The sequence below is a fragment of the Pyrus communis genome, chromosome 16, assembly GCF_041283825.1.
Source record: "Pyrus communis isolate YQ-2024b chromosome 16, ASM4128382v1, whole genome shotgun sequence".
In the NCBI taxonomy this organism is placed as follows: domain Eukaryota; kingdom Viridiplantae; phylum Streptophyta; class Magnoliopsida; order Rosales; family Rosaceae; genus Pyrus; species Pyrus communis.
Genome location: NC_142580.1, coordinates 5,622,426 through 5,758,749, shown reverse-complemented (window position 1 = coordinate 5,758,749; position 136,324 = coordinate 5,622,426). Strand labels below are relative to the sequence as shown.

The following is a 136,324-nucleotide window of genomic DNA, read 5'->3' as shown; positions in this document are numbered from 1 at the left end:
GAGTGAGAACTGACATTTTCACTGGCACAAAAAGGCCAAATTTGACGTGGCCACGTGTCCGTGGGAGGTTCTGTGAGAGCCAGTGAGGTGGTGGTGTTCCGTTGGCCGTGGCAGATTTGTAGACCTTTCAATTTTTTCTGTAACCGTGGGTACTGGAAGTTTCTTGATTTCTGAAGGAACTAAAGGCTGGTATGGTATTGTTGTGTTTTGAAAAAAAAACTGTTTTTGCTAAACTATGAGAATAAGTTTATTTTTACTGCTTCACATTTTCATATTTTTTTTACCCAAAATTGTGAAAATAAGTTGTTTTTAAATGTTTACCAAATACCTTTTTGAGCTCATTTTTTTTATACCCACTTTTTATAAAAGCATCTTAATATCAAACCTGTACTAAGTGATATGACCAATTATTTTGGGCTGCTTTTGACGAGAAATATTTGATTCCGACCGTTATACTATCATGTAATATCACTAAATAATTAATTATAAGATGATATAATTGCCGTGTCAAGAATTTTAAATGATATCTATTTTAAAGCATAAACTTATCGTATAATATGAAAATACAATTCAATACATTAAGCCATTAGTTAGCATACTAAAATGTCTCGCCATGCAAAGTCGGCCCAAAAGCAATACAAACTAAACATGTGCATTGAGTTTCACCTTAAATCAAGTTTCATGTTTTTTCATACCTTTATGTTACTTGTAAATTTTTATTGATCCATAGTATTCTCAATGAAGGAAAAAAAAAATTATCTTAAATCTAATATGATGTTCCTCTAGTTTTCTGTGTCGTAGAGAGAACTGGTAGATTGGATCGAAAAGTTTTCTAATTCATTAGTTTATTGAAAAAACCTATTTTGTAAAGATACAAAATTAAAAAGATCTCGTCACTTTTGGCTTTCATTCTTAGTTTACATTGAGAGACGGCTCTTATAAGTGTAACAAGACACGATGATACAACAATCACACGAAAGAAAAATGTCAGTATTTCTAAACGGAATAGGATTAAGGGATAAATATTTTTACACTGCTTTTTAGCCTTTAGATTTTATAACATTCAACGGTCTATATTAAGAGTGATGTGAAGAGTTTTAAACATTAAATGACTTGGATGATGATGTGGATTATAATTAATAAGGAAAATACTACTCTAAATGAAATACTAATATCTAATAGAATAAAAAAAAATCAGAAATTGAACCCTAATAACGAAAAAAAATAAAAATCTCTTCTTCGTCGATGAGGTCTGCAATGTTCAAATAATCAGAATTTGAACCCAAACAAGTGCAAAGGTTGATGCTCCTATTTCTACGGTAAGGTCGTTAGAAACATCAGAGATTTGCCTGCGTAATAGAAAAAAATTGTCAACAAATGAAAATAAAGCGAGGCAAGAAAATCAATGTCAATTACAGTCTAAAACCAAAAGCATACGTTCTCATAGGTATCAACATATCAAAAACCCTGCAGGATCGTTACACAACACACTTTTGAGTTCAATCAAAACCTACGGATTGAGATAGTTGTTTTTTTTTTTAATTTGAAAAACTCCAAGAGTAGAAAAATCATCAAATACATGAACTGACAAAACTAAAACAATTTCCAAAACCTAATTTAACCACCCTACATATATGAACAATAATAGATTTTAGGGTTTTGTTTTGCTTATGTAATGGAGATTCAAGCATGGAAGTTGCAGACCTAGGGAGATGGAGGTTGCAGACCTCCTTTCTTATTTTCACGATTAGGGATTTTTTTTTTAATCTTATTTTTAATTTTGTCCCTGATTTTATGTTTTTTTAATTTTATATTTATTTTTAATATTAGTTAAAATCCACATAAATATTTATGTCATTTAATGAATAAATAAGAACCCTTAGATATTATAAAAATTTAAAAGCTACAAATGAGTGTAAAAAAGTTTGTAAAAATATTTGTCCCTTATTCCTATCCCTTTCTAAATAGTATGATATATATACATATGACATAATAAATAATAATGGTGTGATTGCGATGACTGATATCTTGCTCTCTCTCTCTCGGAACCAAGCGAGTGGTCCACGCTTTCGTGACTCAAAAGCCATCGTCACAAATTCAGAAAACAAAAGTTGATTCGATTAATTTGATGATCTCATACATACATAGAGCTAAAACTATGATGTATGGTTGCTTGCTTTCATACGGACAGTTGTGTGTTCCAAATTGTTTGTGCGGTTGCAGTGAGACATCGCATTCACACTTCACATGTAACGCCTCAGAATTAATTGCTTGAAATTTTGGGTTGCTACAACAGTACTTACTTTTTAAATTTCTAATGTCTGGATGTGGCTTTAATTCTACGTATCATTACAATACTACATAGTATTGAGGAAAATTCTTTATTGTGAAACTTTTTCTTGTACGTTGACTTCTAGGTTATAGAAGAATTGGGTTCACAGAAAATTCTTGAAATACCTTCCCTACCTTCATTTCACTCTCCTGTATCGCTCTCCTCACGTGACATAGGGTCGGGATAATAAAACCGGATCGGGCATTAAGCACAGCTAACGAAGCGTGCTACAGCGAAAGCCAGGAGCCAGAGGCAAGTTCTGTTCGGCCCGGAGAATTGATTCCCCATAACGAATACTAAGCTCTATCAATGATTCCATACCAAAAATTCCAGTTTCAAGCAATTTTTCATCTGCAACATGCGACTCATAGTTCTAAACGACCGTGATACGATGATACCAACAAAGTTCGTGACATGTTTTACGAAACACGAAACCCAGGTGAAACAAGATTCATGTTTTTCCGGCAATGGCAAAATCGATCGCCTCTTCTGAATTCCGATTTATTGGTATCTAGTATACGTTTAACAAGCACAACATCTCATACAGCAGTAATGATACGAATCCTAATAAGAATATGTTACACCGAGTCAGAGGAGTTGTCACTAAAGCACTGAAATTCTAAAGGACGATTTAATCGACGCTGTGTTTTTACTCAAGGACCTAATTCTGCGATTTGGTCAATTAATGAATATCACAAATCGTAATGGATTTTACAAATTTATGTAAAAACACCAATCGACATGGTCCTGAGTCGTCGATTGTGTACAGTACCTCTGTCATCGCTGCTGTTTCCCCTAATGGGCCTTTGAAGTTGAGGGATCTACCCCGATAGCCTTAAAGTACGCATTTTCTGCATTTGATACTCGCATTTGAAACATTGTCCATTCTTTTCTGCACCTTTCCCTTACCTGGAATCAGCAGTAAAGACAACAGCGATATCAGCAAACTTGATTAGAAAAATTGCGCGTTTTTGTTGTTTATATGATAACTTTTGTGTGAGTAATTGACGTTTTTAAGATATAAATGTGAAATAATGGCATTAGAATAAGAGTTCTTGTATACCCCTTGCCATGGCGCCTTTCCATTTTCTGATTCACCCTACAGAAAGCCGAAATAAATTAAGCTTTTCGTACCAATATCTAAAATATATTTATTAAGGAAACGAGATGATGACAGCGGCTAAAAAGTGATATTTACCTGGCTCCCCAATGAAGGAACAGTTTGATGAATGATCCACTGAGAATCTACAACGCCGATCTTATCATGCGCAGGCTGTTTGCAATGAAAAAAATGCATTTAATTAGGAGTTCCATTCAAATCCGGCCATGTGCAGATTACGAAATAAAGTACAAAACAGAAACATCAAGGAGGTTAGGAAGTGGGTCACCAACCTCTACACATTTTCTCAGGGCAAAGTCAAGACCCCAGCCGTGGACCAAGTCATTCTGCAAACACCAAGTGTAGCAATCACAGAATTAAGTAACAAGACGGCTAATTTAACCGAGTGCTAACAAGTGGTGATAATGGAAAAAGATATCGCGATCTTAATACCTGAATCATATGCCACACACAGCGCCAGGCACTTCGAGAAAATACTGGAGCCATGATTTCAATAAAGCTGAATCAATAAGACAGAAACAAGAAACATTTATTAAACACGAATGTCACATACAGAGGAAGACAAACAACAGCACTAAAATGTCCTCTGTAATTTCTTAGTGTCTTACGCTGCACATGGAGGCAGAAGTGGGTCAGTGCACCAGCCCGGTTTCTCCTCTGTTTGTCTGGAACAATTTGAGACAAGGGTTTCAGGATTACTTCATAGTTCATAAACTAAATCTGAAACAAATAAATAAGTTTCAGTTTAGGTTCCATGATTTTACTTGTGAACTTCACGATCGCCTCTCCTCTTTGTCATCTGCCATGTTAAACCTTTGTTGGGTTCCAAACCAGGCTGTGAAATCTCCAAACCATGCTTCCTCACTAGTCTAATGTATCTGAAATTGGATTGAAAAGGGAGGCATAAGAGATTAATTTCGTAGGCTAACTAGCCCAACATCAAAGAATTACTTTGTAATGAAAACTCACTCTTCTGAATTAAAATGCTCTACTCCCAGGTCTTCATCCCAGATAAATATGTAGTCGTATGAGGCCAGAATGTCAGGATGCAAAAACCGCTTGGCATACCACCTTTGACAAAAAGTTTAAATTCAAAAACCAGTGAAACTATTCATTATTGAAGTACAAATAGGAGTTAGCAATTGTTCATACCATTTAGTCTGCTTACGAACACTAATATGTATAGCACGCTTAGACCACTCCAAGTCATCCCATTCAGTTGTTTGGCCATCGTAATGAAAAAGGAGAATCGTAAAGTTCTCTGAAAACTGTGAGAGAAAGATATTTAGTCACACACATCCACCACCACAGAGAGAGAGGGAGGGAGAGAGGGAAACCTTTTTCACTGCCGCATCGATATTCCTTTTCTGATTCAAACCCACAGTGAATGTCACAAGGTACCTTGGTTTGATGGTCACGTCCTGCAATTGTCATCTTAATCAAAAGACTTGCACTTTGAATAACAACACATTAAAAGGAGAAGTATCGTGTGCCATCAAAAACAAAGGATTTAACTTGGCAGTCTCACTGGGACTAGAGAGAATTCAATAAAAAAAAAAAACTTGGCATGTTATTCAACTGTTTCCCTTTTATTTTTCAACCTAAAATTTGCAGACGACAGACTTCAAATATGACAATGAATACGTATGCTAAAATGACTATTTTCTTTGATATGAATTCCTAGACAAATCAAATGCGTAACACAGAAGATTCCAGTTCCAGCTTTATATGCAACAAACATATCCCATTATTTCATAATAACGTCGAAAAGGACATGTCAAATAATATCCTTTATATCCCATATACATTACAAAGAAATCAATTCAAGACACAGAGAATCTGTAATTATGCTGCATTATCTTCAGTATCTATTAGACCATTCCTGGCATTGCGTAAAGTCCAAACTGTTAACTATTTTGCTTGTATAAGTAAAAATAGAATACACACCTCATTGGGATTGCCCCATAATCTGCGCAAGTAGAAGTCTGACTCAGCTGCAACAATTCCTGGTGGTAGCATTTCTGCACCTCTGGGATTTGATGGCACCCAAATCTGCAGGAAATGTAAGCTTCAGTCTAGATAAGTAATGACTATATAAGGAGAATTGGCATGGAACAACTGGAATCTGTAAACTATATCGAAAATGACACACAGATTTTTAGCAATTATAGACCTGGTTCGACATTTGTATTACGAAATAGCCAAGATTCAACACACTCCTCAATAACATACAACATTAATACTGATGCAAGTCATTTCAGACACTACTGTTAATGTCAGGGAGACTGACGTATACCCTCGATGTGCCATTCGAACTCTGATCTTGACTTGTACCATTTTTACTCCTTGCAGAAGACCAAGAACTTAGAAGTGCTTGGCTGGAGATGTCTGATTTCAGGTCCTCATTGTATGACAGATCAATAGTTGGATGAAGGCTGGATGAGAGATTCAGCTGTCAAAGTGTACACGTATTAAATACATTTTGTAAGCAACAGAGAGGAGTATAAAAGACACCCAAAAGAACTGAGTACCCTTGTTAGTGACAATGTTGGAAAGGATGCACCTATCAAGAACCCAAAAACTACTCCTACAAAAGTTGTCACAATAAGCCTCATGGTCTCATTTGGTTTCCTACCACCCGCACTGCAGACAACAACATGTAAATGTAATTAGCGGTGATCAGATCTCCATAATAAACTTAAAGACAAAAAAGTTAGCTCGTTGATGAAAATAGGCTGTCACAAAAGTTAACCTGCGCGAAAGGATTCCCATGTTATTTACAAGCTTCTGACTATACATTCACGGAAAAATGAACTGCAAGTAGAAAGCGATAGCTGATCTGCATTATTTAACAGGTTTTCAGTTGCAAATTCCCTTAAATGAAACGACGAACCTCATGAAGGAACAAAAAACCTGGTTTATCGTATACACAGGAACATAAGTTTGAGCACACTACTTCAGGAATTTAAGCAAAACTCTACAACTCAGTAATACAAGAATATACAACTACAAAAATGACCCGAACAATTTTTGTAAATCAATGCACAAACCATATCAATAGATGGGTAGCGCTTGCAACTCACGGCCCAAAGCTGCTGTAAGATGGAAACGCTTAATCTCTCTCAATAACATCTCACTTTCCACCGCATTTCAATTCGAATTCACAGACCACATTGACCATTGAACAGCAGAAATCGCATACTTATACCCTAACCTACCAAGCAGAATTCTTCAAACACAATATAAAGAAGCAACAACCAAGAAGTCATATGCCCGTTCCTCAATCCCCGTCTACATACGGAGAAACGAAGCGACCATGTGCTTCCATTTGACAATGAGCAGCTTACACAAAGTCACAAAATCTAACACCCATTCATTGAAATCATCCACGTGCTCCCTTTGAATTAAACATGCCACTACCTTAAATTAAGACAGAATAACAGCTGTTCTTGCTTAATGTCAGAGACAACGAACAAACCGACCAGAAAAATATATATATATATATATATAAATCCAATGGCTCATGTGACAATTCCCGATCAAAAATCTCCAGTAACTTCAAAATCAAAACATTAAACTCCACGACCAAAATCGATAAAAATTTAAACAAATTAAATTGATATATCGGATTGCTTTTAGTTAAACTGCTTGCGATCAAATCAATTCAAACTAAAATATTGAGAAAAATGGAAATTCAGGAAGCTAAATAATAACTTAATCGAACTTGGCTGAGCAGCACTCTACCTAATTTTCTCGGTAACCAAACAGAAAACGCAACGAGTGAATCGAGAGACAAATGAACCGACCTCATATAGCCCGAGCAAGATCTGCTGAAGAGAAAAGCCGTTCAGGAGCTGGGAATCACGCGGAAAAGCACTTCCTGCGAATCCAAGCTTTTGGTGCTTATAGGTGTGATCTCGGGGTGCAAATAGCGTGAGAGGAAAGATTAAAAAAATCAAAAAATCAAAAAGCAGTTTCAGTTTAACGGCGAGAATACTATGATTCCTGATAGTTCCGAGGTTCGAGGTTCACGTGTTTTCAGGCGGCTGGCTGCGGGGACTTCGGCCGTTACGATTCGAAGGGCGGTGGAGGTGGTGGTGGTGGAGGAGGCGGACTTTGGCTGGACTCGAGAGGGAAACACAGGGAGAACCGGAGAAGCGAGAAGAAAGAGGGTCTTTTATATTCTATTTTTAATTATGTGGAGATCTCAACAAAATAATAAATTAACGTAGATTATATCGTTTGTTAAAAAATGAAATAGAATTAACTTGGCTGCTGAAGTCAGCAGCCAAGTTAATTCTATTTTATTTTTTAACTTGGCTGCTGACAATTCAGCAGCCACTCATCAGCAGCCAAGTTAATTCTATTTCATTTTTTAACTTGGCTGCTGACAATTCAGCAGCCACTCATGCTTACATTTTTTGATGAATAAGCATCCAGGTTTTGATTTGTCCACCCGAGATTGACGGTAAGCATGAGTGGTTGCTGAAAATTCAGCAGCCAAGTCTTGTTCAAATAAAATTATTAATTTGTAGTGAGAGGAATGTCTAGGACTCTCGTGGACTCTCATGGACTATTGTCGAGTTTAAATTTCCTACCTTCAAAATCTTATGTGGTTTTTTTATGGCCTCTTTCATACTGTGACGTCTGTTAACTCACTTAAAATCATCTAGAATAAAAAATAAAAAAATGAAATTAGTGGGAGATATATATCAAAATTGTTAGTTGTGGACAAGTGTTAGAATTATGAGAGAGGCTATAGAAAATTTTGGAGGCAGAAGATTTGAACTCCTTTCTATCACTTCACAATTTAATATTAAATCACGTGTCAATATTATAAACCATCATACAAAAAAAAATATTTAAAGTTTACAAAGATTCTCACTTTCGAGACATCTCATTAGCATTTAGCAGTGTAGGGATTAGCAGCCAACTTATTTTCAAAACTTCAATTAGAGTTTTGACCATAATCAGACTCCTGAGTCCTTAACAGGTAGCCCAACTTATACTTATTTAATTTTTTTTATTATATTAAAATTTTCTTTTGTTGCTTTTGATGCTTTTGCTTTTCAACTTTTTTCTTGTTTTTAGCTTAATGGTGGGTTTTTCGGTTCTTCGTTTTGATTTTTTGGATTTTTTGAAGAAATTTGTGGGAAGGATGTCAAAGTCAATTACCAAGTGCCCCTATGTCATTGAAGTCCGGCCAAATAAAATGTATGACTACAATTTTATAGGAAAATATAGAGGCTTGATTTCTGTACAATTTTCTCTTTACACAAATTTATAGAAAGAAAAAAAAAACGTTTGTACAAATCATTTAAAAGATAGTAGAATAAATGACTACCAAAACTTAAATTACTGTATCATTTTTTTTAGTGAAACTTAGTACAATACTTTCGGTACAAAAAAAAAATTTGCTATATATAGGTGAAATAGTAAAAGCCAAAATAATAATAGAAAAAAAAAAGATTATGTAGATTATGCACAATAACTATCTAATACTATAAATATGGTGAAATGTGGTAAAATGACTTAAAGTACTTTTAATGAAAGTGCTTTTGTGATTTTAAAAGCGCTAGAAGAGCATTTTAGAGGAAGAACTAATTATGTGTTTTTTGCATAAAACACATCAAATATTTTTTCATGATTTACTTGCACTTTTATTAAAGATTTCAAAATCGGTTTATCAAATCTGATTTCACTCATTTTAAATGCACTTGCAAACACAATAACTACAGCCTCTGGTCACAAAAAGGTCTTTGTAATTGACTTTTTAATTAAAATTTATAATGGCGAACCACATAAGATAAGAATATAATAACATTTTGTTTCGACCTTTGTCTTTCCCTCCAATGGTATTCATAATTATTGATTAGAGAATTTTTAAGAAACCAATTCAAAAGATATAATTAATGAAGGGAGGCAGCATTCTTTCGGAGATACGCTTGACAAAGGCGATTTCTATCAGGCTGCCTGAATCGTTGACTATTCATGGATTGACGTACATCGGACGGTACATAAGATTCAATAAACAGTGGGAAGCAATCACGGACCTTCCCTTTGATTGACTTTGAAGTTTTGCCCGGCCTAATAATAAGACCTGTATGTCCCACGGCTACGTCGCAATTAACGTTGAGGGGGCAGGCGCCCAGTCCGAAAGGGGCCACTTCATCTCAACCGTCGCCGTGCTTACACGTGGTACCCTAATACTATGTAGGTGGGACCAACAACGTCATGTTCCCCAAGGATCAGGATCCTCTCCTAATCTAAGGATGAGGATCCTCATGACCAAGGGATGTGGACCGTTGGATGAAAATTCAATGGTTATAATTATTATAACTTTAAAGGGATATCCTATTTTTAACCGTTAGATTTTCATCCAACGGCTCATATCTCTTAGTCATAAGGATCTTCATCCTTAGATTAAGAGAGGATCTTGGTCCGTTCCCAAATACTTTGGCCAGAATCCAAGTCACGCTTGGATTGACATGTTGTATAAACATGCACACATGTCATCAAAGTTTGTCCAACTGATACTTGTAATAGACGTTTTGGTTTGGTACTTTTTTTTTTTTTTTTTTTTATGAAAAAGAAGAGACTAATCAGTAATTTTGTCACGACAGTCTATCATTTTAAAAAATCAGAAATCAAGTAATATTAAAGAAGATATTGGATGCGGTCCATAGCTATGAATATTTTTTAACTGAAACCTTATTGGTTTTCAATTTTTTATTGAAGTTCCTGAAATTAATATGATAATTTATTTTTATGTATGTTACGATATTTTTTTAATTAAAAATTGAAATTTATAGTTGTTTATATTAATGAAATTTTAAATAAAAAACCATAATTTGTGGGGAAAATATTAAAATATAAATTATACTATTGTGACACACCCCGACCGAAATCAAGGTGTGTTGGCTGTCACGTGAGGATGACATAACTATGTGTACAGTGCAGAAGCAAAAGATAATAATAGAAGTACAAAAAAAATAAAAACCAAACTACACACAAAGTAGTTAACATACAAGTGCAAGCGTAAGTGTGAAAAATAATATTCAGAGCACAGAAAGCCTAGTGCAGTCCAGAGGAACAAACATTAACTAAACACACCCAAAGGTGGTCCTACATTGGTGATAATTTGTTAGATATGCCGTAGATTCCTCGTAAGCCACCCAAAGAGCAATCCAACTAGAACCTGAAATGGCGCAAAACAAAAAGTATGAGTGGGCAAAAACAAAGCTTTTCAATATCAAAAGTTCTAACCCCTCGCCGTAAAACCTGTATAGTTTCCCAGAAAATAGAATATACACATATATCGAAAACATGCTCAGAAATATGCCATGTCGAATGCCTCCACATAAAATGTAAGTAATCCAGGTAATGTCAATCAATGCAAATAACATGGTAGCTGGAGTCACCTAACGTGACCTGTACGGTTGAATCTAGAGCTCAAATCCCCAACTCATTAACTATACCTGCACACGAGTCGGAACCACCTAAAGTGGTCTGTACGACAGGACTGGGTGTAAATAAATACGCTCAAGTGCTACGATTACGTAAAGACTGGGCGAATAATCGCGGGTCACCTACGAGTCGGAACCACCTATAGTGGTCTGTACGACAGGACTGTGCACCTAACTTGGATCCAAGATGAGCGTGTGGTGCGAGAGGTGAACATCACGTGAAGTACTGTGCCCTACTCTGGGCAGGAGCACTAACACCAGGGGTGCAGGTTATGAGCTCTCAATGCATCTCATATAACCACTAATTCGCAATCATAAACCATAAACTTACATGTGCGTCCACAGCACCAAACATACATATATGCAACTACTAATGCATAAATAAATAGGCAAACGCTATGCATGACATTTAAAATATATAAACATTCCATTTCATTTTTTGGGAAAAACCACAATTATACAGGTATATATGGAAAACCAAAATCCCACTCACTGGTATGTGGAAGGGTCGTAACCTCTTTACCTCGAGTGATTGCACTCGTCCTCGGGGTAGGTCTCACCTATATGCGAAACAACTATAAAAATGTCAATTTAAAGCACATAACCAAAACTAGGTAATAATTTCTCATAAAATGCTCAAATGGGGTGTGTGAATATACCAACGTGATATACTCAACCTCATGAACATCCCAATATTTTTAAAATAATTTTCTGACGTCACACGCGCCCCCACGCACCGGCCACGCGCAGGCACGTGCCTGGCACTCCCTAACAGCATTAGGGAATATTATGTCCAAAAGCAAGCATATTCCGTTAAAACTAACCTGACGCCGTTAAGAATATTCCGTTAACTTAACGGAATATTCCCTTGACTTCTCTGGTGAGTCTCGCTGTCCGCCGCCGTCTGCGTTGTCGGAAACTGGAAAATTTTTCAAAACATCGTATCTTCTTCATTTCTCAACTAAATTCCATGAAATTGGTACCAAATTGAAGCTTACAACAAGTAGAACAAAACCTTACCACTTTGAAGCCCTAAAACCAACGGAATCTTGCCGGAAAAACCCACGATATTCTGGCCAAACCTGCAACTCACTGAAACTGGGCTTCTCGACGTCCAAAACGCTTCAACTTTCTTCCCCGAGCTTCGTGAGAGTGATCTAAAACTTCCTATGACCTTAGAAACTTCTAAAAACTTCACGATCACGTGTGCATGAACAATGCACAAAATCGGGATTCCCTGGTTCTCAGGTTTTTTAGGGTTTCACGTTCAACAATTGGTATGGATGAGTTACTGAGCTTGCTAAGAGTCCAAAACCCACCTTCAAACCTTCGATCTGTGTGTAGATAGTTGTCTTCGAAATGGTCCATACACCTTGTAAAGAAAATGGAAGAAGTCAGAGAGAGAAGAGAGAGAAAAAGGTCACGGGAGTGTGGTATAGGTGTGTGTGTGTGTGTCCTGTAGAGTCAACCACCAAAAACAACAGAACAACACCCCACAACACCAATTACGTCCAAGGGCATTTTAGTCTTTTCGCACCTACGGTACAAATAATCTGGGATAGGCTATCACAATTTTGTGTGTGTGTGTGTGTGTGTGTACAAACATGGGTACATTCTTTAAAATCACAAAAAATTATTGTACCAAAATATGGGTACATTCTTCAAAATCACAAAAAAAAAGAAAAAAAAAAGAAAAAAGAAAAAGAATAACATATTCAGCTTAATAGCATTAGTAAATTTCTTTAATTAAACTTGACATGGATACATTCTCAAATCAAAGAAAAAAGAATGTACCCATATAAGTTTGAAAATGGATTAGAACAAAAATGCACAGATTTTATATAAAAAATGTACATTTTACGTATAACAAATTGGTATATTTAAGAATGATTACATTTTAAGATTAAAAATTTGAAAAAATTACATGAACGGGTGCATATAAGATTAAAAAGTTGAAAACATTTTTTTTAAAAAGCTAATGTGACACACCCCGACCGAAATCAGGGAGTGCTGGCCGTCACACGAAGGTGACGTAGCCATGTGCGCGTGCGGAAGCTATTAAGATAGTAATATAAAAGTACAAATAATTAAAAACTAACTAGCATACAAAGTACTAGTGTATGTGAGACACAATTCAGAGCAAGTCTACAACAGTCCAAACGGAAAAGATACGACATATATACACCCGAAGGTGACCCTACAATGGCGAATGTCTGTCAGAAATGTCGGGACGCCCTCTGGGATAAACCACCGAACTTGCTAGACCACTAGAACCTGGAGGGGCGCAAAAACAAAAGCGTGAGTGGGCAAAAACAAAGCTCTTTGAAAACTCTTTAGCAAAATACATTCTAACCCCTCGCCGTAAAACCTGTATACTTCCCAGAAAATGAACATATATACGTATGTATAGGTATGCCAATCATGCTCCACCATATGCCATTCATGCTCACAATATGCCATTCATGCTTGAGAATATGCCACAACAGAATCTCGTAATCAAATGTAAATGCTCAAGCGTAATTCACATCAATAACATATAATCTGGCAGCCGGGAGTCACCTAACGTGACATGTACCGCTGCATATAGAGCTCCAATCTCAACTCAACATTTGAATCTGCACACGAGTCGGAACCACCTAACGTGGTCTGTACGACAGGCTGGTGTAATATATATATGTATGCTCTAGTGCTACGATCACGTGAAGCTGGGCGATAAATCGCGGGTCACCTACAAGTCGGACCCACCTAATGTGGTCTGTACGACAGGCTTGCACCTAACTTGGATCCAAGGCGAGCATGCGGTGCTGGTGAACATACACGTGAAGGCTGTGCCCTGGCCTCGGGCGGGAGCACTAACACCGGGGGTGCAGATTATGAGCTCTCTAAACATCTCAAACTACTATTGCATAACAACATGAATACCGCTTACCTGGCACTTACCTGTGCGTCCACAGCACCAAATACACATATATATATATGTATGCCACTACTAATACATGCGATGATGCGTAAACAACATTCATATGATGCATGGCATTAAACAAATAACCTTTTCTATTTAATTTCTGGGAATTAATATGTATATAGGTATATACGGAAAACAAAAGCCCACTCACTGATAATTAGAAGGGTCGTAGCCCCCTGCCTCGAGTGTGAACGCTCGTCCTCGGAAAACGAATCACCTATACGCGAAAAAGCTACGAAAACGTTAATTTAAAAGCACATAACCAACTTCTCGTAATAAATTCTCATACATTGCTCAAATTGGACAAATGAATATACCAACGTGATCTACACAACCTCAGGATCACACCCATATTTTTAAAATAATTTTTGGACCCCGCACGCGCCCCCACGCGCCTGAATAGGCACGGACCTACGCGCCCCCCACGCGCGGCCACGTGCCATGCACACTGACGGTGTCAACTGACGCCGTCAGGAATATTCCGTTAAACCTAACTGTTACCGTTAACTGCCGTTAGGAATATTCCGTTAAACTTAACGGAATATTCTCCTTTCTTCTCCGGCGAGACGCCGGCGCCGGAAAACTGGGAAAATTTCTAACTTAGTTTTCTCCTTCGTTTTTCAACCAAATTTCACGATCTTTAAACCAAAATGAAGCTTAGGACTAGTAGAATCACGTTGGACTACTTTTAAGGCCTAAAAATTAAGGAATTATACCTGTCTTCAAGGTCAAAACTCGGCCAACTTTGCACAGGACGATCCCGACGTCCAAACTCGTCCAACGAAACACTCCCAAGCTCCTGGGAACCTCACAAACACAACTACAAGCTTAGAATCTCCTAAAACAAGCTAGATTAAGTTTGCATGAACAGTGCTCAAATCGGCCATGGTGATATCGACGTGAAAACGTCAAAGTTCTTACCTGGAAATGGCACCACTGGACTCCTCTCAGCCTCACGAGCACGAGGGTGGTCTTGGTTTCTCGATTGGTGAAGATTTGAGTATGTTTGTGTGTATGTCCGTGTGTTTGCAGAAGGAAGAAGAAGAGAGGAACTCGGGGGGAGAGAGAGAGAGAGAGAGACAGAGTGACAGAAAGTGAGGGAAAGAGGGAGGGAATCCCGGGAGAAAAAGAGAGAGTATGAGTGTGTGTGGTCCTACTACACCACACAACACAAAACTACACGTAAGTTTAACGAACTAGGGGGTAAAATTGTAATTTCACACGTACGTTAAAATGAAATTTGGGACGGGATGTTACATAATGGGTACAAACTTATTCTAATTTTTTATTTATTTTGGAAATGTTTTGAATTGAAAATTAGTTAGGAGTTTAATAAAGGTGTGAGTATTAAAATTCTAAATCAATTATTAATTTTTATTTTAAAAAACTATGTAACTGACATGTAAATTCATTATTATATTAATGCTAGGAACTTGGATTAAAATCTGAAAACTAATAAAGTTTCAGTTAATGAACATTAGTAACTAGAGATCAGATATTGATTTTTCCAATATTAATTATGCGGATATAAACAAAGTAATGTGAGAAATACACTGCTATGCTTGCTTGCAAAGTAAATAAATTTTAATGGGTCAAAAACAATGTTATGAGAAAAGTCTCATTCTTTGAAATTGAGATAAGGGGGAATTTGAGTGGCCACCCATATGATTGTGATATCAATGCCATACATCCTTTCTCAGAATTTATTTGAGGTTGTTCTAGGAATGAAATTAGTACACTAGAAAAAAGTGTTAAATTAATCACAAGATAGTTAATAGGAAACAAGATGGTAAGGCTACAGTTAGACATAGTTGAGTCATAAACTGCATGAAAAAAAACTCGTGTTACGATTTTATGTACTTGCGTTCTGTCTCTCTCATCACGCACTTAAAGTAAGTGGCATATACCAACTATTATTACTTCTCTTTGTGTAAAAGAAAAAGCAACAAATCAAATCTGCCAAAGCCAAGCCCTGAGAATGGCTTTTGACGTTTTAAGATGTTGGGCAATGACTTTTGACGTTTTAAGATGTTCGGCAATGACTTTTGACGTTTTAAGATGTTGGGCAGGTGCGCATCAGTGTGGGGGTCTGGTCTAGGTTTTTTTTTTCAACTATTTTTTGGTAAATGGTAACATCTTTTGTCATAAATAAGTCCTGTGTATTCAATTAGGATCCTGAAAATTTTTAATTTTTTCTTACAAAGGATAGTACTCTTTACACACTCATTTTTACTTTTTACACACCATTTTCAATTTTGGCTGTCAAATCGAATGCATTACAAATGATTAATGAACCAAAACTAACAAGGGTGTGTGGAAGGTAAAAAATGATGTGTGAATAGCATTACCTCTTACAAATTCAATGGGTACAAAATTAGAATTTTAAGTGATTATCTAAAAATTTATGTGTATTCAATTAGGATTTGAAAGGAGTTTATAACCTTCTAAGTATGTATATGCAATTAGAAGTTACTTTTAAAGGATTTTAAAAAAAATTGTGAATTAGAGAATTTGAGAGATTTCATAGTTTATGTTAACATTCTCAAATCTCACATATTCCCTGAGAATTTGAGGGAATTCACTCAAAGTTTTACATAAAAATTTTAAAAATCAATTAAACCCCATCAAAATCGATGGATTTATAAATTCATTAAAATCCCTTAAATTTTTAATTAAATTCACCCTCCGTAGACTACTCAATCCCTTTTTACTTTTTTTTTTTTTCCTTCCTTAAATTCCCCTGGTTTTGGTCAGAATTTAATTATGTAAAAGCCCAAAAGGCACAGAACAAAGCAGGGCCCAAACGCATTAAATCTAATCAATCATTAGAACATGAAATCTTAAACTATTCAATCCTTAAAACTTGCATCCAAACTTGAACCATATGACCAAAACTTTCATTATAATATATGTGTAACTCCACCTAAAGCAGCCTATCCAAATAAAAAAAAAACAAAAAAAACTTTCCTTTCTCTCTCCGTGAGAGATCTTCCCTTTGTTTGGGGGTAAATCTCACCGATCTGTGTGAGCGTTTCCCCATCGAGTCCAATTCCCGTGCCGCCGGTCCTAGCTTTGGCTGGGATCGGTGGGTTTTCTTTTGTTTCTGTCTCCCTCTCTTTCTCCTCTTCCATCCGTTGTTTTATTCCTGGTTTTATTGGCCGATTTACCTTCTTCTCTCATCTCTGCTGTCTCTCATCCATATTCATTCAATTTTCAAGCTTCGGTCACCCTTTGCAGCGATTTGTTGTGGTGTTTCAAGTTGGTGTGCTTTGATTTGATGCTTGCACTGGGTCGGGTGTTCCTTGCACCCCCACATTCTCTTTGTTGTTTGCCCTTGTTGGCAGTGTTGCTCGTGGACTGCCATGAGCTTCTTTCACTTGGCTGCAGGTTCTCTGGTGTCTGTAGCTGGGCTAGGATTGAAGCTTGGAATTGGTTGCTGGTATCGGTGAGGCGAGGCTTTGTTTGGGGAGCGAATTTGGCCAGATCGACATGCATGGCTGCTGTTTTGGTGGTTGCAGCGACTGTTATGGCGAAAGACACAGCAGCTCCGGTTGTTTTTGTGTTTTCTTTGTTTTGGTCTCAACTTTTGGTTGGGCCTCTGTTGTTTGTTTGTGTTTTTTGTTTTTGGGTCTCTGTGTTGTAGTATTTGTTGTTGGTAATGCATGTTAGCTTTGCTCTCAAAAAATAAATTAATAAAACAATAATAATAAAAATCTCCACCTAAAGCACTGCATAATAATAATGGGCAAATTCGATTTCGAAATGACATCATCTGTCATATAACATGAAATCATGTCTGTTATTTTATACAGTAAGTTTGTAATCTTTATAGACAACTTTACATAAGACTGATCCATATATGTATGCGGCTTTCTATAGCAGGTTCGACCATCTTCAAAAGAAATATCAAATTAAAATTGATGGCTGATATCATTTTAATTGAGCATTCTTGATTAAAATGCTCAGTTGATATATAATTGCATGAATTATTTCTTGATTTTTCTATGTGATTTAAAATAAGTATTAGACCCTAATTTTCCAACAGGTTCTCCTACAGCAACTTGCAAAGATTTTCCAAGTTCATTCAGTTCGATCACGCGCTGCTGGTTTTTCAGCAAGAGGTGTTACAGCTTCAACCAAATCTACCAGTATAACAGAAACATTGCATGGTCTTCCTGACAGCATCCTTGAGTTGCTGAAGGTTATCCTTCATATGATCGCCTTGCACCCGTATATCTTCATCAATGTCATAAGAAATCTACATAAGCATATTATTCCAGAAAGCTAGCTATAGAGAAAGCTGTGCAGGTACCATAGCTATACGTTAGATTCTTTAACTGCAAGTAACACTTTCTCTCTTTCCAAAAGCTCAATGATAGCACTCGTGGACCACCAGTCTTTTGTTAGTGCTTCTTGCTCACCTTTGATGTATATGTTGTGTGCGCACATGAGCGACTGTAATTGCCCTACTGAACGTAAGTCGTGATAAATGAAGCTTCAGTAGGCTGCTCCCGACTCTGCAACTTCAGTAGTCGATCAAACTGACTCTTGAGAAAGGTAACAATCGATTCATTTAATCTGTTCCTGAGTCTTAACTGTATCACGGAAATGTTGTTCTTTCCATTTCACCAAATTTACTATATACAGACTGTAAATCTCCCCGCCCGCCATAATCCCTTAGAGCTCGTTTAGTGGAGACTCTGAGTTGGAGCAAAGCAGATTCCTCTCATCTTTCTGCACCTGCCACCCAGGATTCCTGCTATCTACTCACTTCCCACACACAACTCGCTCCCTACCGTTCAATCCTGGAGTAAAAAAAGACGTGGTAAAACAGTAGAAATTTTAATTAAAACACGTAAACCATGTGGAAACATAATTACCGACATCGTTAATCCAAATTAGTCTCCCTTACCCCACCCATATGCCCTCCCTAACATTAACCTGTTGAGTTGTTTATTTTTCTGATACGGTGTCACATGAACTTCGTACGTGATGGAAAAGGTGCTCGTTTGCTTTTTTCCATGCATGAAAAAGATAGATTTTATTGAGATCGAACTTATCCTCCATACCCAAACCACTTCCAAGACGAAATAAAGTAGGTTTTGTTATAAACAGAAAGCCAGTAACAGATGGGAAAAAAGCTCGCACAGTTTACATGAAACGTAAGCGCTTTACGTTTTAAGTTTTGTGTAGAGTATCGCTTGTACTATCATAATATAAACTGTTTCCTCTCGGCCTCGCTTCTCTCTTCCTCTAAGTCTGCCAGTTTGGGTTGGATGCCATGCTGTAAGAAAACCTGCGAAATTCTTTCCGGGAGGATCTTAGCTAATCGAACGCATTCCTCTTTCGTTCGTTAAATCAATTGGTTTTCTTACATTTCGTTCAGTAACCATGCACGATTCAATTGGAATTCCGGCCTGCTTCACAGCCGGCACTCCAAGGCCGGCCGACGATCCAACCCCAACCGGCGTGATCAGGTCGGGGCAGAGCGTGTTCATGTCAGTGTACAGCACAAAGATAGCCGGCCAGTGCCGGCTGATCACCGTCACCTGGTGCAAGAATCTGTTACTCCACGGCCTCTCTGTTTCGGTGCAAGGCCAAAACAGAGACGAAGAGTACCGGTGCAAAGTTGAGCTCAAGCCGTGGTACTTCTGGCGCAAGCAAGGCTCCAAGCAATTCACGGTGGACGGCAGCGTCGTGGACGTCGTCTGGGACCTCAAGGCCGCCAAATTCAACGGCGAAACGGAGCCACAATCGGACTACTACGTCGCCATTGTCTGCGAAGACGAGGTGGTTTTGCTCGTTGGCGATCAGAAAAAAGACGCATTCAGAAAAACTGGCTGCCGGCCGTCGCTCATAGAGCCGATTCTGGTTTCGAGGAGGGAGCATTTGTTCGGGAAGAGGAAGTTTTCGACACGAATCAAGTTTCACGAGAAGGAGAATTTCCATGAGATTTTGATCGAGTGCAGCAACGGCTCAGATGGGTCTGATCCGGAGTTGGAGATAAAGTTTAATGGGATCCAAGCCGTTCGTGTGAAGCGGCTTCACTGGAAGTTCAGAGGCAATGATTGTGTTGACGTGAACAGAAACAGAGTTGAAATTTTCTGGGATGTTCATGATTGGCTGTTTGGCTCCGGTCCGAGGCACGGCAAGTTTATATTTAAGCCGGTATCGGCGGAGCATACGGCTGAGCCCCCGTCGCTTTCGGCCGTTGATCAACCTTTGACCGAAAAGGTAGGTTCTGGTGTGGGAGACGAGCATGATAACGCAGGTGGGGCATCCTCTGTGTTTACCTTATTTGTCTACGCGTGGAAGGTAGAATGAGGTGATTAGCGGCATGATTGGATTAAGTTAAGGTAAGTAATTAAGGATAAATGTGGGTGATTAAGGGTCCACGTTGATGCAGATTAAGAGTGAGATTTCGAGATATGATGTGAATTATGAAGAGGTGGGGCCAAGTGGTTTAGGAGTTTTTGCTACAGCTGGAATTGGGCAGCATGGAACATGATTAGACAAGGACACATTGGATCACTGTCCCATAATCCTCCAAGTCCTATTTATCCAATTACCTATTTATGACGTATATATTTGTTTTTTTTTCCTTCTTTGTTTTTCTTTTTGTACTTAATTTTATTATTGGTTTTTTAGTATAATTGTTTCTGATAGTTTGTGTGAGAGTCGAATTCTTTTCGTGCGACAGTCAAATTCTTTTCGTGCGACAGTCAAATTCTTTTCGTGATTATGAAATAACCGTGTTTGTATCACTTAAATTTTATGTTCAGGTGTTGGTCAAACGTCGGGCAGAGACTTAGTGTCGAGGCGTCTAAGTGGAGTAGATGCGATTTTTTTAATTTTAGTTAAATTTACTATATAATACCTCTTATTTTATAGTAGATAATATCGTTTGTTAAAAAAAAAAACTTATTTATATTAATTGTATTGAGTTACAAAAATTACAAAATAGAATGATGAATAAATTATAAAGTGCTAAAACATATTAAAAACAAGCATATAATTAATATACATCTAAGCATTTAACAAGTTTCTTATAATTTATTAAAATTAAAATTAAAATAAAAACGATCTATTTTATATTTTTATGAGAGTTGCAACCTAGATGGTATATTTATCCAAAACCCTTGGATATAAAGTAATATTCTTATTCAAGGATCTGACCGTTGAATCTTCTGAAAAGTGCAAGTACAAAAGTGAAAAAAAGAAACATATAAAAATCTAGGGTTGGCCCATAACGGCATGCCAATCACGTGACATGCATGCAAACCTCTAAAACGACAGGAACATAAATCCTCGACGGCATGGGATGATGGGCCTCTTTGGTGGCCCATCCACTTTTGTTTGATATTCTTCTGTTTGGCAAAAAAACAAGCCCAATAATACATTCCAAGTGAAAAAGCAAAAGGAAAAAAACACCCACAGAACACAAGCGTGAGTTTGGTGATTCAGTGGTCCTCCCTAACTGCAACGACAGGCCGTTTTCAACGGGTTTGGTGGGTCCGAAAGGGAGCCATTCACAATTTGTTGGAATATCCACTTGTTGGCTGCCTCCGTGAAGTGGGTCCCGTCCCAATTGATCCGAACCGTTGGATCATCGCACGATTTGGCTATCAACGTCTCTGTGCCGTTGATAATTTTCTTGGCCCCACACTTTGCGTACCGGTCGAAGTTATATTTGCCACCGTGACGACAACATGCGATGAGGGGATTCTCAAAACATACAGATTCAAAATTGTGAACTTTTTTTTTACTAAGAATCGGTGTATAAAATACATTACTCAGCTGGACGGCCAAATTTTATATGAAACCAAACGGCAATGTGAGCAATACATTGATGCATCGCATAACTTTTGCTTCCAATCATATAAGCGAAGTGAGGTGTTACCATATATTTTGGCTTGGGTGATGAGGGTGTACTTTACTGAGTAGACATCCACATAGTTGATTGCAGCCAATGGAAGATCTTTCTTGAGTTGAAGCACAGCTTCCTTTAATCTTTGATTGAAAAATTGGGCCACCTCATTGATCTGATCCGCACACCCATATTTATTTATTTGGGCCGGATCAGTGACGAAGCGGACCAAAACATAAGGGAGGCAGCCCAGCGGGCCTGTGTTATGTATCCAAAACGATCTTCCTCCTTGACCATATACACTCTGTAAAAGAACAATATCAAATTGTAAGTAGTATTAACATCAGCCGCTCACGCGCATGTGAACCATTTCTAATCGTTGATAGATTGCGGGTCTCATATGCATTTACTATCAACTCATCTCGTGCGAGTGAGCTACTGATGGTGAGAATATAAAGAAAACATGAAATGAAAACGAAAGAAAGATCAACCTTGATGGCATTTGAGAGCTTGGTGAGCACATATGGAAGATATGCCTTGACTTGTTCTGCGGTCCAATTGAGTTTGTAGCCAGCAGTGATATCATTTTGGCCGATGTCAAAGGTATATAGGGCTTGAGAAAAGTACTCTTCCTTCGGCAGCGATTTCTCAAATAATTCACCTATGTCAAGGGTATATATTCTATATTGCATTAACTATATATTACTAAATTTAACGGTCAGATGAAGGCTCGAGAAGTAAAAGGAATTCAAGGCTGGTAGAGGAGTAACCAACCTTTTGTGCGATAAATTTGGGATCGTGTGCGGAAGTCGGAGAATTGAAGAAGCTGCACGTCCAATGAGATGGGACTCGCCCCACTTTGGGAAATGGTTGTGTTTGGAGGTATAACGGTTGATCCAGCTGTGGCAAAATTGGCTCCATGGCCGAAGTTTGATCCCATCGAGTCAAGAAATGCACTCAGATGAGGCAACCCCAAGCCTTCCGCTTTCAAACGACAGCAAGAAAATAACATCTTAATTAGTATAATTTGGACGTGTAAATAAAACTGACTTCATGTGTCAGGTCACAAGTGCAACGGTGTCTTGATCGTGTTATTTGTAAGACACATTCTACATATAAGATCTTTTTGTATTTCATCTTGTTTGATCTCGCGCGGCCTCCCTCCATTGTAAAAGTTGCTCTCGCATGTCCAACGGGGGACCCACCCTCCTTTTCAAAAAACACACAGCACTTTGATGTGATGGCCAATAGTTAGGTTCCGATGTCCTACGGTACAGATCAAAATTCTTTTTTTTTAGGGCAATTTTTTAATTTGATTTAACGGTTCTGTTCGGGCCCAAAATAATATTGTTGGGCCGAGCAGCGGGTTGTGCTCGGCCCAGGGTTGTCAAGTACTATGGGCCGAGTGATAAATCCCGGACCAGTTGGCAAGATCGGTCGAGTCCTATCCTAAGAATTAGCCCAGATAAACAGAAAAGGCCGAGGAAGTCCTGGTGCGACCAGGATTCCTGGCCGACAGAGAATAAAGCCTCGAAAAAGGGGAAAATTCAAAGTCCTAGTGGGAGTAGGTTGGTTCGAGGTAGAGTTAAAGCGGGACAAGAACTCCCAATCAAGATAAGGATGCAATTCGGTTTCAAGGAATGAGGTGCTATAAATACAAGAAATCATGCAACAAAGAAAGCCCTTCAATTGAGCATACAATCGCCCTGCGCAAAAAAACCTCTCAAATACCTTGAGATTTTTTCCTTTTCTTTTTCTGCCAACACACCTTCAGTTTGGATAAACAGCACTGTGGAGGCACCCGGCGAGCACCTTCAGTTTGGATAAATAGCACTGTTACCGCAGAATCAGCCGACCGAGAAGTACCTTCAGTTTGGATAAACAACACTGCGTCAATGCCGACTGGTTACCTATCTAAGTCTCGGCCGAGAAGGGTTTTCGAACCCTTGTTGGTAGAGGTCACCTTGCTAGCCTTCTCGGCGTAGTCAGGTGTTACGAATTGCGTTACTCGGCGTACTGGACGCCGAGTGATTTTATGATTGGATACTCGCAAGTAAGTTTCAGAGTTCGGCACTCCGACGGCCGAACCACATTCACCATCAAGACATACATCACATTTGAGTACCTGTGTCCATATAGTTTGGTCTTGATTCGACGTGCTTATACTCTTACGAATATAATCACAGTAACCGAATCGGGCTCTGACGATTTGTGAACTTCGCAGAATTAGTAGCCTTGTTTTCAGGCTATAGAACCCAGAGACCGAGAGTGTTCCTTCCTCGGTCGCAATCGCAAGATAGAGAAGTCAACGACGCGCTCAACGCGACATCAACGAATTTTACTCCTCGGCCAAGCTCGGCCGACGAGTTAGCACGCCCCGCATTCAACCGAAGGACGTAGTTAGCCTATTAGTTACTCGGTCTGCGCGCCACGTAGGTTTTGTAATTTTTAGAGTCAACAGGTTCAGATATATATTTTTAAAATCTGAAAGTAAACCCATCTAACCGTTAAAATTTAAATCCATAACGATCAAAATAACAAAATATATTTTTTTTAAAAGTACAAAATTTTAATGTATATTAAAGTTTGACTAGTTGGTGTGATTTGTTCGGTTTTTTAAAATTTTGTCGGAATTTAATTTGTTTTTTAGATTATAACATTCGTAAAACTAAATTAAGATAATTAACTCAAAGTTACAAAAAAAAAATACTTATTGAAAAAAAATTAAGGTTAAAACCATTTCACACTAATTAAAATATTTTAGGTCATGAACTTTAAATCGGGATGGTTGGGGGTGACATTCACTATCCCAAGACTTAAATTCTGTCTTTTAATAGACCTAAATATTTGAGTTTGGTCCGTTAGAGTTGCTAATTGAGACAATTGAGATCTATGCATGTGACATTTTCACATTAATTTTACAGTCCTCAAGTGAAACAAACATTATAGCAAAGGAAAACAGAGACATTAAAGTTCCTAATTGAGAATCTGATCATAACATCATAGCTGGCAAACAGAAAGATGTTGCAGAAGTAGTACCTATGAAATCGATTACAAGACGGCCGTCGGAGAAACGGCCGGACGGGACGTGAAAGTAGGTCTCTCCGTTGGGGTAAGGGGCTTGTCCGAATGCTGCAGATAAACCCCCGGTGTCCGAGTTCGAATCTCCGAAATTGAATATGGCCGGAAAAGAGCATGGCCCTGTGCAAATGCCGGGACTCGGAAGTAGTGTTGCCCAAATTACAAGGCCGAAGAGAACATGATGTTTTAAGAAAACAAATTCCATGTGTTGAGTGTATAGAGAGAGAGAGAGAGAGAGACTCAAGGGGAGAAGTATAGAAAAGTAGACGGCCTTGTTTTTATAGAGAGACGACGAAAGGGGGTCTTTCTTTATCTGTTTCTTGCCAACTGCATTGACCACTTTGATGGAATTGGATCCTCTCCTGCGCAGCCCATTCGAACCGTTAAAATTTGATCCAACGACTTAAAACATGAGGTTCCTCTAAAAGTTATAATAATTATAACCGTTTGATCAAATTTGAACAGCCTGAATAGGCTGCTCATAAGGATCTCCATCCTGAGCTCAGAAGAGGATCCAGTTCCCACTTTGATAGCATGGTCTTGAAAAAAGAATTTAAAAAGAAAGATAGTACTTGCGTGTGTATGCGTTCATTTGCTTGATAGATACTCATGATTAAACGATTTTAATTTCTTTGATCTTTTGTACATGTGATCCTTAAATTATGGTTAAGAAAATCGATGTTTTCGGTTATGACCAATATCAAACGTGTACAAAGCGCGAGAGATAAGATCTTTTGCTTTAGGCATTAGCTGTTCAAATACTCCACCTACATTGAAGTTTATAAGGTTGAAGTATGAACAATATTAGCTTGACAGTCGACACATTTGCTATTTAAAAGGCTACAATTAGCTGCACTAGAGAAAACTAGATATTAATCTAAGTAGTACTACGAACGATTTGGGATCTCGAAGAAGGGACATCGTAGAACTCGCCGTATTGGACGTCCAAGGAGATTGGACTGATTCCACTTTGACGAAGAGTTGTTTTCGGGGGTCTTACGGTTGGGGATAACGTTGCAAAGTTGGCTCCATGAGTGTGTTAGCATAAACACAGCACCAGGATCATGCAAAGCAAGTTACCGTGATCAAAACACAAAACCATAAACCATAAAGCAATGCACAGAGAGAAAACATACCCGCAAAAGAGTTCGAAGCTGCTGCCATGCCTGGTTTCTGCATCAAAGTCGTGGTGCACCTTCTCCTCTCTGCAGTGAACGAGACTCTCAACTAATAATAGGTCTTAGTCTTATATCGAGTACACACTGTGAGAGCAAAGGCCACCATATATCTACTATACAATCTTAGCCAAATTCTATAAGGATTCCCCTATTAAAATCCATATAGAATTCCAATTCGTTCCAAATAGCAGTCCAGTTACAACATGGATTTACAAATCCATTCCCAACAAGACTTCCTACTCAATCTCTAATCCTACAACCAAGTTTACCGATTCATACTCATGCTCATATTCTAACAGAGTGAAGTTGCTGCCCATTGAATCAAGATATGCACTAAGAAATGGAAATCAGAGGCTTTAGCTGAAAACAAAGCATTCAATCGAGCGTTAAATATTAGATAATTTTTCTTGAGCAATTATTTAGAGATGTTATTAATCCATGTGTTATAATGTATATCGTTTTCGATCACATGGCACAACGGAAACTAAAAATAAAATAAAAAATACAGCAAAAAGGTCAATGAACTGTATATTCGTTGAGGTTAGAGTTTAGGCAATAGCTACCAGTCCAGTAGTCTACCATACTTGCAAACTGTATGGATGAGAAGATGGAAAATGGAGTGTACCTATGAAGTCGATGACAAGGGGGCCATTGCAACAACGACCGGCCGGGCAGTGGAAATAAGACTGCCATGAGGCGGACCCGCCTGGCCGAAAACTGCAGAGAAGCCACCGGTGTTGGAGTTTGAGTCGCCGAAGTTGAAAATAGCCGGAAACTTGCATGAAGTCGAGGCCAAAACCAATAATATCGGTGCCAAGCTCGACGTGAGCGACACCAAAGTGGTCACAACTAGTATTCTTGAGGAATGTGATTCCATAGGGAATGCATACACACACAGACTGAAGGAGAAAGCAGATGAAAAAAAAAGAATTTAAAGACTTTGGAGAGACATTAGGTCACCACTTGGTCCTTAATCCTAGCAAAAAATAAAGATTAAATTAACAAAAGATTCTGATGACATAAAGTATTTTATTTGAATTTTAGAAAAAAAGATAGCATCAGATCTAAATTCTAATGAGGTTGCTGCTGCTTTCCATGGCAAGCAAATTTCAATGGAGTTGGTGGGTCTGAGAGTGAACCATCTACAATCTGATCGAAGACTCTCTTGTTAGCTGCCTCAGTGAAATGCACACCATCCCAATTCACCCAAAGTGATGGGTCTTGGCATGCCTTTCCCACTAACACATCTTTTCCATGAACCCTAATCTTTCCTCCACATCCAATTTGCTTGTTGAAATTGTACTTCCCACCATGACCACAGCATGCTCTTATCGGTTGCTCGAATCCTGCGACATTTTGTATTACATGTCAGCAAACCGTCGAAGAATACAAAACACGACATCATAAACTTGACAAAAGTGGTTTCAATCTAGGAAGGGCTTACCATGCTTTTGTGGTTGGCTAATGAGGGAGTACTTGGCTGAATAAACATCAACATAAGTGATTTCAGCCAATGGTAGTTCTTTTCTTAACTGAACCACCGCTTGTTTCAATCCCCGGTTGAAAAACCGAGCAAGTTTATTGTAAGGCCTGACGCATCCGGCCTTGTCAAGCTGCGCGGCTGGGATTGGTAAGCGGTCCAATACGTAGGGAAGACAACCAATGGGACCTGTATTGTGTATCCAAAAGTATCTACCTCCTTGATTGTATACATTCTGCGTGAGTACACATAGAAAGCACATCACAACCAAATTAATGACTAATTAAATCCAAATTTAGGCACAGTTTGAATTGCTAATTACCTTAACAATGCTGCTAAACTGGTTCAGCACATCAGGAACATATGCCTTGACTTGGGTAGTGGACATGTTCAAGAACAAACCGGATGTTAAATCATTCTGGCCAATATCAAATGTGTATAAAGCACGAGAGAAATCTTCTGCTTTAGGCATTAGCTGTTCAAAAACTCCACCTGCATTGCAACTGATCTTCTGGATTAGCCTACATTGATACAAGTTTTCTCAACGAATAAACTGTGTAGATGTGCGTAAGGACACTGCTCGGTTTCCTTACGTGCAAATCATAGTTTGCCACATATGCTAAACGCACAAATGCAACCCGTTAAAATACAGAAGGAAAAGTATATGTGCACATGTCAAATTGTGACCTCGACTACGAGCGGTTTGGGATCTTGGTTGAAAATCGTAGAACTCATTGTACTGAACGTCCAGGGAGACGGGACTAAACCCGCTCTGGCGAATGGTTGTGTTCTGAGGCCTGATGGTTGAGCCCGCCGTGGCAAAGTTGGCTCCGTGAGTGAAGTTGCTTCCCACAGAATCAAGATATGCGCTAAGATACGGTAATTCAAGGCTGTTCGCTGCAAACAGAACATTCAATCAAAATATTATATTTTTATTATACAATTATATTCTACTTTAAATCGATGAATTTAAGCTTAACCACACAATATGATCAAAATTTTAGTCAGATATCGAACTCAAAACAACTATAAACGTCAACGTCGTTCATGTGAGTCGACCAAGAACCGCTAAACTAGACCCGTAGTACTAATATTACAGATTCAGTCCAATTACTAATTGTCAGATAATCTGATTTGGTTAGATTCGTTTCCTGTATAAAACCATGTGATGTCATATAAGTTAAAACAGAGGCGGGTTGGCGTTTTTGGTAGCTTCCCACACTGACTCAATTATCTTATCCACATTTACACGTCACACTTTTTTTTTCGGAAGGGTTAGGCAAGATTAGTTCTTCATTGACAATCCCTGTCCGAAGCACCAATCTTCTCTTTCCTGAAAAAATTGAAGGTTGCACTAAGAACTTCCCGCACGTCAATATCAAAGAAGAATTGAATTGCAATTACAGAACTCTAATAACTCTGTTTGAACTTGAGACGTATTTCAACATTAAAAACGTAACATTAAAGTAAGAGCAACTTTTGATGCCTGAGTTGGGACATAATATTTTATTTCACTCTACAATCAACCTAAGCGTCGGTGGAATATTTCTATTCAAATGATCGACAAACAAGTACATGAAATGAATAATTGCACGACCAAAAAAAATAAATGAATAGTTGAATCGATCATCATGGTAAAAAAATAGAAGAGGATCGTCTCCGGATTTATTTTGTAGGAATTTTAGAAATTCATACATTATAATCATTTATCGTACATCATGATGTTAATTTTCGTCAGATATTATTTGTATTTAATTTCAAATAAAAAAAATCAAATAATTTCTATCTAAAGCGATCAAAATGTAAGTCAAAACTTAGGAGGTCTAGGCGAGGCGAGTATCTAGACATGTTTAAGCGGGACGTTTTGGAACACTGCGGAAGAAGATGAAAAGTGTGGAAAAGTACCTATAAAGTCAATGACGAGACGGCCATCGCAGTAACGGCCGGCGGGGCTGTGGAAGTAGGACTCACCGTGGGGCGAACGCGCCTGGCCGAAGAGCGCAGACAAGCCGCCTGTGTCGGAGTTTGAGTCACCGAAGTTGAATATGGCCGGAAATTTACATGGAGACGATGAGGCTGCCAAGCTCACTGATAGTAAAATTAACATAGCAGTCGCAACTAGTAGTTTTGAGAAATGAGATTCCATACCGTCTGAGGAAACAAAGAAGAAGAGAAAGAAAAGACAATCACTTATCTTGCTGAAATCGGCTTTTGGCTTTTGGAGCCGAATTTGTCGATTTGTATTTGTTTAGTTTCCCTACAACTCGCTTTTATCGGTCTTGACTGGAAGCGCCTGGCATTTTTCACGAGGGGTCTACTCGGATTTGAGATGATTTTAAACACTTTAAAATCCTAGTGCAGAATTAAAGGATTTTAGAATTCATTCAAATCTAGGTGCATGGATTTTAAAAGATTTTAGAATCTATCCAAATCTAGGTGTAGTCAATTAAAATATTTTAGAATCCATTCAAATCTAGGTGTAATCAATTAAAATATTTTATAATTTATTCAAATCTTGGTGTAATCAATTATAAGATTTTAGAATCCATTTAAATCTAGGTGTAATCAATTAAAAGATTTTAGAATCCATTCAAATCTAGGTGTAGTCAATTAAAAGATTTTAAAGTATTTTAAAATCTATCCAAATCTAAATGTATTAAAAAAAATTAAAATTTTGAAGGATTTCAATAAGTTGTGGATTTTATGGGATTTGAGAGTAAAAACTATATATAGTCAAGAGCAAAAAGAAACCAGCCTCATCCCCTAGGATTTCAAAATCTTCCACCACAATCCATCACAATCCATTCAAATTCTTTAAAATGCATATGAATTTTGTAGGAGTCTTTAATCTTCTTAAATCCTATCAAATCTATTATTTTTAAAATCCTTTAATATCTTAGGGGATGTAGTCGAACTCGGATTTGAGAGGATTTTAAAAGACTTTAAAATCCTAATGTAGTCAATTAAAAGATTTTAAAGGATTTTAGAATCCATTCAAATTTAGGTGTAGTCAATTAAAATCATTTTAGAATCCATTCAAATTTAGTTGTAGTCAATTAAAATCATTTTAGAATCTATTCAAATCTAGATGTAGTCAATTAAAAGATTTTAAAGGATTTTAAAATCCATCCAAATTTAAGTGTATTAAAAAAAATTAAGATTTTAGAGGATTTCAATAAGTTATGAATTTTGTGGGATTTGAGAGCAAAAAATATATATAACCAAGACTACTACACCCCCCTTAGTTTGACTACACCCTCCTAATAATTTGCTTTCAACTTTTCGCCATTTTATAATTAAATAAATTAAATCCTAGCCAAATCGACATCCGGACTTCATGGCCCAATGGATAAGGCGCTGGTCTACGAAACCAGAGATTCTGGGTTCGATCCCCAGTGAAGTCGTCTTTTTTCTCTATTTTACAGTTCAATTTTTTTTGCTCTTCCCTCTTTCAGGTACCCAGATCTATTCATGAAACACAAAAAACTATGCTCAACGTTAATTGAACGATATTTCTGGTTGATTTTTTACAGAGTTGATCATTAAAGGTGACCTTAAATTTCGATCAGAGTTCATTCTACAAAGTAAATCCTGAAAATGTGTCATCGTCATTGCTTCAAATTTGAATCACTAAATTTCCAGTTGATTAGAGATTCATTTTAATTGTTTCTTTTTCGGTTGAGTATTCTTTGACGTGCCAAGATTACAAGACCGGAATTGCACCATGACTCGAAGCAATGCTGCAACCCCAACCGGGATACTTGAAGTAGAATCAAAACTGTGGAGTTTTGTGACATGCTTCGGTGATTGAAACCGGAGGATCAGAGAATGCGCCGTCCATAATGCGGGTGGCTAGCCACTCGTTCGCAGCATCAGAATAGTGCCCTCCATCCCAGTTAATGTGCTGAGAAGGATTGCTACAAGGACCTCCAACTTCAGTGCCATTAACAATAGCTTTCACCCCACAACGGACAGGGACATCACCGTAGCTTCCACAGCATTGAGCTAGAGGACTCGTAAAACCTGCTCATTCCACACAACGGAGAAAAAAGGGTTTAGGGTTTTGGATACGCCAAGGAAATGAAGCACAGAGACACTAGCTAAATGCATGAAGAGGGAAAAGACTTACCATACTTCTCCGCTTCACTGATAAGTGTGTATTTTGCTGCATAGATATCGACGTAAGTAAGAACTGCTTCTGAAAGTTTGGCTCTTAGTTTAAGCACTCTCTCCTTGAGCTGCCTGTTAAATTCTTGACACACCTCATTGTACCGCTTCAAGCAACCGTTCTGATCCAGGTCGCCGGGTTCTGCCATCTTATACGCAAGAGTTGAAGGCAAGCACCCGAGCGGACCTGTGTTGTGAATCCAAAAAACTCTTGCTCCTTGTTGGTAGAGTTGCTGCACATATTAAACAATCTGTTTATAGAGCCATCGGGATTTTAGGCATTTCATATGACAACTATGACGGAAAAAAATCTGGAGAGAAATTGTTTCTGACTTCGTGTTAATAAAGTTAACCCGACAATAGTGATTCATGAAATGAATAAGAAGAAGATCGAAACTGGTTACCTCGATTGTCAAGGCTAACTGCGCTGTTATGCTGGAGACGTTTTCCAGCAGCTGGTCTGCCGTCTTCCAGCTTAACCCGGCACTAAGATCGTTTTGTCCAATGTCTAAAGTGTACAAGGCCTTGGAGAAGTCCTCTGCTCTTGGGAGGCCGGCCTTGACGTATGACCTTTCATCTGAAAATCAATCCGTCATTCAGTGCAACAGCAGCATAATGAACAAATATTATTCAAGTAAAACGTCTTCAGCAAACATATATCCTTACCTCGAGGGAAAAGCTCATTTACACGTGCTTTGAACTGTGCAAATTGCGAAAGCTGTACGTTAAGAGAGATGGGGCTATATCCATCTCCAAACGTCCTGACATCTAGTGGCTGAATCGTAGATGCTCCAATCGCGAAATTCGCTCCAAAATGGAAGTTTGCTCCGATAGAATTCAGATAAGCACTTAAAAATGGAAACCCCAACTTTTGAGCTGCAAAAGAAAGGCAAATAAAAGTCTACAAGTAGCCTTAAATTTGAAGACAATGTAATGACAACAGATGATGCTCTAACCTATAAAATCGATGATGATACGCCCGTCTGAGAACCTGCCAGAAGGTTTACCAAAGAAGGTATAGCCATAGGGAGAAGGAAGCCGATAAAATGTCGCTGAGAAACTACCAGTGTCCGAATTTGAATCCCCAAAGTTATACATTGCCGGGAATTGACAAGCGCTGCACGATTTCTTCTGTGGTACAAGGCCGAAGGAAGTTGAAAGAGCAGCAACTAAAACAACTCCAACCGCCACTGCTTCCACACTCTTCTTCAGTCCCCATGGTCCTCTCCACCACCTGCCGATAGAAATAAACCTCGCACGGTCCATAAGAACTTCGTACTTTGTGAAATCGATAGAATAGCCTTACAGATTTGAAGGTCAACGGGCAGGCAAGTAGCATAATCTGGAAACATAATTTTATGAAATGAAAGATGAATTGTGATATCATCGCAAATATAATTGGATTTCATTTGTTAGGTGTCCACATCGGTTGTTTAAATTTATTCAAGAACAAAACAAGGTTGGATCCTTAATTTAAACACTCTCACCTCAATGATTAAGTACAATATTAAAGCCGTACCAAACTTATAGAACAAGTTATCCGCTTGAAGTTGAATCAAAACTGTGGAGGATTGCGACATGCTTCAGCGATTGAGGCTGGAGAGTGGGACAAAGAGCCGCCCATAGTTTGGTTGGCTATCAAGTCGTTTGCAGCATCGGAATAGTGCACCCCATCCCATCTCAACTTCAGTGCCGTTAACAAATCGCTTTCCTCCCACAATGGATATGGTAATCGCCGTGGGGACCTGTGTTGTGAATCCAAAGAACTCTTGCTCCTTGTTGGTAGAGTCGCTGCAAGACTACCAATATCACTATTTTGTTCAAGATTGTAATCTCTTTAAGAACATTTACAAGTTGATGCGAAAATGCAACATTGTAGCTGTTTTCATGGTTAACAATTTTCTACTCAAAGAAATTACAGGTTCCGCCCGAAGCACTTGTCATTGATGAAATGAACGTAGCCATATCCGAGACCGTAAGACTTCAAGGCTTAACAAAGAATGTATTGCGGTAGGGAGAAGGAAGTTGAAAAAAATGTAGCTGATAAATCATCCGTGGTGGAATTAGAATCGCCAAAGTTAAACCTTGCTGGGACTCGGCAACCATTACTTGATGTGTTTTGTGGACTTGGCAACCACTCCAACTGCCACTGCCTCCACTCTTCACTCCCCATGGCCCTCTCCACCACCTATTGGTACAACCTAACCTTGCACGGTCCATTTGAACCTCCTCCTACTGCTGTCTCTCACTCCCTTTTCCTCAAACAAGGGAATAAACGGCCTCTTTGGGATTGCTTCTGAAACGGTTAAAAATGTTTTCAGACAATCAAAAGCGCTTCTAACACAGTAAATATAAGTGTTTCAAAGTTACATAAGCATAAGGATTTTTACATGATACCAAATAAAAGCACTTTTAGCAAAACCGCCAATGACACGGAAAAAAGATGAAAGTGAAAGTTTACGTAACTTGAACGTTAGGTGATGGAGCTACATGGTTGTGTTCTTCTGCACTAGTTGTGCTTCTTGTGGTTCATTTGTTGAAGAAAACAAACTGATTTGGGGCTTCCTAGTTCCTACAATCCGTAAATTTAGGTTAAATGGATAGCAGGTAGCAAAATGTGGAAAATAAACATTAAAAAATAAAAATAAAAAATGTATGCGTAGCGATATCATTCATTCATCATCATCATTATAAACGGACCAGGATCCTCTCCGGAACAGCTTCTCCATCATAAACAAAATCGTAGTCAGAATCGGGAGTATTGCTGGTCAAACATCCAACGAATCAGACTACGCCACATTGGTTTTTTGAAATTATTTAAGCCTACCACAACTGATTCTTCTCCAACACAGCCACAGGAGTTTCTTCTTATCAAATTTATGGAATCTTCATTGGACTTCAATGTCACTGAATGGAGAAGAACTTCCTTGAGACGCCATGGTGACGGTGTCCCAATGAACTGCCTTTTAGAAAAGTATAAGCATAGGCTCCGGATACCGCTTCCACGGCATCGCTTGTATGGTCAACACAGAACACTTGGCTTTAACTTTGACTTGTGAGCTAAAAGTACAAAACAAATTTAAACACAAACACTGAGAAACTTCAGATGGAATTTGGATCGAGGGTTTATCCCGTAGGATTCAGAGTTAAGCATTCGCGCAACAAAAATTGAGAAACTTGAGTTCCACAACGAGGCCATGCACAAAAGAACCAAAATATCTGTATAATTCCCAGACGATTGTCACAAAAATAGACTAGTGAGTCCCATGGTGTTCAGTAAAATTGGATCCTAAGAACAATACAGGCTCCTTCACATAAAAAAACAGACAACAAAGAAAACGGAAAACTGCAATTTTACATAGTTTCACGATGCAACAATAGATCGTCAACGCAAGAGTTTTCCCAGTGCCGGTAATCAATAATGCTTGCTCCATTTCCCAGAGCAAAATGAAGAAAACAAAAAGAGTGAGGCAAAATATTATTTGGTCCTGTTTGTCAGAAGCGCAATTCAACGAATCCATAGAAACGGCGCAGTTGTTCACCATCTTTCTCTTGACCTTGCCCTGCCAAATAAACAACCACCAAACGTCATATGCATTTTGAGGCATTCATAGACAAACATTTAGCTCTGAAAGCACATATTATGCTGACTACACAGGCGTAAATCGCCGAGAATGGATTGTTATTTTGAGATGTCCCAATTCTTTAATAATCAAATGGTCATTCTTTGAAAGTTTTTGATCCAATTTTAAACTTTTTCTTACAACTATTAATCAACTTTGTCCCCATGCATTCTTGAGAGTTCTGGGATCAGGCTACTAAATAGCATAATGAAAAAATTTATTTCCTAAGCATAACAGATCAAGTTACTTCTTAAACAGGTTAACATCCTCCATAAGACTGTAAACAGGAAAGCACAGAAGCACATTATTCTCACCTGCCCATGTCTCTGCTCCCCAGAAATCCTCCTCTTTCCCTGCCACCATGGAATGACCTTCTGTCATCAAAAGGCCTAGCCCACGGATCTCCTTTGCCTTGCAAGGGAGACCTATCTACGTATTCCACGCTTCTAGAATCTTCAAATGACCCCGAATAAGACGGCGTCCTCTCATGAAAGTTACCGGCCCTCCCTGCTGAAGACCCAGGCCTTCCTGCCCCAGACCCAGGCCTACCAGCCCCAGACCCTGGCCTATCGATGGCCTTCTGCCCAAAGCGAACTTTGTCATCAAATTCTCGTATCAATGCCTCCAATTCCCTTTCCTTCTGTAGTACTATATCACGTAGACTTGGCTGATCACCACCAGACTCTTGCACCGTTTCACTGTTCACTTTATCCGTAGATTCTTTCTCAAGTTCCTTCTTTAGATGATCTATTTCCTCCTTCAATCTCTTTTCCTCCTCTGTTTCAGGTCTGCAACAAAAGGCTTAAGAGGTCAATTCGACAGGACACCCACAGGTTACATATAACCACGACAAGAAAGTTGAAAATAAATAGTTTGCCTACTGCTTACGAGGCAAACTACTTGAGTTTATTGATAAGGTTTCATCTGCCTACTGCATTTTGCAATGCTAAATTACTGCCAAGTGGAAAAGGTAATCCAGTGAATAATATATTTGACCAATTAAAATGCAATTCTAATAATTTCCACGTAGGTGCAATCAGGTTTGAATATTTATAAAAGAAAACAAAATTAGTACCTTGTGATTAGATCAGACTCATTCAGCAAAGAAAAAGACACCAGGCTGTTTCAGCATAATATCCAGCAAAGAAAAAGACATGGCCTTGTGCAAGGTCTCTGACCGCCTAGTTGTATGCAATGAATATCTACTTCATCGGGGAGGGGAGGAAAAAAGTTTATGTAAACTCATTTCACCCCCACACCACAAACACACAATAAGACAAGAATGTGCCCAAGAGGAAGCACTAACCCAAATATAATCTACTTGTTTCAACCATACACTAGTCTACTCGTTTCTATAGACCCTTTTCAATCGAAACATAAACTCAATACACATAACCCAAAGGTGGCAAATGGCACTAACCCATCTAGCATCTTTGCATGCACTTGGTAGTTGTTGGGAATAATTCCAGCAGTATTCTCCCGATTATTAACTAGTAAGACAACTTATGGCAAGTAAGTAGGGACTAAGATGAAGAAATGAAGAAGCCATGCAAGTAACAAATGAAGTCGAGCAATAAAAAAAAAATTTCGAAGCGCTACTTGAAGGAAATTCAAACAATAGCTTAACATGGCGAACATTCGAATTTTAATACAGGATCTCACAGGGGCATGCTTAGAACAGTCCTCATGACAAATCATGACATAGCATTTTGTTTTTAGTGTTAGCAAAGCACTAATGACTTAAAAGGTTCCCCATTCCACTTGAAGAAAGTAGACAGATAAATTTCTCCTAAAACTATACATGACTAATATTCTAAGCATCAGCAACTGGGCAATTCTTAATAGCAAAAAAAACAATCAACCAACCATTACCAATTCACCATACTTATTGAAACCATTACTTAGCTGAATGCACTACCTACAAATTTAACAAAATAGAAAGCAAAACCAACCTGTCAATACCCTGATGCTCCAGCTCGAGATCAATCTTCCGCCAATCCTTACCCCGCTCCTCCAGCAAAACCTCCCTTGGCTTGGCATCACCAAAGGGGTTTACTTTCGGCCGCGGCTTCACCACATTATCACTTGCATGCAGCCCGGGCCCTTCAGACCGGCTTGACTGAGCACTCGAAGGCCTGCTTGAGTGGGCACTCGTCGGCCTACTCGTCTTCTTGGCTTCAATTTCCGACTCCAGCTTCTTCCAATCCAACCCTTTCCCAGCCAAAATCTCCTCCCTAGGTCGAGCTGCTCCGAAGGGGTTCGGCTTATTGGTCTTCACAACCTGCGATGGCTCATTCACGCCGGCCTCGACTTTCGGAGGATCCAAAACCAATTTGGGTCGCTCTCTCTCAACTCTGTCGACCTCGCGTCCGCCTCTCGCCCAGCGATCCGGTTCCGGACCCGAATGAAATTCAGACCCAAATGGGGATGACCTAGAAGGAGCAGGCTTCTTCCCAACAGCCCAGTTATCAACCTCGTCTGCCCTAGACCAAGCTGGGCCGCCCATACCACCACCAACACCACCACCACCCCCACCCCCAGCACCAACACTACCGAGCGAGCTATACCGGTTCTGCCTACCGGAATCTACAGAAGGAAGAGACTTTTTAGTCATTGCCCAATTGTCAACCTCGTCCGCCCTTGACGGTTGATCTAAATCAGAAACCCTAGAAGGCGGGCCGCCCCTCCTGTCGTCGTCGAATCCACCGTAGGATCTTCTTCCACCACCACCCCACGACCCGTCCCCGCCCTCTCTGTCCCCGCCCCGACCCGGATTCGTACCAGAGCGACCGTAGGAGGGAAACCCGCCACCAAGGCGACCGTACTGCATTTCTTCGGCAGAGCGCTCCTTGGGGCCTGTAGGGAGGCGCATCATCTCGTCGGGAGTGAGGCCGACACGATTAGAGGCGGGGGTCGCGGAGGTGTTGTAGAATTCAGAGAGGCTCATCTTCTTCTTCTTGGTCTTGGCGCTGACGGCTTCCTTTAGGCTGGGGAAGCTCTGGGACTCAACCTTGGCGGCCGCGAGCTCCTCGGCCTCTTCTCGCTCAGCCTCGGCGGCCCAGTTGCCGACAGTACCCCAGGGTTTGTCCATCTTCGACGGTTTGCGAGATCTGTGAACGCAGTTCGAAATGAAAGGGAGAAAAATGACCAGAAAAATTTGAAAAAAAAAATGGAACGAGGCGAAGGCGAAAATATAATAAAAAGTGGTTTTATTTAAAAAAAAATAATTAATTAATAAAAAGAAAAGAAACTAGAAAGTGAGATGCGAGCTGGGGCTCCGTTATTGTAGCCGGAGCTCCGAGGACATGCAAAGAAGAGGGAAGAGCAAGGAGAGTGGGCGCGTGAGCATTTATGTGTGGGAAACGCAACTCACCAGCTAATATCAGCTACGTGGTGATTTCCTGAGGCGGTCTGATTGTGAAAGTGGGCCCGCGAGGTCGAACTGTGAACCGTTGATTTTGTGGGCCCCGAGTAAGTCGTGGGCCTCATGCAAGTTGGAGCGTTGGGGTGTTTGCGTGACTTGTTGGGTTTTGTGGAGTCACTGGAGTGTTTATGTCGACCACCTTGAGCATCCCGCTGATTTAACTTCTTGGTAGTTGACGGTTGTGATGCTCTTTGCACTGCACCTTTTTCTGAACAAAAAAACCCATCTATTTTCAGAAATTCAATGAGAGTTTTTTTATTTTTTTTTAATTTTTTTTAACTATAAATTTGTTAGATTCAATGGTAGATTTATGAGTCGATTATAGGTTTTGGGCAATTAGCCATGAGAAAGCAGAATGTATAGTATGTTTCCTGATAATTTTTCAATGTACATACAAAGAGAATAAATATTTTCTAGTATTTTTTAATTAAATAGTGTTTTTCACACACATTTTTATATTTTTCACTCCTTTTAATTTTTAGGTAAATTACAAAAAATTACCTCAACTATAGGTCCAACGTCAATCTCATACGTCATATTTGAAAAATAACAATGTCATACCTCATCTTATAAATTTGTGTCAATATCAAACCTCTGTCAGTTTTTCTGTTAAATGCTAACGTGGCTTAAGATGGACTCCACTCCTTAGTCCAATTGGATTAGAAAATTAATAAATTAATAAATAATTAAATAATATTTTTATAAAATAAGTGGGACCCACCCCTACAAATTCATCTCCCTCACCAAATTTAAATCTGTAACCAAACACTCCCATAATCCCCCTCTTCTCCATCTCCAGACCAATTCAAACAAAAAAACCCCCCTAATTTCCCTGAAACCTTAACCCTACCTCTTCCCGGATCTTCCCCTTCAGACCCATCGGCAGCTATCTTCCTCCCCACCACCTCCACCGCCACCGCCATTACCTTCTTGAAATTCTCGGCCTCCTTCATTTTTGTCCCTATTCGTTTGCTTCTAAGAAGCCATGCGCCACACACTCCCTGCTTTCCTCATCTTCACATGCGCTTCCCTGTTCCTCATCGCCTTTTTCTCCCTCCATTTCTCCCGCACCACTGACTTAATCCACCATTTCCCCATCACCCTCGCCAACAACCGCCACCATTTCATCCTCGTAATCCGCGATTAGCCTCCTCCTACCCCTCACCGCACTCGCCACGACGTCTCCTCCCTCACGAACCTCCTTCACTGCCATATCCACTGTCTCCGTTCTCTTCCTCTCGTGGGAAGTACTACTCATTGTCTTTCTAGAGACTCTACTTCCATCCACCAAAGGCAACAACTATGTTTGTCTCTTCCAGAACAACTATACCTTTGATGCCAGGCTCTTCAAAACGTTGCCGTTTACGAACTAGGCGACGCTGGCGTGCCCCATGCCTAACCGAGTGAAGCGTCTTCACTCGTTTCACCAACCTATGTTGGCGAAGATGTAACATCTCATATCACTCAGGGGAGTAGATCTTGTAAGCCTTATATGTATATTCTCATCTCTACCTAGCACGAGGTCTTTTAGGAGCTCACTGGCTTCGGGTTCCATGGGAACTCCGAAGTTAAGCGAGTAGTGCGCGAGAGCACTCCCATGATGGGTGACCCACTAGGAAGTTCTCGTGTGAGTTCCCAGAAACAAAACCTTGAGGACGTGGTCGGGGCCCAAAGCGGACAATATCATGCTATGGTGGTAGAGCGGGGCCGGGATGTGGTGGACCCCGGGGCGGGATGTGACAATTTGGTATCAGAGCCTAATCCTGGCCGTGGTGTGCCGACGAGGATGTCGAGCCCCTAAGGGGGGGTGGAATGTAACATCCCACATCACTCAGGGGAGTGAATCCTATAAGCCTTATATGTATATTCTCATCACTACCTAGCATATGGCATTTTGGGAGCTCACTGGCTTCGGGTTCCATGGGAACTCCGAAGTTAAACGAGTAGTGCGCGAGAGCACTCCCATGATAGGTGACTTACTGGGAAGTTATCGTGTGAGTTCCCAGAAACAAAACCGTGAGGGCGTGGTAGGGGGTCAAAGTGGACAATATTGTGTTATGGTGGTGGAGCTGGCCCGGGATGTGGTAGACCCCGGACCGGGATGTGACAGAAGAGCTTGGACAAAGACACGCTGGTGCAGGGTTTGAATTCACCGGAGCTGATGGTCCAGTGGAACTTCATGGTTTACGAGTCGTTCTTGACCAATTGCCAGTGGTCGCTCGACATTCTGAACTTCTAGGCGCCGATGGGTCCGAAGAGGAAGATGGACGAGGTAGGGTTAGGGTTTCGGGGGAACTAGGGGTTTTTTGTTTGAAATTGGTCTGGAGATGGAGAAGATGGGAGATTATGGGGGTGTTTGGTTACAGATTTAAATTTGGTGAGGTGATGAATTTGTAAGGGGTGTGTCCCACTTATTTTATAAAAATATTATTTAATTATTTAATATTTTATTAATTTTTTAATCCAGTTGGACTAAGGAGTAAAGCTCATCTTAAGCCACGTCAATATTTAACAGAAAAATTAACTGAAATTTTGACGGATGTCTGACATTAAGACGAATTTGTAAGATGAGGTATGACATTGTTGTTTTTCAAACCTGAGGTATGAGATTGTCGTTGAACCTATAGTTAAGGTAATTTTTTGTCAACGAATAAAATGAATTAAGAAAGTTTAACGACAAAAAAATTAACAAGAGTGTGGAAGGTAAGAAAGAGTGTTCTTTTTTTTTTTTGAAATTTTTTATTATTATTAAGGGGAAGGGGAGGGATTCGATAATATTACAATGATTTAGGAGATGAGGAGTTTCGAACCTGGAATGCACGGGCGAAATCCACTAAGATATTGGACCATATGCAAACAAAAAAACATAAAGAAAAAAAAATTAATATGCTTATTTTTTATGGAAAATTTGAAATAGGTCCAATTTTATAGGCTATCTTTTGAAATAAGTCCAATTTTTAGTGACATTTGACTTTTGAAATATGTCCAATTTTTAGTTACTTTGGACCCATATACCTTTTTTTTATATTGGTGATACATCATTTAATTTGTAAATTTAGTGCACTGCAAGTTGGGCCCCACTGACCTTGTTTGTCTGCCAAAACGCACCACCCACTCGTGCGTTTGTGCATGCACCTAACATAAAGAAAAATTAATAATGTGACTAACGTTATGCTGACCTGACACATGCGACATCAGATGGCACTTGGAGAAGTGGTCGGGTCAGATTGCTTGATGGGTTTGTCGGCCCACTATTTGCCTGACTTTTTGGGTCACTATTTGTGTGACTTGCTCTAAATGCCACCGCATGTAAATAAATGGGTGTCTGTGTATTGCATGAAAAGGGCTATTTGTTTTGAAGTCTTTTGGGCCCTCCTTGCCGCCTTGCCGAACAAATTAAACGTCTGGAATCCATCACCATCGCAAAAAGGATGGAAGAAAAGAAAGGTTGAATAGAGTCCGATATAGTTTCAATGCTACGTAGATTTGACGATATAAATATTTTAACCGTTAAATCTCATTTTCACAATTGCTTAAATTTTTAAAATATTTATTTTTTCAGATTACTTAATGTTACTTAATATTGAAGGAAAGTGGGATAAAATCATCCAATTTCAATGTATGTTTTCCATTATTGCTTAAATAATACATCTCATATACAAAAAATAGAAATACCTTTATTTCTGGGAACAACAATCATTATTCCTACTTTACTTATATTCCCCTAATTCTCAAAAAACCCTACTTCCCCACATCAACAACTCCACGTCTGTATTCTAATACGACACAATAAATTTGATTTAACGCAACATATTTCAGTAATACACAGAAGAGAATTCTTTAAATGATAATTTTATTCTTCTCAATGAGGCGTATTTATACAAGGTGTACAACCCTAATGTAATAGGAAGAAAACTAATTACACGAGATTACAGGAGATTACATAGAATTGATATCAATTAGGAATCCTACCTAAAATACAAAGTCAACACTCCCCCTCAAGTTGGTGCATATATGTTACTCATGTCCAACTTGTGTAAGAAACATGCAAACTTATGACTTGAAACAGCTTTCGTGAGGATATCTGCCAATTGATCATCTATTCTTATTGTCGGTAGCTTAATTATTTTTTCTTCTAATTTTTCTTTGATGAAGAACCAATCAACTTCAACGTGCTTTGTTCTATCATGTTGTACCGTATTATGTGCAATGTCACGGGCAGCTTTATTATCACAAAATAATTTCATAAGCTGATCATGTAGTATACCCAAATCGCGAAGCAGGAGCCTAAGCCACAGAATTTCACAAATCCCTAAAGCCATACCTCTATATTCAGCTTCTGCACTAGAACGGGTAACCATATTCTGTTTCTTACTTCTCCATGTAACAAAGTTACCCCCAATGAATGTAAAATAACCTGATGTTGAGCGTCTATCGTCAATTGAACCCGCCTAAACTGCATCAGTGTAACCTTCAATTCTAAGATGATTATTCCTTTTAAACAAAATTCCTTTGCCGGAACTTCCTTTCAAATATCTCAAAATTCTCATCACTGCATTTATATGTTGTTCTCCGAGATCATGCATGTATTGACTTACTACACTTAAGGCATAAGCAAGGTCCGGTCTTGTGTGTGCCAAGTACATTAAACGGCCTACTAACCTTTGATATCTCCCTTTGTCAACTGGTACTTAATTAGGATTAACACTAAGCTTCAACCCTTCCTCTAATGGTGTAGCTACTGGTTGACAAGCTGACATGTCGATTTCGTGCAACAAATCAATAATATACTTCCTATGTAATAAGAAAATTCTCAAACTGCTTCTCGATACCTCACCAAAAAATATTTCAAGGATCCAAGGTCATTCATCTCAAATTCTGTAGACAAATATCTTTGCAAGGCCGCACGTTCTTCCGGGTCATTACCTGTTACCACCATATCATCTACATACACAATAGGTGCAGTAAGTTTCCCATTTCGTCTTTTCAAGAACAAAGTATGATCGGAGTTACTTTGTTTGTAGCCAAATGCTCTCATAGATTTTGAGAATCTTCCAAACCATGCCCGAGGGGACTGCTTCAAACCATATAAGGATTTCTTCAACCTGCACACTTTTCTTTTATATTTATCTGGAGCATTACATCCCGGTGGAAGATCCATATAAATCTGTCAAGTCCCCATGCAAAAAGGCATTCTTCACATCGAACTGCTGTAATGGCCAATTAAGATTTGCAGCCAAGGACAACAAAACACAAACTGTATTGATCTTTGCTACATGGGCAAATGTATCTGTATAGTCAATTCCATATTTTTAAGTGTATCCTTTTGCTACTAGTCTTGCCTTGAAGCGATCCACTGTCCCATTAGCTTTGTACTTCACCGTATAGACCCATTTGCATCCCACAGGTTTCTTACCGACTGGCAAGTCTGTGATCTCCCAGGTAGCATTCTTCTTCAAAGACTTCAATTCTTCATTCATTGATGATTGCCAACGTGGATTAGCTAAATCCTCATGCAAACTATTAGGAATAGATACAATAGATAATTAATGCACAAATGACTTATTTGATTCTGACAGGTGACTGGTAGACACATTACTTAACGAGTATAACACATTAGACTCAGGGTTGGGCTTACTCATCAGATACCTAGTTTTGCATTTAGGGTCGGCTTCATAAGTAAGTTTAGGAATACCTCGGCTGACGTGATCAGGGAGACGACGTGGTGGTAGTACATCCAGGATCGAAGACGATTGATTATGGTTATTGGGACTCAAGATCGACTGTGAGATAGTTGGTAACATAGGACCGTCCGATGGTGAGGAAACTGGCAGTGAGCTATCAGGTCGTGAGTTATTTGGCGATGTCAACTCGTCTCTTTCAAGGTTTTCAACATTGTTTCCATGTGAATGATCACCATTTGTCTCCAAGACATCACCACTTAGTTCTAATCCATTCACATCATTGTTCTTGTGTGAGCGATCACCACTTGTCTCTAAGACATCACCACTTAAATCCAAATCATTCACACTATCTATATTTGGAATAGGATAATCAAGAGTTTGAACTTCTGTCTGATTCTCCCCCTGAAGTGAAGACTCGAGATGGGCAAAGTACATATCATTGTCATGAAACGCAACATCCACAGTGACAAACAATTTTTTTGTCGGAGGTGATAACAACGATACCCCTTTTGATTTGAGGCATACCCTACAAACACACATCGTAAGACCCGATGCTCAAGCTTACTTCTTTGTTGTTTATGAAGATGAACGAAGACCACACAACCAAACACGTGAGGTGGAAGATTAGGAATTGTAGGAGCATCAACATATGAAGAAAGAGTCTGGAGCAGTGTCTGAAAGTCGACTAATCGGGATGGAACACGATTTATGAGATACGCAGTTGAGGTGAAAGCTTCTTCCCAAAAAGATAATGGGAGATGCGTCTCAATCAAAGAAGCACGAACAACTTCTAAAAGCTGACGATTCTTGCGTTCTGCAACACCATTTTGTTGTGGAGTATATGGACATGTAGTCTGATGAACAATAGTTCAGAGTTTATATATTCGATGCCATTGTCACTCTTGAGAACCTGTATTTGTGACTTATATTGTACTTGTACCATTTTATAAAACCGCTAAAACAAAGAAGTAACTTCACTTTTGGACTTCATCAAACAAACCCAAGTCATACGTGTGCAGTCATCAATAAAAGTAACAAACCAATGAGCACCACCAAGTGTAGCAATTTTAGATGGTCCCCAAACATCAGAATGAATGATCATACACAGGATTGAACTTTTATTCAAACTAGGCGGAAACGAAGTACGATGACTTTTAGCAATTTCACAAACACCACATTTAAAGTTAAAAATATCATGCTTACCAAACAGGCTAGGAAACAACTTCCGCAGATAGCCGAACGAAGCATTTCCAAGTCTACGATGCCACAACCAAATCTCCAAAGCTTTATTCTTATCCCCCAGATTTCCTTCCACTGCAAGAGCTTGAGTCAACATTCGGGAACTGTTTGATGTCAGCTCCAAGTAGTAGAGTTTCCCTTTCTTAATACCATAACCAATCGTCTTGCGAGTCCGAATGTCCTTAAAAACACAAAAGGAAGGCCAAAAAATCACAAGACAATGCAGAACGACAGTTATTTGAGCAACATATAATAAATTATAGTCAAGAAAAGGAACAACAAGTACGGTATCAAGACTAAGGGTATCTGAAAGGGAGACGGTTCCTTCCCTGATAATAGGGGTAGAATTACCATTGGCGACACTGACGACAGTTTTGGTGGATGGTTTTAGGGTTTTTACTAGAATCACAAGTCATATGTTCAGTAGCACCAGAATTAATTATCCACATATTATTCATAATAGAGGCAGAAACCTTTAAAGCCTTACCATTGTTACCTGTATTAGTAGAGGCAGACACTTCCGCAACTATATTTTCAGAATCAACCTTCGTATCAGCAAACGAGGTACGCATGGTCGTATTCTCATGTCCAAGTTGGTCGGATCGATTTGGAGACGTACAAGTCCAAACTGCCATTCCCAAGCAACTTTAATCAATGCGTCACTCGGTGATCAGTAAAGCCCAGATTTTCAAGCAAACCAAGCCCAATAAGCTTCAATTTGCACGGGTCAACAAAGAGGATAGCCCAACAACAATTAAAAAAAATAATAATAATAATAAAACACAATTTTTTCTTGCCGTGTGGGCCTTAATCAAACAGCCAATTTTTTTTTTCCTTTTTTTTTTTTTTTCCTAACACCACCAATTCTTCTCTCTTCCGTTGATTCCCCTTTTTCTTTTTTCCTTTCACATTTTCCTGTTTTGTTTTCTTCTCACTTTGAAACAGCAGCGGTGGTATGGTGGTTCAAGGCTCTAACAAGGATAATAGCAGCAAAGACATATTCCAGTTCAAAGTGCGAGATAGAGGTGTAGTAGTACTGAGGTGGATTGGTCAGATTAGCGGGTCGGATGGGAGCAAGTTCGTGGGTCGTCGAACCTCAAGTCGGGTATGGCGCAGCAACACAAGTCAGTTGGGTTGCAATTTGTGCAATCCTTCACGGCTTCAAATCAAATCAGAAGCAAACAGGCTAGTTGGTCTGTCGTGTCACACAACAGAAAATGAAACGATTCGATGAATGCGGGTCAGCAACGACGGCGTCGCTCACTGTTCGTTTCGAATTCAGAGAGGGTAGCAACGACAACAGTCGCTCACTGATCAAGGTCGACGCACCACACACGGCTGAGCCACAACAGTGTTATCGCAGCTATGGGTTTTTTTTTTCTTCTTTCGACCTGGCTCTGATGCCAAGAAGAGAATGTTTGAGTGATAATTTTATTCTTCTCAATGAGAGGTATTTATACAAGGTGTACAACCCTAATGTAATAGGAAGAAAACTAATTACACGAGATTACAGGAGATTACACGGAATTGATATCAATTAGGAATCCTACCTAAAATACAAAATCAACACACACAATAATGTGCTTCAATTTCTGCTAACTTGATTCACAAGTTACCAAAAATATTGAAGGACTCGTATCACTTACCCAACATTTGAAGTCTCGTGTTCGATTATCGTTTTTGCCAATTTGATTTACCCTTAAACGCCACTATTGCTTGTATAAAAAAATATATATATAACTCTATATATATATATATATATATATATATAGAGTAATGGCTTAACCGCTGACCTCATTACTCATTAGTCCCCCGTATCCCCTGCTTTCGCTCCGTCACCAAAGCCTGAGTCTTCCTCTGCATCGCCAGCAGCACGTTGTGCCACGTGTTCACTCTCGAATTCACCTTCCCGTACACCCCCACATTCACGTCCTCCAAATCCCGCGTCTCCACTGCCAAAACCTCACCCGCCTCCGCGCCGTCGAGCATGCAAATCAGGCACGAGCAGAACCCCTTCGAGATCTCCGAGTCGCTGTCCGCCCGGAACCTAATCCTCCCCGCCTCGTCCATCTCCACCTCTACCCACACCTGCGTCGAGCACCCCTGGACTCGGCTCTCTGGCTCCCGCGCCGACACATTGTCCGGCGGGAGCCTCGCTGCGTAGTGTAGTAGCCGCTTCACGCGGTCGATTGGCTCCACCAGGGACTTGAATTCCAAAACGAGCCGTTTTATCTTGTCAGCCACCATCTCCGTGGCCTTCGACGGAGGCGCCTCCGCCGCCGTCAAGGCCAACGCGCTCGGGTTTCGAATTCCTCGAGTGGGGATGCATTTTATGGATAAGGGACATCTGTTGTTTTGTTTGTCGAGTTTCAACTTGGCCGGTTTAAGGTTGTGGAATTGGCGGTTTGAGGATGATTCGGCCGCAGCGGAGCGGAAGGAGGAGAAATGAGGCTGTGTTGTTGTTGTAATTGCCGTGGAGTTCATGTTTGGATGCAGAGAAAGCGATGGAAAGAGGAAAAGAAAAGTCGGGAAAATGTTAGATAGAGAGAGAGAGAGAGAGAGAGAGAGAGAGAGAGAAGTGAGGGAGTTGGTTAAACTGGAAGGTGGAGAGCAAGAAAATTGGAGATCCTTAAAGTGCGCACCGTCTTCCCTCGTTGTCTGCCGCGAAAGTTTCACTGAGGATAGAGGAGTGAGGAATTTACGATATTTATAAATGAGGGGTTGGTTCAATAGTTCGCCACGAGGGAGAGTCTATACGAGGCGCCAAACATTACAAAATTAATGTCGTAAGGTATCTTGCATGTGGTCCAAATATTCCTGTCGACAGGGTTTTGGATTGTCCCTATTGAAACTCATCATCTTTAAATTATTATAATCGTTTCGAATTTTTTTTATTTTTTAATAAGAAAAATGTTATTAGTACTTTAAAAATTTTATTTTACATTCCTCATAAGTGTATTTTTCTTTTTAAAATAGAAAGTTAGGAGCGTAAAATGAGAACTTTGGAGTGCCAATAACAATTCATTTTAATAATAGTAAATTTCTAAAAAGGATTATTTTTTTGGAATTAAATTGATTTTTTTAGTAGAGTTACAGTCTTAGTGGATTAAATAGTTAATTTTTAGTGATGTTGAGAATTATAAGAACGATTCTTCACATAGTGTATAGACATAATTAATTTTTACTACTACAGTAAAACGCCATTTCCGGATATTAAATTGATTTTTTTTTCCATTTTCTATGGGTAAATAGAAAACAATTATTAATACTAATTAAGTGATGCCTCCTTTCATCGTTGACGGATATGAACTCCACGGCAATTACAACAAAATAAAAATATTCATATTACAAATCAACTAAATAAAAATTTGACTATTGTCCAATTATCAAATATACGAATTCAATGTTTTTGGATTCAGTTAGAGATAGTTTGAAAGTGCTTAATTAACTGAAAATGATGTTAGAGAAAATATTTTTGAAACCAATTCTTAGTACAAATGCAAGTTAATCTTGAAAAAGCATATGAAGTGCCTTCTGCAAGAAACACAAAACTTGTACTTCTTGAAAAATACACTTATGTGCTTTTAATGTTTTTGCAACAAAAATTATTTACTCTTAGGGTTGGTTTGGTATTGCTGTGCTTTGAAAAAAAACTGCTTCTGCTGTGTTGTGAGAATAAACTCATTTTTGCTGCTTCATGTTTTTAGTTTTTTTTCATCCAAAATTATGAAAATAAGTATTTTTAAGTGTTTACCAAACACATTTTTGAGCTCAATTTTTTTTATACCCACTTTTTATAAAAGCACCTAAGTACCAAACCAGTACTTAAAACACTTTCAATCATCAAAAAACACTTCTCAAATGCTCCCTTAATTTACTGCAAGAGATTAGACTAAGCAACCCAAAGAGGTAGGAAATGAATTAAGATATTACCACCGCTAGTGACAGTAATAATTTTAATAAATATAATATTCCAAACTCAAAGTTGGGGCTGCCGCACGTGATGATATGATATGTATGTCTTAAGTGGAACTAAAATATGACAGTTAATTAACTAATTAATTTTATAAAATTATCTTTACACAGTGTGACTTGTGTGCTTACGTAGCCGAATAAAATTAGATATTTTTCATCAGCCACCTCTGTCGCTTTAATTATTTCATGCTTCAAGCTTTGTTCATCCACTAATTATGTGCACATATGAGAGATGATCGTGAGGTTATATTATTAAATGACACTTATTTTTAAATTGTACCGAGATTTTCTGAATTCAAATTTCATATCTTAAAAAATTTATTAGGCTTTACTCATCATGCGATGGATATGAAATGCGAAAAAGTTGGTGTTACGCTCTATTCTTGTTCAAATTATTTTCTTTTTATCATTGTTTCATATTGACGTCCAACATGCCGTAATCATTCCTGTAATTACCAAAAATATCCAAAAATGTACACGATGAAGTTATATGTAGTTGCTTGTTGGATATGTAACGTGCTTAGTGATGTAGCTTTTGGAGTACAATGTGTGTTTCTTCTTAAATTTGTATCCATCACGTGGTGGTCTTACAATATCATTGAATTATGTTCGACGACCAAAGTTTAAAAATTTGGCATTTATACCAATAAGGAAAAGAGAAATTAAGGAAAATTTGGACGTAAACTGTAATTATGAATAGATTTCACCACAAGTATTTAATTGACAGTTTTGAATCACAATGGCCAAATTAAAAGTGTGATGTCATCACAGGAACCATGAAAAAGGGTAGCCAATTGTTATGTATTTATTTAAGTTCGCTAGGCACTTTTGTATTTATATTTGTTTTCTTCGGAGTGGCAGGTATTTCAAATGAACTACGGAATCGCAATTCCATCCAAAAAATTTGAGGATGCAAAATATAATAAACCGAATTATCATTCTCACTGATTCTTAAAGGTTAAATATTAAAGCATATGCCACATCCCTTTCCCTCTTACTTGCTGAACAAGAAAGAACATGAAGAACAAGCAGCAAAACTACACCTAAAAAATGCTTTGGATTATCCTGCACCTAAATACAGTGCAGGACAATCAGTGCAGCCCCGTGCGGTACGACCGAAAAAGAAATTGCGTCGCCTATTACCCCTAAGTCTTGTCCGGTCCATACTTCCGATCCCGTGCAAGAACCTCTGGCCAAGTTTGTCATTGGAAGTTCTTTGACTATGTCTGCTCTTTGTGCAGTTATAGTAGCCCAATCATCGAACAAATTGAAAAACGCTATGTATATTTCTCCTGTAATTGCAGAAACGCAAACAGAATCAGAATTGACAATCGAGAAATATGCACCAGTTACGTTGAGAATTGAGAAATATGCTAAACCTTTTGTTCCAGTTGCAATCCAAGAGCGAGCAACATCGGTGACGGCTTTAGCTGAACAGGTGATCAACTTGTAAGTTAAAACCATGATTTAAACATAATTTCAAGACTCACTGACAGAATCAATGTACGAAAAGGCACTCGTGTTTTAATTTATTACCTTCAAATAAAGAATCAATTCTTGCACAGAGGCCAGAATAACTATTCACCAAGGTTCCGTTGGGGTTCAACTCCCACATCTGTTAAGTTCAAATACGTCATTTCAAAAAGTCACTCATTCACGATACAATTCATTCCGTACAACTTGTTCAGATTAGACACTCAATGGTGTATGCAAGATATCAATTCTGTATGGATTAAGTCTATGTATTGGGACTGAAGATACCTGGTTTGCATCCCATCTACAAGGTGAAAAGAAACCTCTCTTAACGTCCTTCGAAGTAAGCTTTTGTTTAGGAGAAGCATGCAAACAGCGATCCGTTCCATCATTGGCTAATAAATTGACCTTCCCCTGATATTGCTGTTTGTCCGTTATGTCTTCATCTCTATATCAGCATTGAAACCAGATTTATCAAATTCGTAACAGCGCAAGTAAACATAATAAAATTGAGAAAAACAGATCAGCGAAAGATAAAGAAATGTTACATTGCCAGGAGAGATTCTCTCTTGTTTAAGCAAAAAGCTGCCTGATGTTTGCCCCTTGAGTTTGCCGTCCAGCAGATGTGTTCAGGATCTTGGTCAAGAGCTTGAGAGGACCAACCAATTGCTTTTGCATCTGCACAGGTAGTGAGACCAAGAGCATGTGTATTTGCAGTTTTCGCATTTGTCAGATGTCTTCTTGATTGCCAGGTGTGAACCTGATCATCATTCTCAACGGCCCTTGCACTCACATTACTGGTAACGTATGAAAACTGTAAATGCAAAAAAAAAAGATTTTACGTTGCAACCACGAACAATTTTTTTTCTTATGATTTTATGAATTGTGTATTCAACATACCTCCCTATTATTTGAGCTAAAAGAATTTATCTCCAGCACAGTAGGATTTGCAAGGAGTTCCATTGTGACATCATTAAGCTGTCTCATATCCCCTCCAAACATAAGAGGAGACCTGGCCATAGACCACAAAGTCATCTGTGAAAATAAATACACAAGGTCAAAAACATTGCTCAGCGTATAAAAAAGGACTTAAAAGACTCAATCGTCCTCATGTAAGTACCTGCGTTCTTTGCTCCATTAAACCGAGATTAGTCCATCTGTGTGGACCGTCATTTGAACCTAATATTTCAAAATATGAAACAGAAATTATGAGAACCACTCATCAAATATAAAACTCAAAGTGCATTTCAGATTTTCTAAATTTCGAGGAGATAAATAACCCTGCAATGCCTTATAATGATATTCTAGAACTATCTGGTTGAAGTTGCTCAGCCGAATTGACATGGATACAGTTGGTCCTAGATATTGAACTTGATCGTTTTCGCACTCAAATGCAGTGCAATGACAACCCATCAGTATGAAACCAAGCACATCAGGCAAGCGTCAATAGAGCTCAGTCATCTATCTTAGAATCTTGAAGGGAAAATATTCATTCCCATATAAAGGAAATAAAAATGCTAAGTCCTCTGACCTGGATCACTAAGCCATCCCAATGGAAGCATATCTAAGTCCGGCCATGACTTCCCTAGCAAGCCTTTGGCTCCTATCATATCAGCAGCAGCAAAATCCCTGATACGGAATTTATTGTATTCAGAAAAACAAAAAATATGCGAAAGTCAATCTGAACGAAACCTTGTACTGAAAAACAAGTCAATCACCTGGTTACATCAAAATGGGCTAGAACATCTCCCCATGAATCCCAATCATCCCCAGTTATACGGTACATGTTGACCATTCCACTTATAGCCTTGGCCATATCAGGTGTTACTCTGGTTCCAGGAGATAGAGAATACAATATAGGACGGTCAAGTTGCTTCAGAATCTGGAGAAGTATGCATTATTTGTTAAGCACCCACTCTCCATCACAATATTGATGAAGATGCATGTTTGTGTGTGTGTGTGTGTATGTGAGAGAGAGAGAAGAGAGAGAGAGAGAGAGAGAGAGAGAGAGAGAGAGAGAGAGAGAGAATTACCTCTGAAATGTAGGTTATTTCTGGTACATCTAAGTCTTCACCAAACACACAGTCATTTTTCACTGCAAGGGGGTGGGTAAAAGAAGCAACCAATGACAGAGTTAGCAAGAGATAAAGCATGGACTTGGCTAATAATATCAGAGGAGTATCCTGATGATTTACGTCGTCATCCATAACTGACGCAATCTTAATATTGAACAAAACACGGGAACTTTTGTTAATTACCAAAATCAACACCCCATTCAGCATACTGTTTATAGAGTGACCTCAAGAAGGCCTTTCCAGCGCCCAACTCGGTATTTACGCTCATGAAACCATTGTGCATCCATGCACAAGTCCTCTCCTTGATCCCTATATCTTTTGCAGTCCAATTTCTTCCAGCCTCTTTGTAAGCAGACCCCTGATAAAAGACGAGAATGAAAACTCAAGCGCTGAGACCAAATGCCGATACCAAGTCTTTAATTTCCCCCATTGCACCACTTATGTTTTCAAAGATAAAAATGAATTACATATGTGTGTGCTTTCTGAATCTTTGTTAATGATAAACTAGTACATTAATTGATGCATCCTCCAAACTTATGTAAAATATAATCACTACAAAAATGAGAGGCTAGGTACTTTTTCAGAATCTTTGTTGGTGTGATTAAGTAGTATTACCGTGTTGGTGTCCAAGATCAAGGTATTTGCATTTACTGCCTGTGTACTTATTCCTCTCATGACATGAATCCCGAATTTCAAACCGAGGCTATGTACTTTTGCTGCCACTTCAGCGAACCCTTTCCCACCTCTCGACGAAGGCCACCTATCTGGATCAGGTATCGGCCTCCCCCACTCATCGATCACATCAAACCCAAGCGAATCAACATAAGCACCTGGAACTTTTCTCCTATACCACAGGTAATCCACCACAGCATACTGCATTGAAGTGAAAATACAAAGATATATAAAAACACTCTCACACATACAAATGAATGCGAAAAAAGAAACAAAAAAACCAAATTCCGATCGTATTCCATCAAACACCTCATATCCATGAGGAAGGAGCTGCTTTGCCATAATTTCGGCATTTTGGGAGAACTCTTCCTCTGAAATAGTCCAGATAAACGAGTCATACGAGTTCCAACCTCTCGGCGGGGTGCTAGCGCGATCTTGTGATGACACCCTGAAATCAGCATACATTTGCAACCACCATTTGCATCACAATACCAGAAACATTGAGATCATCAAATAAAACAAATTAGCAACAGAAAAAACCAAAGTTAAAACAGGTAAAAACAAAATAATAGTGATAGCATTTAATCCAACACACAACATTCCTCAGTTCCACACAAATCTTCAGATTAGTAAATTTGAGCTCAGAAACCCAAAGAAGAATGCCACAAATACAAATACAAATAAATGAGGGGGCAAGTTGCAATTAACAATTCTGAAATGGAATCTCACAGAAACACTGAAACAAATTCTGGGTTGTCGAGTAAATGATCATGCTTATCATCAACAGTAAACACAGAGCAAGTGAAGAACAGAAGATGATGAAATGGTAAATAGTAAAAGTGGGTTTTTACCTCTGGGTGAACAGACCGAGTAAGAAGCAGAGAAAGGTGAAGAGGAACAAGGAGACATTCATGGCTGAAGGCTGAAGCTTTGACTCAAGCACTGGGAATTCGATTCCGACCAGACCAGACCGGAATTCAGACGACGGAATCAAACAGCCGGCAATGGAGTTAGGTATGACACCGACATGTTACTGCCTTGATCCTTCTTGGGTTATAACCACTTTTTGGTCTCCATGAAGAAATGACGAAATGCTATATAAAAGAACAGAAATTTTTTGGCGTTGATATTCTACATGTCATAATACATGAATATATACGCAAAAAAAATATATCAAAATTTTTATTTATATAGTTATATACGAAAAAAAAATTTGTCAAAATTTTCAAATCATTTTTCATTAATTTTTTTTTTACAAAAATTCATCTGGGAAGAAGAAGATTAAAATATTTTTTTCTTATAGAATTTTGTTTGTTGCGCCTCGCTTGGTGCTGACGTGGGAAACATGTCCTTTTACTGATATGAATGTTCGATTTTATCTTAGTGTTGGTCAATGCCAATTGCCAAGTGCCAAATTCCAAATATATTGACGGGGCACTTTAGTTCCAAATTCTTATTGTTTACAAATTGAATGTTGGCCACTATTTTTGTCTTTAATCCTGCCTTTTTGAGATGGCTTAGAATCAATAATTCATTATCTAATGGATTTTTTCGTTCTAATACTTCATCCGAGAATTATCAGTATTTATCAAAGTTGTTCCTATCTATTGAAAAGAACTTAAATTGATTCTTATCGTTCGACGGTTATAGATTCTCTAGTATTTTAGCATGATTATTACATACTTGTTTGAAAGTATTTTTAAAATAATTAATAATATTTTTGGTGAAATTGATTTTGAGTTACAAAAGCACGCTTCTAGAAAAAAACATCAAATATGTGCTTCTTGCAGGAAACACTTAAAATGTCCAGAATCTATTTGGATTTTTACCAAAGATTGGTTTTCAAAAATATTTTCACAAAAAACGTTTTTAATTATTTTAAGGGCACTTCCTAAAGAGTTGTATATCTCAAGTTCAAACACTTCTCTCACTTTTAGTGCAAAATATCACTTTGATTTGAGAAAAAAAAAATAATACAAAAATTCCTACTCATGCCCACCCAAAAATGAAATTGATTATTGAATGCTTTTTATTAATGTCACGATCACACTTATTCAGAGAAATAAGAGTGTTCAGAGACGAAACTTGAGTATACATAAATTCCCCTCTTATTTAAAGCAAATATATGGTTATCTTATTTAAAACACATATATGGTTTTGATCGTATTAAATAAGTTTAGGTGATCTTATTTCTGATTTTATCACATTTCATATTACCACTATTTTCAATATTAGATTTGGTTTTAAGCCGAAAAACAAAATACGGACCACTCTTAACAACCCCATCTGACTAGGCACGAACATCTCCTTGCATAAATACACATCTGCGTGGACCTTCATTTGATCCTAATTTTTGGGTAATTTATTTATTTTTTACAATTTCGTGATAATTACGATTTGATAATATTCGTATTTTTCTCGGTACAAAAAAGTATAGGGAATAGGAAGACTACTCCATCCGAGGACCAAGGCATAACACAAACCTCTTTGAAGACTTACAAAGGAGGTCTTAGCCCCTTCAATGAAGGTTTTAAGTTCAACTTTTATAAATAAAGAGCAGTAAGATAAATTTTCGATTAACAAAGTACTAAAATAAACTAAACACCATGGACTAGGCTGCTAGGTGCTAAAATAATGGATAAAAAAATCAGCACGGAATGATTCAAGCAGCATTCACAACCCGAAAAACATCTTTCACATTTCTCTAATAATTTACACAGTTCTGATAATGATACAGGCAAAACTATTTGACATTCTTGACACAACCCCAAATGAGTTTGATGCATGCCCTGGTTTTCCCTCAATTTTCTTCATCACATAGTGCAACATTCTTTCAAACCTTTCGGGGAGAAGTTTGCGATTTCATTTCACAGGTATACATTCTCCGGGCTCTTGGAATGATCAAGTGTATTAAGTTTGCCAACCATATATTTTGTTCAAGCTTTACACATGCAAGGAGTTAGAGGGTTCTCCCACAAGTCATAGTTGGGGAAGGTCGCTTCTGGTAATCCAGTTCGTGTTTCGTGGGTGACTACTACATCGTCTGCAAAGGTTGCCCAGCCCATGTAAGGGTCCCCAAAAGATTTAGACATCAGCCCCTTGTCTGGTTTTATTGATTTTTGACGATGACCCATGTACCGGCGTGCCCCTATGATCAGCTTAGCAAAGTTGCCTCCATGGGTCATCACGAATACATCAGACTTCAAGCACACCAGGAAGTCAAGCGCTGCCAAGCTAGTCACATGCTTCCTGAATTTATCCAATTCCTGCTTAGCCGCCAACTCCTCTTTCGTTACCTTTTATGGATAGTGAAATGAGTGTATCAATCAAGAGGGAGAAAAGAAGGATTTCAAGTGAAGAAGTTTCCACATATCCCCTCAGTTTCCTGTTTTAGAAGATTATCTAGTTATCCGAAGTAATCCCAGCTAGAATTATTCGAAACCTCATTTTCTGAATTCAACTAGTCATCCAAGTGAGATATTCTTAATAACGGAAAGGGTATAATCTTTTAGATCTGATTTACTAACACTTAAAAACTAATGGGCTGTCTTCACCAGACAAGTTCAGTCAGTAGTGCTATGGTAGAATAAATAAGAAGTTCATACCAGATTTGGGAACATGTTCCTCAGCGGCGCCATCCTGTTGTGGCCACCATAAACTTGTCCTGAAGCAACATAAATTTGAGTTTCCTTAGGATAGCCCATTGCTCGAAGAATGACAGCCACTTCCCCAGGCTCAAGGGGGCATCGCCCTTCCTTTCGCTTCTGCAGGGCTAGTTGCCATAGATGGGTACCATTCTGCATACCAAAATCACCATCAAAAGAAAAAGAAACACAATAAGACTGATATTCTTTCAAAGTTCTGACTCCATAAAGTTGACCTAGGTATTCTATTTACCTTGTACCGTCTCGGCCATTCTTTATGTCTGTATTCTGCCATTAGAGCTTTCTCTTCCCTTGTGCCCACAAAATCACAGAAAGATAGGCCTACCATCCCTTTCTCAAACCTAAGATGAAGAGCCCTGCAGCAAGTGTAGAATTGTTAGTGAAGTTAAGGTACAATTGACAGAAATTTGAATGGATTTAAGCACAATGTTACATACATGTAAGGATTGGAATCTCCAGTGCGATTTCTCATCCTTGACGCCAATAAATCAGCCATCTCCTCTATCTCAGGAAGAAATTTAAGAGCATGATAATTCACCCTGCACCTTAGCCTGTTGATTTCTTGAGGGACATTGTCGTACCTGAAACCAGAGAGGTATGATATTATTAGCTTGTTATACATTGTTGATTTCTAACAGATATAAACACTTACATTTTTTAAAGACAAAAGAAACTTTCAGTCCTTTTCTTTCTACAAGAGTGTGACTTGTGAGCTTTGGACAGCACCTGTATAAGAATTCCCAACTTACCCGAGTCGATCGACAAAAGGTTTTAGGGCCATTATCTTCTTCTCCTTGATTCGCGGCAGAACATTGTCTATGTAAAATTGAGCAGGTGCATATTTTGGAATGTTCTTTACTGTTCGTCTAAAGAAAAAAAATTTACAAATCAGTGCGAGTTGCAGAGAAAAATCTATACAAATTTGGGGGGGGAGAGAGAGAGAGCTTAACCTTATACTTGTAAATAGCTCAGCTTTGTCAGTAAACCACTCAGGAATATCACGAACAATTCGTACATCATCCTTCAGGTAATCAATGAAATGGTCAACATCAAAGATATCTTCAAATTTCCTGCAGAAGTTGTAATACTCAAATCAAGAATTGCAAGCATAAGAGATCCCAAAACAAGATCTTATGAAGCAATTTCAAATAGGGATACTCTCAAAAGATCTTTAAAAGCATGAAAGCAAAAAGATTAGTTTTTCAAGATCTGTAACAGAGACCATTAACATCAAAATGGTATTTGCCTGTTATTTAATTGTGTATATAGTTATATACTGTTTTTATGACTTTACACTAATATGACAGTACGTATAAAAATAGAGGCAAAATCTCACGTTTGGTCTTTCCAAATCTGGTCCTGCTTCAGCACAGGCAAAATAAGGGTGGCATTCATTATTTTGGCTACAGCTACGGCATTGCATATCTGCATTGAAAACATACACTTGACAGTTCACATACAACGATAAGGCAGAATCATCCAGCTATAACTTTCCAAAGGAGTAATACAAATAAACTTATAGAACCATATCTCAAACTAATATGCAAATAAGCAATCAGACTAGCGCAACCATTATAATCCAATGGAAAATTGCTTTCTGTAAACCATAGAAAAGCAATGGAAAATACGGGGTTGAAAAAGTAGCTAAGTGAACAATTTTATATTTGAACAAAGAAATTCAGCCAAGCTACAATGTTGCATAAAAGATCAGTAAAGCTCTTATGACGAAAACAACAGCAGAGCAAATGTAACGAACTTAAAGCCATTGAAAGAGAGACAAACTAACAAACAAACAAATCAACCGCAGCGCCGCACCGGCAGACAAGCTATTGCCTTAGTCAGACAAGCATCCCCAGCTGGACACCAAGCACGAAAACATATTATGGTCGTTGTAACAGATTAACTGTTACAGCAAACTAATTGTTACTAATCTGTAACAGTCTCAGCCACCATTTAACATTGCAACCAATCTGTAGGAGCTCTTGAGAAAAGTCTCGGTGCAATGCCAATTCTAGAACTTTCTTGAAAAAGTGAAATCTTTGTCTTACATCTTCTCTAAATGACTCTTTCACATCATTCTTACAATGTGCACAAATTAGGGGAAATAAAGATTTCTTGAACAGATTAACAATAAGACCGAGTAGAACATACCGCAATTCTTTGCTGATTTAGGCCACCCTCAGCATGAATAAATATGTACCCAGTTGTTTCGTTTTCAGGTGGAAGATCTGCACAATGCCGGAAAGATTCTAAATTTAGAAAGGTAGAACTAGACATAGTAATAAAGAAGATCATAGATCTAGTGCAACACGTCAACAACAAAAACAAGAGCTCAGCTCACCTGAAATCCCACCAAGGCGGCGCTCGGCACAGGGCTTCCAAGACGTGGTTGCTGAATACGGATTCTCCCAAAGCGAAGGCGACTCCTTGACCTAGAAAAGTAAATTCACATTAAAAAATCTCACAATTACATCACCGAAATTCTAACATTGACCAAGCAAACAGCTTTCCCCAACTTACAAGAGGACAGTGAAGAGTAATGCCATCTTTTTTACACAAGTAAGGAGTATTCTGCAACACAAAGCCAAACAAACCAATTGAAAAACATCGAATTGCACAGCTCTAAGCAAGACTGTCTTATCCCAATTGCCAAACACCAGAAATCCGAATAGAAAAAGCACCAAGAAGCCATACCACTCGTTTCACGATCGCCAGAATCGAGACCAGGCCGAAGACTGCGACGACGACGATGACGATGAAGAGTGAGATCCTGGAGCTGTTGGAGTCGTCGGCAATTGAGGGGCAGATGGATTGGAAATGGGAGAGGAAGGGACGGTCGCGATCTTTGTGGGGAGGGCGACCGCGGCCGTCGTCGTCGTCTTGGGGCTGAGTGTCGAAGATCAGAGGGGAGGAGTCCTCGTCGCGCTTCATTGGAGAAGAAGTGGCTCGAGCCCCCACCGCGATGGAGTGCCTGAGCTCCGCCATGGCACGCTTCGGACTGTAAGTCATGTTTCTGGCTCTTGGTTTGTTAAATGTGGAGAGTGGTGTAAAGCCGAAGCCGATTTAGTTTTTTATTATAATTTGCACGTTGTGTAATTTTATACAAATTTTTAAATTTTTTTTAGACAACAAATTTATAAAAAAATAAATAAAAAAATTAATTAATATTGAACTCATTATTTATAAAATTTAAATTTAGTCATCTTGTTGAGACACTAAATAAAATCGCTTTGGTTTGATATTTGCCTCGCAACTACAGTTACTCTTGCTCTTGAGTTTTTAAATTCTTACTTTTAAAGATTAAGGTAGCGTTTCAAATTAAAAATTGAATTGAACAAAATAATTGATTTGGTTCGATTTTGATTAAGTAGTTGTGCTCGAACCCGTTATCAATTGAAACTCAAGTCTAAAATCCAACTTTCGCCCATGAATTTTATAAACAAACTCAAATAAAATTACCCGTAAAATTAGAATAATATACATTTAATATAGTTAATTGGGTGAACTTAATTCAATGATGAGGTCAATAAAAGCAGTTTTTTTAATCAATGTATGAGTTTTTTTCTTTTTCAATCAAGATTTTGTAATTAAGTCTAAATCCAACAACAACAACAAAAAAAAAAAAATTAGATAGATCTAAAACAAATTAAAAAATGAATAAAAAAACTAATATTTTGCGCGACGACGTCGTGCAGAAATGGGCATTTTCGTACATTTAAAACTATAGCCTTACACCGGTGACCAACCAAAGCCGCCACGCAGACACAGCACCGAGCAGCCCGGCGCTCTACTAGCACACCAGTGACCGCCACATGGCGGCCACTCGACCTCTTCCGCCATCCTTCCAAAACCCTAACTTTCCACCCGCGCCCAAATCTCCCGATCCCTCCTCGGCCGCTTTCCATATCAAAGCCTCCACCTTTAGGAAGAAGAAGCAGAACAGCAGCAACATCATCAGGTGCGAGATCAAGAGCTTCGGCCACAACCTGACCATCGAGCCGGACTCTCCGGTTCACGTCTTCCGCGACACTTCCGAACCCCAATTGTCAATGGCTTCCGATTCGGCGGTGAAGAAGGCGAAGAAGGTCTGCCTCTTCTACTGCGCCGAGACCAAAGCCCTCGCCGAGAATGTCGCCGCCCAGTCCGACTCCATCGAGCTCCGCAGCATTAATTGGAGGTGAGAGCTCCGACTGCAAGCGTGGCAATTGGGCATTTGCCTCGAAAATTTTAATTTTTAATTTGCGGAATTTGGCTCTGTTGTGCTTCAATTTTTGTAAATTTGGATTCTTTTAGGAAATTTGATGATGGGTTCCCCAACATTTTCATACCCAATGCTCATGGAATTCGAGGGCAACATGTGGCGTTTCTCGCCTCGTTTAGCTCCCCGTCGGTGATTTTTGAGCAGCTCTCTGTGATTTATGCATTGCCCAAGTTGTTCATCTCCTCATTCACTCTGGTGCTTCCATTTTTTCCGACGGGGACTTCGGAGCGTATGGAGGATGAGGGAGATGTCGCCACCGCTTTCACGCTTGCCAGGGCCTTGTCAAACATTCCCATTTCGATGGGAGGGCCTACTAGTTTAGTTATCTATGATATCCATGCCTTGCAGGTTTTTCTATACCACATTTAGTAAACAAATTTGCCTTCTCTTAGCTCTTAGTCCATTGATGAGCAATGTGCAACGATTACCTGACCTTGTTGTTTTGATTGTTTGTTGCGTGTTTAGGAGCGGTTTTACTTTGGTGATAATATCTTACCGTGCTTTGAGAGCGGGATCCCCTTGCTCAAAAATAGGCTCCAGCAGCTCCCTGATTCCGACAATGTAAACTGTTTTCTCCCCCCCTTTCTGTTGAGTCCTAGGAGTTTAGATGTTGATAAGGAGTAATTATTCATTAAAAAAATTATTTCTGACATTGTATACTGATTATCTTCACAATTTAGATATCCATTGCTTTTCCTGATGATGGTGCGTGGAAACGATTTCATAAGCAGCTACATCATTTCCCTACGGTATGATATGTTTTCCTCTCTCCCTAGTAACGAGGAGGATCAATTACCTGTGCATGTTTTTGTGTTTAATTATAAGAGTCATCAAAATATCATCTAAGAGTCTTCATTAAAACAGCATAAATATGATAATTGTATTATTTTCGTCACGTTTGTTCTGATTGTTTTGACTTTAAGGATCTGACTATTCATGCCTGTGCAATACACCTCATAGATATCCATCTGAAAGCCTATAGTCTTGTGTAAAAGGCACAGCTAAGCAGTGTTTTTTTTTTTTTCAACTAATGTTGTGCGATCTCCTTCACTGACACTTTCACGAGCCTTACGTTTACTGTATAACGGCTTGCTTTAACTATGTTTCTCACAGACTGCCTAACCTTTAAAGAGTTGAATGCAGATTGTCTGCGCTAAAGTTCGGGAAGGTGACCAACGAATTGTACGTATTAAGGAAGGAGACCCTAGAGGACGACATGTTGTGATTGTTGATGATTTGGTTCAGTCTGGTGGTACCTTGATCGAATGCCAGGTATCCAGGTCCTGAGCGAACTTCTTACTTGCTGTTAACTCTATAATATTGGCCATAACACAATGAACAATGTAATTCAGATAAAATACGGTTATTTGGCATGGGAAAGTATTAAACTTGTCCATAGGTTGGGACTTGAACTTAACTTCTTGGCCAGTAGATGGACATTTGACTTATGCTGCATTTCTTGCCACATAGATTCCTGCTTTAGGTTCATTTCCAGAGAGGAAAAAGAGTCCTTCCATTTGTTCACAAGTTAATCTGAAATGCCATATTACGTTCTCATCTTGTTTCAGAAAGTTTTAGCCGCCCATGGAGCGGCAAAAATCAGTGCTTATGTAACGCATGGGATCTTTCCTAATCGATCATGGGAACGCTTTCAAAGTGATTATGGAGGTATTACATCCTCTACTTACTACTATTTGGTGCTAACTTGTTTGAGACTTTCCAAGTACAGTTTCTAAATCCCGTGTGCATTCCTTCCTTCTTTTTGCAACCAGGGCACCCCGAGCACGGGCTGACCTACTTCTGGATTACGGACTCGTGTCCGGTGACAGTGAAAGATGTGAAGAACAATCCGCCATTTGAAGTTCTTAGCCTTGCTGGTTCCATAGCGACTACTCTTCAAATGTAAGAGTAACTTAGGAGCACTAGATAGAAAGTGTCCTCTTTGGTTTTTGTTATGTTTTTGCCCCACCCTTTCTTCCAATAATGGGGCTGAATGGACTATAGAGGAGTCATCAGGCATAGAGAAAGTTAAAGCACTTGACAATGCGGATGCGGTGAAGAATTTTTCACTTTGTTTAGTAGATATGATGGCCAACTTAAGAACTTGGATAACAATAAAACTCCAAGTTCAGTCAGTAGGCCATAATGTAGCTCTAGGAATAGGGCAAGCGCGAATAACCGTTGATAATGTACAAAGTGGTTCTTTCATATACTTTCTTTTAAGTTGTGGATTTTTGTAGTGTAATTCAACGATCCGAATTAGTTTTCTAACTTTTTCAAGGATTATTCATGCCAATTTGGCGAAGTCAATAATTTTTAGTCTTTCGATTTGATTGTCTACATTTCAGAATGAGGATGCTGGGATTATCTCTCAAATTCTGTCTGTACATCGTATAGCTAGAAATCATTTTAGTTACTTTTATTTAAAATTAAACATGAACAGTATCAAACTGATCGTACGATCACGATTTGAAGATCTCCAGGATTCTCACAATGAGGATCCAGAGAGGATCCTCATTCTACATTTCATTTAAGCTTTATCTAGTGAATTGTGCCTTTTTTGTGGAACCGAATCCCCTCCGGATCCAAAGGAACTAAGCCCAATGATCAAATGATCCAGATCATTGAAATTTGATCCAACGGTTACAATTATTATAACTTTTAGAGGACCCCCTGTATGTAGCCGTTGAATCAAATTTCAATAGCCCGAATCATTTGATAAGTAAGCTTAGTTTCTTTGGGTCCAGAGGGATCCGGTTCCCTTTTTGCACATTTCGAATGACACGTCAGTTTTGGATTTGAATGTGTTTTTGCAGGATGACCCGCGAATGAGGACGTTTGAATTGAGAAAAGCGTCATGGGATAGCTTAAGAAAGATATCTCTCGAGTTATGGACATCCTTATTAGTTACTATACAAGCCTCTTTGACCAAAAACAAAAAGCCTCTATGCATACAATATATATATAAATGCTGGTTCGTTCTGCGGTTACAAGTAAAAAGTAATTCGTTTTACTCAGATTCATCCCTCGCTTTACAAGTCGAATCAAACGAGAAAGATTTACATGGCACATGCGCACACAGAAAAATTTACAACTCAAATGACAAATCAAAATTTTGTAACAATTTATCCGCCACACATACATTTTGAAGTAGCCTTCCTTGGACCTACAAGATAACAACGACGTGTATCACAACTCACGTATAACATATAACATTCACATTAAAGTTTCAGGTGGATGCATGATAAGTTGATAACCTTGTGATGAAAGCGAAAAATGAGCACAATTACCTCTAGTTAGAGCAAAACGAAAACACATCCCTCCTCTTCTCCTCCTTCATCACAACATCTACCTATCTTCAATTCCGGGCCTATATCACACTTCGTTTGAAACTCTTATGTAATTCAAGACCTTTTTTAGAGCCTTTCCACTGTCAATAGCCTCTCTGGCTCTATCCAGGGCTGAGGTTATGTCTTCTGCACCATCACATCCAAGTAAGTGATCAGTCATTCCAGCATTCAACACTATTCGATCATAAGCTGGTCCCTTGTGACCACGAAGCGCTGTTAAGCCCAACTCTATATTCTTCACAACCTGAAGTTGCAGAAAATGCAACTATTCGTCACAAAATGCTGGCTTGTAAAAAAAAATGAGAGTGCAAAAACCTGTGTTTGTATGTGTGTGCATGTGTGTGGGTGCGCGCGCATGTGTGTGTGTGTGTGAGAGAGAGAGAGAGAGAGAGAGAGTGCATGACACAAGATGGGAGGAATTACCGATCTATCAGTTCTTGGAGTGTCGGTGGGTTCAAAACCATAGTCTACGGCATTAACCTCTAGACTGAAGCTCTGACGTGAAACACCTGCAAACCAAACTTTTGAGTCAGTTTCGATGGTAGGATACTTTATGCAAGAATCTCAACATTTGTGGCAGCTACATGCATAACGCAGAGCTTTAAAACTACTATTACAAGTGGATGAGAAAATGCAGAAAAGAACATAAGGACTTGATGAACAAACCATCAACTTCACAAGAGGATACAAGGCTTGTTGAACGAAACCCTGAACAGTAGTTTACAGGAAGTCCTTTTGATGAATTTACTGACCGCAATCTGGTTGTCATTGAGAGAGCTCCTTCCTCACCCTTCAGTAATAGTAAAGTTAGACGGTAGTAGTTTATTTGAATTACTCGGTTGATAAAAGAATAGTAAAGTTAGACTATAAATTCTTATATCTAAGATTTCAAAAAGATTGATTAAAAATATTAAACACTGTAGTATTTGAAGCACCATCCTCTTCAACTGCATAATCAGCAAAGTACCAACCTTCACCACCAAGCCAGCATTGACACCTCTTCTTTTCATAAGCATTAAGAGCGGCTCCTCAAAACCTTCATGATAAAACCCAGCAACAATTGCTTCCTTCCCCCGGGCCTGTTGAGAAAGCAATAGATTTTTCATATTTCGGTATGGTGCAGCCCAAATTTGTATAACGATGCTAGGGTACTTATCACTTCAATCAATAATTCGATTGGAGGTATTGCATGAGCAAATTATGTTATTTGTTGATGCCTACTAAATTTTCAGAATTTAAAGTAGATAAATCAATTGCATGGTAGGTAAAGAAGTATTCTACATGCATAATATTTTGTGTAGTTTCTAGATTTTACACAGATTTCTCAGCATCAAAATGCCAGTCGAGGTTTCCATAAGAATAGAAGGGATGAGCCTTACGAACAAGTTATTAAAAGATAACAGTGATGTGGCTTACCTTCACAAATTGCTGAACCTTTTCGGTTGTCGCCAGTGGGGGACGTTTCTTAATATGCTCTCTCAACTTAACTAATGAATATCTGCAGAATTCAAACAAATGTTATAATCAGTTTCATCCCGATTAGAATAAATACTAAGAAGAGCATGCCAAAATGTTGGCTAGAGATTCACACAGAGAAGGGCGGGCTTCACGTTGACTTATATAGGCAAAACCAATGTCTTCATCCTGAAATAACAAGATAAAGAATTTAACCGCAGCCCGAAAGACATAAAACCAAGGGGATGAGTAACCATAGCAAGAAATATATGGGAACCACATATACCTCAAGAAGTACTTTTGCTTGCAACGGGGTTAAGCTCGTATTTGCCCCCATAAACTTAAGCATCTGTTCTTCAGTAACTCCACCCTAAAAAACCAAAAACTTTATCAAACCGGCCGGGTCAATTGGTTGAGCAGAGCTGAAAGCTCACCTTAGGCGGCATCCAATCCAAGCCGTGAAGCAAGCAAGATTCGGAATAACAAGATCGAACCACAGCAACGAACAATGTGCTTCTAAAGAAACGCGTGTTACCATCGTAAGGTTCACCATAGTGAGTAAGTGATTTAACATCAGCAATTGGAGTATCACCTAATTAATCAATCATTAAGCAAACAATTCATCCTCTGAAAAAAAAAATTAAGAAAAACTAATTGGGATTAGACTAGAGCTTACCGAGTTCATCATCAAATGCAAGGCAGTAAGCTTTCAGCTCACGGACCGTTTCTCTGTTCATCCGCTGACCAATCAACAATGCCGAAAGCAACGCTTCACTCACACTATCGGACGACGTCGCATCATCCACTGATTTCAACGGAAGAATGTCTCGCAGCACGCCTTGGATTTCTTCGAATCCTAGGTGGCCGCCGGCGAGGACCTCCCGGAGGGCGCCGACCAATCTCATCTCGCTAGCGCCGTTCCCGACGAATTGGGGTCCGATTGAGCTTCCCGCGCCCATCAACGACCCCTCCGGATCGGCGATGAACACCACGTCCGCCGGAAGAGCCCGAACCAGAAGCGGCCAGAACTGGTTCATCGCCCGGATCTCGCCTTCGCTCCACTGCGTCGCCTCCGGAAAAGCGTTGGCGCGAATCGACATAGCCGCGAAAAACGCGCCGAGCTGCGACTTCGACACCGGCTCCTCATCCTTCAGCTCGCCCTTGACCGATCTGTAAATCGTGTCGAGCACCTTGAAGGCCTGATCCTCGCCGAGAGGCTTGGTCTGTGTGGGGCCCGTGCAAACCCTAGTCTGAGCGTCCAGCACCGTCTGATTCGGCTTCGGAATACCGGACCTCCGATACGAAGATGAAATCGTCGGGTTTCGGGTATCGTATTCCGGGATGTTTGAATTTTTTACGGTGACGGACTCCAACACGGATTTGGTGGTTAAGGTTAGTTTTCTTCCGGTAAGGCGGCCGTTATATGCGGGGAGGTTGAAGAGTGTTTGGGTGAGAGGGTGAGTGAGGCTGCGATGCTTGGCGGTGGTGGAAGTAGTGGAGATGGAGGTGAAAAGAAAAGGTTCTTGATTGAGAAGAGCTTTCATGGTTTGCTTTTCTCCGCTGCTGTGTTTTCTTCTTCCTCCTTCTAATGGTGCTGGTGCTGGTGCTGGTGCCGCTTCGGGAAGAACGCAAAACTGAGATAGTGCGGTTGGGTACTGATGTTTTCTATGCACGCCAAACCTTTTGTTTATCATTTATTATTTTAAAAATTCAACGTTCGGACGTGGTTTTTAGAAATGCAAGATAATTTTTTCGGACTTTTTTTTATAAATTCTCTAACACTTTAACATTTAATGTTAATTTTCGTGAGAATGGGTACTCGGTTAAACCACATAATAAGTAATTTAATTTGATATCGAATTCGTTATTCACGACATTTAAATTTAAGACTTCTCACTTCTAAGTAAAGATGAATATCATCAGATCATACCAAGTGACAACTGTTTTTCTCTTTTATTTTTATATTTTAACACTGGAATCAACAATAGTAATTTTGTTTGAATTTATTTTTTACGGTAAAAATATTACTAAACTATAGTATTAAGTGACAAAAAAATATCATGTTGAAGTTGTATATTTTTTGGAAAAGGATCCGGTGATCTCACATGTACAACATCGTACGATCAGATATCATTTCAAAATTTACAATTAAATATAAATACTGAAAAGCCACACCCTTGCCCTTCTGCATTTATTCCGTTTCGTTTCAATTCAGCTGCGTTGGGGCCAAAAGCATAAACCCAACAACCAACAGAGCCTCGAAACAAACAAACAAATGGCGGGCAGTGGCGGCACTGCTATTGCTTTGTTACTAAGGAAACGCAGAGGGAAGACCCGGGGAAAACGACTTCCGGCGCCGCCGTCAGAGAGCGGTGGGAGGTCCGTTTCTCCCGCTTCTTCCGCTACCATCCGGCCCGCTCCACGTGTCCTGATCTCATCCCTCTGTCCACCAGAATCAGAAATCGATCGACAGCTGGCAACTGGGTCTCCTCCTCCTCCTCCCTGGCTATGCTCCATCCACAGCTCGCTCACGATCACTCCTCCTCCTCCTCCTCCGACGTCCTCCTCACCGTCTGCTTCGCCGGCAAAGTTGTATTGTGAGCCCACGTTTTCTCTCAAGGACAATCGGGACTCAATAAATTTGCCCATTTTCCATACGTACACTACGCATTTTCACGGCGGCCAAACGACATTTAAGCTCAAACAGTCTGTGATATGATAAATAAAACGAGTTCAGCAAGTGCTAGATTGTTTATAGCTAGCTTCTGCCGGAGATTGCTACGAAGTCGTTCTTTGCTTCTTCCCAAAAGGAGTCTTGTAACCTTGCAGTCAAAGTATTCGATAGACGTCAACTGTTTAATATTAATTAATTAGCTGTTAAATCCCCATTATTTTCCTTAGCTCGTGTTTGGTTATTTCCTTTTCGATTCATAAAATGCTTGAGCATTCAATTTTTATGATTTTCCCCGCTTTATTGTTTCTGTGGCTTAATCAACAAGTAATGCAGTGAGGATTACTGGGTTTTTGGGTTGTTTTTCTAGCCTCCAGGCCAAACTTTCTTTGTTCCCAATTTGTTGGGTTTTTCGAAGATTCATAGATTTCATCTGGCAACTCTTTGAATGATTACGACTTAACATGTTGCAGGAGGAGCACTATGTTTCCAACCTGCAGTATGTTTGGCCTCACGTTTCATGCAACCCGCGACTTCCTTCCAAGGGTACCAGAGCCGTGCTTGTCAGCTATCGAGACTCTGTGGGCGAGGCAAGCTGCGCAATGCTTCTATTTTTTTTTTTGCTACAAGAACTCACAATGCCCTTGTGTTAACTAAGATCTTGTTTGTAGGTCGATGAGGCAGAGAGATTTATGATCTCTTTGAAGAAGAAATCATACTGCAAACAAAAGCCAGTGTGTTAGTAGATGAAATATCTTTTCCTCTGTATTGCAATGGAAATAGAGTTACGATTGGTTTTGTTTTTCAGGGGATCTTCGACATTGAACCTCTTAATTACTGACATGGAATCTGAAGTTTCTTCACAGTGTGAGTTCATTTATTCGGCTAGGCCACCCCTCGACCAGTAAATACAAAACCTGCAATCTCCTAAATTCTTCATTTCCCCTTGAGCTGCGACGGTGTTTTTCTGTGTTTCCAGGGTTTGTACACACTTTGTCATGACTCCGGTTCAGACTTATACCACTCAAATACTGCCAAGCTTCGGTAATGCAGCTGAGCACTACTCATATGCTCCTCCGATGATGCATATTCATAACTTTCAACAAAACTTTCCAGCCATTCGTCCAGGTTTCACTGCATTGCTGAATGACTATCGCGGCACCATTGAACAAGGTAAATTATATTTATTTTTAGACAATTAAACAAGGTAGAATGTACGCCTTTGCAGATAACCGGAAATTTTGCTACCATTAATCATGATTAAATGTGCGCGCAGCTCAATCAACTGTATCAGAGTCTGTCAATCTCAACTCCCATATCATGCCTCCAAATTTCACCTCATGACTTGGGAACTCCAACCTGTTTTTGAACAAGGTACATTCGCGACCTTAGCAGTAAACGGAAATTTTATTCAACGGAAAATTTGTCCTTGATCGAATGATTCAATGGCAGCACAATCATTTGTATCACAAGAAGTCATTTCACCGGAAGCCATTCTCATATCCCAACTCGCGGTAACTATTTCTAACACCTCAAAGTTTCTCGTCATAGACAATGTTCTTCGTCAGTAGAACAATGTGATTCCATGTGATGAAGTATTAACACAAATGTTTGTTATGTATCAGAGTTACAGGGGAGATGCTTCCTTCCAAGGTAGCTTCACTTTTACGTACCCTTTCATCTTCTTTTTTCCTTCTCTGAGAATTATTTTAAGGTAAGTCATGATCTGCAACGCATGAAATGCTAATTTGTTTCTAATTATTTATTTCTTCCCTGTTATTTTCCAGATATGTTGAGTAACGTGGAGAGTCATCAGTGAAATGGGGGTTGATATGACTCTCTAGTTTATTTCAAATTTTTTGTATATAAAACTTTAACCATTTCATTTTATTTTATCTGTTTTTTCTTCTCTTTTAATCATATGGTTTAGGTTGAAAGTTGATATTCAAGGTATTTTTAAAAAAAATTCCGGAAGTTTGTTATTAGTTATACAATCTAATGATATATCAGTCGTTTGTGAGTAAAAAATTTTATATTTGACTTCCGTATGTGGTAAGTGTTGGAGTGAGTTGACTTTTGTGTAATTAAGGGTATTTTATTCCCCGTTTATATAATTAGAGTAAATATTATTGCACATTCTTACCTTGTAAATCAAGTCAGTAATATATATTTGCCTCCTTAAGAAGAATTATATCAAGAATTGGAACCCTAAAATAAGCCTAAATTAACATGGTATCAGAGGCATGGAGCATGCATGTACTGACACATGATGGGTGGGTCCCATTGGCCCAATGCGATGATGGTGGGTCCCTTGGCCTCGCTTGTAGGGTGAATCTCCTAAGTTGGGGACAATATCGCGGTGTTTTGGAAGTGGGTCTTTGGCCCGTCTCTTTGATAATTCGACAAGATACAAGTGTTGTAACATGAATGAATTGGTAATCCCGTGATTAGCCATGTTGTAATTATTAAGCTAGGGATAACATCGGTGTTGTTGGAAGTGGGCATTTAGCTCTCTCACTGATAATTCGACAAGATACACATGTTATAACATGAATGAATTGGTAACCTCACGATTGGCTTCGCGAAGGTTACACGGAAAAATCAATCAGCAAATAAGTCAGTTAACAAGAACAGTAATTGTTACAAAAATAGAACAAGGTTCTTCGCGAAGGTTACACGGAAAATCAATCAGCGAACATGTGCTCTTAGTCATTTAGATAAATTTCCGACAATTTTTCCGTATCTCTCCTTGATCTTCAGTGAGAACATTGATTCTCCCCATCTTAATCATGGCGTTTGCAAATGCCCGAGCAAAAGAATCAGACCTAGCCAGTTTCGCCACCTCCCCTCTGGTGCGAGGATCGATCGCCAGAACCTGATCCGACTCCATCAATCCTCTCCCCTGCATCAGGCTCGAATAGTAGTGATTGTCCAGGACGAGCGGTGTCGTGGGGTCTGAGTCAACAACCCTCTTTTTAGCCTCCTCCGCGGGCAATGTGTTGGGTGCAGGGCACTGTTGAGCAAGCTGAGCCGCAAACACTTCGTTTAGTGAAGGGTCTTTCGGCTTGCCTGGTGCGAAATTGTACATCCTGTAATCGAAGAAGCTGCAGTGGACGGTGCCGATGGAGTGTGCGCCAGACAAGGCGACCATTTCCTCAAGGCTCAAGCCTCTTCTGGAGAAGAAGTCTATGAGCTCGTCCAGAGGTGTTGTGGGAGAAGGAAGTATGACATCGGAGGCACGGGAAGTGCGGCTGTCGCGGCGTCCAGCAGGGACTTCGTAACGAGGCAAACCGGACAGAGCCACAGCTTCCCGTGAGGCAAAAGCTAAAATGTCGGCACAGGAAACGGTTCCCGGGCACTCCTGTTCTACCCTAGCCTTGATCTGATCAATGACTTCTAAACCTCGGACCCCGAAGCTGGCCGGTGATAGCATCTCTACGGGCTCGCCAGAGGGTGTGACATCCAACAGAAGTGACGCATCGCAGCCCTGTACGTACATTCACGAATATATTTTAAGTAATAATCACAATTTGACATGCATGACCCTAAACGACATTGCCACAAATGATATATTACATGTAAGGAATCAAGGCGTTATCCCAATAGGCACAGTAAACCGTATTTACCTTGACAAAGCAATCGTGGAAGAAGAGGCGAATGAGAGCAGCAGGAAGCTTTCGGTCCTTCTCTACCGCCTTGGCCACAACGTCAATCACGATTTTCTCCAAATTGGGACATTTCCGATTGTAAAATCCAACGTGCAACCCGTTCCCCGGGTTGTTCACATCTGCCGAATAACCAACGACGATCATGGAACACAAGGTGACAGCAAAAACCGCCGCGGTAATTAAACGACGACCCATCTCCCCGGTAGAAGATCGGTGACTGTTTGTGACTTGAAGTGGCACAACCTCTGCGAGAATTGTTTGGTTTCTTTCTCTTTTTGTGCCACAGTCACGACGGAGACATGGTGCGGAGCTGTGTTTATATACAAGTGAGTGACTTAGGTTTGCCACTGTTTTGCCTCGTTATTCGTGGTTAAAATTGCAATACTATAGAAAGATGGTTTTTTTTTTTTCACCATTTGTTCGGCTCTTTTTGGTCAATGGATGGTATATCGTTTATAGCCAAAATTTAACTCCTAAATTTAAAAGTGTTGCCATTTATAGTCAAAACCTCATATCAATTAAACGAAGTATCCTTAAATTGAAAATCAAACGCCACAGAGATAGGCTCTTTCTGTCCGTTCCTTTTTGTTCTTTTTTTTTTTCTTATTTGCGGTTTGATTATTTTCATATCCCAATCCGAGAGCATAAGAAAATATTAAGAGGTATTCATTCTGATGGAATTTAAGTCGATCAAATTGTCAAATTAATTTCTTAATTGAGAGACCTACAAGGCTACAATCAAGAAGACCATGATGAAAATATCACATAACTACACCTTCTGAATAGTTTTCTATAATAGTTAATTGGTATGTTTCAGAAAATTTCATATAACTATAACTGATGCATTTTTATTTAGAAAATGATATTATAATATTTTGCAAGTTTTTATTTTGATGGAAACTGACATTACGTGTTCTCATGCATTCTTCCGCATATGAGTCCTTAAACTTAAGGGTTACCCTAATTAGTTATTTAATTAAGTGGTAGAATTTGAACATAATATTTATAACTAGTGAAGCAATTTTAACACCATGGATCTGAAAAGGAAGAAAAGAAAAATGAAAAACAAAGGAGACAGAGGAAGTTCTTTGCGGCAAATCGGCGTTCTCCCCAGAAAAAGGGCGTTGGAAGAGGACCATATATGTTTTTTGCCCCTTTATAAATTTGTGTGCTTTTTTTTTAATTTCCTCTAAAGGATGGGATTATAGTGGTTCACCGATCATTCTCATAATCTTATTAAAATAAAAAGAGAAATACAAACAAGGAGAACATAAAGCCAAACCTCATTAGGGAAAAAATATAGCAAGTAATTAATACGGCCAGGAAATCAAAAATCAACCCCACGTACAAATAAAACATATAATAAAAATTATCTGAAATGATATTTGGTAAAAGCAGAAAGATCATGAAAGCAGAAGCTGCACATGAAGGAACATTTGACGACCAGCAATATGTAGCATGATTTGCACCAAAGTTAGCTAAGGCCTAAGCCACACAATTGTCATTGTGAAACATATGTGAAACAAAAACACGCATATGCCTAACACACCATAGGCAATTGTTCCAATCAACACGCATATAGCCTACACAAACTATAGACTTGAATGACCCATCAGTATTTATCTTGATCCACCCTACCATAGGAGGTTTCCATACAACAGGGATGAAACTCTAGTCAGTTAGTGTTTTTGCATGCCTACAATAATGAGTAATGTTTCACTTATCATTTATTTGTATCATCTCTCTAATGGAGATGGAGCCCGTTACTACTACATATGGGTCACACTCTATTAAAGAAATGATAAAAATGATAGTAAAACCAGATGATAAGAATAACGTCTTTATTAAGAAGAACTTCAAAGTTTCTTTTTCTGGTCAATTGAGTCCTTCTAAATTACATTCTTGATCAATTCCTGTTTCATGTATTAAAAATAAAATCTTTGGTCGTGACATGCACGACGTCGTAGTGCATGACTAAACTTGCAGGGAAAGTGCTCGAGTGGATTCGATGCACTCCATGGATAATATATACATAATTACTATTTACACTATATGGATATACACAATTGGTCATAATGTTAGTTAAAGGTTCTACAATTTTTCCTTATCTCTCCCTCATCTCGAGTGAGGACGTTTGTTCGCCCCATCTTGATCATGGCCTTGGCAAACCTTCGACTCCAAGCTTCAGAATCCGAGGCCAATGTCTTTACCAACGCGCTGGTGCGAGGATCGGAAACCATTATCTGATCCGACTGGAGCAAGGTTTTCCCTTGCAACAGGTTCACGTAGAAATTGTTGTCCAGAACAAGTGGTGTTGTTGGATCGAAGTCCACGGCCCTCTTTTTCGCTTCGTCTGCAGGCAATGTATTTTGTTTCGGGCACTTTGTGGAGAGATCAGAAGCGTAGGTTGAGTTGAGGGCAGGGTCTTGGGGCTGAGATGTGTTGAAATTGTAGAGTCTGTAATCAAAGAAGCTACAATGGGCCACCCCAATGGAGTGTGCACCACTCAACACAACCAGTTCGTCGAGGGTGATGCCTTTTCTGGTGAAGAAATCTATGATATCGTTGAAAGGTGTTGTAGGAGCAGGGAGGCCAACATCGGAAGCACGGGAAGTACGGCTGTCGCGGCGTCCAGCGGGGACTTTGTGGCGGGGTAGACCGGCCAGAAAAACAGCTTCCCGAGCAGCAAAGGCTAGTATGTCGGCGCAAGAGACGGTTTGCGGGCACTCTTGTTCTAGCCTGGCCTTGATCTCATCAATGAGTTCAAAACCTCTAATGAAGTCATTTCCTTGTGCTTTTTTCTCTACAGGCTCCTTTGAGCGAGTGGCCTCCAACAGAATTGAGGCATCGCAGCCCTGTAAATTGTAATTGTTAAAAGCCTTAAGGGGGTGGACTCAACTAATCTAGACAATAAATACTACGCGATATTTGTACCATCTTAACTGACTGACTACGTTTTGTACGAGAATCGAACATGTAGGTCTCGATGTAGGTGGATCTCGCCCTTATTAGCGAGATGTCTGGCATGTCAGTTGAGATGATATAAATAGTACAATGCTGTGCGTACCTTGACAAAGCAATCATGGGAAAAGAGGCGAATGAGGGCACCGGGGAGCTTTGGATCTTGCCGGTTAGCCTCGGACACGATGTCAGCCACAATTTTCTCCACATTCGGGCAACTGCGACTGTAGAAACCTACATTTAAGCCGTTCCCAAGGCCTTTTCCAGCTGCCTCTGTACAAGGAGCGATGACGATGCATAAGGTGAAGATGATTGTCTCGTTGATCATTAGACGACGCATAATGTCTATGTGTGTGTTAATTAATTAATGCGATTGATGGCGATTAGTGACTAATGCTTTTCTTAATTGCAAATGTCACAACCAAACTACGTACCGGTGAATCATGGATGGTTGCCTGCCGTCCTTGGCGAGAGGGTGGTAGAGTGACAAGTAGGAATTTTGTCCACCGCTGCTTCTTCTGTTGCCCCCTCGCCGGTCACAAGATGAGAGCAAAGTCCAAAAGTAGCAGAGGTTTTCTTACCTAGGCGGGAAAATAGCAAATGTTTAGGGCTCAAATATTTTCCTGTAATTAGTTAACAAACGTTCACAAGTTGATTTTCTTTCTATTTTCTTGTTGTATACTTGTTTCACAAGTTTCCTTATTTAAGGCTTTTTAGTTAAAATGATATCTGAAATAGTCACTAACTCCTCACTTTGGTCTCTAATATTTAAAATCAATATATGATCTTTGAGATTGCCCACCGTCAATTATTTTGGTCTTTATGTGAAAAATCTCCGTTAAATTGAAAAAACCACTAGTTCAAGGAGAGGGGTTAATTTGACAAAAATACTCTCAAATTAACGAAGATTTCTCATATAATGACCAAAATGATTGACGGTTGACAATCTCAAAGATCACTTCTATCGATTTTAAATTTCAGGAACCAAAATGAGAAGTTATGCCATATTCTAATATCTAAACTATGAGAATGAAGATTTGAACATAAGTACATTGTTCTAACCAACTTACTTACATCGCCTACAATTCATGCTTTTATTATTGTACCATGACTGTGACTGAGGTAAACGCATGCCCCAATGAAATGGATTATAGATTTTTAAACAAATTATAATTGACAAACTTGACAGTAACTTGGCTAATTAAAATTGCCAACCTGCTTCCTCCCTCCCAAAGACGCATTGACTTCTTTCGTCAAAGTCTCTAAATATGTTTTTTCTTAGCCGGCACATAACTCCGAAGAACTAATCCCTAACTCCATGATTACCTACCCTAACCATCCACAATTAAACGTTAATTAGCTCTTCGTATCGCTAGCTAATTTCCAGTCGAACGACACCAGATAAAGGTAGAAGTAGATACGAAAAGGACACACCAGTGCTTAGCTAGCTCTAAGCAGAGTTCTCAAGGTATATAATTCTGATTAGTGATTAAATTAAAGCATAAGCATATATTTAATTGCTCAAGAACAATATTCTGTTTCAGAAATCCAGAACACATGGACGGCCGCGTGCCCCGTTAATTAAAAACAAAGAAAGAAAATCCAAAATCTAAACGGCCAAGCATGCTTTACAAACGGCAAGAACAAAGCTGTCTACTATTTAATGACTCCGCATGAGCTACCGACTCACAACTTTTATTAATAATTGCTGCATAATAATGTCATAAGTTACACTGAAGCAACAAGCTAGTTCTAGCTGTCTATATCGATCGGTGGTTAATCTTGAACCGTCAGATCACATCTGTTATTAGATTTATAAAGAGTGACATTATTCGACGTGAATTAGGTAAGTTAATCAGAGAGTATGTTAGCTCGTTTGTATTTAAGATTAAAATAGTCTTGTAACAAAAAATCACACTAGTTATGGAATGCTTATTAATAGAAACGGTGATTTTCGTCACTTTGAGACTTATTTTGTCACTTTGCTCTTTGAAACTATGATTTTCTTCCATTCCATCATACATAAGTTAAATTAGAGAGTAGTATGGACATTTTATTGTTACTCAAGTAAAGATAAGCCTCATGCTTGACGACGTGGCACTTACATGAGAATTTTGGTTGATCACCACATATTTACCAAGCCGCTTGGTAAATACGTGGTGATATAAAAACAAACTTTAATTTATTGGCGAGAAAAAGTGGAAAAACAAATTAAGTGAAAGGGAAGGAAGAAATTTAGGCTTGTAAATTCAGTCCTTAAGTTCAGTTGATAGTCAATGTTTATATTACTTTTTAATTTAAGACCTATTTGACAAAATTGACGAAATCGGGTAAAATGAGACTAAATATGATGAAAATAGCAGTGTCGAGAGACAAAAGTAAGGCAAAATAAGTTTAAAAAAATGACAATTTCAAGAGCAAAATCAATTGATAAGCCTTGGTTGGAACGGTGCACATATTCATTCGGTCTAGCAGGCGCAGCACCCAAAATCCAAAAGGGTTCCGCGTTTATCTCAGCATGACAGTCCAAATAGTTGGTATATGTTGCAGTTGAACATGAAATAACTAATATAACCAAACTCCCTCCAAAACCAGACAAAAATCTGATGAAAGTCATAATTTTCGTCGATGCTTACAAAAATATGAACTCAGCTCTCTTTGCAATTACATCTCTTTGTGTTACTTGAGAAACAAACAAAAATAAACTATGATTTGATTCAGTTGTTTTGATTCTTTGAAACTATGTTTTCGCCCGTCTCTCTGAAATCTTGACGGTCCACCATCCCACAGCCATGGCATCCCCCCATCTCCTCCTTCCATGCATGCTCCTCTCCCTATTTCTTAGTCTATTTTCTGCAGTTTTCATTGCCGATGCATCCATCAGGTCTGCTCTCGTAAACCCTTTGAGTTGCTCTGCGAAAATCATGACATGTAATGCCTTGCTCTACCACATCAACATCGATCTGAAGGTAGAAGAAATTGCCACTTTGTACACCGTGAATCCATCCGAAATCAGACCTATAATGCACAACAAGAAGCAAGATTACCTGATAAGTGTGCCTTGTTCTTGCAAAAACATATCCGGCACTGTTGGATACTTCTATGACACGACCTACAAGGTGAAACAACATGACACGTTTTATAATGTGTCGACGATGATTTACAGTGGGCAGCCTTTGTATATCGAAGAAGAGATACCGCAGTTTAAAACAGGCTTTGATTTCCCCATCCATCTCCCATGCGGTTGCCTACAAAGCCAGTCTCAGATTGTGGTGACATATACAGTTCAGGAGCATGATACACTGTCGGATATTGGCATGCTACTGTCTGCAAAGATTGAAAACATCGAAAAAATGAACAAAAACTTGACTGAGAATCCTTCATACATAGCTGTGGGTTGGGTGTTGTTTGTCCCGATGGAAAAGAATGGACTTAGAACATCAAAGCCAGGTGAGAGCTCTCTTTGAGAACTTGAGTTGAATTCATTTGTCTGAAATATCTAGATATCTGTATCCACAGTTTGAAACAACAAATAAAGATTCAATATTTCTGTGTGTTAAGATGTCGGATAGACGGACTGCCCCTAACCCTAACTTAGCCACCTGCACATACGAGCACATGCAGAGTTTCATTCATACATAAAGGCTTTGATGCAATTAGCAATGGTGGAATCACTCATCATATATTATACTTTAGTTTCTTGGGTTTTTGATGTCGAACTTTTACATTTTTCAACAAAAAGTAAGTTCTGAATCAAATCGTAATTTAGTAGAAATCAGATTACTTACGTACAAGGGTTTGATATAATCGTTTTATCTTCTTTCAGCCTTCCACTACAGATTTGATGTAATCTTATCTTACATAAGTTTATACAAGAATTTCAGAAAATTCATAGATTATTTTCTGTCCGAGTTGATCCATGTTCCCTTTGTTTTGATCATCAGGATTCAGACACAAGTGGTCAATATTGGTTGCAATTTTATTAGCTGTGACATTGCTTTCTATCAGCACATTGATCTTTATCCTTTATCGGAGAAGAAAACCAGAACAAAATATGGAAGTTCCAGATAAACCTGTATCGACAAGCTTGAAAAGCTCAAAAAGCTCGGCTCCTCACCGATCCTTGTCGTTGCATAATCAGTTGCTTCATAAAGAAAACAAGGAAGGTCAGATAAAACCAGCAGCATCTCTGTAATGTAATAATTTGTGCATGTTATTATGCCTGAAAGAGAGAAATTTCTGCTCTTGACAGTAAATCTACATTGTTTATTTCACAGATGGGGCAATTTTTGAATCAGACGGACCGGTCATATTCAGCCTTGAGGAGATTGAGGAGGCAACCGGTTACTTCGATGAAACTAAGAAAATCGGAGAGGGTGGATATGGTAGCGTGTTCCTCGGAGTAATAAGGGGGAAGGTACGGCAAGAACCCCACAAGTTTTCTCCGTTTCTACTCGAAAAAAAGCTATGAAACTAAGCTATAAATGTTCAACTTTCAGGAGGTTGCCATAAAGAAGATGAAGTCTAATAGTACCAAAGAATTTTTTGCAGAGCTAAGGGTCTTGTGCAAGATTCATCACATTAACGTGGTGAGCAATCATTTCGGAATAAATTGACCTTTAACACGGTGCGAAAGGAAGTGCTTTTAGTCTAATCACTTGTATAAAAATCTGTGTTAGGTGGAGCTTTTGGGGTATGCCAGTGGAGATGACCACCTCTACCTGGTCTATGAATATGTCCAGAATGGATCACTGAGCGAACATCTTCATGATCCGTTACTTAAAGGTACTCAAATCATTGCGCACACACGCCTCTCTAGTGTTGTGCGAAGCTAACCAAACGAATTAAATCAGGTCATCAGCCGCTTTCTTGGACTGCAAGAACACAAATTGCACTGGATGCTGCAAAAGGTATTGAGTACATTCATGACCACACAAAAGCGCGATATGTGCACCGTGATATAAAGACTAGTAACATTCTACTTGATGAGGGGTTCAGAGCAAAGGTATACCTGAAACAAGAATCGTTATATCATTTCTGTTAAAAGATAGAATAAGTTCTTTCTTCTAATTAGTAGCTTAAAATCCATTTTCTGTAGGTAGCAGATTTTGGCTTGGCAAAGCTTGTTGGAAGAACCAATGAAGAAGATGTTATCGCAACACGGCTGGTTGGAACACCGGGCTATCTTCCCCCAGAGTAAGCTTCATTCGAGTTTACCTGCACATGGAAGCAAGTTTGCCCTAGTTTTTCATGTATCTGACTGTGTATGTGTTTCTGAAAGATCCGTGAAGGAGCTCCAGGTGACTCACAAAACCGATGTGTTTGCATTCGGAGTGGTACTAGCAGAGCTGATCACAGGGCAACGTGCGCTTTTCCGTGACAATCGAGAGCCTGGGAAGATGAAATCCTTGATTATAGTCGTAAGTTTCAAACCGACTTGAACAAAGACTATGCATGTCACTGATCACTAGTAGTACAATACAAATTTGATTGATTTGTTACTCATTTTGTCAGATAAAAAAGGTGTTCCAAGATGATCATCCAGAAGCAGCTTTAGAGGCAGCCACAGATGGAAACCTCAGAAGCAACTATCCTATGGAGGACATGTTCAAGGTGATCTAATGTATACTGCTTGGCTCGTTACAGTTAAGGAGCCACTCCACCCTAACTGCAAATCACAGATTGACACAACAAAACATAAAGTTTCTGCACACGTGTCAAATTGTAATTTGTGTGTAAGGAGGAAACACTTCTTCCGAAATTTTTCAATGAAAAGTGAGTAAAAACATTACTTTGGTTGCAGATGGCAGAAATTGCAGAGTGGTGTATGAGTGAAGAAGCAGTGGAGAGGCCAGAGATGAGGCAGATTGTTGTGATACTCTCGCAGATTGCGACATCTTCGATCGAGTGGGAAGCAACACTGGGTGGCAACAGCCAGGTTTTCAGTGGTGTATTTGAATTCAGTGGAAGATGATCCAAACCCTGTAAACCGCATTGGATTAAAGTTCATGATTTATCAAGTGAATTTCCAGATGGTTTGTTGTATTTCTTCCCCCTTTTTAAGACTAACAGATGGGAGATCTATGTAACCATGTTATGTTATATTCTAGCTCGTAACAATTTGTACTTAATCGATATTTGGCATATAAAGTAAAAAAGTGAAAAAAACGTGTATTTGTCGAGAGCATTATTCCACGTTGGAAATAAACACTAGTAATTTAAAAGATTTTAAGAATCTTCGTTTATTTTCAATTAGTTTGAGTCGGACGCTTATATCTCGACTATCCACGTGTGATGTCGAATGCATGTTATGTCTTATGCCTTATGCGACATCACACGTGAGACATAATCATATTTATATGTGAACCTCAAATTGGTAATTTAACAAAGACGGCATCTCAAACTCTTCAAGAAGAAAACCAAAGATTGGAACAAGTGTATCTTCTGATCCGAACCAAATGTAGTAAACCCTTTTATGTATCCTTGAAGCCACTCACAACTCTTTGAATCTTGATTCAAATATTAGGTTTTCCATCACACAAGATTTCTTTTGGTGGTTAAATCTTTGGTTAAAGATTTACTAACTAAAATTTAATTACGAAAAATATCAATACATTATACTCTGATACCACATGTAAGTTATAAAGTTAGTTTAAAAATGAGTGAAAACACTTTTGGAGAAAATATTTTTGGATTTTAAAAGCACTTGAAGTGCTGTTTCTTATAGGAATCACTTTAAGTACTTTTTTTAGATTGCATTTTTACAAAACATTGATCTCAAAAATGTTTTTACCAAAAACATTTTCAATCATTTTAAAAACACTTCTAAACGAGCATATATTATAAAATACAACGAGGCATTATAAACATATGAAAAAGGATGGTTGTTTGTATGTAAAAAACATAAGCGTCACTATTTCTATCAATTTCCAAATTAATATTAGAAAGGGAAATCCTGAAGGGTAATTGTATATTACCTTGGAGTTTAACATGAAACGGCGTCGTAGAGAAGAGAGAGACGCGGGTCTCTAACGTCCGGAAAAAACAAAATATTCACCGCGAACACCTCCATTTCCAAAACTCAAGATTCTTTCTTCTTCTTCTGACTCTGAGAGAGATTGAAGATGGCGGTTGATGTTCCAACAGTAATAGCAGACGGCGAACGGAACCCTAACGCCTAAATCCTAAAGCCTCAAGATTCGGATTCAGATCTATTACTACGCCAATCGACTCCGCTGCTATATCCGAATCAGATCGCATCCAGTTGCTGCAACCGCCGATCAGATCTCATGGCAGGGGCAGTCTCGGCGCTGTTCCTCCTAGACATCAAAGGCCGCGTTCTCATCTGGCGCGACTACCGCGGCGACGTCTCCGCCGCTCAAGCCGAGCGCTTCTTCACTAAGCTCATCGAGAAAGAGGTCCAATAAAGCTTCTTCTTACCCAAATTTACTCAATTTTCCCCGGATTATGCACTTTATGTTTCTTAGTTGTTTGAGGAACTGAAAGGTTGCCGAGAAAACGAAGGAAAACGAAACCAAATTGTCGTTTATTAATGAATTATTCCCCTTTTTTTTATCAGTTGATTCCGAAATTAGTGAGGCTAATTTGGATTTCATCTGTTATGTTAGAGTCGAAATTGATACTGGCATTTTTTTTTTCTTTTCGTGCTTGTTGCGATGCGGTTCAGGTTGATCCGGAGTCTCATGATCCAGTTGTCCATGACAATGGCGTGAGCTACTTGTTTATACAGCATAACAATGTTTACTTGATGACTGCGTCCAGGCAGAACTGTAATGCCGCTAGTCTTCTTTTCTTTCTACACCGCATAGTCGATGTAAGCTCTATTGGTAATTATGCTAAGTTTCATTCCTCATTTGTCGTTCTGTATGCACCTGTGAATTGCGTAATTAGTAAATTGATTATTGGACGGCAGGTGTTCAAGCATTACTTTGAAGAGTTAGAAGAAGAATCGCTTAGGGATAACTTTGTGGTTGTGGTAAGGAGATGTTTGCGCCATTCATTTTACTTAATTTTGATTGTGAAACATTGCGATTAATGTGATATTTGTGTCCTTTGTTTGTAGTATGAGTTGCTGGATGAAATGATGGACTTTGGTTACCCTCAGTATACTGAAGCGAAGATTCTCAGTGAATTTATCAAGACTGATGCTTACAGGATGGAAGTTACACAGAGGCCTCCCATGGCCGTAACAAATGCGGTGTCTTGGCGAAGTGAAGGAATACGTTACAAGAAGAATGAGGTATGTGCATTAGGAGAATGAAGACTTTTTATTCTTCTTTGAAGCCACAACCAGTGGTTGACTTTCCTTTTCCTTTTTTTTTTCAAGGTTTTCCTGGATGTGGTGGAGAGCGTTAATATACTTGTTAACAGCAATGGACAAATCATTAGGTCTGATGTTGTTGGTGCGTTGAAGATGAGAACTTATTTGAGGTGTGTTTCTGTCCTAACCCAGTGAATTTTCATTTTGCTTTAGCATTCTAAATTGTGCTTCTTTCACTGGATATGCGTTCTAAATGCAAAGTGAAGTTCGTCTAAGATTTGCTAGCTTGTTTGGTTTATGATAGAGTTCTAATTCATCCGTAAGAAGAAACTATGTTTATGAGGACAATGGTATAAATCCTAGTTTCAATTTCTGTTTTTGAGTATTCTGTTTCGGGAAAGACACTAACTTGATTGATGTCATAAACCAGTGCACAGAAAGATAAAACTAGGGTTTGGGGAAAATCTCTGATGAACACAAGAGGGACTGAATTTCTATTTGCATCTTAAGAGTGATCTAGAGTGATCTCTTTTATATGCTGATATCATCTGGCAACTAGTACTTACTCATTTTGCTTGCAGTGGTATGCCTGAGTGTAAGCTGGGCTTAAATGATAGAGTGTTATTGGAGGCACAAGGTCGAGCAACAAAGGGAAAAGCCATTGATTTGGAAGACATTAAATTTCATCAGTATGTAGCTTTCTTTGATTTATCTGAGTGCTGCTTTTGTGTCTTACAAGTGTTTGAGATTTTACATAAACTAATCTTCCTGCATGTCCTTACATTAAATCATAAAATTTGTTTTAGGTGTGTCCGTTTGGCTCGGTTTGAAAATGACCGGACAATATCCTTTGTACCACCTGATGGAGCTTTTGATCTTATGACATATAGGCTGAGTACACAGGTATCACTCATGCTCTGCTGATGCTGTTTTATTTTCTTTGTGTCTGCGGACGCATTGAGTGGCGAGGGGAGGTTTATTTACTGCTTATGCCATTCCAATTAATTGTTGTCATTTTCCCTTTCAGGTTAAGCCTTTAATTTGGGTTGAATGTCAAATTGAAAGGCATTCAAAAAGTCGCATTGAGATTCTGGTAAAAGCTAGAAGTCAGTTCAAGGAGCGTAGGTATTGAAAAAGTTATTTGGTCAATTGCTTTGTGCTTTGGGCACCCAAATGTTTATTCCCTTAGTACTCATGAAAATTTAACTGCACAGCACTGCAACAAATGTTGAGATTGAGGTGCCTGTGGTATCTGATGCAACTAATCCAGATGTTCGGACATCATTAGGATCTGCAGCATATGCACCTGAAAGTGATGCACTTATCTGGAAAATAAGATCTTTTCCTGGAGGCAAGGTGTGGACTCGTCTTATTGCTAGTCTAAGAAGATTATCTTGTTGTATCTTGTGCCGTGCACTTTAGCCCCTTTTATTGATCTTGTTTCTAATCCAAATTGCCTAGGAATACATGTTGAGAGCGGAGTTTCACCTTCCAAGTGTAACGGCTGAAGAATCAACTCCTGAGAGAAAAGCTCCTATACGTGTGAAGTTCGAGATACCATATTTTACTGTTTCTGGAATACAGGTATTCCTTTATGGATTGATTGCTTTGCTCTATTTCAGTGACATTCCGATCTCTTTCTACTATAAACTTAGTTAACGGTTATTTGAATGGCTCGTCTAATATTGAAATAATGGTGAAATGGTTTTAGGGCCTGATATGATGATATCCCAGAGCAACTATAGAATTTGTATTCCAGATGTCAACATGTTAAATAATCAGCCATCATAGAGCTAGGAATTTGTTTTGTGCGGTTTTCTTATAAGCAAATTGGGGTTTTGTAGGTTCGTTACCTCAAGATTATTGAAAAAAGCGGATACCAAGCTCTTCCATGGGTGAGATACATAACCATGGCCGGCGAGTATGAATTAAGACTAGTATAAAGTTGCCCCTCATGGTGTTTTCTGGGTTGCAGCATTCACATACGATCCTGAATGGTTCAAACCCAAAACTGGTGGATAGATATCTGGCTTTGCTTTTGTGCATGTATAATGAAGGTTTATCCAACAATGTTGTATGTTTATCGTTGCCGGAAGGTAGATTTATTCGGTACGTTGAAATAAGATTTTGTTATTTTGGTTTTGGATTTTGTCTGGCTGTCATTTTTCCTATTCAATTTTTATTTGTTTGGGGACATGTCCGAATTTGTACATATTTTACTCTTCTCTTTTCTTTCCTCGATTGAGATTCGTATTGAAACAGAGGCTTGTTTCCTACGCGTTGCCGTGTACTTGGATGATCCATGGGCGGATCCATAAAGGGACTTGGGAGGTCCCATGACCCTCCGGAAGTCCGAAGAAATACTTGTGATCGACCTTTAGAACCCTCTAACAATTTGGGCAAGTGCAGCGGAGAGGCTTGTTGCCTCCATGGATGTGCATGCAGCAGTGCTTGTAACGAAGAAGAAGAAGTTTCTAATTTTTGTTTTAATCCTCCAAATCGTCGCAACCTCCCAACTTTAAACTCAAGTTATCCCATCCCCAAGCATCATTTGCTGTTCCACCAGCTCTAGCTGCCTAATATTATTTCTTCCAAATTCATTTAACTTTTTTTATCCTAGACTCTAGTCGCAATTCCCAATTGTAATATGTATGTTACATTAACAAAAATTTTTTTTTTTAAAAGTGGGACAACTAGTGGTAAGCCACAGTTATCCACCTCTTCTAGGGGTCTGGAAGACTCATAGAGGCATTTCAGCTTTCTCCTGGCCACAATCAAACAGACTCACCAGCTTGGAGCCTCGAACCCGAGACCTCCTTGTTTTTTGTATTTTGAGAGCCGAAATCTGCACCCTTACCACTGGACTACTTGATGTGGTTGATTAATTTTGATAATTCAATGAACCAAATTAAAAAAAAAAAAAAAAAAATAGTGATATGAAACCAAACTAGTTTTTTTTTTTTTTTTTTTTGAAACTTTTATCTCAGGACCCCCGATCTTGAAATCTGGGATCGGTCTTGGAAAACCCTCACCTGTATTTAGTTTTGATTTCATTTACTGACGTGGTTGCGTAGGTTTTAAGTATCAAATTTTGAAGTCATAACAACAATTTATTTTGATCGAACCTCGCCCGGTTTCATTTGTTTGGTGTGGTACGTTGCTCTAATACAAACAAGACTTGTTTTCGCCGCAGTTCAGATTATACCAAAGAAAACGAATTACAAATCGAAAATAATAACTCTGTGATCGTCTGTGGTTGAGTACTAGATTACACTAATTAATGACCATTAGTAACGGATTTGATAGTTGATAATCTCTCCAAGAACTTGTTAAACACGTCTTCCCTGCTCAGCATGCTAATCCTGACGTACCTCTGATCAACCCCAAAGCGCCTCCCTGTTCTTCCTTGCACTTTAATCTGTCCTCTCAGAACCTTCTCTGTGTCTACATCCTCCTTGGCCTCCATCCATGCAAATGCTGCGCATTGTAGAAAAGCATTCCCAATATTAGAAGGGCCAATTTAATAAATATCATAATTTCATCGATGGGGAAGTCGTGAATCGGAGAAAAATAAAGAATGAATGGGTACGAGATTAACTAGCCTCCTTAGTTGATGTGATTTCTGTTTTTTCAAGTGTTGGATCATGAACTTTAACGTGGAACCTAACTCACGCTTTGTTTTATTGTATGATGATAAACACATGGGACGTCCGGAATTGGAATAATGCCACTATCCAAATTTCATTAAACACACGAAATTAAGAATCAGAATGATTTCAATACCCATTTTATGTGTTTAATTAGTTACTTAGATGAAAAAAGAGGGTAACAGTTATGATTTTACCTGGATATGGTTCAGTGGACTCTCCAGAGAAGATGCAGTACTTTTGGGGGTAGTTGGGTAGGCTGAAAACTACACTTTGCTCGACTACTTTTCTTAACCTCTCCCATCTGTCCGCCATGATTTGACGGCAATGGTCGAAGAAGAGCTCAGAGTTGTCAGTGGACTTGCAGTTTTCATAGTCGTCGCAGATCACTCCCATTATCTTTGCAGCTCGTTGCTGGGAATCCTTGGACACACCAAGTGAGCTCAGCTCTACAAACTTTGACATCTTTCTGGCAACCTCTTTGTCCTTCACAATGGCCCATCTGATAAAATACAAGACCGAAATGAATAAAGTAACTTTTTTCAAGTATCAATAACAATTCTCGTTATGATTTATTATACTTGGACTCACCCAATGCGAGAACCGGCATGTCCCGTGCTTTTGGAGAATGTGAAGTACATGATGTCATGATCGGCCGGACGAGTAATTGGAGTGTACTGTGGCCAATAGTAGGCCAGGTCATGAATGAGCTTCCCTTGATCACCCCTGTTCTTCACAACGGCCTCTCGGAGAGTGCCGTCGGGGTTGTTTGGGGTGTTGACCACTTCAATGTAAGGTCCATGTCCAGTTTTGTTAAAGGGATATGCATCGCCTGTCCATTTGTACAATGCAGAACGAATATAGTCTGTTTCATCCGGATATGACTGCAACCAATAAGCAAATATTTGACTCAACTTAGTTAATAACGACATGGAAATTAAGTAAAAATCGAAGTTATATTGAGTTTAATAGAAGGAAAACAAGTAATTAATTAGAGCGTAGAGAATCTAAGTAAGGTTGGCTGGACTGGTTAGTAACAAACACGACATGGCCATGTTACAATGTTTAATTTTCCAAGGGTTTCAAAACACAGAACTACGTGCATATGTTTGTTGCATGTTCCCAAACATGATTATGTTTTCAAAAAGATATATTTGCCTCTTTGTCGCATTTCCCATGCAAAAACATCAGCATGTTCCGCGACAGTCTTCTCGTAATTTCAATCCTCACAACTCAAAACACCTTCTGCAGAGTGCAGATCGAATACTACTACATTCGCAGCATGCAAAAGGAAAACTATGACATAAATATGTGTACTTAAGTTTTATTGATCCGTTAAACAATTTGATATGTTATGCTTAAATTATCGAGTCTAAATTATCTAATATAAAACTGTTTGAAGTTATATATATATATATATATATATATATATATGTATATATATTATAAAGTAAAACAATTAATATAAACTGAGTGCTCCAGATTGATTGTCAACCGCTGAAGCAGCAATCTGTTGATCCTTTGGAGTTGACTTCACTAATTAACAAAGCCAAAATCAAGATCCACATATGATCAACAAAATACAGAAAATCAATGGCCGTAATTGCATCAGGGAAACTTTGCCAAATGTCAACGAGTAGAGAACCTCACCGAGTAGTAAGGGGCGGCAGACACAACGCTGACGGGCTCGGGCCCGCCAGGAGAAGTGAGAGCATACAGGGCAGCCTGATACAGCTGAGTCGAGCCTGTCCCCACAACGATATGCCGATCACCGTCCACGACGGCGTTTCCAACCGTACGATGAAGTCTTCTGACCGCCGCCTCCAATGCTGGCTCCAAAAACCAGCACACGCTGGTGAAATCGCTGATATAGCTCATCAACTCGCTTCCGGAGATCACCATCGTGCACTTGTCCCCCATCTTGCTCCAATAGGATTCGTACACTGCCGGGTCGCCCCTGTCATCATTAAAACCGGAAACACCATAAATGTCGATTGCATGTTAACCTAATTAGTAAACTAACCAAAACGATCAGTTGTTGGAAAGATTCGTGGCCATTAAACGACACTAAATAACAAAATGTTACATCCTCTCCACTCCAAATAAAGAAGCTAAAGAGAGCACTTACTGTTCGAGATTGAGGACATGGTCGGATGGCGGTATCGTGCCGCCGTTACCATTGGCCGGGGACACAGAGGAGGTTCTGCTATTGGAAGTAGGGTTCTCCGTGGTGCCGCACATTGTCTCTGTTGCTCTAACAAAACACAGCTATTAATTTGTCTTGAGTTTTTGATGTGGCTCTACCCTCTCTCTCTCTCTCTCTCTCTCTCTCTCTCTCTCTCTCTCTCTCTCTCTCTCTCTCTCTCTCTCTCTCAAGTCTCAAAGTTGGGTCTCCTCGTCTGTGTTTATGTCCCTATTTATAGAACAAAATATGGAGAGGATGTCTACCTTCAGGGACACCGAGGTGCATGAACCCTAATTCCTATTTCTTTTTTCCTTCCTATTTCGTTAAATAAAAATAAATTAAAAATTAAAAATTAAAAAAAACTGACCATACCAAGCATGCTCCGTCCCCTTTTAACTTGGAAAATCTAAGAACCTCCCAATAAATTGGAAATAAATCTCAACAGCAATGACCGTAATTAAACAGTTCTGTTAGAGGTAAGATTTTCTGAGCTAATCACTTTCCAATTTTTTTTTTTTTTTTTTTGAACAAACGATTTTTTTTTAGCAATAACAAACGATATTATCTATACTAAGGAAGGATGTGGATTTAGCCTCACAATGGGCTAGTATAATGTGGTTCAAATTCGCTTTTAGCGAAAATCAAACCTAAGATCTCTTACTTACAAGTGAAAATGAATATCATTAGACCGTATTATTAAGTATCAATTACTTTCCAATTTTGGAGGAATTTTTTTATGTGTCCATCTTATATTTTAAGTTTCCCGTTATAACGTTCAGGTACCAACCACACCAAACGGTGAAAACTTATTAACTTGATTTTTTTTTTTAACTCACGGTAATATTTAAATATAAATTTTATATTTTGTGAAATTGACGTAGAAGATCACGATTATTTACTAAATATATGTACATGTGCAGATAGATGCCAGTATAAACATATGTATTTAAATTTTAAACAAGTCTAATTTTTACAGATCATTTCCAGAAAAATTGGTAAATTATAGTAGATGATCCAGATATTAACAAGGCTGGTATATAAATTTCAAAACTAAAACCTTGAAACATGTATAGAGGTCATGGCACTTGAACCCTAAACTTATTATATATCATGCTAAGACAAAAATCATGTGAAAACAAAAAATCTCAAATTATATATTGGCAGGAAGTACAATACCTAATCACCTCCACGATCCTAGAACTAAAGTGAAGTAGATCCAACAAATTAAATAGCTTCACCTTCATACATAGATCCAAAAGAGACGTAGTACATCCAAATGGAAATTGAAATGAAGTAATTCTCCTATAGAGGGCAATCAAATTAGCAAACTCCTCTAAAGATGAAAATCAAAACTAAACTCTAAGACAATTCGTTGGAAATGATTAAACATAAACAAAATAAAAGGGATACCAGCTGTACGCATAGTGTTGAACTGACTCAATCCGATCGCGACACAATCTGACATCTTTCATGACTTTCAGCTTCCACCCTATATCAAAGGTGAAAATTAAATGAAAATCTTGCACTTACTGTGTGTGTGGGCCAAAAGACAACGATTATGTACAGTGACAACGTTTCTCAGCTAGGTTTTAAAAAAATAAAAAAAATAAAAGGGATATTCATTGAAGCAGTCCTTAGCTATTTTGATTGTTTTAAATGACAACGCAATTCTAGTGTTTTTGTTTATCGTGAATTAATTCCTTTGAATAGGAAAATTGTTGAAGTCCTTTTAAAACTAAAGGCATAGTAAAGGCTTAAATCGAGCCAGTTTCCCACTTGATACAGTCGCTCGATTAGAAGTCAAACATGTTTACTAGAAGTATCTAGTAGGGGCAAGTTCACACAATCAATCATTTGGTATATTTAGAAAGTGAAAAAAAAGTATCTTAACGCTTTTTTTTTTTTTTCATGCAAAAAGCCTTAAAATGTGTATTTTATAATTTTTGGTAGTTGGAAAACTCTAATTAGAGAGATGTAAAACATCCATTTTGGCTAACAAATATTATAAATAAAAACTTAAGTTTACACATTTTCTTACATCTTCTGATAGCAGGTCTCGCAAATCAAAGATAGAAATATAATTTGCTTTCCTTTTATATAGTAAAACTCTCATTTACATCTATCAAAAATATAAAATAAGATGTAAATGTGATTTTTACATCTCTAATTTACATATCCGCATTAAAATGCTCTAACACGTTTAGTTTACACAATAACACAAAGCAAATTAATGCATCAGTTGTTTATTCGGTCGGCCGATCGACTTCGATTCTTGACTTCAAATTAATGCTTTCTAGTCAGATTTTGACTTAAAGGATCACAACTGAAGCCACATAAATTATTAGTATTTTTAGATTCCTATATTTCATTGGGGTCAAACATTGTCCAAGATGTGCAGTTTAGGTCGACCAAATAATAGTTTAATTCTGAACTGTGTTGTTCTTTTGGTTTGAACACTATAAACTCGTTTGGATGCGTTTTTAAAATGACTGAAAGCGCTTTTAGAGAAAATGCTTATTGGTTCCAAAAGCACTTAAAATGTTTTCTACAAAAAGTATCAGTTATGTGCTTTTTCCAGGAAGCACTTCAAATGTTTTTCCATAATGTACTTGCATTTTTACTAAGGATTGGTTTCAAAGATATTTTCACTGAAAGCGCTCTCAACAATTTTAAAAACACATTCAAACGAGCTCTATAACTGTCAATTAATTAGTTAACTTTGGTTTTATTTTTTACAATTGTGTAGTGGAGGTTTAAGAAATGAGTTTTGGTCCCGATACATACATTGCGTTGCATCAACAAAAACATGCATATTCCCATGTGCCACCATTGATGATGATGATGCTCATGCATGTGCTGATTTTACTAAGAGCGAGCCTACGTTTAATCCTTACTAATTAACTGCATGATTTCGTTAATGCAGTATTAATACAAAATTGACAAGTATATAAGAGCCTGTTTGATATTGGATTTGAGTCCAAAGTTTTTAACTCAAAAATAATTTTTAAGTTTTAAGGTAAAAAAACCTGTCTGGTAGACCCATTTTGCAAAACTGGACTCAAAAAATTTAAAAAACAACCCATTATAATTTGAAAACAACAAAAGTCAGGTTTTAGGATTTTTTTTTCACGAATTCATTTCCTGTACCGCGATGGAGATCTGAGCTGCACCACGCAGACCACAAGCAGGCCTTGCGCCTCACCGACGACGAACGACCAAGGATAAAGATGAACATGTAATCCCTTTTTCGAGTTTCCGGGTCTTTGAGACTGCAATTCCTCAATCCAATTCAAATAGACCCTTTTCACCTTGCGTATTTGTGACTCAAATTTCGGATTTAATTTTCTGTAATTCACTCACTCTCTCTCTCTCTCTCTCTCTCTCTCTCTCTCTCTCTACTTTTCTGTATTATCTGTTTGTGTTAAATTGCATGAATGTTTGATTGTTTGTATAATTGGTCAATTTTGTGTTTTTATTGGTGGTTTCGGAGATTTGTTGCAGCTAGGTTTATTGGGTTTCTTTAAAATTAGGCAACTATTGGGAAAATTGGGGGAAAATGTTACAAAATTTGTAAAAATTGGGAATTATTATCATATATTGTTATTGAAGGTTTTACTTATTGATTTGTGTGATATTGGGTTTTTGTTTCTATATTTTGAACTATAAAATGGTAGAATTGCATTGGCGTTATTGATGGAACACATATCAGTGCATGGGCTCCTTCATTAAAACAAATTTCATACCAAGGTGGAAAAGTTAGTGTGACACAAAATATTATGTTGGCATGTTCATTTAACATGATGTTCACATATGTCTACACCGGATGGGAAGGAACGGCTAATGACTCAAGAGTGTTGATGGATGCAATAACAAGAGAAGAGAATAGGTTTCCAATGCCTAAAGAAGGTACGAAGTCATTGAAACATATCAAATTACTTATAATTTTTTTTCTTATTGTATTTGGCTCAAGTGAAATACTTGTATGCATTTTTCTTAGAATAGGAAAATATTATGTTGTTGATTCCGGCTATACCAACATGAGTGGGTTTCTTGCACCATATCGCAAAGTGCGTTATCACTTGCGTGATTTTAGAGGAAGAGGTAAACGTCCAAGAGAAGCAATGAAATTGTTCAACTTTAGGCACTCATCACTACGTAATATTTTTGAATGAGGCATTGGAGTGCTTAAGAATCATTTTCCTATTCTAAAGTTGATGCCAAATTATCCAATTAGGAAGCAAAGACTCATTCCCGTTGCATGTTGTGCCATGCACAATTTCATTAGATGCAATCAAGGAATGATACTTTGTTTCAACAATTTGAAGACAATGATGTTGATGTGGTAGATGAAGAAAGCTCGGGGGTGAATCAAGAAGGGGAAAACATGCATTTGAATGACGACAATGTTATGAATGATGTTAGAGACCACATAGTTGGATCAATGTGGCTTGATTACGTCAATAATAATTAGTCTCAAAGTTCATTGGTGTTCTAGAATGTTTTAATGTAATATTTATTATCTAAGACTTGAAGTTTAATTTGATTATCGAGCATATATGTGTTGTATTAGCACATGAATATGAAAATAGTATGTTTAAGGTTTAATTTCATATGTTTTGTATATCTTAAAACAAATACATAATTGGGGGAAAAAATATAAAAAAAACAAAAAAAAACACTGTTTTCAAGAGTTAAACCAAACTAGTTTTCAAATTTTTAGATTCAAAAATAGTTTTAAATTCAATACCAAACACATTTTTGAAACCTAAAAAAAAACAGTTTGTAAGAAATGTTCTTAAAAGTTAGTTTTAAGAACAATTTAAGTTTTTGAGTAGGATACCAAACAGACCCTAAGGATTTCGAGGCTTTCCATCATCTTAGAGCTCGTTTGGAATTGCTTTCAAAATGATAAAAACTTTTGATGAAAATGTTTTTGGAATCAATCCTTATAGTAAAAACGCAAGTGAATCCTGAAACAACACTTGAACTAGTATTTCCTAGAAAAAGCACTAGTTATTTTGAAAGCACTTCCAAACGATTACTTATTGTTGTTGTGGTAGAACACTTTTTAATAAATCCAATTATCTTGTGTATCAATCCTTATAGTAAAAACGCAAGTGAATCCTGAAACAGCACTTGAACTAGTATTTCCTAGAAAAAACACTAGTTATTTTGAAAGCACTTCCAAACGATTACTTATTGTTGTTGTGGTAGAACACTTTTTAATAAATCCAATTATCTTGTGTATCACATTACTATATTGTAGCCTAATTCTCAGTAAGAGGTGGACGATCAAATGCACGGTAAAAAGTAACAATGGTGTAAGGATTTGTAATTTTAAAGATGATTTTTGCCTATTTATAAAAGATGTGGACTGAACTGTTACATATCGTAAACCACAAAATGCAGTGTGTAATTAATCATAAAATATAAGAAAACTAATGAAAAAAATTGAAAAACTTTGAGTTTTAACAATAAGGATAAAATAAATGGTAAATTGAATAGTACCATGATTGACTTTTTAATGTAAAAATGTGATTTTTCGTTAAAACGAACAATACCAGAAACTTTTCGTTAAAGTTCTCTAAAATCTATTTATATATCCCTCGTCTCCTTCTTTGGATGTTCTTGGGAAACAAAAAGGATTTGGGCCTTTACAAAACGGAGCATAAAGATGTATGGGCCTAGAAGGTGTCGTGGGTCTAGTTTAGCCCAAGTTTAATTTGTCCAAACAAACAATGCACATATGATCCAGATTTGTTGGAACAAGGGAAAGAGGAAGGAGCCAACATTGACGGAGACCAAAACTGTACTATTGCAAGTTTTGTGTTTCGAAGTGTCAATAACAACTCATTTGCTTTTTGTGTATTTATTTGAGATTTATTTTGAGGTCTTGTTCCCGGTTAAAAAAGAAGGGTGATGAGGTTTTATCTTATGCTAAAAGTGACGACATTTGAGACAGGCTTATAGTTGAAGTGATCACGAGCATTTACTTTGTATCCGAGCTCTCATGCTTGAATCTATCCCACAATATCGCTCGAAAGAAAATTGACAATTTATGTGATTGCTCATACCTTAAAAAAGGATTCATGCGCATGTTGAGAAATGAAAATGGAATTTTGGGTGTATAACTTAAATTGTATACTCTGTTTCCAAAATACATCAACTCTGGAAAGACCAAAGAGGTCTGAAGTACAAAGCTAAACCCTATAAATATCTCTCACTACACTACAACAAAGCCACACAAACTGTACCAGCGGTCGGAGGGTGAGTGAAAAAATTCGAAAAATCGAAGAAGGAAGAAGAAATAAACATATACATGAGGTCAGGGAGGGGGAACAAAGGCTACTGCTGGTGCTAATCAATAGCTTTCTTTGCTTTTGATTTTAGATTCTAATTTTGTAGTATATTGCGTGAGAGTAATGGAATGCTGAACTAATGGTGTGTTTCGTTCGGTAAAGTCTGCGGAGTTTTTCTAAACACATGCTTTCTGCAGCGTTCGAAAATGCTGTCGTATATCAGATCAAACTGAACTCCGGCCCTCTCCCGATTAATAATGAAGAATATGTGATCAGCTTCCACAATCTTGTAGTACCTGCATTGTAATCAAGTTCCACATTTGTTGTTTTGTTCAATGACAAACAATGAAGAATTCGTAGTGATGGTCAATCGAGAAGTGTTTGTACTAACCAGATGCCAGGTTGCAATGGATGACAATCTGAATCATCTTTTACAAACCGACTGGGATGTTCAATGGGGAGAAGAGGGCGAGTCATGGAGATGGTATTCAAAGCTCCATCATTGTCCTGCCAATCCTCATCCCTACACACGAATTATTCACACAAGGATTGAGTCATGACAATGCAAATGAATTCGAGTATTTAATTATTTTTGACATGTGCTTAAGAACACACCTGTAGCCTTTGTAAGGGGGAGGGACATCAGGAGGGTGCCGCCATTGGCTCATTTGCAATACTCTAATGAAAAGCAATGGATGAATTCCAAATATGCTTGATGGAACTGTGACACCCAACACCTTCCTCGTACGCTTAGTGGCATAGCTGAAGTAGTATGTGTTGGGAAAGGAATGGAGATGGCTGTTGAGTCTTGCGGAGCCTTGAAGTGTGAGGTCCGGGAGAATCCAATCGGTAGAAGCGAATGGGCCTGAGTTTCCCAAGAGGCAATCAACAAGACCCCTAACGCCCACTTTCTTCCAGGTCACGTTATAGTGATCAAACCCAAAGTTGTAATAAGCCTTTAGCCAGGGAATGTCCAACCAATCGTAAATTATCACTCCTAGCCGGCATAACTGCAACAGACATATAGGTTTCAAGGTTTTTCCATCTTCTGGCCTGTGAAATACAGAAACCACAGTTAGTATTTTAGCATTCAAAGATTATTATTCACAAATTTTCTGGTCGTTCTGTTTTTACCTTTTGTTTTGCATATAAAATTATGGGTTATTATAAATATAAAACAAGGGGAGACAAAAATCCTGAGGTCACGAAAGACGTTTCTTTCTATTACTTTGCTCTTTTAGGCAGCCAATCATCGTATTGCATAAGTATGTGCATACGTATTTGCATTCGTCACACAAAGTTTATAGACAAAAGAATAAGACGATGAAATGGAAACTCACTGAATTCCATCCAAGTAGGTTCTTGTTGTTCCATTGAATGCTCCTGACAATGACGTGATGCTCAATACCCAATTCTCATTAGTGTTCTCAAATCCCTTGAACGCCTGAATACAAAATGAAACGTTTCGGTCAACAAAATGAAACATTCAGTCAAAAATAAAAGGAGGATTCTTCACTTGGCAAAGGTAAAAGAGGATTTGGAGTGTTGTTCAAGGCATGTTCGCTAAGAAAGCACTGTGACGAAAAACTTGAGTAGGGATGCCTGACCACGTCATCCACAGGGTACATCTCACAAAAGCATGAGACCGTCTGTACTTTGATCCTGCTTGACCGCTACTGGTCTTAACGTGTGTGAGAGCTGCCCTCCCTACCCAAGTATCTCTCACTCGGAAGAAAAACTAGTCTAAAACCAATTCATATTCTTGACTTTAGCATTGATTTTAGGATGCTAATTGGACTAACCTTATCAGCAAGCATTTGCTGCAGCACACGGACAACCTGTGCTCCGGCAGAATGGCCGACAAAGTGAATAGGGTGATCCTCATCCCATTCAGGGTAGTGCCCTGCATATCCCAATCACAAATTAGCAATCAGAGACTCGCTATGAGACTATGAGGCCTACTATTTCCGTACAATTTCTTTCATCAAATTACTAGACAAATGAACATGAGGAAAGCGCGAACCTTGTTCGTAAACTCGACCGAATTGTGAATGCCCACAAGCCTTGCTGTGTTCTTCACCATAATCGACTCGCCCGCCCTTCAAATAGTAGAACAATTCACAAGCCCTGAAACCCCAAAAACCTCCATTAAACCTGGTTAGCAATAGGATGCAGAACAAAACGGCTATTGGGGGAAATATCCGAGGTCCTTAGTTTGATTCTCGCTAACCAATTATCGCTTGTATCGAAAAAAGGAAAATACTTTGAGGGTCCAAAGCACAAACCTATCATAAATGCTCGTTAGAGATCCCAAATCCGGCACCAGAACCCTTTCATCCTTCTTCTCCGCCCCGGCGAAATACGATAAACCTCCCAATCTCTGCAAAACACACGAAATCCGAAACACCCAGTTACAAAAAATGAACAAAATTCGATTTCAAACCGCAAAATGCTCCATTTGCGGAAGGAACCGGAATCCATTTCTGAAAAATCAAAACAAACATACCCCTTTGCCAAAACCAAATATCCCATGAACCAAAACAATAGGTGGCAGGCTGCCATTGGCCGACGGGTCTCTCTGCGCCACCACATCCTTCACCTCAATGCTCATGTTCGGCTTCGATTGCAAATTGCTCAGCGCCTGCGACAGATCGCCGGCCACGGCGGTGCTGAAGATGTAAAACCCGTACAGCAAGTGAACCAGGCTGCTCACAAAAAGCTCCGAAAATTGCAGGGCCGCAATCCATAGTCTTATCATTTTCTCCAAACTTCTCAACATTTATTACAACAGAGCCTTCTCCTTCCTCAAGAAACTCAAAAAACACAAAACCCAGAAGGACCCTTGTTGCAGAAAACGAAAAGGTTCGAGCTTTTTTATATAACCATGAAATTTGAAGGATTCATGAAGGTTCCCCTTCTATACAATTTCAATAGAAGGGGACAAATCCGAAAATCCAAAGTCTCTGAAACTCCGCGGTTCTTTGTTTTTGTATGAAACAGGAGGGAGAGGAATAAAAGGAAGTAAAAATAAGAGGAAATGGAAAAAGGATTAGTCTTTGTATGCTTTTTTGAGAAATTGGAAAAAAATGGAAAAAAATGGGAGTCGGAACTGCAACCACAATTCTCTCGTTTCCCAACTATCTGCGTCTCACGCGAATCACAATCCTCTCAGCCAATCAAAAGGGCCTACTGTTAGTTCCTGCTTTTGTCGTTTGAGTTGAAGGCAGCGAGGAGAGAGAGAGAGAGAGAGCAAAATAGAGGCCAGAAAAAAGCAAAAGCTGTCGACAAAGAGAGGGAGAGAGGGTTGGTGGTATGAATTGATGCAACGTGTCCCCTTTGGAAAACCGCTTCAAGAAATTATAATAATAAAAACAATTTGAAAATTTTAAATTTTAACTATAAAGACAAAATAAATGGTACTAAGATTGACTTTTTAATATAAAAATATAATTTTTCGTTAAAGTAAACAGTATCAATAATCTTTCGTTAAAGTTCTAATTATAATAACTTGCAGGGGTTGGTCATGCTAAGTTGAGTGATCAGCACTCAGCAAACGTTGTTTTAGCTAGTTAAATTGATAAATAAACAGTAATCCAATTTAGATTCTTGGGGTTGAAGGCAGATTCTCTGCCATCTCACTTTCTATGTCATTTTATTTATATGGTCACGGTTAAGCTACGTCAACATTTTATATTACTATTTATTTTTATCTTATTATCTCTATAAAAAAATAATATAAAATATTAACGTGATTTAACAGTAATCACACAAAACAGAATGACACAAAAAATGAGAGGCAGAGAATCTGCCTCCCTTCGGGTTTGGGATAAGGATTTTGTATGTGTTGTGGATGAGGACAACAAACTTCTAGGCGTTTCTACAATTTGTGCCAAGTGTGTGCTGGAGCTCCGCTGGATTGGATTTGAAAGATTTGGAGATACAGAAATGTTGAAAGAAAACAATTATAATTTAACGTTAATTTATGTACTAATATTATAAAATATTACATTAAAAATATTAAATGGTAAAGAGTTCATAAAGAATTCCACTTCTAATATAATTTTCTTATCATTTCTCTTGAAAATTTGGAATTCCCTTTTTATTTGTGTCGCTCATAAACTTGAAAACTTTGAAAGGTAGCCCTAACCCACAACCGACCAAAAACAACGGTCCTTGAATTCAATATCCAGCAAAGAAAAGAAACCCATATTTCCAATCACGCGCTTTCAACGAAAGGTGGAGTTTGACCAAACAAAAATAGGTAAGGCCAAGATGAGAATAGCAACATATATGGATTGATTTTATTTTGGACGTTGCAGTTTAATAATATTATATTATAAAGAAAAACTTACACAAGTTATGTACTATTAAATCAAATATTGTCAAATTAGAATGCCACGTGATGAAAATCCGTTATATGTTAATTATTTTCATATACGAGACATGAAAAACTAGTTCTTTTATTTGGATCAATCATGAAAAATTTGTTGCATATATGTTAGTTATTTCATATATGCAAGCACACATCTGCTAGCTACTAACAGTTTAATGAGAGGAGTATCAAAGTTGGAATTTTATCGTAATAAGGCATAATAAAATGATCCTACGAAGGAATAATGTGAGATATTTCATCAAACGCATAGTTTCTTTCTTTACAAAAGAACTCAAAGTGGGATCAAGGTTGTATAAGAATATTGAAACAATACAAAAGATATTGGAATCAATGCATTGGCCCCCATTGGGGTTGTGAATAGTTTGTTAGGTCCCATATATTTTTCTTTGTGGGAAAGGTTATGCGTTTGTTAGTTTATCTTAGCTGTTTTTTGTACGTTATTTTGTTTTAATTTTTTCAAATATTTTGTAAAACTTTTATTCTAACTCAGTGTTCACATAATAATGAATAGACCTGGCATTTTGGACCCGACCCATTAATATTAGTATTTGGGTGGATCCTTAACGGATTGAGTCGCTAACGGGTGAACCCGTTAAATAACGGGTCACTTTGGGTCAACCGGTTAGACCCGTTAGCACCTCTTAGTTGATGATGTTTTAGTAATTTCAGTCAAGTCTTAACAAAAAATTAATAAACTCTATGCAAAAAAAAAAAAAAATAATAATAATAATAATTGTTAACGGGTGAAACGGATGACCTGTTAGCTTAACGGGTCGGACTCGGATGACCCGTTAACTTAACAGGTCGGATTGAACCCGACCAAAATCTAATAAATCCGACCCGTTTACAGGTCTAATAATGAATACTTAGGCAGTTAGGCATATAACAATGATAAAAAGTGGAGGCAATTGCTTTCATTGGCGCCCTAACGTGATGCCCTAGTGATTAGGGTTAGTTTTGGTATGAACTTCGTGCAGAAAATTAGGGTTAGTAAACTAAACAGATTCGAGTGATATGGCCCGATATTCACATAATAATAATTTGATAAGGGAAGGTGGTGGGGTTTTGATGAATGGGTGCATATACAAATTCATTGTTTTTTCTCTTTTTTAAAAAGGGGACCACTTCAATTTATTACTACGATTTAGTAATATTTTTCTTCACTTGTAAGTAAGAGGTATGTAGATTCGATTATTGCCAAATGCGAATTTGAACTACATTATTGCTAACTCATTGTGAGGCTAATCCCACCCCTCTTTCAATGTAGATAATATCAGTTGTTAAAAAAATAAAAGAAAAAAATGATCAACTGGTTACTTTGTCACGGTAGTCCACTTTTTTAGACCAAAAAAACTCATCGAAGCATTCCAACCTTCCCTTAACCAACATCGTGTAATCACCAAAGCCATGAATCGATCTAAAAACGTATTGTATGAAATGTGAATTTGAAATTCATCATCTATTACTAAGCCACTGCATGAAAATTCATGCAAATTCATTGTCGGCTGTGACTGGATAAATAAATAAATAAGACAAACAAGTTGGCTCCCGGGCAACTAGAAGCTGCCAGCGGGAGTAATCCTAGCCGTAAATAATAAATAATAATCCCCACCATTATAGAAACAGGGAGTGGCGAGCGGTAGTACTACTCCATCCTGCGCTGTTGCTAGTTGTACAAAGGCAGACTCATTGCATGGTTTGATGAGTGCCGTTGTAGTCCATCAACGCCACTAAAATAAAATGTTAGGAAGGTTATATTTTTATGTAACATTAATGTATTATTGATGTGATAAATTAATGTGTACATATCAGGTTAATAATAAATTTATCTAATTGAATGTTGGTTATATGCATCACTTGTCACACGCGATAATACAATAATATAATTAAAAAAATGTGATATTCCTAGCATGGCTCATCATAGAAAATTGCATATCATAACTTCGTTTTTTGCTATGATACTTACCACAATTTCTATATTAACAGCTAAACTAAATTTTGTATTGGATTAAACGACTAATAATTCACTATCCCTTACCTAATTATTTGGAAGTAATTAATAAAATTTTTTAAACAAAATTGTGAAATGCAAAAAAAAAAAAAAAAAAAAAAAAAAAGAAAGAAGCAAAGAAAGGATAACTGTAAACTGCCAGAAACGAATACGACAAGACGACGAGGTTTGCTTTGATGACACGCTGGCCACGTGAAAGTCCAGCGCCAAATCTGAAAGTCGGAAAGCAAATGCCAAATATTTGGTCAGCAGAATCTCCTCTATTCTGAAAACTTCTAGTGCATCATTTGCCACATTAATCACATGACGTAATTGATGATTAATAACTGCTAATCCCAATTTTCAAACGTCGTCGTTCTAGAAGCGGAGATTCTAGATTGTTAAAGTAGGCCCAACCCCAAAACTGAACTCTCTCAAAATTACCGGGAGGGCACTCCTCTTTTTTCTTCTTCTACATTTATTCCGTTGTTTCCGTCTCTTGATTTCATTTTATTTTTCCAATCCAAAGGTTGAAAACAATAAAAAGGAGTACCGTAGGAGAACAAACGGAGATTGCGAAAATCAGTTTCGTGTCAAGAGCATCATCATTCGGGTGTGAAAATCAGTTTCCTTTAAAGAGAATCATCATTGGAGAGTGAAGATTCTGAAATCAATAATGCTACTTAGACACACATGTTGAAATTTTATAATATATAAGTGTGTTTCCACATATAATAGCGTGGTACATCTTTATTAAAAAATGTATAAGCAAGTGTATCGTTTTATGCGTAAAAAAAATCCAATTTAGTCTTACTGGCCCAAAACTTCCTAACCTTAAGTCAATATTCATTGGGCTTTAAGGTAGCAGGCCCAAATTACATGTTGAGCCCAAAAATTCACTCCCCTGTCGATTTTCATTTGCAGCAAAAACCCCTTGGATCACTCTCTTCTCTCTCTCGCAAAACCCTAATTTCAGAGGTCCAATGGCGCTGCAACAGTTCGGGCGGACGAAGAGCGTGACGAAGCGGTCGAGCAAGTACTTGGAGGAGGCTCTGTACCTGAGGCTGTTCAAAGACGGCGGCTCCGAGGTGAGCGTTCGGCAGCAGCTCAATGAAGTCCTCAAGAGCCGCAAGCGAGTTTACAAATGGGAGGTCGGCGACACTCTCAAGAAGCTTCGCGAACGCAAGCTTTACTACCCTGCTCTCAAGGTCCGTAATCCCAAAATCCCAACATTTGTTATTGGTTACGGATTTTGCTGCGTATTTTTTACACAAAAGTTGCTCAATTTATGATCTCCGAGAGCAGTATTTATAGATAATTGATTTGTTGAATTTATGCCGAGCTTAGAAGTAGGATTTGATGGATAATTATTTAAAGTGTATGATTTTGAAAACTTAGTAAAATGGTTGGAATTGTTTATTGTAATTTTGATGATTTTGTTCGAGAAATGTTGCATATTTTTTGTATTGAGAGGTTAGAATGTATGGTTGTTTGTTGAATCGCCAAAGTGAACTTACGCTTATATGTTTTTTACATGCATTATGGCTATTCGTTGTATGTTTATCTTAGGGGTGAATTGTTCTTGATAGATGCCAATTTGAATTGATTTGTTATATCCAGCTCGAGATTAGTATTCCGTGTGGATTTCATACAATATTTTTTCTAGTCTCTTTTTAGAAAGATATTGGATAAGATAAAGCTTGATCCTTCAACATTTTTCTTTGTTGCCTTTTTATGTTTCTTGTTTTCCCTGTTCTAATTTGAACTGCAAGACTAGATGTAGATGCTAAGCTGTTTAACATTACAGCTCTCGGAAGCTATGGATAGAAGAGGAATGAACAAGACAGTCAGTGATCAGGCAATACATCTTGATCTTGTTGCTAAAGTCCGAGGCATTCTTGCTGCGGAAAGTTATTTCATTGATCTTCCTGAATCAGCAAAGACCCATCTTTGTTACGGGGCCCTGCTCAACTGTTACTGTAAGGAATTGATGACTGAAAAAGCCGAAGCCCTTATAGAAAAGATGAAGGCTCTTAACCTACCTTTAACCTCCATGCCTTATAACAGCCTTATGACCCTTTACACTAAAACTGGAAAGCCGGATAAGATCCCAGCCATCGTACAAGAAATGAAGGCCTGTAATGTCATGCTCGATTCCTATTCATACAATGTCTGGATGCGGGCACTGGCTGCTGTTAATGATATTTCTGGGGCTGAAAGGGTTATTGATGAGATGAAGAGGGATGGTCGAGTTGCCAGTGATTGGACCACGTATAGCAACATAGCTTCAATTTTTGTTGAAGCTGGCATGTTTGAGAAGGCAGAAAATGCGCTTAAAGAATTGGAGAAGAAAAATTTGCACCGAGATCTTTCGGCTTTCCAATTCCTCATTACATTGTATGGTAAAACAGGGAACCTGCGTGAAATTTATCGGGTATGGCGTTCCTTGAGGCTGGCTTTCCCTAAAACTGCAAATATCAGCTATCTGAATATGATCCAGGTGTTGGTCAACTTGAATGATGTACCAGGTGCAGAGAAAACTTTCAGGGAATGGGAATGCCAGTGCTCAACCTATGATATTCGGGTAGCAAATGTTTTGATTGGAGCTTATGCTGAACAGGGTATGCTAGAGAAGGCCAAGGAACTCAAGGAGCTGGCCCGCAGGAGAGGAGCCAAGCCTAATGCAAAAACCTGGGAGATCTTTCTGGATTATTATCTGAAGTCTGGAGAATATCAATTGGCGGTTGATTGTGTTGCCAATGCAATATCCATTGGTAGGGGGGATGGTAGGAAGTGGAGTCCGTCACATAAGATTGTCAAAACTTTGATGGAGAATTTCGAGCAAGAGAAGGATGTTGATGGTGCAGAAGGTTTTCTGGAGATTCTGAAGAAGTCCGTAGAATCCTTAGGGGTTGAGGTGTTTGAATCATTGATCAGAACTTATGCTGCTGCTGGAAGGACAAGTCCTGCTATGCGTGCTCGTTTGAAAATGGAGAAATTGGAGGTGAGTGAAGCCAGTGAAAAGTTGCTCGAGGCCGTATGTGTGGAATGAGATTTGGTTATCTTCCCATATATGTATTTTCTTCAGACTATTTCGAGAAAACGAGTTTCCTTGGTCTTGCTTAGGGGTTTATGTTCTGATAATAAAACGTTCCTTTGTGCACCATAACCATCATCATATGATTATTGTTGTAGTTTTGATACTGAATTCAATTCTCGACTTATTCTGCGTTGTACCATTTACAGTATTCAGGTCAGAGAAGAACCAGGGTCCCTTTGACCTCTCGTCCAAGCCCACCATCGAGATTATTAAGTCGAACCTTGTTCCACCCAAGAAGCCCAACTTCTAGTAGGGACACATCGACTACTACATGTGCATCTCTAATAAAAACGTAATTTTTTTTTTTGTATTTTTGTCTCACTTGAACTTATGTTTGTCACACTTTATGTGATAGATGTGCATGTGCTAATAGGGCAGCCCTACTGAAAGTTTCTTCTGTGAAACGAACACTGTTATAGCTGATGGCTATGATACATTGTCAATCTATTCCGGGCCACCCCCCCCCCCCCCCCCCCCAACCCCACAAGGTGTCATGGTGAGTGACTGTTAGTCACCACTCGCAAAAGAGTATTGGATAGGATTGTCTCGTGCATCAACTTACTCACGTAATGGGTAAATGCCGGCATTATACAATCGTGTTCGATGAAAAATTCTTCTATGCAGACGGGTGCACTCACAAGGGAGTGAAACCCTTTGGCACCCCACCATTGAGTGAGACAAAGACTTGGCCTACCAAAACTTTCTCCACACCGCATGTACAGTTAGTTAGTGAGAGCTCCATTAAAACGTAATGGAAGACCAGGCATTCCATTTGAATCATCTTTTCCAAAGTCAATGCTCTTAACAGTCAACTACTCTGAGAGAGAGAGAGAGAGAGAGAGAGAGAGAGTTTCATATATATATATATATATGGAATACGACTTCAATTCATGCAACATCATGGCATGTGAATGTGATGTTCATGTGCTCATCTCATCAGTCATGTCGATAATCCACATTCCATGCATTCTCTGGCTTAAATTACAGGTCAACAGATTTGACTTTTCGTTTATTCCACTAACCACCGACTTGGCTTCCAAGTCAGATTCTCTTTTTATCTCTTTTATATTCTTCACTTGTTGCTCTGCTACAAAATAAGAGAGACTTCAAGGCATCCCTTTGAATCATTTCACTGCTACGACAGTGGAGGATACATGAAATTTTCATTTCGCACGTCATTTTACTTAGGTGCTCCTGACCTTTTACTTTACTTCAGCCTCTTTCAGACATCTTTTTGAACGTCTTATCTCTTTAACAATCATGCTCAAATGTATAATCAATAGAACATTAGATAACATATCCAATATACACTAACCCTAATACTAGACGACTCGTTTCCATTGGAAGGAATCTGGTTTGCATGATAGTGTCGACACCTTTTTTATATAGCATCAAGCTTAATAATGACTAATAAGAAATAAAGTAAACTTTAAGAAAAAGACTGAATCCCAAATCATGCATGGAGGAGGCATCGTCGACATTTTCATGTGGGAACACGAAACAAGGACTCAGAAATATGCTTAACATTGGTACCGTATGTCAATAATTAATATGTTATATAATTAGTTTTGGGGTTCTAGGTAATTAAATACATTATTGTATAGTTTAATGATTTTGTGCGCGTGTGTGAAACAGTGTCATTGTCTTCAATGGCAAGGAACCCAACGTATAATCCTTGGGCACAGCTTCGGCTTCAAAGTTGTAACCTTCGGCACGCATGGGATGGGACACCAACTTGTAATTATCTTTAATTAACAAAAAAAGTTTAGTTAGTCTTATATATTATTATGCTTTAAGCACTGGACCACATGGTAATGATCTATAGCTATGGACTATAGGGTTTTTTTATGCACAATAAACTAGATAGGGTGTTTAAGGCTACACTATTTTATTATTTTGGGTTTTTGAAACGTTTTCCACTCAATAACGTTTACTTTATTTTTGAACCAATTATGAATTTTTTTTTTTTCTAAAAAGGAGACTAGCGGGTGGATCGACTATGACAGTTTACTTTTTTGAGGGTCGAAAAAACTCGTAAGACGTGCTGCAGAATACGAACTTGAAATTCATCTCCGTCACTGGACCATCCTATGGCGGTTGACCAATTATGATTGTTGGGAGAATGTAATTTTCAATGGGAAGCGATTTATATGATGTTTTGTGTTATACATGCATATAACTCTCTTTTGATTTGTTCAATCTGATGACTAAAAAAATCCAAAAAAATGAAAATTAATTGCGCAAAAATCATACACAATTTCGCATATACAACATAGGCGAAAACAAAGCACAAAAGAATGAAATCAAGCCATAGTATATTCACTATTTTTTTTTGTTGCCCAAAATTTACATAGAAGTCCCTAAGGGTGGTATAATGAATAAATCACCAGTTAGCTGGGAGAAAAAGAAAGAGGGATTAACAAAGGAATACAAATACAAGAATACCCAAACTGAACTAACGATGGATTAACCCAAAATCACCCAAGAAAAAAGAAAATTGAAAATTTTAATATTATGTAAATATAAAATCCTAGCTCTATACCTTTCCCTTAGGGACACCTCACATTTCTTCCAGGACCTCCATAGTAAAAATAATTCCCCCAAACGTTGTTAATCCCCCCTTGAATATCATAGCAATTTGGATGATCAGCCAAAACTTTGAGGTTGGATAATGGGATTAAGCTATTATCCCAATCCACAACCTGCATGTTTCGAAAATATGAAGCTTTTCCAAACCCTTCACCTGCAAAGTGCCCACTGCCCATCTGTGTGGCTGTGTGGGAGCCTGAAGGCCTCGAGTTCACAACTTCTCCACCAAATTGTACCATGCTTGCGTGGTTTTGAAGGTGAGTGAACAAGAATGATGGCCAGTATCCGACTAGGACTCCGTTCCCGAATTCCAGCCACCAATTTCCATGCTTTGGATCCTACAATATGCACAAGTAATTAGGGTTACTATAAGTTTTTACTTTCTTCTTCTTCACTAGTGTGACTCACCCATGAAAACTAGTTAGTTGGTTCGTGAAACTAATACACATTATTATTCGAGCGATATTGAGGAGGGGAAATTAAACAGAGAACTTAGGTACTTAAACACTTTAGCTACAAAGGACTTGCATGCATGGTGATTACAAAAGCATATGGGAAGTGAGTAAAATGGATAAAGCAAAACCAAGTTTATTGTACTATGTCACCTTGAGGAGTCAAAATAAGGAAAACCCTAGAAAAGAAAAAGCAAATGATGGAAGGGCCAAGGAACTCTTTCTCTAGTGAAAAAAAAAAAAGAAGGGAATCCAGCAAAGCAGAAAGCACGAGGAATTTACAGCCCATTATTTTGGACTTTACCACTGCAGCAGGCACGCCTGCGGATAATTTTTTTATTTTTATTTCTGGTGTTAGGGTTTTCTTTATTTCTATCATTTGTGGATAAATTGTTTGTTGTTGCAGTTCAGGCGTTTGGCTAAGGTTATTTAACACGGCAATCCTCTAGCACATGTGACACTGCTAAATCTGTGGAGGGCCTATTACTGACCATCGGATTTGCGGACTTTTTGAACTTTTCCTGATTTGGGAAACTATACAAATCGCTCGGTCAAAGTGTCATCCATCGCCAAATAACTATCCTATATAGTATTTACCTTCCTGGCATATAGGGACCTAGAACATTCTTGGCTATGGGTCCGGAAGCACCTAACTTTGAATGTACAAAAATGGACCGATAAGGTGGGAGTAGGATTCTCTTTCCTCCTAATCTCTCTCTCCTTGTCTTTCCTCCTATTTAAACGGTTAAGATTGAGCTATATCAACATCTTGTTTTGAATTTTTTGTAGGGAAGAAGACAAAAACAAAGGTATGAGAGGAGAAGAGGGAAAGGGAGGAAAATAAAAGAGGAGACAATCCTACATAACTTTTTTATTGAGAGAGAAAACGATATATTCATTGAAATCAAATAAGGTGACATAACTAAAAACCTGTAGATCACTACTATTTCCATGCCAGATTTACTAAGGGGATTTTATTTTATTTTATATTTTTGGGGTGGAGTTGGGTAACCTGGTATGAAAAGAAAAGGTTACCTTCCAAATTAACAAGCTAATATCAAATTGTCCACCATGGTAGCAAGAAGTTGGAGAAATTGCGGCTCCAATGGCAATTCTACTATTGGTCTGAACAAATCCAGAACACAGTAAATTGTAGCATCCAGTTGCTTGATATGCATCCGTCTGCAAAATAAATAATATAATAATAATTATTATTATTATGGTCTGTAATTATTATTATTATTACATCTTACTTATTATCAGTATTATTATATCTTATGCTTGTCGTCGAAGGCAAGGTGATTTTGTATACTTACAGTCCAATAAGTAAAGAATCTAGGGTAGTTGTCCCCATACAGCTCTGGACTGACCTGCACAAAATTAAATGAATTTAGCCCCCCCCATTAATTTAATACATTACAATGCAGAAGAACAAGATGAAGACGACGACTCAAAGAATAGAGGTCGTTGAGCTGTGTTCACTGCCTTAAATGTCAAAATTATTGATTTGTACTATATGGATTGAAATTCAAACAGTCTGCCACCATCGTATTGCGCGTTACACTGTATCTTTCATGGGTTAAATCACTCTTAAACTTGTAATCCTACATAAATAAATAAAGTCAGAGGGACACTCAACATGTAATGAAGACCGTAAATATGGATATATGGTCAATTTATTGCCTGCTTAGGGTCAGTCGGTTGTATTTTCTATTAAAAATTTGTAATCAGTTCTATCGGTGCATGTTTCGAGAATCCTAGCCCTACCAGTTCAATAATTAAACAGAGAAAGAGAGAAAATTCAAGGTTAATTAGAGGGGAAGTTTAGTGATGAAAGATACACATGCCTGCCAACCAGCTTCAATGGTGTTGAGGTCATCACCAAATGAACCAGAGATGACCCACATCTGGGACAAGCTGAATTCATATTGATTAACAACTTTGGGGGCCCAGACATTGATGCTAGCTTTGGCTCCATAGTATTGATCTCCACTCACATACCCAACTGCATGCTGCAAAGTGCAAACCCAATTATCACAAAACATAAACCACAATCAGTGCATAATTATTTAATTTAATCTTCACTAATTTGATTTTTCATGTATTTGTGTTTTTTTTTTGCCAAATTTTTCATGTATTTTGTTAGAAAAAACATTCTGCAGGGCATGAAAACATGGTGGAGTTGCAAGTTCCTTGGGAATTAGTGCAACTCCAAGCAGCAAAAGCAGCCATGAAAGTCTTTAATTACTACTAATGGAAACTGGAAACTCAACTGAGAAAAAATTGCAGGAAAAAAACAGTAGATCACCTACATTGGTCTCAAATATATATTAAAAAAAAAGAGGATGACTTAATTGAAAAAATTAGTAAAAAAGCAGTTTTTGTACCTACACTCTTTCATTCATTTATTTAATTAAGTCTAATAAATTACTAATTGACTGAAATTAATTAAATTAAAATGATAGTGACTCTTCGGAGACAAATTCTGAGAATTCCTCTGTTTCTTGTTTGTACAATTTACAAGCACTAACCTCATGGCCATTACTGGATGTATCTCTTCTGACATGCCTTCTTAGCTTTCTTCCAAATCTTCTAACAGAGCTGGCTCTCATCATATCTTCCTCTCTTGTTCTTCTAATTGGAAGTGTTCCTTCTGGGCAGAGATTTCCTGACATGCTCCACAGCTGGTAATTTTCAGCGGCCATTCCTGGCGGGTTTTGGCCTTTCGGTCTGTCCGGCGGATCCTAAAGAATTCAAGTAAAAAAAGTTATCAACTTATCAAGACTTTTCCTTTGCCGGCTCGTCAGCTGATGACCAGTTTGATAACCATTTCGTTTTTTAAGTTTTTAGTTTTCATTTTTTATTTTTTGTGCAATGTTTGACAAAAGAAATGAAAACTAAAAACTTTTAAACGAAATAGTTATCATACTGCCATTTAGAGTTATGATTTTCTAAGAACCTTGAGAAAATTTGAATTCGCTCAAGGAAGAACTAAGTACCAATGGCTTCTGTCCTTTTAACTGGGGATGATCGAAAGCTGGTTGGTGATGAGAGAGAACACAATCTATAAGATCGCCATCCGGACTCTGCAGAAGCAACAAACAAAACCCAACAAATTAAATATATAAAAAAATAAAAATAAAAAAAAAAGAACAAAACAGAGGGAAAACAGAGCAAAATTAAAGACAAAATGCCTGAAATGTCTTGAGAGCAGGCTTGTTGATCTTGTTAAGACGTGCTCTTATAGTCTTCAACTTTTTCAATTCTTGCTCTGGCTTCAACGTCTGATTGGCGGCGGTTTCGCGGCGGATATCAGAAGATTGTGCTACCGGACACATTGAAGAAGCAACAAGAAGGAAGCAAATAACAATGGAAATGATTGGGGAAATCTTGGAGTAGCTACAAGCCATATTGCTTGAGAAGTTTTCTTGTTTTTTTGCTTTTGTTGAATCCTCTTGTTGTTGTTGTTGGTATTGTCTTCTTCTGTAGTCATGAAATTTGCAGCATAAAATATTGGTGCTATTTTTTGTCCATGGAAGCTCAGCTCCCACCAAAGCCAGTATCCAATACATGGTGACCATATTCTAAGAAGAAAACCTACTCACTCCCTCACCATTTCCAAGGATTTTGAACCCTAAAAAAATATGAGAAAAACTTGCTTCTATTCTTCTTCTTTTTCTCTCTCCCTCCTCTCTGTTTCTCTCTCTACAGCTCTAGAGAGGTTAAATTGAGCTTCTGGGCACAAGCTGATTAAAAAAAAGAAGCAAATGGGTTGTGTTTTCTTAAAGTTTTGGCCATGTGGATGTGGAGTTATAAATACTAGATGGCGAGGTTTAAATTAGGAAAATAAAATAGAAAAAGAAGAGAGAGAGAGAGATAGAGAGGTTATTGTGTGTAGTGTGTGTTTCCAGTCTCCAATACAAAGACTGAAACTTTAGCTTTTGTGTTAATTTTATAGGGGAAAACGGGACTGATTTCTGCTGTTCTTTATTTGTTGGCCCAAGGAAGAGATGGGAATTACGCTCGAGTCTGGGTATCAAAAGTTCTTCGCTTTGGCTGTTCCCTTTCTCCCCTCCCTAGATGTTCTTTCTGTCAGCTGTGCTAGGTTTGTACCACTATACACACATATTTTTTACCTCTTACACACCACTTTTAATTGGACTATCGGATTGAAAACATTGAAGAAGATCAATGGAAAAAATTAACAATGGTGCGTGAAAAGTAACAAGGAGTGTGTGAATGGCACTACCCATCATATTATCTCCCACTTTTTAATTAGTGGTAAAATGTCACAGTCACATTGTTACGCATCGGTTAAACTACAAGTAAATGACATAGTTGATACAAATAGATTAAAATATATTATATAACAAATAGATAGATAATATCACGTATCGGTACGATAATCATACTGAAATTTTTTAATAGTTTACATACTAAAAAACAACACACTCTAATTTTTTTAGTGTATTATTTTTTGGTGTCATTTTATTTCTCAGGGATTGGATATTAGAATACATTGTGTTGATTTAATATTTAGTTATAGCATCCCTTAATCTAAATGGGATTTCATCTGAGAACAATGCACCTTTTGAAGCTGTCGTTTTATGCGAGGTATTAGCCAAATGGTCTGGATGCGTCATATTGTGTTCGGCATGCTGAGTCGGCAGTTGGCATGCGTACCTGGTTATGTGCAGTCATTGCATGCTTCTGCACTCACTCATGCAATTCATTATCGTTAAACTGCGTTTAGTGGCTCAATCTTGATTTTGTGTTTGGTTAATTACCTCAAGAGATCGACTATTATTCCCACTGTTTATTACTTATTACTGGCCTAAAGGGTTTGTTAGAAGATTCTTACACTAGTAAAAAAAAAAAAATCCTTGCGTGACGAAACATTAAACTTTATCACACAAAATCTTGCGCGACAAAAAACACATCATCGCGCAAAGTGACTTTACGAAATTCTAAGCTTCGTTGCGCAAAGTCTTGCGCGACGAAAATTTAAACTTCGTTGCGCAAAGTCTTTACAAAAATAAATAAAAAAAATTATATAAAAAAAATTTAATCTTTGCGCAACGTAATTCAAATATTTCGTCACCTAAACCAAATTATTTTCATTTTTTATTTTGTACGCATAACACTGAAGAAATTGAACGGTATATATATGTATTAAGTAGCTTTAAATTTATTGTTGTGGTTCGGATCGGGTTTTTGTTAGAAAAATATATTATTGTAGTTTGGATCTAATTTTTGTTAGAAAAATATATTTTAAATTGATGATCGGATTAGTTCATTGTATTCATATAGGGTCAAGGAGTGTAGCTGTAAAAAATCATCAAAATCGGAGTTGAAATAACCATTAAATCATGATTTTTTGTTTATAACCGTCGAAAAGTTTTATCCCGTTACTTGATCTCTGAATGTTTTTTTTTTTTGTGATTTTTGTTGTATATGATCTCAAAGTATATATAACAAGTTTGACGGTTGGATCATTGAAACTAGTTTCGTAGAATGCGTATCTCATCAAAACAATAGATTCACTAATACTCAGAGTTTATTTATATTTTCATTAAGTATAACATAAGATTTTGTGGTATCCACTAGTGTAAATATTTTAAATTGAAGATCGTACATATTTAGTCACTGTATTCATATAGGGTCAAGGAGTGTAGCTGTAAAAAATCATCAAAATCGGAGTTAAAATAACCGTTAAATCATGATTTTTCGTTTATAACCGTCGAAAAGTTATGTCCCGTTACTTGATCTCTGAATGTTTGTTTTTTTTGCAATTTTTAGTGTATATGATCTCGAAGTATATACAAACAAGTTTGACGGTTGGATTGTTGAAACTAGTTTCGTAGAATGCATATCCCATCAAAACAATAGATTCATTAACACTTAAAGGTTTACTTATATTTTCATTAAGTTTAACATAAGATTTTGTGGTATCCACTAGTGTAAATATTTTAAATTGAAGATCGTACGTATTTAGTCACTGTATTCATATAGGGTCAAGGAGTGTAGCTGTAAAAAATCATCAAAATCGGAGTTAAAATAACCGTTAAATCATGATTTTTCGTTTATAACCGTCGAAAAGTTTTGTCCCGTTACTTGATCTCTGAATGTTTGTTTTTTTCGCAATTTTTAGTGTATATGATCTCGAAGTATATACAAACAAGTTTGACGGTTGGATTGTTGAAACTAGTTTCGTAGAATGCATATCCCATCAAAACAATAGATTCATTAACACTTAAAGGTTTATTTATATTTTCATTAAGTTTAACATAAGATTTTATGGTATCCACTAGTGTAAATATTTTAAATTGAAGATCAAATTTAGTCATTGTATTCATATAGGGCCAAGGAGTGTAGCTGTAAAAAAATCATCAAAATCGGAGTTAAAATAACCGTTAAATCGTGATTTTTCGTTTATAATCGTCGAAAAGTTTTGTCTCATTACTTGATCTCTGAATGTTTGTTTTTTGTGATTTTTGGCGTATGCGATCTCGAAATATATACAAACAAGTTTGACGGTTGGATCGTTGAAACCAGTTTCGTAGAATGCGTATCCCATCAAAACAATAAATTCACTAACACTTACAGTTTATTTATACTTTCATTAAGTATAACATAAGATTTTGTGGTATCCACTAGTGTAAATATTTTAAATTTAAGATCGAATTCAGTCATTGTATTCATATAGGATCAATGAGTGTAGTTGTAAAAAATCATCAAAATTGGAGTTAAAATAACCGTTAAATCGTGATTTTTCGTTTATAACTGTTGAAAATTTTGTCCCATTACTTGATCTCTAAATATTTGTTTTTTGCAATTTTTGGCGTATATGATCTCGAAGTATATACAAACAAGTTTGACGGTTGGATCATTAAATGGTGTGTGTGTGTGTGTGTGTATTAAGTAGCTTTAAAATTATTTATTTTGTACGTATAACACTTAAGAAATTGAATGGTACATATATATTTATTAAGTAGCTTTAAATTTATTATTGTAGTGTGGATCAGGTTTTTGTTAGAAAAATATATTATTGTGGGTTTTATGTAAAAAAAAATTGAATTTGAAGGGAGTAAAGTCACAGTTTCAGTAAATTTTGGACAGGAGCCAAAAATGGGACGTTGGATTTTTTTTTAAGACTTCGCGCGATCAATTTTTTGTCATGCAAAACTTTGCACGACCAAACTCTAAAAATTTGGGTGGCCACCAAAAATGGGATACAGGAATTTTTTTTTTTAATTTTATTCAAGTGGTCGCGCAATACTCTAATTTTAATTTTTTTCATTAGTATATGTTTTTTGGAGTTAGTTTTGAGTTTGGTGTGGGGTTTGGGGTTGAGTATAGGATGAGGAGTGGAGTTTGGGGTCGGATTTGGGGTATACCAATTTTAGGGGAGATTATGCCAATTTTTTGTTTTTGTTTTTTTGTTATTTGACCATATATATATATATATATATATATTTTTTGTAGGGAATCGTTGAGACTTTGACGGCTAAAGTTGAGGATTAGGACGTTATCGAAACATATCCCCCGCCACTACCACCACAATAAACTTGTATTAGGATTTTATTATTGTACTTTGTTAATTTATGTGTACATTTTGAATATATTATATATATTGGATAATTTGATCACTATTTTTCATATGTAATTTTATTTTGAATATGTCAATTTAAATTAAAGTAATTAAAAAAATAAAATCATACAATTAAATTAAATTAAAAAAGTAAAAATTTGAAAAATCTTGCGCTACCAAATATTTCGTTGCATAAATAATTAATATAATTAAATTAATAGAAGAGAAATAATAAAACAAAAAGTCAAAAACCTTGCGTGCCAAAATATTTCGTTGAGCAAAATATTAAATTAATTTATTTTAATTAAAAAAATTTAAAATTTAAAATATTTCGTCGTGCAAAGTATCTTTGCTTGACAAACTAATTCGTCGCGCAAAGCTACGAAAATTAATTTTCGTCGCGCAAACCCTATTGTCATGAGCTTTGAGAGACGAACCATGTGCAACAAAATTGTAGTTTGCGCAACAAACTTATTTAATTGCGCAAAGTGTTTTTTGTGGTAGTGTTACCATGTCAATTGTATAAAAATTTCATTTCTTTGTGAAGAACAATACAAATTTAACATAAAAGATGCTTTACAACGAAAAAATGGATTCAGAGAAATACATTGTTCAAATCAACTGGATTAAACATAGGGTTCGTTTGTAACTGCTTTTAAAACAGCTATAAGCGTTGTTTCTAAAAATATTTTTGGAATCAATGTTTTGTAGAAATGCAAGTGAATCTTGGAAAAGTATTTGAAGTGCTAATTTTAAAAATAAAAGCGGTTTCAGTCATTTTAAAAATACTTCCAAACAAATCCTAATTCTTTAAGTTACACAAAGAGTTGGTGTTCCTTTAAAAGAAGTTGCTGTTATTGCCCCAAAAAAGAAGGATCACATCCCATGTTCTCACTCTTCATTTGGTTTTATTTTTGTTTCAAATTTATTATCCAAAGCTACAACTTCTAAAAGACAGGACATAAAAAATAAGATAGAGAAATGCTAAGAAGATTTTTTTAAAAAGAGACTCTTCATGGACTCACTACCATCCCACGTTTTAACGTTAATTCTCGTACCAATATTATAAAACAATGTGCAAAAAACATGACTGACAGAAAATCCAAAAAAAATCCCACTTTTAAAAGAGTATTCATAGCATTTCTCAATAAGATAACCATAGTAGTGATCAACATTCAACGCAGGGAGACATGATTTATAAATGCCATCATTAGGGAAAAATATCAGCAAAGTGCCATTGAGATCTTGTCATCAAAAGCCCCAATTCATTTCTTTTCTACATTAAAATTGAAATTAACTTGTCTCTACAGTAGATTCTGTTCAAGCTGTGGAATATTTAGTAATGGATAGAGGCCACGATGCATGGATTGGTCAAAACATCATTGTCAGTGATCGCAAATAAATTGGAATCTTATGTTGATTTCACCTAGTTCCTTCTAATTGATTTCTACTCAATTATTAAATAGATATTATTTATCTTGTTTTATCAACCATATTACGTAAGTCTCAAATAAACTTTAAAATGCAAACCAGTCTTATTAACAATTGTTTCAACTTTCAAGCATATTATGCGAGTCTCAAACAGGTTTTGCGGCTCCAAAGGAGGGGGAAAAACCTTAAAAGAAAAAAAAACCTAGCGGCCGACCCCTTGATTTTGAAATTGGAGTCGGTAGCGGCAATCCTTGCTCTATTTCCTCTTTTTCTTTCTCTATTTTCGGATGTGATTGTTCTCTCGCTGTATGGAGGAGAACCTTCATGGTTGTAAGCGTTTTCTTGTTTTGTTGATGAGATTTTTTTTTATGATTGTTGTTATGTTAATGACTATTTGTTCAATGTCACATTCTAGATGCAATGTTCGTTGTTCATATATGAGGTGGTGATTTTTGTAATTTGCGCGCATAACAAAGGACTATGACAACATTAATAAGGATACTTGACCTTTTTTTAAGGTAACTCATACATTACTTCTTTGTCAACAATTTCAAAATCAATAGAATTGGTGGTGCGGCTTTTTCGACAGTAGTGGTCATTCCTCTGAAAACCGATAGAGTGTGTCTCGTCACCTCCAATAACGTCCAGGGTTTAGAGTGTGCCTCACCCTTAACAATGTCAGAAAAACAACCTCCTCCTTACCGACAGTGTCATGCATGATTTTCGTACACTGCTCAAGGGCATTTTTTCATATTACTCGTTGTCACTGGAGCATGTCAATTTTGTGTGCAGTACTACAGCTCTGGATGAGAACCTGACTACGATATAGAATCTGATATTGGTATTAGTGTATAAACAAGTGATACATGGATGCCGTTATAAAGGAGACGCGAGATTGCAAGAGTGCAGTAGTATACCAAAAAAGTTTCCTAAACTATTGATATATATATAAAGAAAAACTAACGAAAAGTCTAAAAAAACTTTAGTTTTAATGAAAAATGATAAATAAAGGTGTAGTAAATAGTACCAAAGAAAGGTAAAAATATGATTTTTCGTTAAAAGTGAACAACATTGGGAATTTTTTTGTTAAAACTTATATATATATATATATGTAATCTTTGACTAAGTAATTCAAAACTACAGTATGACGATTGCAAGAGTACAGTAGTATACCAAAAAGGTTTCCTAAACTATTGATATATATATATATATATATATATATATATATATATATATATATGTAATCTTTGACTAAGGAGGATATATATATATATATATATGTAATCTTTGACTAAGGAGAAAACTTCATTTTAATCATCGGCAAATATGACTTTTAAATTAAAATCATGAGTAATATCAAAATCTAATTTTAGTCCATTGATACATTAATAACCTCATTTATTAATTATATTTTGATTTTTTAAGGTTTTTTATATTAGTATCCTACAAAATGTTGAATGCACCCCACATTAAAATTTAATATTAAATGATTTATTTACCCTACTATATAATGGCATTTTTGACCTTATTAGGTTTAAAAAAAAAATCTAAATACACCCCAAATCACTTTTAATGTATTATTTATCTTCTTCAACTATCAAAATCCCTCCGACCCTTGTTGAACAAAACTCTAACCAATGAAACTACAAACATGTTGATTGAGAAAAATTATTTTTGACGACTGAAACACGAAATCGATGTTTCGGAAGCTTCACATGAGGTAAGACTTCATATCCTTTATTGTTTTAGTGATTTTGACGACATCAATAATTATTTAATCTTGCTTTCGCTGTGTTATTCAAGCTTCTATGTTCGTATTCATCTTTTAGGGATCACAAGGATTACATGAAGAATTAAACACCTAAAATTACCACCAAATATTAAAAACAGACGACATGGATTTTAATGGTGGAATTGAAAACAACCCACATATGCTTTAAATCCCAGGCAACATCTTTTGTCAAAATTCCAGTCAACATTTTTTGTCCAAATTAAAAGCTTTATAAGATTTGAGAAATGTGGGGTGTATAGAAAATATGGGGTGCATGTAGAAATGTAAGGTGTGAGGGTATTATGGGGAAGTATGTGTGGTGTATTAAGATAATTTTTCATTGAAAAAACAAATGTGGGGTGCATTAAGTATGTGGGGTTTATTCAACAATTTGTGGGGTGTTAATGTGGTGACCCGTCCCAATTTATTATATAATTTTCTCCCCGAGTGTGTTAAATTGATGAATATGCCCTCATTGGCTAAGTGACGTGGATGTATGTGTGCAGATTTAAATTATCTTTCTCGCTGTCGTAATTAAATCGTACTCGATGTCATGAGTGCGTTGAAGCAAGTTAGAACCGAAGTGGATTCGTAATGAAAAAGTTACAACTATTTAAGTGCGTAACGGGTAATTTTTGAACTAATTAGATGGGTTTTTCCCTTGGCCCAATCAAGTAGTTTGTTTTTATTTTTCTTTGGGCCAATTACACATATAACTCTTTCTCTCTCTCACGGTAGCCCAATCAGAAAATAGAATTTTCTTCTTCTGCCCAATCACGTACACACACATACACATTCACTCATCTCTCTCTCTGTCTTCTTCTTGACTCTTCTCCCTCCATACACTCGGGACACCCCACACACAACCATCATCAAACTCACACAAATCAAACTTTTGGAAACCATCCTCATCCTAATCTCGACTTCACGATTACCACCATACCCTTTGTTTTCCGTTTTGGTGAGTTTTAGCTCGAAAACCAGAAGCTCCGACGAGGAGCTAGGTTACTCCGGCACGATCACAGACGATTTACAAGGTTTTGAGGCTTGAGATGGTTTATATGCAACTTCCCTAGCACTTTAGAGTAGATTTGGAGTGGAGTGAACGTCGGTATAGGTGAGTTCGAAGAGTTGTAAAGTTGGCTGGATTTTCCAAGAAATTTTCTGATCATTTTTTGTTGGATTTTGGACTTCTAATTGGTACGAACATGTTCTACTCTTCGAGACCTTCAAATCCATATAATTTTCATGGATTTTGGTTAAGAAATGAAGTAGATATAAAGTTTTGAATTTTTTTTCAGAAATCGGCGAGTACAGACGACGGCGGATGGCAGAGACCGACGGGTGACCAGAGAAGAAGAAGGTATATTCTGTTAACTTTAACAGAATATTCTAACGACGTTAGGTAACACCGTTACCATTTAACATAATGTTTCGCCTATTTTGACGGAATATTCCTAACGCTGTTAGGGTTTCCATCAGTGTGTCATGCACGTGCCTTGGCTGGAGCATGAGGGCACGTTCTGTGTCCAAAAATTTTTCTAAAAATTTGTGTGGGTTCGTATCATCAAGTAGATCACGTTCGTATATTCAAACCTTACATTTGAGCAAACTATGATGAGTTATTTCTAGATTTCATATATGTGCTAATTAATTAACGTAAAAATAGTTGTATCTCATGTAGGTGAGACGTACCCCGAGGACGAGCGTGGACAAGCGAAGCTAGGGGGTTACAATCCTACTACTTATCAATGAGTGGGCATTTGTTTTCTATATATATACATATACGGTTTCCAGAAACGTTTTTATATGCAGAAACGTTTTTATATGGAATTATGTTTTGCTTGCCATGTCTTAAATAAGTTACATTTTAAATCTTGCATTGTTACATTTATGAATTGTATTGTGTGATGTTGAGGAGACTCAGGTAAGCTTCTAGTGAGTATTATGTGATTGAATGGGTTGTATTGCATTGGTATGCATACAATTATTTAGAGCTCACCATGGCTGCACCACGGTATTAGTGCTCCCGTTCGGGGCCAGGGTCATCCTTCACGTGATTGTTCACCTCCCGCACCGCACGCCCACCTTGGATCCAAGTCTGGTGCTAGCTTGTCGTACATACCACAATAGGTGGTTTTGACTCGTAGATGACCCACGATTTATCGCACAGTCTTCACGTGATCGTAGTACTTGAGCGTACATATTTATACCCAACTTGTCGTACAGGTCACACTAAGTGACTCCGACTCGTGTGCTAGTCTAGATTGATGAGCTATAAATCCAGTCGTACAGGTCACGCAAGGTGACTCCGACTGGTATACTATTTTATATTAGTTGCACATTTGGTTTACATCTTTTAGTGTTGAAATATTATGACATGGCATATCTCAGTTTTCGCTGGTCTTGTGCATTGGTTTTCATACCTACGTAGTAGTATTTTCTGGAAACTATACGAGTTTTACGGAGAGGGGTTATTATGTTCATAAATATAAATACGTTTTCCACACTTTGTTTTTGCCCACTCACCCTTCTATTTTGCGCCCCTCCAGGTTCTAGGTAGCTGTTTATCTTTGGTGGTTCACGAGGACTACTCGGCGATTCTGACGTTCCATTAAATATTGTAGGGATCCTCTCTCGGTTTGTATAATTAGTGTTTAGTTAATTCGACTGCACTTTCGTGTTACCTATGCTTTGATATGTGTGTATCATATACTTGATCACTTTCGCACACTTATATAATATCTCTAGCAAATAAGTTTAGTTTTGGTTTTTATTTATTCACATTTTCTTATTATTATCACTTTTGTTGCGCACTTGGCTACGTCACTCTTACGTGATGGCCAGCATGCCTCGACTCCGGTCGGGGTGTGTCAGTTAATATAAAAAGCCTTTTTAAATTATTTCTCTTTTTCTTCCTTATTTTTAATGTATTAATTTTATTTCATTATAATTTTCATTGTCATTTCATTTATCGTAATATATTTTGTTGTAAACATTTAGATAAATTAATTTTTATTATACAATATATTTCGATGTACTTTGTCTTCTTCATTTAGGTACATTAAATTCATTATAATACATCTTGGTACATACATTTAGGTACACACATTTCCGTACATACATTTCGATACAAACATTTAGGTACATTAACTCAATATAATACATTTCGGTACTAACATTTTGGTGCATACATTTCGGTACACACATTTAAGTACATTAATTTAATATAATACATTTCCGTGCATATATTTCGGTACATACATTTCGATACTAACATTTAAATACATTAGTTCAATAAAATACATTTCGGTATTAACATTTAGGTACATTAATTGTTACATCCCACATCGTCCAGGGGTGAGGATCCTATAAGCCTTATATGTATATTCCCATCTCTACCTAGCACGAGGCCTTTTGGGAGCTCACTGGCTTCGGGTTCCATTATAACTCCGAAGTTAAGCAAGTTCGGGCGAGAGCAATCCTAGGATGGGTGACCCACTGGGAAGTTCTCGTGTGAGTTCCCAGAAACAAAACAGTGAGGGTGTGGTAGGGGCCCAAAGCGGACAATATCGTGCTACAGTGGAGTCGAGCCCAAGATGTGGTGGGGGCCCGGGTCGGGATGTGATATTAATTGAGTCTTTCAAGTTTGAAGAATGTTAAATAACATTAATTAATTAAAAAACTCTTTTTTGGTCAAAAAATAAATTAAAATTTGTATATTAATACATTTAAATATTTAATGGGAGACATTAAATAAAATGCACACTAATTATTTTGAATTAAGGACACATCAAGGGATTATAATCAATATGTAATCTAACACCAGGTTTATTTTAAATTTCAATCTTCTTAAAGGATTAAAGTTATAAAAAAAAACCCCTAATTAAAAACTACAGTATCAATTACAACAATTAAGGGACCAAAATTAGTCCTAATTGTTGAAAGTATCAATCTCATATCAAAGAAATGAGGAACACTGCATGTGTTTATAAATAATTGGTGGGCTACTCCCCAACTTTCTTCACTAATGAGTATAATATATCAACGGTACTGCTAAAAAACCATTTATTTAGACCAAATTTCATAAACTACATGACGTGGTTGTGGATGATTGAATTATTATTTACGTGTTAATTAATATGCTTATTTCCTATTAATGGTACATCATATAGTTTACAAATTCGATCTAAAAAAATTAATCTATCTATGGCATTACCCCTCAGCGCCTCATGCAGTAGCATCAATTACCATGCAATCTGTATATTTAAGATTAATGTGTATGAGAGGAGACTGGTTTTGTACGTGGGAGCAGAGCACCAAGGCTGAGCTACCTTTAACTAAAACTCCCTTCATTCTCTTTTTAGGGTTCGATCGGGCCAATCATGCCGGCCACTTCCTCTTCATTCCCTTTTATCTTATTTTAAATCGAATTATTTTTCTAATTCTCATGAGAAACCCCTACTTAATTACCTAGAAGTACAAATTAAGTACCTAGCTAGGAATTGGTCCACCAGGCCTTATCATTCTCATTACACACAAGTTGGCACAAGCAATTAAGATATCTTTAATTAGTCAAACCAAACCCTCCTATCTCTACGAAATGTTCACGGAGAATTTAATATTAATGCGACAACATTTAAACTACTGGTGCAATTTGGAGCTCAATAACCATTATTAGAAAGGACCCTTAAGCATTAACCCATGTTCTGGGCCTAATCTGGTTCATTAATTAATTTTAGGTCAGTCTATGTCAAAATTCTTTTAAGTTTAAAGCTGATCGAAAGGCTGCAAAAGTAATGTGTAGTTGCATTCGAAGGGGAACAAGGGCAATATTTTGAAAGAAAAAGATCATACTTATAATTAGGAAACACATTATGCGACTTAAAGTTGTGTGTAATGTGTGTATATATTGTAAATGAGTGGTGTAGTCAGGATTTTTAAATTATGAGGTTGTAATATCAAAAAAAAAAAAAAAAGGCTTCAATTAATGGACTATTTCGTTGAGCACCTAGTATGCATCTGCCAATTCTTGTCAACATATGCTGAAAGTTTATGGCAACATATGTTTACAACTACTGTTATTTGTAGAGGATTGTTGGGGGTGAATGGAGGATAATGTGAATACTTTTAAAGACTACTAAAGCTTTTCAACTAAAGTATCTTATTGAGTACATGATGCGCAAAAGAGAGTCACACACAAGAAGTGAGAAAAGTAAAACCAATATGATAGAAGAAAATAAAAAAAATAGGAGAAGGAGGAGGTTGTAATTTAGTTGGTCTTAGCTATTTATAGGGATCAATACACAAACAAATATACATGCGATTTTTTAAGTTGTTAAGATAAAAAACAACTGATGACCCCATATTGTTTTCGCCAATAAATAAATAAATAAATAAATATATATATATAGTTATCGAGATATATCAGCCATGCGTGTTCGTAATATATTGTTCTTACTACTGGCGTAGAAGAATTCAGGTAAGAATAAAATTAGATGTGAGTAGTACAGAGTATAAGAAATTTCAGTAGAGTATAATATGTTCCGTGAGCATATTATACGTGCATGCATGGCATAACGATGATATTTGCATGGGAATAATTAAGAATTTGGACCGAGCGAAAATAATTTCAAGAAAAATAATCTTAAATTATATACACATAATCCCAGTTCATGTTTCAAAAAAAAAAAAATCCCAGTTCATTCTGCGAGGAGTGAAGAATTACTGTGTCTGATGAAGCCATGTGATGCTATCATACAATAGAATTCAGCGTTTCCCTTTTCATCGGACTCAGAGAAGAAAGCTGAACTGCTCTGATAAATATTAAACATAAATAAATCTAAATTGAGGAATGTTTCCAGCGTATGGGCACTCATAATCTAACACTACGTACTGTCATATTTCAAGAGGGCCCTAGTGACTAGATTATATATATAATACTCCCATAATTTTTAGGGTTTACTTTGTAATATGTATCAACGATTCAAACTGTATATATTTTAATACATTATTTATAGACCATTCTTTCAAAAAATTAGACAAATTCAAAAATATTAAAACATTAATTTATAATGAAGAAAATAAACTAATACGATTCCAATTTAATCTAAGGGTCATATGATTTTAGATTTGAGTGATTTTTAGTAGACATGATCTTAAGGGAATACCTAAAATATGAACGGTTCGAATCGTTAAAGTACATTACAGAGTAAACCTCACAAAAACGTATGTCAAAATGTAGTTCAAAAACTTGTGTTCCGGATACTTATCATATATATTAACCATATAATTATTATTATTTTCTAAATGGATTTCAATATATCTAGATATAATGATGGTGTCTCTATATTGGAAGAAATGATATGGGTGGTATGAGGCTATGAGGCATCTGGATAAAGGAAAAGGAATGTTTTTGCTCATCAGAGAAGGGGCCACTATGTGTGCATTATATTATTTGACATCTCAGAATGGGAGCCAAAGTTCACCTTTTTGACATTTCTCACAGCTGCTGTATTCTTGCATTGACTCAAGAAGAGCTGCATGACATGTCTAAGGTCACTTCAAACTTACCATTTTTTCCCTTTTTATCTTTTTTCCAATTTAGTGTGTATTTACATTAGTTACAATGTTGGTAATGTGGTATGTTGTTTCTTCAAACACCCTAAATTAAAATTCATTACCAAAAGAAAAAATATGGAATGATTTATATATCGTCTAAGCGAATATTGATTAACAGTATTTACTGTACATTTGAAATTTTGTGTTGTATTCTACATTCTTCCAATCTCGTAAGTGTTTAAAAAACAACAAAACTCTGAATAAAAGGGTAATGGAATTGACCAAAGACTCATTGGTCTTCAAATCCATCTAAAATATTTGGAATAAAAAGGGTTAAGAGACACCATGACTACTATGAACAACTTCTTGTTATGGATTAAGAACCCCACAAGAAACCAAAGGTGAGTTTTTTTGTCTCTCGATTCTCTTACAAACCCTTAACAAGTTGAGCGGCTTAGAAATCTGAAAGAGAATTGGGAGTTTCATAGCCACATTTTGCGGGAAGTAGTGGCCCTGCATGGGTGTGATTGTAATCAAACCCTCCCCAAGGAAACATGATGACCTAGCTAGTTGTAATTCCTTGACTTCAGTTTATATGGTCAATCTTCTGAATCGAAGGGGAGGGGGGCTTGAATTCAAAGTCTAAAAGCTCCTTCGATTACCTTTGCACATAATTATCCGATCCCACTTGAAAAAAGCATGTTCATCAAATTGTAGGGTTAGGTGGAATATATATATATATAGCTAGACCACCTCAAAGAATAACTTTATGAAATAATGCTTTACTTGTTCATTAAGAATATGTGAAGCATTTTATTATAGTTCCATATCTTTCCAATTTTTGTTTTCCTCCATCTTTCATGGGAACCAACCAATTATGTACGGGCAAGCAGCTATATATATCTTGCATCACAAGAAAAAATTGTTCGTTGTATATATTCTCTGATGCTTCAAACCAAACCTTACCACCCAAAATAAAGGATAGAGTCACGAAAAAGAATGGTGGGTAGTTCGTAGAATTAACGATGAAGAATTTAGAACCATCGGGCACCACTTATATCTTTCAAAAGTTTACATACGTACAACATTTTTAAAGAAATGAATTGCTCACACTTTTTTTCTTCTTTGATATATTCAATTTAGGATAATGCTAGGAAGACTAAATGTACAAACTAAATTTTGTAAAATACATGATATAAAAGTTGATGATTGAATTATTACGTAAATGTTGATTCATATAATTGGTGACACATCATTTAGTTTGCAAATTTAGTCTACCTAACATTACTCTTCAATTTAAAAATTATAAGAGAAATGCTAAGGGGACTCTCTCAAAGTGAAACTCTACATAAACTCTCTGTCACCTCACAGTTTAATATCAATTCTCGTGCCACCATTATAAAACATTGTGCAAAAAACATGAGATGTCAGAATGTCCATTAAAAGTCTCACTTTTGAGAGAATGTCCTTAAAAGTGGGACTTTCTATGGATTTTCTGCCATCTCAGGTTTTTGGCAAAATGTTTTATATTGTTGGCACAAAAATTGACATTAAACTGTGAAATGACAAAGAGTTCATAAAGAATCTCACTTTGAGAAAATCTCCTTAGTATTGTTGTATATGAAGGTTCAATTCAGCAGAATATACAGTAAAATATTCATGCTCTTGCCTCTGTGGATGTGTATAGTATTTCAATTACAAAAAGGCACTTGAAAGTGGGAAAAAGACGATTTATAAAGCTTGACAAGCGTGGAACAGTTATGCTGAGCAATGATTTTGTCTAACAAGTATGGTCAGCTTTCCAAGATAAATATTGACGGTACAAGTTTAATTAATCCTTAAAATTAAAGCTAATTAGCAAAGGAACATATATAGCCATTGATGGACAAGAATGTTTCTCTACCAACTCCTTTTTTTTGTTGTATGGCACGCTTTGGCCATCATATGACGGGGCCATACATCTCTCTAGTACATCGTGATGATGTGCGTCATCATTGTGTAGCTCGAACAGAGCACATAATCGTAACGCGAGTCTCTTCGGATTGCTTGCTACGAAGAGAACACGACGATTATGAGGCTTGTTTCGCCTGCACATGTAGTTTGATCATGATGTAGCTGCAAACATATGAACAGAAGCATGTAGTACAGAGGAGCTCAATCCTTTACCCACTTTAGCAGTACAAACTCTGAATAATATGGACTTCTGCTTATAAGGTTGGAACTTTGTTAACCTTAGTTATGGGTCAGTGAGCCCAACCCAACTTGAAAAACACTATCCAAGCCCAACCTAAATCGGCTTGGATCGGGCTTGTTTACTCCTCACTAATGTATATTTTTCATGTTCATATCTCACTCTTTAATTTTTTTTTTTTATCTCTCTTCTCGTGTGACGTTACCAATTAGAAAGTTTCCAGGGTTTGCCAAAGATGACCATTTTTCCGAAGATCTTGTGACGTTACCAATTTGAAGATCTTGTGAACAGCCTAAATAAGCACTTAACTAGAAAGCCAGCGAATCTGGAAGCTAAGAGTTCTTATGCCATTGCTCAATACAATGCTTCATGTCACCTTCCTGGGCGCTTAAATGAAGTGTGGATTGATCTCTCAGGAATCACTGCTGATTGCTGAGAGATCTGCATATTTATTGACAATAATATGGCTAAAATTGTACAAATAGGCCCCGGGATTTACTAAGATTTTCACTTTCTTGTAGTTCTTTTGTCCAATCCGTTAAATTGGGTTCTTCAAAAGAGATGACTGATTGGATTAAAGTGAAAACAAATGAAACTACAAGAACTAAAGTGAAAATCGGAGTAAACTTCAAGGACCTGTAATTTCTCGCAGAAATCAGCAAGGGGTTTCTAATATGTAGAATAAAATGACATTTTTAATGTAAATACAAAATATGCCCCTCCATTTATATGTATATTGATGGAGTCAATGGAGTATTTTACAAAACTAATGAAAGCATATTGCTTCTTGTAAACAGGCATGCCTCAGAAGATACAAATTTTTCTCATTATTTGTTTCGTTTTTTATTCTCATTCTACAGTAAACAATGTCTATGACACAAATCGTAGAAAGAATACAAAAGATATGAATCACATTTGGGGTCTTGTCTGGACAACATAGAGTTTACCGTCCCTGATTACACCTTCAATGTCTTGTGGAGATCCATACAGTTCCTCGATTGCGCTTCCTGCACGAGCAATGCTAGAGAGGATTGTCTTGCGGAAGTTTCCGTCAACCATCAGCAGGTCAGATGAGTAGTCAACCACGACTTTCTCTTCCTCATCCATAGGCACACTGTCATTAGCATACAGCAAAATAAGATCAATGACAATAAAAATAGATGCATAAAAGATTTGTGTGGTTTTTTAAGTGCATATGTGATCTGTGCAAACATAAAACGCCTGACTACCAATGTGGCTGTAAGTAATGATCGCCTGGGAGAGATGTTAAGGAGTCTACCTGTCGTAAAGACCTGCACCAGCATAACCTTCGAGATCTTCACCATTGGAATCAGATCGAAAGATTATAGACCGTTTTATAAAGAGGCCAATGGGTTTGCTAGGGTATCCTATTACCTGAAAAATATCCACGTACTCATGAGTGAAAACAAGGGAAGGTCCAAAGAAAATATACGTATTCGCTAATTTCATGTTTGTGACAGGACTTTTAGGGTGGAAGCCTATAACCAAGTCGTTATTCTGCAGTATACAAGTTTTTTGACAAATACTACACAAATTACATAATCCATGGAAAATTATCAACAGAAATCATTGTCTCGATGGACTCTTATGCCACGTTTGGTGAGAGATGCACAAAAATGTATTACCTGAGGAGAGTCCAGATCATTCTTTTTGCTAATAAAACTTAGAGCACGTCCAGGATAAGCTCCAACTAGGGTTTCTCCAAGCCCCTTAACAACCTATCACAGAAAAACGAACTAAATCAATGTCTCTGATATTAGTTGAAAATATATCTTTTGTAAACACTACTGAATACCTCAGCATATATCTCTGATGAGTCTCCTGAAGATGGGTTAGTTGTGTGAATAACGAATGCATAGTCAGCGTTTATGATTTCCTGAACAAGGACAGCCATGCAAAGATAGTCGTGATCTAATTTCACTTTTCTCGTGCTGAAGTACGCTCTCTCGTTCCACTTTGAAGCCCAGACCTGGATTATAACAGATGAGAATGCCCCAATTTATCATAACTTAAAACTTAGCTCTGATATCAAGGTAGAAAAGATAACTAGAGAACCGAAGAGAGTCAATTCACAATGGTTGCCGGCCCATATATATTACTACTTATGATTGCCTCAACACTACCATCGGGGCTGGTTAAATTCTTAGCTCTATTGGATTTAAGAACATTTGATTGATTTAATCTAATTTTTTTTTTTTCTGGGCATATGCAGCAATGCGATTTTACCTTTTTTATAGCCGTCCATGCTTGTTCCCACCGTTGTTCACCTTCATCACCAGGCCAAGGCATCCCTGACCCCTTCATTGTCATCTTCAGCTCTTGCACCTGAAAATAATTCGCCACATAAGCTAGTATCATTCACTTAAACTATATTATTCTGCCTGTAGGCCCCATAGAGTTTTTCCCTCATAGGTAGCATTACTGGTTTTTATGTTATATCAAGAGAAGAAAAGAAGCCAATGACGCAGTAGCAAAAATTTAATCCACACTTGAATCTTAGTTTATGCAAGCGTGAAGGCAAGGTCTACAAAACGTCAGAAATGACATATTAGTGTACTCTTTTAACGGTTTACATTGGAAAAAGGGTGATGGGATGCCGTAACAGAAAACTTCACAGATTGAAACACACCTAAGGAGTTCGGGTGATTGTAGACTATGAAATGGAAAATGCACTCTTTGAAACCTATTAGCTGTTATAATTTTGAAAATAAAATAAAATGAAACATTTGACGCCTGCTAGTAGAAAATACTTACCAACTGGGGCGGTGCTGCCAGCTGTAAAACTGCTTCCCGAATCTTCTTGAGCGAATCAAAATCTCCGTCTTTCAACTTTTTCTTTAGAGTTTCCAACTTTTCAGCCACTGCCTATAAGCAGACAGAAAAGAGACAAAGTTAGTGAACTTGATTGGATAAATTTGACCATAATCAAGAGACAGCAACTGAGCTACTATGAAAGTCCCAACAAAGATAGACCACATTAAGTTAATAAAACTTCAGGTTGTTCTGGTTGAGGGATAGTAGATCATCACAGTGGCATATATCATATATGTGTATGACAAGGTACAGAAGTTTAAGGTGAGGATAACCTTGTTTGAATCTTCTGAAAGAACCTTTTCAAATGATCCAAATGGTAGGGCAACCGATGTAGGAATTCCAACCCAAGACGGAAGTTTTCCTTTTACATAAGCAATATTACGTGATTTAGCTCCAACCTGCAATCCCCACAGAAGCAATATTAAGGAAATTTCTTTTATTAATTTGTGAAAACATTTTGCCCAACCCCGTCAATTGTGAAATAAGAAAAAAAGGAAAAAGAAAGTAACTCCTTAGCTGCTGAAAAACTTTTCAAGCTTACCATATCGCTTGTGAACTCATCAGATGATATGGCATATCTACCAGTAAATTTTTTCTTGACCAATGTCAGAGATGGAGTGTCTTCTTTTGAATTAGTGGAACCTGCATCTAGCTCACCCTCATTGACCTCACTGAAATTATACATGACAAGAATGTAAACATTGTATGTCAGTATATTTTTTGTTCATCCAACTGATTTGAGAGACAAGTCTTTCATTAATGGAAGGCACAAAGCAGCGAAGTTTCTATCGAGTGAACAGAAAACAGTTTGTCAGCACATAACAGGAGATAGCTTATTAACATTTTTCAAGACCAAACTACAAAAGAAAAGGTACCTATAAACTATATCAGCAGGTGTTGGCTTTACACGTAATAACTTCCCTTCACTAGCTCGGAGGTCAGCCAGAATATTGGGGTCAAAGCATGTCGCAAAACAAACCTGCAAATAATAAGTTAGTCATTTCACCAAACATTTCAATCATACAGAAAAGAAAATTATGATTGATAAGCTATTACCTTGCTATTTCTTGCTCGGACAGAGACATGAGATAGGATGTCTGGCATATCTGGTGTCAGAACAGCAACAGTGCCATCTGGAATTTCTTCCTCACCTTTTACACTTTTTGCCACCAAAATTGTGGGCTTGCTGTAAACTTTATTCTGAACAGTGAGCAATTCATCCACATAGACCACATATCCAACAACTTCAACTGGGCTGATAACCTGCCAACTGTCGAGGAAAACCAAAGTATCATCAGAAAATTATCGCAGCATGTAAGTGATGGATGTTGAGAATGTAGACGTTAAACCTTTTTAGTGTATTCCTTTCTAAAAAGTAAAATCATTAAAAAATTTCTAAATATATGCGATTAAACATGATATGACTGACTAAACGACAGCAGCACAATCAACCTGCCCATATTAGCAGTCTTTCGAAGAACCGGATCAAGCCGATTCAGAAGTGAGGATAAAGATGCAGCTGATCCAGCACGGATTATTTCTTCAGTAAATATGTTCACCTGCAAGAAATAATTATGAGCAAAGAAAGGGAAGATATGTGATGCATAATATGTAACAAAGCACTTTGGTTTGAAGATAGATAATACATACAGCCCATTGGTCCACTCCAAGCTGTGCTCCGAGGTATTCTGCTGATGGCTGTAAAATTCTGTGATACGATTCTGCCTTGTTTGCAAGTGCAAGGCGGGTTCTGTCTAGGATTGATTTTGAATATAATGCCCAGTCATTGCTTTTACTTTTTAACATGTTTTGAGCCTGATCCCATCCCTTCATAAAAAAAAGGGAAGAAATCAAATATTAAACTAGCATCTTGGAAATGTAAACCAAAAGGGAGAAGTCCCAATTTTTATCCTATTCTTCAAATTGCCTTGAATTCTTATGAAAGAAAATAAGAAGAATAAGGAATATATATATCAGATTTACCTTCAAACAGTAAATGAGATCTTCGTTATCGTCTGATGATAGGGCCAGGTTTTCTAGAACTAAAGAGATGAAGTACATAATTTTCTGCATAATGCATAAATCAGTTGATCAAGAAAATAAACTTGAGAGTATAAGATTAAAACCAGTCATATTAGACTCAAAATCATTGCAACATTGGTGAAGAAGAAAACAGAGAAAAGGTATACTAGATTACTTCTCAGACAGGTAGTTAACTGCTTAGAGAGTAAATATACCTCTGGTCCAGCATTATTCAGTTCTTCATATCCCCTCTCAATTGCGGTCCTAACAGTAGAATCAAGGGCAATGTCTAAAAATAAAAGATCCCTCAGACGATCATGAGGCTTAGAGAGCAATGGCCAAAGCGCCTGGCGCGCCTCAAGCAAACCCTGAATTAAAATTAAAAAGAACATTGAAAATTTATCCCGGTGAGAACGCAACAGAAAGCTGGAAAAATAATTGCCAGTGTCAAAGTTCCACAAACCTCAATAAGGACTTCCACATTCTTGTCCTCAACATGTTCTAGTACAAATCGCAGGAGGTCCTGATTCAAATAAATGTCGTTGTGCAACTTCTTATTAGTTATCTTATTTAATTCACCCATCATAAGAATTTGAAATCAAGTTGAGAGCATTACTGGAACTTCAGATGGCAAGCCGGATATAGGATTTATTTGTACTCCAACCATGAATCCTTGACCCTGAAGAGAATTAAAAGGTGTGTCATTGCTAGCAAGTAACGATACATTATGTTGAGATACTCTGACTAGTTATTGATATTACCTCATCTTTGTAGCCCATACAATTTTGAATGGCAGACTCAAGATCTGCACCTGAATGAACAGCCTGCATGTGAATATTTATTGGTCAAAATTGGCAGGCAAGCAAGCTACAACATATTACACGGCAAGCAATAGGAGTCAAATGATGTCCACAGAACCAGAAACTAAAATTTCTCAACATCTCTTCTCATCATCATAGAAGGGCGAAGTATGCATCATGAAATTCCTCCTATGATATGCATCTCTCACAACACAGCAACAGGCTAGAATATCATTAATCTTATAGAATAGTTCACGGACATGGTCACAATCCACCATCCTTTTTCGAGGAAGAAGCAACTGAAAGAATAGGTGTACTACCAGTCTACCATACAATGTACAAAACGACAAAATCTTCCTGATAGATTCAATAAGCCATGATCAAAATTATGTGATGCAGATGTATAATGTATACTATTAAAACAAATTTGTCAAACATAAAACCTGAAAGGTTTAGGAAATCAAACCTTCAAAGTTCTCATGTAGTGCCCCAGATCACGCAGAAGACCATCTTTCTGATCTCTCCTGAAATTTGGTTCATTACGGATTGCACGATCGTAGCTCAGGAGACGTTCTTTTGTGATTCCATTCTCATTCAAAGTTTTCCAGTAAACACCAATATCAAAGTCATTTTTTATGTAATCTATTAATGCCTGCAATGACCAGTGACAACTATCAAGATAAATTTTCAAATAAAAAACCACTGAATAGGCCCTAAAAAGCTCTGACATCTATACCTGACAAATAACAACATCATCTGGACTTGTGTTATTATGCAACTTTTGATGCCATTCCTCCATCATTCCACCTTTGCAATTATTTTTTCTCTGACATCATCCAAAAAATTATACAAATTCAAAAACTTGTCCAGAAATGAGGGACGTGAATATTAGACCACATACACAAAAGCAAACATAATATTTTCCACCTGGATAACAAGGATCTCATCTCGAATTCGCTGTCCCACATCCCCTTCTCCTCCACGGCCAACGGTAGACAAGATCATCCGTAGAAGTTCGCGAAACTGTGGATAATTTGCATAAACATTCTGGAGTAAGTCCGTGAGCCTGTCCTGTGCTTTACTAATCTCACTGCACCACAAGAAAAATAAGAACACACAGGTTTAGCGTTTTGCGAGGAGTGAGGGGTGCAGAGTAACAGAAATTCTAGAAACTGGACCCGGCCTGTCCCTATAACTATCAATACATAAGAGCCATTTAAGACGATATCCCCACATCTCCATGTCCATGTGGCCCAAAAAATAAAGTATTAAAATCATACAGTAGAGATCAAAAGAATTGTACCGTGGTTTCACATTGTAATTTTTATTCCAAATGAGCTGCCTCGTAGCCATAAACCTCATCCACACCAATATACCTGCAAGACCTAATTCACCAGCATCTTTTGCTTGATTGACCAAGTCTGCTGCAATGTTAAATCTGAGAAAAGGAAAATACGAGATTTAGTAAAGAAAATCAAATAAAATTCATTTTGAAGATGATTCAAAATATTCTAATTCACAAAATGCGAAGGGCATGACTGAAAAATCTAAAGTTGTAATTAATTATCAAAAAAATATACCGGGACAAATATAGCAGAATGGCATAAGATGGAATAAGAAATGACCAAGTCAGTGAAACTATAATTTATCGAATTCCCAAGGGAATACTGACCGATGCATAAAGGATTTCTGTGCCTCACTCTCCTGGTCGGCTATTTTATCCAACAAAGCCTTTGCAGTACCTTTGCCATCACCAGTATCCTTGAATGCGAAAAGTTCAGAAACTAAACTTGTAAAGAAAATGGAACCTTGAGGAGAATCAAGAATAGGCAGTCACAGAAAAACAGATTATGACCAAAACAAGGAGCAACCTTCTGAACTTTCTTGCGTTCGACGCCAAAGTCAACATAGAAATCGGAGCCTTGATTCTTCATCCAGTTCCCAGAAGCATTAAGGACAAACGGCATTCCTTTAAAACTCTCTCCTTCAATTTCTATTTCTATAGATTGAACCTGTAAAGTTACTGTGAGGACCAAGACAATTGTCTAAAGATCTTGAATATATGAGCTAGTATAAAGTTCCCAGGCACACGGATCAATCCATGTTCTCTTGTGTTATACCTCATAAGCAGAGTCAGTGGAACTTGGTCTAAATTGTGTTTCAACAGCCCCATTTAGAGCAACTGAACCCTGGGGATGTGTATTTGCAGGTGGTTCCTGAAAATGCCAATGTAGCTTACTTTACTATTTCATGCTCTGCGACTAACAAGCAATGCATGGAAATTTGAAAATGTCCGAGAGAGAATTTAAAGAAAGCAAACATATGAATACCATT

General features: G+C 37.8%; 20 protein-coding genes, 1 long non-coding RNA gene, 1 other non-coding gene and 1 pseudogene across 40 annotated transcripts in view; 8 read left to right on the top strand and 15 right to left on the bottom strand.

The window, feature by feature from the left end:
* Positions 1-2,788: 2,788 nt before the first annotated feature.
* Positions 2,789-7,724, bottom strand: LOC137730771 (uncharacterized). 10 transcript variants are annotated; one of them, XM_088687312.1, is made up of 16 exons: positions 7,259-7,661; positions 6,503-6,666; positions 6,205-6,291; positions 5,984-6,095; positions 5,749-5,904; positions 5,400-5,504; positions 4,790-4,873; positions 4,605-4,720; positions 4,422-4,523; positions 4,217-4,330; positions 4,061-4,117; positions 3,885-3,951; positions 3,725-3,778; positions 3,531-3,605; positions 3,396-3,431; positions 2,789-3,241 (listed from the first exon to the last, which is right to left on the bottom strand). In XM_088687312.1, the coding sequence occupies exons 3-16, from the start codon at positions 6,249-6,251 to the stop codon at positions 3,128-3,130; spliced, it is 1,239 nt and encodes a 412-aa protein (XP_088543438.1). In that variant the 5' UTR covers positions 6,252-6,291; positions 6,503-6,666; positions 7,259-7,661; the 3' UTR covers positions 2,789-3,127. The 10 variants fall into 10 exon arrangements, with proteins under 10 accessions (XP_088543438.1, XP_088543439.1, XP_088543440.1 ...); XM_088687313.1 differs by having other exon boundaries at positions 6,503-6,872; positions 7,259-7,603; XM_088687314.1 differs by having other exon boundaries at positions 6,503-6,661; positions 7,259-7,603.
* Positions 7,725-18,351: 10,627 nt separating this feature from the next.
* On the top strand, positions 18,352-20,560 carry LOC137731416 (uncharacterized). The gene has a single exon (XM_088687305.1). The coding sequence runs from the start codon at positions 19,275-19,277 to the stop codon at positions 20,205-20,207; it is 933 nt and encodes a 310-aa protein (XP_088543431.1). The 5' UTR covers positions 18,352-19,274; the 3' UTR covers positions 20,208-20,560.
* A 448-nt stretch (positions 20,561-21,008) lies between these two features.
* On the bottom strand, positions 21,009-25,110 carry LOC137731463 (GDSL esterase/lipase At3g26430). The gene is made up of 5 exons (XM_068470572.2): positions 24,790-25,110; positions 22,525-22,734; positions 22,242-22,411; positions 21,784-22,054; positions 21,009-21,616 (listed from the first exon to the last, which is right to left on the bottom strand). The coding sequence occupies exons 1-5, from the start codon at positions 25,034-25,036 to the stop codon at positions 21,357-21,359; spliced, it is 1,158 nt and encodes a 385-aa protein (XP_068326673.2). The 5' UTR covers positions 25,037-25,110; the 3' UTR covers positions 21,009-21,356.
* A 1,876-nt stretch (positions 25,111-26,986) lies between these two features.
* On the bottom strand, positions 26,987-29,799 carry LOC137731462 (GDSL esterase/lipase At3g26430). 2 transcript variants are annotated; one of them, XM_068470570.2, is made up of 5 exons: positions 29,461-29,799; positions 28,177-28,386; positions 27,812-27,981; positions 27,454-27,724; positions 26,987-27,355 (listed from the first exon to the last, which is right to left on the bottom strand). In XM_068470570.2, exons 1-5 carry the CDS (start codon positions 29,633-29,635, stop codon positions 27,081-27,083), a joined length of 1,101 nt encoding a protein of 366 aa, XP_068326671.2. In that variant the 5' UTR covers positions 29,636-29,799; the 3' UTR covers positions 26,987-27,080. The 2 variants fall into 2 exon arrangements, with proteins under 2 accessions (XP_068326671.2, XP_068326670.2); XM_068470569.2 differs by having other exon boundaries at positions 29,395-29,796.
* A 1,021-nt stretch (positions 29,800-30,820) lies between these two features.
* Positions 30,821-30,893, top strand: TRNAR-ACG (transfer RNA arginine (anticodon ACG)). Its single transcript has one exon. It is a non-coding gene; the product is annotated as a tRNA-Arg (tRNA).
* A 68-nt stretch (positions 30,894-30,961) lies between these two features.
* LOC137730665 (GDSL esterase/lipase At5g14450-like) lies at positions 30,962-33,040 on the bottom strand. Its single transcript, XM_068469635.2, has 5 exons — positions 32,613-33,040; positions 32,323-32,532; positions 32,061-32,233; positions 31,619-31,889; positions 30,962-31,512 (listed from the first exon to the last, which is right to left on the bottom strand). The coding sequence occupies exons 1-5, from the start codon at positions 32,920-32,922 to the stop codon at positions 31,262-31,264; spliced, it is 1,215 nt and encodes a 404-aa protein (XP_068325736.2). The 5' UTR covers positions 32,923-33,040; the 3' UTR covers positions 30,962-31,261.
* A 1,814-nt stretch (positions 33,041-34,854) lies between these two features.
* Positions 34,855-38,650, bottom strand: LOC137731095 (eukaryotic translation initiation factor 4B2). Its single transcript, XM_068470171.2, has 3 exons — positions 37,232-38,650; positions 35,594-36,067; positions 34,855-35,219 (listed from the first exon to the last, which is right to left on the bottom strand). The coding sequence occupies exons 1-3, from the start codon at positions 38,368-38,370 to the stop codon at positions 35,195-35,197; spliced, it is 1,638 nt and encodes a 545-aa protein (XP_068326272.2). The 5' UTR covers positions 38,371-38,650; the 3' UTR covers positions 34,855-35,194.
* Positions 38,651-47,041: 8,391 nt separating this feature from the next.
* Positions 47,042-48,296, bottom strand: LOC137730622 (sufE-like protein 2, chloroplastic). Its single transcript, XM_068469602.2, has one exon. It carries the CDS (start codon positions 48,108-48,110, stop codon positions 47,424-47,426), a length of 687 nt encoding a protein of 228 aa, XP_068325703.2. The 5' UTR covers positions 48,111-48,296; the 3' UTR covers positions 47,042-47,423.
* A 2,208-nt stretch (positions 48,297-50,504) lies between these two features.
* Positions 50,505-55,092, bottom strand: LOC137731458 (uncharacterized). Its single transcript, XM_068470566.2, has 14 exons — positions 54,673-55,092; positions 54,131-54,269; positions 53,765-54,022; positions 53,333-53,507; positions 53,108-53,169; positions 52,793-52,956; positions 52,606-52,703; positions 52,195-52,253; positions 51,975-52,109; positions 51,623-51,888; positions 51,363-51,522; positions 51,138-51,216; positions 50,981-51,031; positions 50,505-50,893 (listed from the first exon to the last, which is right to left on the bottom strand). Exons 1-14 carry the CDS (start codon positions 54,732-54,734, stop codon positions 50,673-50,675), a joined length of 1,929 nt encoding a protein of 642 aa, XP_068326667.2. The 5' UTR covers positions 54,735-55,092; the 3' UTR covers positions 50,505-50,672.
* Positions 55,093-56,493: 1,401 nt separating this feature from the next.
* On the bottom strand, positions 56,494-60,569 carry LOC137731619 (protein PECTIC ARABINOGALACTAN SYNTHESIS-RELATED). 2 transcript variants are annotated; one of them, XM_068470778.2, is made up of 11 exons: positions 60,181-60,569; positions 60,007-60,057; positions 59,828-59,918; positions 59,638-59,714; positions 58,823-58,911; positions 58,437-58,556; positions 58,236-58,352; positions 57,924-58,067; positions 57,719-57,842; positions 57,427-57,618; positions 56,494-57,117 (listed from the first exon to the last, which is right to left on the bottom strand). In XM_068470778.2, the coding sequence occupies exons 1-11, from the start codon at positions 60,493-60,495 to the stop codon at positions 56,758-56,760; spliced, it is 1,680 nt and encodes a 559-aa protein (XP_068326879.1). In that variant the 5' UTR covers positions 60,496-60,569; the 3' UTR covers positions 56,494-56,757. The 2 variants fall into 2 exon arrangements, with proteins under 2 accessions (XP_068326879.1, XP_088543942.1); XM_088687816.1 differs by lacking the exon at positions 60,007-60,057 and having other exon boundaries at positions 60,181-60,545.
* A 560-nt stretch (positions 60,570-61,129) lies between these two features.
* On the top strand, positions 61,130-64,075 carry LOC137731508 (ribose-phosphate pyrophosphokinase 4). Its single transcript, XM_068470628.2, has 7 exons — positions 61,130-61,663; positions 61,780-62,095; positions 62,213-62,308; positions 62,428-62,496; positions 62,891-63,019; positions 63,316-63,415; positions 63,520-64,075. The coding sequence occupies exons 1-7, from the start codon at positions 61,299-61,301 to the stop codon at positions 63,651-63,653; spliced, it is 1,209 nt and encodes a 402-aa protein (XP_068326729.1). The 5' UTR covers positions 61,130-61,298; the 3' UTR covers positions 63,654-64,075.
* A 595-nt stretch (positions 64,076-64,670) lies between these two features.
* On the bottom strand, positions 64,671-68,259 carry LOC137731745 (uncharacterized). The gene is made up of 10 exons (XM_068470939.2): positions 67,229-68,259; positions 66,987-67,144; positions 66,839-66,922; positions 66,689-66,741; positions 66,514-66,595; positions 66,069-66,176; positions 65,764-65,887; positions 65,521-65,606; positions 65,038-65,341; positions 64,671-64,913 (listed from the first exon to the last, which is right to left on the bottom strand). Exons 1-9 carry the CDS (start codon positions 68,244-68,246, stop codon positions 65,123-65,125), a joined length of 1,932 nt encoding a protein of 643 aa, XP_068327040.2. The 5' UTR covers positions 68,247-68,259; the 3' UTR covers positions 64,671-64,913; positions 65,038-65,122.
* Positions 68,260-68,762: 503 nt separating this feature from the next.
* Positions 68,763-71,191, top strand: LOC137731413 (uncharacterized). Its single transcript, XR_015957999.1, has 5 exons — positions 68,763-70,396; positions 70,500-70,597; positions 70,676-70,737; positions 70,849-70,876; positions 71,011-71,191. It is a non-coding gene; the product is annotated as an uncharacterized LOC137731413 (long non-coding RNA).
* Positions 71,192-71,711: 520 nt separating this feature from the next.
* Positions 71,712-73,178, bottom strand: LOC137732476 (peroxidase 44-like). The gene is made up of 2 exons (XM_068471789.2): positions 72,850-73,178; positions 71,712-72,710 (listed from the first exon to the last, which is right to left on the bottom strand). The coding sequence occupies exons 1-2, from the start codon at positions 73,084-73,086 to the stop codon at positions 71,937-71,939; spliced, it is 1,011 nt and encodes a 336-aa protein (XP_068327890.1). The 5' UTR covers positions 73,087-73,178; the 3' UTR covers positions 71,712-71,936.
* A 1,537-nt stretch (positions 73,179-74,715) lies between these two features.
* Positions 74,716-76,305, bottom strand: LOC137730531 (peroxidase 57-like). The gene is made up of 2 exons (XM_068469521.2): positions 75,959-76,305; positions 74,716-75,746 (listed from the first exon to the last, which is right to left on the bottom strand). The coding sequence occupies exons 1-2, from the start codon at positions 76,190-76,192 to the stop codon at positions 74,970-74,972; spliced, it is 1,011 nt and encodes a 336-aa protein (XP_068325622.1). The 5' UTR covers positions 76,193-76,305; the 3' UTR covers positions 74,716-74,969.
* A 2,261-nt stretch (positions 76,306-78,566) lies between these two features.
* On the top strand, positions 78,567-81,983 carry LOC137736281 (lysM domain receptor-like kinase 3). Its single transcript, XM_088688220.1, has 10 exons — positions 78,567-79,302; positions 79,797-80,018; positions 80,130-80,269; positions 80,352-80,441; positions 80,532-80,637; positions 80,706-80,857; positions 80,951-81,048; positions 81,134-81,272; positions 81,367-81,465; positions 81,656-81,983. Exons 1-10 carry the CDS (start codon positions 78,645-78,647, stop codon positions 81,824-81,826), a joined length of 1,875 nt encoding a protein of 624 aa, XP_088544346.1. The 5' UTR covers positions 78,567-78,644; the 3' UTR covers positions 81,827-81,983.
* Positions 81,984-82,824: 841 nt separating this feature from the next.
* LOC137730972 (AP-1 complex subunit mu-2) lies at positions 82,825-86,275 on the top strand. The gene is made up of 11 exons (XM_068469999.2): positions 82,825-83,270; positions 83,540-83,686; positions 83,786-83,848; positions 83,936-84,112; positions 84,200-84,303; positions 84,715-84,822; positions 84,940-85,036; positions 85,161-85,258; positions 85,348-85,489; positions 85,595-85,717; positions 85,978-86,275. The coding sequence occupies exons 1-11, from the start codon at positions 83,142-83,144 to the stop codon at positions 86,074-86,076; spliced, it is 1,287 nt and encodes a 428-aa protein (XP_068326100.1). The 5' UTR covers positions 82,825-83,141; the 3' UTR covers positions 86,077-86,275.
* A 1,036-nt stretch (positions 86,276-87,311) lies between these two features.
* On the bottom strand, positions 87,312-90,150 carry LOC137732571 (L-tryptophan--pyruvate aminotransferase 1). 2 transcript variants are annotated; one of them, XM_088687246.1, is made up of 6 exons: positions 89,909-90,150; positions 89,431-89,737; positions 89,276-89,311; positions 88,372-88,664; positions 87,978-88,282; positions 87,312-87,610 (listed from the first exon to the last, which is right to left on the bottom strand). In XM_088687246.1, exons 1-6 carry the CDS (start codon positions 90,019-90,021, stop codon positions 87,411-87,413), a joined length of 1,254 nt encoding a protein of 417 aa, XP_088543372.1. In that variant the 5' UTR covers positions 90,022-90,150; the 3' UTR covers positions 87,312-87,410. The 2 variants fall into 2 exon arrangements, with proteins under 2 accessions (XP_088543372.1, XP_068327988.2); XM_068471887.2 differs by lacking the exon at positions 89,276-89,311 and having other exon boundaries at positions 89,909-90,147.
* Positions 90,151-90,211: 61 nt separating this feature from the next.
* LOC148689865 (uncharacterized) lies at positions 90,212-94,436 on the top strand (annotated as a pseudogene).
* Positions 94,437-96,071: 1,635 nt separating this feature from the next.
* LOC137731633 (uncharacterized) lies at positions 96,072-99,550 on the bottom strand. The gene is made up of 8 exons (XM_068470795.2): positions 98,771-99,550; positions 98,550-98,644; positions 98,288-98,391; positions 98,067-98,167; positions 97,605-97,708; positions 96,880-97,317; positions 96,656-96,787; positions 96,072-96,560 (listed from the first exon to the last, which is right to left on the bottom strand). The coding sequence occupies exons 1-8, from the start codon at positions 99,041-99,043 to the stop codon at positions 96,401-96,403; spliced, it is 1,407 nt and encodes a 468-aa protein (XP_068326896.2). The 5' UTR covers positions 99,044-99,550; the 3' UTR covers positions 96,072-96,400.
* A 3,986-nt stretch (positions 99,551-103,536) lies between these two features.
* LOC137731337 (large ribosomal subunit protein mL101 (rPPR4)) lies at positions 103,537-105,816 on the top strand. Its single transcript, XM_068470440.2, has 2 exons — positions 103,537-103,855; positions 104,455-105,816. The coding sequence occupies exons 1-2, from the start codon at positions 103,631-103,633 to the stop codon at positions 105,697-105,699; spliced, it is 1,470 nt and encodes a 489-aa protein (XP_068326541.2). The 5' UTR covers positions 103,537-103,630; the 3' UTR covers positions 105,700-105,816.
* A 2,229-nt stretch (positions 105,817-108,045) lies between these two features.
* Positions 108,046-112,745, bottom strand: LOC137732440 (protein neprosin). The gene is made up of 7 exons (XM_068471747.2): positions 111,983-112,745; positions 111,788-111,874; positions 111,320-111,532; positions 110,636-110,800; positions 110,105-110,158; positions 109,824-109,970; positions 108,046-108,674 (listed from the first exon to the last, which is right to left on the bottom strand). Exons 1-7 carry the CDS (start codon positions 112,367-112,369, stop codon positions 108,297-108,299), a joined length of 1,431 nt encoding a protein of 476 aa, XP_068327848.2. The 5' UTR covers positions 112,370-112,745; the 3' UTR covers positions 108,046-108,296.
* Positions 112,746-129,034: 16,289 nt separating this feature from the next.
* LOC137730854 (alpha-glucan water dikinase, chloroplastic) overlaps positions 129,035-136,324 on the bottom strand; it is a 10,690-nt gene continuing 3,400 nt past the window's right edge. For all 7 annotated transcript variants that reach the window (XM_088687770.1, XM_068469844.2, XM_068469845.2 and 4 more), the window contains 24 exons: positions 136,111-136,206; positions 135,862-136,002; positions 135,663-135,751; positions 135,294-135,428; positions 134,918-135,080; positions 134,727-134,816; positions 134,457-134,642; positions 133,952-134,014; positions 133,807-133,869; positions 133,654-133,713; positions 133,406-133,558; positions 133,152-133,235; positions 132,819-132,995; positions 132,621-132,727; positions 132,225-132,438; positions 132,044-132,147; positions 131,710-131,839; positions 131,441-131,566; positions 131,109-131,219; positions 130,581-130,679; positions 130,150-130,323; positions 129,980-130,072; positions 129,613-129,728; positions 129,035-129,447 (listed from right to left, as the gene is read on the bottom strand). In XM_088687770.1, coding sequence (XP_088543896.1) covers positions 129,243-129,447; positions 129,613-129,728; positions 129,980-130,072; positions 130,150-130,323; positions 130,581-130,679; positions 131,109-131,219; positions 131,441-131,566; positions 131,710-131,839; positions 132,044-132,147; positions 132,225-132,438; positions 132,621-132,727; positions 132,819-132,995; positions 133,152-133,235; positions 133,406-133,558; positions 133,654-133,713; positions 133,807-133,869; positions 133,952-134,014; positions 134,457-134,642; positions 134,727-134,816; positions 134,918-135,080; positions 135,294-135,428; positions 135,663-135,751; positions 135,862-136,002; positions 136,111-136,206 — 2,979 coding nt within the window. In that variant the 3' untranslated portion in view covers positions 129,035-129,242. The remainder of the gene's footprint in view (positions 129,448-129,612; positions 129,729-129,979; positions 130,073-130,149; positions 130,324-130,580; positions 130,680-131,108; positions 131,220-131,440; positions 131,567-131,709; positions 131,840-132,043; positions 132,148-132,224; positions 132,439-132,620; positions 132,728-132,818; positions 132,996-133,151; positions 133,236-133,405; positions 133,559-133,653; positions 133,714-133,806; positions 133,870-133,951; positions 134,015-134,456; positions 134,643-134,726; positions 134,817-134,917; positions 135,081-135,293; positions 135,429-135,662; positions 135,752-135,861; positions 136,003-136,110; positions 136,207-136,324) is intronic.

Excerpts from the sequence above, each read along its gene's own strand:
- LOC137730771 (XM_068469729.2), bottom strand. The coding sequence starts at position 6,251 with ATGTATAGTCAGAAGCTTGTAAATAACATGGGAATCCTTTCGCGCAG. Across the intron at positions 5,905-5,983 it reads CAACATTGTCACTAACAAGG|CTGAATCTCTCATCCAGCCT; the intron begins GTACTCAGTTCT and ends ACACTTTGACAG. Across the intron at positions 4,118-4,216 it reads GGCGATCGTGAAGTTCACAA|ACAAACAGAGGAGAAACCGG; the intron begins GTAAAATCATGG and ends AAATTGTTCCAG.
- LOC137731416 (XM_088687305.1), top strand. The coding sequence starts at position 19,275 with ATGCACGATTCAATTGGAATTCCGGCCTGCTTCACAGCCGGCACTCCA.
- LOC137731463 (XM_068470572.2), bottom strand. The coding sequence starts at position 25,036 with ATGGAATTTGTTTTCTTAAAACATCATGTTCTCTTCGGCCTTGTAATT. Across the intron at positions 22,735-24,789 it reads TCTTGTAATCGATTTCATAG|CGGAAGGCTTGGGGTTGCCT; the intron begins GTACTACTTCTG and ends GTCGTTTGAAAG. Across the intron at positions 21,617-21,783 it reads CACCCAAGCCAAAATATATG|GTTTTGAGAATCCCCTCATC; the intron begins GTAACACCTCAC and ends TTGAATCTGTAT.
- LOC137731462 (XM_068470569.2), bottom strand. The coding sequence starts at position 29,635 with ATGGAATCTCATTTCTCAAAACTACTAGTTGCGACTGCTATGTTAATT. Across the intron at positions 28,387-29,394 it reads TCTCGTCATTGACTTTATAG|CGAACAGCCTTGAATTACCG; the intron begins GTACTTTTCCAC and ends TTCTGTTTGCAG. Across the intron at positions 27,982-28,176 it reads CCAAACCGCTCGTAGTCGAG|GTGGAGTTTTTGAACAGCTA; the intron begins GTCACAATTTGA and ends GTTGCAATGCAG.
- LOC137730665 (XM_068469635.2), bottom strand. The coding sequence starts at position 32,922 with ATGGACCGTGCGAGGTTTATTTCTATCGGCAGGTGGTGGAGAGGACCA. Across the intron at positions 32,533-32,612 it reads TATCATCATCGATTTTATAG|CTCAAAAGTTGGGGTTTCCA; the intron begins GTTAGAGCATCA and ends TTTCTTTTGCAG. Across the intron at positions 31,513-31,618 it reads CAGTGAAGCGGAGAAGTATG|GTTTTACGAGTCCTCTAGCT; the intron begins GTAAGTCTTTTC and ends TGGAATGAGCAG.
- LOC137731095 (XM_068470171.2), bottom strand. The coding sequence starts at position 38,370 with ATGGACAAACCCTGGGGTACTGTCGGCAACTGGGCCGCCGAGGCTGAG. Across the intron at positions 36,068-37,231 it reads GAGCATCAGGGTATTGACAG|ACCTGAAACAGAGGAGGAAA; the intron begins GTTGGTTTTGCT and ends CTTTTGTTGCAG. Across the intron at positions 35,220-35,593 it reads GGGAGCAGAGACATGGGCAG|GGCAAGGTCAAGAGAAAGAT; the intron begins GTGAGAATAATG and ends TTTATTTGGCAG.
- LOC137730622 (XM_068469602.2), bottom strand. The coding sequence starts at position 48,110 with ATGAACTCCACGGCAATTACAACAACAACACAGCCTCATTTCTCCTCC.
- LOC137731458 (XM_068470566.2), bottom strand. The coding sequence starts at position 54,734 with ATGAATGTCTCCTTGTTCCTCTTCACCTTTCTCTGCTTCTTACTCGGT. Across the intron at positions 52,957-53,107 it reads AAATAACCTACATTTCAGAG|ATTCTGAAGCAACTTGACCG; the intron begins GTAATTCTCTCT and ends ATACTTCTCCAG. Across the intron at positions 52,110-52,194 it reads TAATGGAGCAAAGAACGCAG|ATGACTTTGTGGTCTATGGC; the intron begins GTACTTACATGA and ends TTATTTTCACAG.
- LOC137731619 (XM_068470778.2), bottom strand. The coding sequence starts at position 60,495 with ATGACTTACAGTCCGAAGCGTGCCATGGCGGAGCTCAGGCACTCCATC. Across the intron at positions 58,353-58,436 it reads GAGCTATTTACAAGTATAAG|ACGAACAGTAAAGAACATTC; the intron begins GTTAAGCTCTCT and ends TTTTTTCTTTAG. Across the intron at positions 57,843-57,923 it reads GGAGATTCCAATCCTTACAT|GGCTCTTCATCTTAGGTTTG; the intron begins GTATGTAACATT and ends CACTTGCTGCAG.
- LOC137731508 (XM_068470628.2), top strand. The coding sequence starts at position 61,299 with ATGGCGGCCACTCGACCTCTTCCGCCATCCTTCCAAAACCCTAACTTT. Across the intron at positions 62,096-62,212 it reads ATGATATCCATGCCTTGCAG|GAGCGGTTTTACTTTGGTGA; the intron begins GTTTTTCTATAC and ends TTGCGTGTTTAG. Across the intron at positions 63,020-63,315 it reads GTACCTTGATCGAATGCCAG|AAAGTTTTAGCCGCCCATGG; the intron begins GTATCCAGGTCC and ends ATCTTGTTTCAG.
- LOC137731745 (XM_068470939.2), bottom strand. The coding sequence starts at position 68,246 with ATGATAAACAAAAGGTTTGGCGTGCATAGAAAACATCAGTACCCAACC. Across the intron at positions 67,145-67,228 it reads TGCATTTGATGATGAACTCG|GTGATACTCCAATTGCTGAT; the intron begins GTAAGCTCTAGT and ends TTGATTAATTAG. Across the intron at positions 66,742-66,838 it reads AAGCAAAAGTACTTCTTGAG|GATGAAGACATTGGTTTTGC; the intron begins GTATATGTGGTT and ends TTGTTATTTCAG.
- LOC137732476 (XM_068471789.2), bottom strand. The coding sequence starts at position 73,086 with ATGGGTCGTCGTTTAATTACCGCGGCGGTTTTTGCTGTCACCTTGTGT. Across the intron at positions 72,711-72,849 it reads TCCACGATTGCTTTGTCAAG|GGCTGCGATGCGTCACTTCT; the intron begins GTAAATACGGTT and ends ATGTACGTACAG.
- LOC137730531 (XM_068469521.2), bottom strand. The coding sequence starts at position 76,192 with ATGCGTCGTCTAATGATCAACGAGACAATCATCTTCACCTTATGCATC. Across the intron at positions 75,747-75,958 it reads CCCATGATTGCTTTGTCAAG|GGCTGCGATGCCTCAATTCT; the intron begins GTACGCACAGCA and ends TACAATTTACAG.
- LOC137736281 (XM_088688220.1), top strand. The coding sequence starts at position 78,645 with ATGGCATCCCCCCATCTCCTCCTTCCATGCATGCTCCTCTCCCTATTT. Across the intron at positions 80,858-80,950 it reads ATGAGGGGTTCAGAGCAAAG|GTAGCAGATTTTGGCTTGGC; the intron begins GTATACCTGAAA and ends CATTTTCTGTAG. Across the intron at positions 81,049-81,133 it reads CCGGGCTATCTTCCCCCAGA|ATCCGTGAAGGAGCTCCAGG; the intron begins GTAAGCTTCATT and ends TGTTTCTGAAAG.
- LOC137730972 (XM_068469999.2), top strand. The coding sequence starts at position 83,142 with ATGGCAGGGGCAGTCTCGGCGCTGTTCCTCCTAGACATCAAAGGCCGC. Across the intron at positions 83,271-83,539 it reads CTAAGCTCATCGAGAAAGAG|GTTGATCCGGAGTCTCATGA; the intron begins GTCCAATAAAGC and ends GATGCGGTTCAG. Across the intron at positions 85,037-85,160 it reads CATATAGGCTGAGTACACAG|GTTAAGCCTTTAATTTGGGT; the intron begins GTATCACTCATG and ends TTTCCCTTTCAG.
- LOC137732571 (XM_088687246.1), bottom strand. The coding sequence starts at position 90,021 with ATGTGCGGCACCACGGAGAACCCTACTTCCAATAGCAGAACCTCCTCT. Across the intron at positions 89,312-89,430 it reads CTGCCGCCCCTTACTACTCG|TCAACTCCAAAGGATCAACA; the intron begins GTGAGGTTCTCT and ends TAATTAGTGAAG. Across the intron at positions 88,665-89,275 it reads AACAGATTGCTGCTTCAGCG|TCATATCCGGATGAAACAGA; the intron begins GTTGACAATCAA and ends TATTGGTTGCAG.
- LOC137731633 (XM_068470795.2), bottom strand. The coding sequence starts at position 99,043 with ATGTTGAGAAGTTTGGAGAAAATGATAAGACTATGGATTGCGGCCCTG. Across the intron at positions 98,168-98,287 it reads CGGTCGAGTTTACGAACAAG|GGCACTACCCTGAATGGGAT; the intron begins GTTCGCGCTTTC and ends TGGGATATGCAG. Across the intron at positions 96,788-96,879 it reads CCCCCTTACAAAGGCTACAG|GGATGAGGATTGGCAGGACA; the intron begins GTGTGTTCTTAA and ends ATTCGTGTGTAG.
- LOC137731337 (XM_068470440.2), top strand. The coding sequence starts at position 103,631 with ATGGCGCTGCAACAGTTCGGGCGGACGAAGAGCGTGACGAAGCGGTCG. Across the intron at positions 103,856-104,454 it reads TTTACTACCCTGCTCTCAAG|CTCTCGGAAGCTATGGATAG; the intron begins GTCCGTAATCCC and ends TTAACATTACAG.
- LOC137732440 (XM_068471747.2), bottom strand. The coding sequence starts at position 112,369 with ATGGTCACCATGTATTGGATACTGGCTTTGGTGGGAGCTGAGCTTCCA. Across the intron at positions 111,533-111,787 it reads TAAAAGGACAGAAGCCATTG|GATCCGCCGGACAGACCGAA; the intron begins GTACTTAGTTCT and ends TGAATTCTTTAG. Across the intron at positions 110,159-110,635 it reads CCATTGAAGCTGGTTGGCAG|GTCAGTCCAGAGCTGTATGG; the intron begins GCATGTGTATCT and ends AATTTTGTGCAG.